The 107,642-nt window shown below is 40.2% G+C and overlaps 1 protein-coding gene and 1 non-coding gene across 2 annotated transcripts; both read left to right on the plus strand.

The window, feature by feature from the left end:
• Positions 1-15,099: 15,099 nt before the first annotated feature.
• BTBD7 (BTB domain containing 7) lies at positions 15,100-98,766 on the plus strand. The gene is made up of 11 exons (XM_055304015.1): positions 15,100-15,376; positions 46,206-46,393; positions 47,071-48,150; positions 75,536-75,744; positions 77,456-77,531; positions 81,228-81,388; positions 85,262-85,405; positions 86,922-87,111; positions 89,382-89,560; positions 91,247-91,693; positions 93,433-98,766. The coding sequence occupies exons 2-11, from the start codon at positions 46,312-46,314 to the stop codon at positions 94,246-94,248; spliced, it is 3,384 nt and encodes a 1,127-aa protein (XP_055159990.1). The 5' UTR covers positions 15,100-15,376; positions 46,206-46,311; the 3' UTR covers positions 94,249-98,766.
• Positions 19,018-19,124, plus strand: LOC129496519 (U6 spliceosomal RNA). Its single transcript, XR_008661794.1, has one exon. It is a non-coding gene; the product is annotated as a U6 spliceosomal RNA (small nuclear RNA).
• Positions 98,767-107,642: the final 8,876 nt, after the last annotated feature.

Below are 107,642 nucleotides of genomic sequence, written 5' to 3' on the forward strand. Positions count from 1 at the left end.
CAAACAACCTTCCTTAGTTTAATTTTTCCAAGTCACAAAAGACTAGCACTGTTAACTCAAACCTCTCCAATTTTCAATAAAGGGCTTAGTGGGCCCTGGATTCAATATATTCTCAGTGACCTATACAACATGGGACCTTCCTGCTGCAGTTGTATAAAAGGACCTAATTAGAGCTGTCGCCTAGAGATCAGTTTTTTTTTTTTGAGCTCTATGTATATGAATAAGAAAGACACACTCGCCCACTGATTTCTTTTTAATGTGATTTTTATAAATGTTCATGCTCTAAACAAATGGGTGTTAAGGTTCTAAAAAATTATATAATGAATTAAGACTGCACTACCTCAGGTCCAAACATCTTGACTTCTCTCTTTCTAGAAAAACACGTTTAATTGCTTTCAAGGACCAAAGGTCTTTGCAGAATGCAGTGCATCCTTCTGGGTCTATTTGTGTCTGTCTTTATCATTGCATGACCTCAAAGACAGAGAAACTCAAAAAGGCAAGCAACAAAAGCAGAAGAGTCACAAAGGTGGGGAAAACAGAGTTATGCAATTGGTAGCATCAGTAACATACTTTTGAATTGCCAGCACAGCCCTAATGAGAGAGCCAACAAAAGCCTCTATTTATTATAACAAAAAACCCCGAGAAAGAACTACTCTATTTTTTGGCAAAAAAATTATATGTGATGAAAACTTTTTTAAATTTTCTTCTATCACCTTTTTGTTTTTAAATTTGACATTCCTTTTCCTCTCCTAACCATACCCAGAAATTCTCAATGGATTTCTGTTATGCTAGAGTGGAAAGACCTTGGCTGTTGAAGCCAAAAGACCAAAGGTCAGACCTGAGCATTATAATTTGCTAGTTGCAAAGTCTCAAAGTTGGTATAATAATAGTTCTCTTAGAATGCTAAGATAGAGATGAAATGAAATAGTATATATATATCAGTCAAGATTACTTTGAATGAATGTTACAGAAAACCTAATAATAAAATTAATTGGCTCAGATAGTCTCAAAGGCCAAAAGTAGGACTAGTTTCAGGTAAAGCCTGATTTTCAGTATCTCTAATGATGTCACAAGGATGTCAGTTTTTCTTAAGGTGCAAGTTAATATTATCTTAGACAGACTTCCCTTGGTAGCAAGATGGTTGCAAGGAGTTCCTGGGGCCACACCATTTTTCAGTCATATTCAGTGGAAGAGGGGAAGACTCTTCCAGCATCTCCTGTGGAAGAAGAGGTTTTCTCTTCCAGAAGTCCTAGCAAGCGTTTCACCACATCCTGGTTCTTGATGGGGTTGCATTATTCTCCTCTGACCTGATCTTTAAAGTCAGGGGAATAGTTTTTGCTGAAAATTTCAGATCAGGAAACCAGGTATAAAACATGGGATTAATCCCACTCAGAACACTTGATTGGGAAAAATGAGGAGTTATGAAGAAAAAGGAAGGTGGGAAATGGATGTAAGATTATGACAATGTGTGAGAATGCACCTAGAGGTAGGATGCTGAGTAAACTGAGGTGAATTCCATCTCTAGGTTTTGTGAGGGAAACATATCCTTCCAAAGGATTAAGGATTGGCCTCAACCTTGCTAATTAGACCTTCAGAATATTCCATAGCATCTTCAATACTTGAGATTTTATTACCATTACTCATCCTTGCTTTTCCATATAATTTAGGGTTTATATAACTTATAAACCAAATGGTTTAGCTTCACCCATTCTTTTTTAAACACAGTGCTAAGTTTTATTTTAAAAATTTTTTGATTTATTTAAGTAATCTTTACCCAACATGGGGTTTGAATTCACAACCCCGAGGTTAAGAATCACCCACTCTTCCAAATGAGCCAGCCAGGCGCCCCAAGCTTTTTTTTTTTTAATTTTATAGAATTTAAGATGCTATTATGTAATATCTCACTCAGAAAAAGGAAAATACCTTAACCAAATCAGGACCTAAATGCTAAGAGTTCATCAATTTTATTTTTTTACATTAAAAAATGTAAAAAACAAACAATAAAAAAGCATATCTTAGGATGGAACACAATAATACAACACATGGCATTATCTTGTATGATCACCTCTGTATCTTGCTTCTTTGGCTTAACATCATGTTTTTAAGATTCATCTGTTTTTTATAGCTTAATTTCATGTAATGCATGAATATACCACATTTTTATCCTTGCTCTTATTTATAGATATTTAAATTGCTATCAGTTTTTGACTCATATAAGCAATGCTGCTATGAACCTTCCTATTATATCTCTTGTGTACATGGGCTTAGTTTCTCTATATACCTAATGTTAGAATTTCTGAGCCATAGAACAAGCCAATTTTCATCTTTCCTACATAATGTCAAACTGCTTTTACAAATGGTTCTTCCTAGGGGTGCCTGGGTGGTACAGTCAGTTAAGCGTCTGACTCTGGTTTGGGCTCAGATTGTGATCTCAGGGTTGTGAGATCAAGCCCTGCACCAGGCTTCATGCTCAAGCCTGAGTCAGCTTGGGTGTCTCTCTCCTTTGCCTTCTGCCCTTTCCCTCACATCCCCATGCTCTCTTTCAAATAAGTAAGTAAATCTTTTTTTTAAATGGTTCTTCCTATTCTCACTTTTACCAGCAGTGTACAGTTCCTATTAATCTATATCCTCATCAACTCTTGAATTGTTTCTTTTTTTTTTCATTTTTACCAATCTGATGAGTGAGTAATTTTATTTTATTGCAGTTCTTAGTTGTATCTCCTTTATACTAACATAATTGACCACCTTCTCTCATTTGTCTCATTTGGATTCCTCATTTGTTCAAATCTTTTTTTTTACATTTTATTTATTTAAATTAAATTTGACAATATATAGTATAACACTCATTGCTCATCCCACCAAGTGCCCTCCTCATTGCCTTTTACCCAGTTAACCCATCCCCTAAACCACCTCTCCTTCTGCAACCCTCTGTTTGGTTCCCAGAGTTAGGAGTCTCACATGGTTTGTCTCCCTCTCTAGTTTTTCCCACTCAGTTCCACTCCTTTCCCTTATAATCCCTTTCACTATTTCTTATATTCCACGTATGAGTGAAACCATATGATTGTCCTTGTCCAATTGACTCAGCATAATACCCTCCAGTTCCTTTCATGTCGAAGCAAATTGTGGGTATTCATCTCTTCTGATGGCTGAGTAATATTCCATTGTGTGTGTGTATATATATATGTGTGTGTGTATATATATGTACTGTCCTTTTGTATTCATATAGACATATATACTGTCTATTCTATTCATATAGACTGTCCTTTTTCCAGTGGATATTCTTTCCTGCTTTGTCAAATATATATATACACACATATATATGTATACATATATGCATATATATTCATCTTTATATGTATATATATATATATACCACATCTTCTTTATCCATTCATCTATCGAAGGACATCATGGCTCCTTCCACAGTTTGGCTATTGTGGACATTGCTGCTATGAACATTGTGGTGCAGGTGTCCCAGCATTCCACTACATCAGTATCTTTGGGGTAAATACCCAGTAGTGCAATTGCTGGGTCATAGGGTAGCTCTATTTTAACATCTTGAGGAACCTCCACGCTGTTTTCCAGAGTGGCTGTACCAGTTCGTATTCCCACTAACAGTGCCAGGGGGTTCCCCTTTCTCCACATCCTCTCCAACATTTGTTGTTCCCTGTCTTGTTAATTTTTGCCATTTTCCCTGGTGTGAGGTGGTATCTCATTGTGGGTTTTATTTGTATTTCCCTGATGGCAAGTGCTTTTGACCATGTGTATGTCTTTTTGGAGAAATTTCTGTTCATGTCCTCTGCCCATTTCATGATTTGATTTTTTGTTTTTTGGGTGTTGAGTTTGATAAATAGATCTTTAGGAATGCCTGGGTGGCTCAGTGGTTAAGCGTCTGCCTTCGGCCCAGGGCGTGATGCTGGAGTCCCTGGATCGATTCCCACATCGGGCTTCCTGCATGGAGCCTGCTTCTCTCTCTGCTTGTGTCTCTGCCTCTGTGTGTGTGTGTGTGTCTCTCATGAATAAATAATTAAAATCTTAAAAAAAAGAATTTTAGATCTTTATAGATCTTGGATAATAGCCCTTTACCTGATATGTCATTTGCAAATACCTTCTCCCATTCTGTACGTTGTCTTTTAGTTTTGTTGACTGTTTCCTTTGCTGTACAGAAGCTTTTTATCTTGATTAAGTCACAATAGTTCATTTTTGCTTTTGTTTCCCTTGCCTTCATAGATGTATCTTGCAAGAAGTTGCTGTTGCCAAGTTCTAAAAGGTTGTTGCCTGTGTTCTCCTCTAGGATTTTGATGGATTCTTGTCTCACATTTAGATCTTTCAACCATTTTGAGTTTATCTTTGTGTATGGTGTAAGAGAATGCTCCAGTTTCATTCTTCTGCATGTGACTGTCAATTTTCCCAACACAATTTATTGAAGAGACTGTCCTTTTTCCAGTGGATATTCTTTCCTGCTTTGTCAAATATTAGTTGGCCATAGAGTTGAGTACCCATTTCTGGGCTTTCTATTCTGTTCCATTGATCTATGTGTCTGTTTTTGTGCCAGTACCATACTGTCTTGATGATCACAGCTTTGTAATACAAGCTTGAAATCCAGCATTGTGATGTTGCTGCTTGTTTTTGCTGGCTGCTGGGTTGCTTGCTTGGCTAATTGCTGTGCCTAGTGCTTTGGGCTGGGCATTGGTTTTCTTTTTTTCAAATGAGTCCTCTGGCTATTCAGATTTGTATGGAATCATACAAATCTTATTTGTTCCAACTCTGTGAAGAATGTCCATGGTATTTTGATAGGGATTGCATTGAACATGTACATTGCCCTGGTAGCATAGACATTTTCACAATATTAATTCTTCCAATCCATGAGCATGGAATGTTTTTCCATCTCTTTATGTCTCCCTCAACTTCTTTCAGAAGTGTTCTGTAGTTTTTAGGGTATAGATCCTTTACCTCTTTGGTTAGGTTTATTCTTAGGTATCTTATGGTTTTTGGGTGCAGTTGTAAATAGGATTGACTCCTTAATTTCTCTTTCTTCGGTCTCATTGTTAGTGTATAAAAATGCTACTGATTTCCGCGCATTGATTTGTATCCTGACACATTGCCAAATTGATGTATGAGTTCAGCATTCTTGGGGTGGAGTCTTTTGAGTTTTCTATATACAGTAATCATGCCATCTGCAAAGGTGGAGAGTTTGACTTCTTGTTTGCCAATTTGAATGTCTTTTATTTCTTTTTGTTGTCTGATTGCTGAGGCTAGGACTTCTAGTACTATGTTGAATAGCAGTGGTGGGAGTGGACGTCCCTGTCACGTTCCTGATCTTAGGGGAAAGGGTCTCAGTTTTTCCCCACTGAGAATGATATTCACTGTGGACTTTTCATAAATGGCTTTTAAAATATTGAGGAATGTTCCCTCTATCCCTGTACTTTGAAGAGTTTTAATCAGGAATGGATGATATATTTTGTCAAATACTTTCTCTCCATCTATTGAGAGGATCATATGGTTCTTGTTTTTTCTCTTATTGATGTGATCTATCACTGGTTGTTTTATGAGTGTTGAACCACCCTTGCATCCCAGATATAAATCCTGCTTGGTCATGCTGAATAATTCTCTTAATGTACTGTTAGATCCTGTTGACTAGTATCTTGGTGAGAATTTTTGCATCCATGTTCATCAGGGATATTGGTCTATAATTCTTTTTGGTGAGGTCTTTGTCTGTTTTGGAATCAAGGTAATAAAACGAGTTTGGAAGTATCCCTTCCTTTCTATCCTTTGAAACAGCTTTAGTAGAATAGGTATTATTTCTTCTTTCAACATTTGATAGAATTCCCCTGGGAAGCCATTTTTTTTTTTAATCTTGGGAGGTTTTTGATGACTGCTTCAACTTCCTTGCTAGTTATTGGCCTGCTCAGGTTTTCTATGTCTTCCTGTTCCAGTTTTGGTCATTTGTGGATTTCCAGAAATGCATCCATTTCTTCTAGATTGCCTAAATTGTTGGCATATAGTTGCTCATAATAGGTTTTTAAAATTGTTTGTATTTCTTGGTATTGGTTGTGATTTCTCCTCTTTCGTTCATGATTTTATTGAGTCTTTTTTCTTTTTAATAAGTCTAGCTAGTGGTTTATCTATCTTATTCATTCTTTCAAAGAACCAACTCCTGGTTTTCTTGATCTGTTCTACATTTCTTCTGGTCTCTATTTCATTGAGTTCTGCTCGAATCTTTATTATGTCTCTTCTTCTGCTTGGTGTAGGCTTTATTTGCTGTTCTTTCTCCAATTCCTTTAGGTGAGAGTTTAGCTTGTGTATTTGAGTTTTTCCAAGTTTTTGAGGGAGGCTTGGATTGTGATGTATTTCCCTCTTAGGACTGCTTTTGCTGTATCCCAAAGATTTTGAATGATTGTATCTTCATCTTCATTAGTTTCCATAAATTTTTAAAATTCTTCTCTGTTTTCCTGCTGACCCATTTATCTTTTAGTAGGATGCTCTTTAACCTCCATGTGTTTGAGTTTCTTCCCAATTTCTTCTTGTGATTGAGTTCTAGCTTCAAAGCACTGTGGTCTGAAAATATGCCTGTTTCCTTACCCAGATTAGGGAAGTTCTCAGCTATGAGTTGTTCAAATATATTTTGTGGTCCTCTCTCTCTCTCTCTCTCTCAGCCTTTTCTGGAATCCCAATTAGACATACATTCTTCCTTCTCAAGCTATCATTTATTTCCCTAAGCCTTTCCTCGTGGGTCCTTAATTGTTTTTCTCATTTTTCTTCAGCTTCCTTCCTTTCCATCAACTTGTCTTCTATGTCAGTCACTCTCTCTTCCACCTCATTAACCCTAGCAGTTAGAGCATCCAGTTTGGATTGCATGTCAGTTAAAGTATTTTTAATTTTGGCCTGGTTAGATCTCAATTCTGCAGTAACAAAGTCTCTAGAGTCCTTCACACTTTTTTTCCAGAGCCAACAGTAACTTTATAAGTGTGCTTCTGAATTGAATTCCTGACATTGTATTTAAATCCATATTCTGTAACTCTGTGGCAGAGAGTATTGCTTCTGGTTCTTTCTTTTATGGTGAATTCTTCCTTCTAGTCATTTTGTCTAGTGCAGAGTGGCTATATGAGTGAACCGATTAAAAAATATCAACCAAGACCTAAGTGAAATATACCCTGGATGATTCCAAAGAGGCCAGAAAACCAAAGAAAAAAAAAGAACAGAACAAAATCAAACAGAAGGACACAAAAGTGTAAAACAAATTTTAAAACAAAGTAATAAAAATAAAAAACCAGAAACCAAAAACAAGGAAGAAAAAAGAAAGAAAAGAAAAGAAAAGAAAAGAAAAGAAAAGAAAAGAAAAGAAAAGAAAAAAGGTAGGGATGATGGTGGTGAGGAAGTGGTAGTGGAGAGAGAATGTAGTCTCTCTCTGAGGGAACTTAGAGGATGATTCTCCTGGTTCTGAGTGTATTTTGTTCTATACGTTAGAAGATGCTCAATCCCAAATTTATATAAACCAGCAATACTTATATAAAGTCTCAACATCAACCACAAAAACATAAACCAGATAAAAGATGGGGGCAAAGTAGGAAGGAAGACAGAATATAGTCTCACAGAATGAACCAACACAGTGTTACACTTGGTTCTTCACATCCCAAAAACCCCACAGTGTTTACACTTGGTTCTGGGTGTATTTTTAGTCATGTGTTAGAATGTACTAACTTCCATCATTGTAAGACAAAACAAGACAGAAAAAACAAAAAACAAAAACCCGTACTCATATATCCACCAAAATTAAATCGAATATGTTGAAGGGAATCCAGAAGTGAAAAATACATCTATATATCTAAGACATGTAATTGTGGAAATATGAAAGTCAAAAAGGGAAAAAACTTAAAAACGAAGAGTTGGTAAAATATTGTTGTTAAGGTAGAAAATGAGAAAATATATTGGACATTTTTAGCCTGATATAAAATGAGTTGTTAAAAAAAAAAAGAAAAGACCCTCCAGTTCTAGATACTATTTTCCCTCAGTCCTGGTGCTATCCAGTGCTGCTTGTTCAGTAAACTTTCTTTTCCCTTGTTCTTCGAGCAGTTCTTCTGGGAGTAGGGTCTGCTGCACTGATTCTCAGGTGTCTGTGCCTGGGCAGAGATGCCCCACCCATTGCCAGGTGCTGGGCTCAGTAGGAACTGTTTATCCTTTGAAACCTTTGTTCCCTAGGGTCCCTGCCCCTCCCAGGAGCAAGGTGAAACAAAGAGAAAAAACAAAAATAGGCAGTAGCTCTGGATTTGAGCTCCCCTCGAGTAACTAACCACAGTCTCCCAGTCCACACTGACCTAGATGCTCCTGGAGGCAGGTGTGGGTGCTCTGATCTGCACAGCTTGTCAGGCACCCAGCAGCAGGAGAGTTTTTGCTTTCCTGTGCCCTCCCTGCTTCCACCTGTCCCAGGGGGAATGGAAGACAGCTGGCTTTGTCCGCTTCTGTGCCTTCAGATCCAGGGCCCTGTGCCGCTGGACCTGTGCTCCTGGTGACTACTGTGTCCGTTACCGGGCTCTAGGGTAAAGGTAGCTTTGGGGCTGGCCTGTGTAAGCAGCAGGCTTCTCCCAAATGTCCTGGAGGGCTGTGGTGCTCCAGCTCTTTACCAAGATCGGTCCGTGGTTTGCAGTGAACTTTTCCCCCAGCGCTCCAGTCTTATACTGTCTCTGGGAATCTTCATGCTTCACTGCCCCTCTTGTGATTCTGCCCGATTTCCCTGATAAGCACTTTTCCATCAGGGAAAACTCAGGTGAGTATCTTAAAAATTTATTTATTTATTTATTTATTTATTTATTTATTTATTTATTTATTTATTTATGAGAGACACAGAGAGAGGCAGAGACATAGACAGAGGGAGAAGCAGGCTCTTCACAGGGAGCCTGATGCAGGACTCAATCCCAGGACCATGGGATCACGCCCTGAGCCAAAGGCAGATGCTCAACCGCTGAGCTACCCAGGCGTCGGCCCCCCCCCATTTTTTTGAGATTTATTTATTTATTCATGAGAGACACAGAGAGAGGCACAGACAAAGCACGGATTTTTAAAGTTACCGCTTGTCCAGGGCTGAGTTTCCATGCCCTGGATGCTTTTGCCATTCCACTTTAGCCCTGCTAGTCATGGTTCCCCTCCCCCACTTTATTTCTTTTAAATTTTTTTCACCTTCCTACCTTGTTAGAAGTGAAAACTTTTCTCTCTGTAGCATTTCAGCTGTTCTCTCTTTACATCTTAGGTTGAATTTGTAGGTGTTCAGGACGTTTTGAAAGTTATCTAGGTAAGGTTGTGGGACCAGATGAATTGAGGGCCCCTACTCTTCCATCATCTTGCCAGTCTCCTATAACCATTTGTTCAAATTATTGGTCCTTTTTAAAATTATTATTATTATTATTGGGATGCCTTTTTCTTACTGAATTGGAGGAATTCTTTATATATTTTGGATATAAGCCTTTTTGTTTTTATGTAGTGCAAATATCTTTTCCTGTTGGATGGCTTATCTTTTCACTCTCCTTATTGTGTATTTTGTTGAACTGAAGTTCACATTTAAGTGCAGTTGCATTCATGTGTAGGGTAGGCAAAACTTTACCTCTACCTCCTTAGGATCTCTGGCTGGGACTGAGAATTAAATCAAATAAACAGATCAACAAGGGAAAGGTATACAGAGTTTTCATGTACATGGGAGTTGATTTAGGAAAGTGAAGACACAAAGAAGCAGTTGGAGCCAAATACCCACATACTAACCTGGACAACGAGTAGTAAATAGAGAAAATAGGACAAGACAAAGTATCTTGAGTTAGAGCAGTTAATTATAAAATGACTAGAAAGATAAGGTTTAGTTGAACAATATTTGTTTGTATACAGTTCCCCCAATCTTTCACTCTTTGAACTTTCTGTCTCTGGTGATAAGAATGTTTCTTTCCTCCTAGGATAGGGAAGAAATCTTTTACATCTTTCAAGGTACCAGTCACTCTCCTGGGCACTTTGACACATGTGTTTTTATTTCACTTAATATTTTAGACTCCAGGGGATTCAGAAAAACCCTTGGAAACAAAATCATTATAAGCAAAGTATAAGAAGAAGTAGAATTTTCCTTTTTACCATGATTTCAAAAACTCAGATTCCTCAGGTGCCTGGGTAGTGGCTGAGTCGGGTAAACATCCAACTCTTGATTTCAACTTAGGTTATGATCTTAGGGTTATGAGATTGAACCCCATGTTGGCTCCACAATGAGAGCATGGAGCCTGGTTAGGATTCTCTGTTTCCCTTTTCCTTTGTCCCTTCCCTCATTTGTTCACTCTCTTTCTCCATCTGAAAAAACAAGCAAACAGAAAACAGCTTCCATACTGTATTCCAGAAAGAAGCCTTAGGAGGGGCTTCAGTGAATGGTTATTTATGGTAGAAAAAGTATGGAACAGAATGGAATAGCAGAAAACAGAATACACAGTTAATGCAAGGAATGACTCAGGTTTTCAGCACAGGTGTCCAGGTGGATGGGGTACCATTTGCTGATGGAGGGAGCAGAAGGAGGAACAGAACACAAATTCAGGACTCTTGATGCCAAGTGACAGAATCTCACTATTTTTACCCACTCCCAACCATTTTAAGATTTTAAAAAGGAGAAAGTAAGAGTAACTAAATGGCTCATAAACATGAGAAAATTGGAGGTGGATTGGTGTAGGGCACAGCCATGCCGGAGAGTTCACATGATGTCATGGCTTCCCCTCTAGTAAGCTGTTTCTTCTTGTGGTCTTCATTCCTACTGCTCTTGACTTTCTCCTCAGAGCTGAAGAAGAAAATCTACATTGTCCTCTAAAGTCATAATCCCAGAGAAATAGATTAAGAGGAAACATATTCTAGGATAGTCTGGCAGAAATTTCCAGAAATGATTTTGATTGGCCTGGTTTGTGTCAGATGTCCACCCAAATCTGCATGTTTCTAGCATCCATTCTGTTCACCACTACTGAATATTATCTTAGTACTAGCCTTTCTTTTTCCCCCAGTCTGTCTTCCTACTCAGACTCTTAAACTCCTCAAAGGCAAACAATCATTTACTTTTTAGCCTGAGCATGGAAACTGTTCTTGCACATGGTATCGGAGGTTTTAAAAAATGTATTGGAACTCAAATTAGACACACCTAAATTCTGAAGGATGTATAAACTGAGTTAATTCAGCATCTTGAAAGTGTAGCTAAGTGGTATAATAAGAAACTAAAAGGTGGATGAATTAAAGTGGAAAAAAATCATGGTACTCTTATGCTTGGGTTCTGTGAAGGTGAATCATACCCAACTAGTCTACTAGAGTTCTCTGAATGTATAGATGGACAGAAGGACAAGGTAGAACCAGCAGACCTTACTTGGTGTTTCAAAAAGCCTTTGACAGCCCCGGTGGCACAGCGGTTTAGCGCCGCCTGCAGCCCAGGGTGTGATCCTGGAGACCCTGGATCGAGTCCCACGTCAGGCTCTCTGTATGATGCCTGCTTCTCCCTCTGCCTGTGTCTCTGCCTCTCTCTCTCTCTGTCTCTATGAATAAATAAATAAAAATCTTAAAAAAAAAAAGCCTTTGATGGGGTGCCTGTGTGGCTCAGTCAGGTAAGCATCTGACTCTCAATTTCTCCTCAGATCATGATCTCAGGATGGTGAGATCCAGCCCTTGCCTCTGCTCTATGCTGGGTGTAGAGCTTGCTTGAGATTCATTTTCTTTCTCTCTCTCTCTCTCTCTCTCTCTCTCTCTCTCTCTCTCTCTTCCCCCATCCCTTAGAAACAAAAACAAAAAGCCTTTGATAGATTCCCACATCAAAGGCTTTTAGAAAACTGATATTATCCTGGAATTTTAGATTTCTATCGTTGTTGGTTTTAATTGTTTTTAAACTTTTGTCTAGGAAACAGAACCAAAGTCAAATAAGGAGGGTCAGGAATAAGTGAAAAAGTGTAAATGATGGGCACTGATCTTATTTAACATTTTAATGAATTATCAAGAAGGGTATGGACAATGGAATTTTTAGTTTGCATGTAACAACTCTTCCAGTTAATGCACTATTTAGCTGATTAAGACAAAGATAAACTGATAGAAAATACCTTGCAATATGCTCCCCCCCCCTTAGCATTCTTAAGTCAGGACAACCCAGCCAGGCCACGTATGTCAAGGGTCTGCAGGTCCCCGCTCCATTGTTTCTTTGGTGATGAAGAGGGTAACACGGGGCATGTGCTGGCTTTGACCATGCTTTGCTTCACGGAAGGGGCCAAAGATAAGTGTGATGTGATAGAAGTCATGGCCCAGAATCATGACCAGCAGAAGATTGCAGTCCTTGTGACCAACCTCAGGTTGTCCTGCCAACTCATGCTCAGTTGGGTGGACTTCCAGCTCCAACCACCTATAACCTTCTGCCTGAAGTCCAATTTTGGTCCCATGTAGTTCATGCAGTAGCACCAGATTATTGCTGTAAGCAATGACGTTTCTGAGGAAGAGAGCAAAGAAGAGGGTAGTAAGGAGGTGGAAGCTGAGTTGTCCCCCATTTTGCCTGCCAAGAAGCAAGGGCATAGGCCTCTTTGGTCAGCTAGCTGCCTGTCACATATGCCACGGACTAGATTTCTATGCAAGTTTCAGTAATTTTAAATGAGTCTTCTCCATTGAAGAGAAGGGTGGGAGGTGGTGGGATTGAGCTCAGAAGAGAAGGAGGTCTCATTCTCTATAGGACCCTGGTGTTCTACTAATCTTATACCATGCCTGGGGCTTCTCTTTTTTACTGGAGTGGAAGGAACTCTGAAATTCTATCCTGATCCTCCCTCCCCATTTGCTATGAATTTGGAGATCAGCATCTGAAGCTCAGGATTACACATTTTTAACACTTTTTACATTTTTTGATAAAGGTTGGAATAAAGTGGTAGGGGTTTTGTTTTATTTGCAAAACAGGAAAATGACAATAGGTGGCTTGAATTTAAATAAGGTTCCAGGGGATCCCTGGGTGGCGCAGTGGTTTGACGCCTGCCTTTGGCCCAGGGTGCGATCCTGGAGACCCGGGATCGAATCCCACGTCGGGCTCCCGGTGCATGGAGCCTGCTTCTCCCTCTGCCTGTGTCTCTGCCTCTCTCTCTCTCTCTCTCTGTGACTATCATAAATAAATAAAAATTAAAAAAAAAATAAATAAGGTTCCATTATGCATTTATGATGAGTATAAAAGTGTGGCTAATAGGAAGTGGCACCCAGAGGTTTTTTTTTTTTTTTTTTTTTTTTGCAGAGACACAGGAGGAGGAAGAAGCAGGCTCCATTCCGGGAGCCCAATGAGGGACTCGATCCCGGGACTCCAGGATCGCACCCTGGGCCAAAGGCAGGCACTAAACTGCTGAGCCACCCAGGGATCTCCAGAGTTTTTGGTCCTACTAGACGGACTTATTTCCCTTGTATTTTCTCAGTTTTCTATGTATTTTGTCCACTGCCCATACCTATGTGCTCAGTTGAAGAGACCCTTAAGGGCTAGAGGAGAATTCTATTTTGGACAAGGGAATACTACAATCTCAGAACCTTCAAGGATTGGGGGAGGGGAGATGTATGGGGTGATGGGGTAAAATGGAGTAATACAGATTGGAAAGAAATAACTTTTTAAGGAAGTAAAGAGGGAATGGTATGAGCACAAAAAAGATATAACAAATCTGAAGGAAGTTCAGAGAAAAACAACAATGATATTCACAGAGATAAAGTCCATCCATTGAAGGATGTCAAAAACAACAACAACAACTTGGGCAGCCCTGGTGGCTCAGGGGTTTATCCCCACCTTCCGCACAGGGCCTGATACTGGGGACCCGGGATCGAGTTTCACCTGCATGGAGCCTGCTTCTCCCTCTGCCTGTGTCTCTGCCTCTCTCTCTCTCCCTCTGTGTGTCTCTCATGAATGGATAAATAAAATCTTAAAAAAAAAAAAAAAACAACAACCTTCAATTCCCCAAACACACATGAGATGGATAAAATAATAAAGGACCAAGAGATGATTAAACACATCACAAAATTCGAAATCGCTCTTATTCTTTGCAGCTTAGAGGTGGTTTGAGAACAACAGACTCAATGTTACTTGGAAAACTTGTTTCTCAGAGGATGGGTAGAGATTAAAAACGCAAACATTTTAAAAAGGATTTTAAATAAACAAATACATCAGGTATCTCTAAGGCCTCCCTGAGAACTGTGAGGGGTGATGCGCCTGGCGACCAGGGTCACGACCAGGGTCAGGCTGTCTGGAGCTCTAGTCTGGGCTTGCCACGACGACTCCCTCAGGCTGCGCGTGTGCCCCGGGGCAAACGACTGAGTGTTTCTTAGCCCACGTCTCAGCTGTAAACCGGCCACGGCTACTTCAAAGGGCGGTCTGGTGTTCAAACGAAGCCCTGTATTTAGCGGTGTTTTAAAGTACTACGAGGTGCTTCATAAACATAAGGTGTTTTGGTTACGGCGTTGGCTGGAATGACCGCAAACTCCCAGGCGCGGGGCCTGGAGGGAAGGGCGATTTGGGTCCTACCGGGCAGAGATCGGTGCGCTTGCACCATTTCTTGTCCCTCGCTTCCGGAAGCATTTTGAGGAGGAAAACTTTTCTGTGTTTGTGAGGTGTTGTTGTTGTTGTCTTAAATCGGCTTATAGCAAGGAGCAAGGCGCTGTCTGTAAAAGTACCCCTCAGAGGTGAAGATAAACCGCCCAGTCGTCACCCAAACGCCAAGACCGTCAGGAAGGAGTTTTCCGCGGAAGCGCTGTCGTCTCTTCGGCAAGGATGCAGGACGCGCGCTCCATCCGGACGCCGGCGGCCGAACGGCAGCGTGAATTGGTAAAACCGGTCGTCCAGTAACGCAGTTACTACAATTCCGTTCTGATGCACTGAGTGACGCGTCACAATTCCCCGGAGTAGGCAGGGGGCCGCGCGGCGCTTCAAACTCCGAGCGTCCCGCGCCGCGCTCCCGGCGCCGGGAAGGAATAATGCGCGCGCACTCGGGCCGGCCGCTCCCCTGCGCGCGAGCCCGCCTCTCCGGCCCGGCCCGGGCGCGCGCGGCCGCGGGCGCGCCGCCGGCCCACGTGACCCTAGGCGCGGCGACTGGCGGGGGCGGGCGGGGGCTCGGGCCGGCTCCGCAGCGCCGCGCAGGCGCCCCAGGGCCGCGCCGAGCCGAGCCCCTCCTGCTCCCTCTAGGAGTCAAAATGGCGGCGAGGGGAACCTGGAGCAGCCCCGGAGCCTGAGCCACTGACAGGAGCGGAGAGGGCGGCGGCGGCAGGAGGAGGATGGCCGGGGGCGCTGGCGCCGGTGCGGACCGCGGTGCTGGTGGCGGCGGCGGGGGCGGCGGCCGCGGTCGCAGCGGCGGCAGCAGCAGCAGCGGCAGCAGCGGCGGGAGGAGCCTCCGGGGTGAGCGTCCCTCGGTGTCTGTGAGGCTGGGAGCCGAGGCTGTGCCCGGCGCGGCGCGGGGCGTCCCGGCACGGAAGGGGCCGTGCCGAGGAGGTGGGGGCGCCGGCTGGGGCTGGGGCTGGGGCTGGGGCTGGGGCTGGGCCGCCGCGGGGGGCGCCGGGCCGCCGGCGGGGAGGGGGCAGTCGTCGGTCTGGGGCTGAGGCGGCTGAGGCGGCTGAGGCGGCGGCGGCGGCGGCGGCGGCGGCGGACTGACCGGTCCCCGCGCGCTCCCAGGGGCGGACTGGGCTGTGGCGCCGTCGTCCCGGGGACGGAGGCGCGAGGTGTGGCGCTTGGGGCGGGGAGAGCGGCCCGAGGTGGCCGCGACGGCGGCTCGGCCGGCTCCGGGCTCCAAGGGGCGGGACCCGCCGCTCCCAGGACGCCGGGAAACCGCTCCCGAGACTGGGGCGCGTGTTTACCCGGCGGCGGGGCTGCTGCCGCCCCGGGGTGGGCGTGAGAGCGGCCGGCCGGAGTAGGCGGGGGAGCGGGCCTGCGGACGGCTGCTGCGGGGAGGGGGCGGAAGTTCGAGCGTCCCGGTAAGTTACTGCCCCGGGATCCAGCTGCAATCGCGTTTTGACAGGTTGGGAGGAAGACAATACCTGGTGTTTGATAAAGGACTGCGTGTGAGCTGGGAGTACTTGAATGGCGAGGAGCGTGCGTTTCCAGTGCCCTATCGTTCCGCACGGCTGTTCACCAGCCTTCCCCCGAGGATGGCAACTTTCTCACCGTCCTTCTGGAGAAGCTCTGAGTGTTACTTCTGCTTTGAACTACAATAGCACCCTCTTCACACACCAGCTCAGATAATACTCTGGATTAGGTCGTATTTACAGAAGCGCTCTTGGTTATCTTCACCAGAGAACTGTTCCCTCTGCCCAAAACATCTTCCTGTAAGGAGGAAATGGGCATTTTTTACAGAAGTACTTCGTGTTTTGTTTTGTTTTGTTTTGTTTTCAACGAGCAGAATCTTTTGTCTCTGAATAGCATCCATTTCTTTCAGATTGTTGAAATACATTACTTTCTTCTGGAACTGTGGGAGAGAGAAATATGAAATAGCGAGAATCATACATGTTAATAGAAGCTATGATTAAACTTGTCTTGGAATTTTGGAGTCAGAAGAACCTTTAGAAATCTGGTATGACTTGTTTTAGAGCCGAGAAATTAGGCCCAAGGAGATGAGTGACTAGCCGTGGGTCCTACAACTGGCCGAGGATTGGGCCAAAACTAGGATCTGGGCTTCTCTACGTTCCTATTTATTTATTTATTTATTTATTTATTTATTTATTTATTTATTTATTATTTTTTAAAGATTCTATTTATTTATTCATGAGAGACACAGGGAGAGAGAGAGAGGCCGAGACACAGGCAGAGGGAGAAGCAGGCTCCATGCAGGGAGCCTGACGCGGGACTCGATCCGAGGTCTCCGGGATCACGCCCTGGACCGAAGGTGGCGCCAAACCGCTGAGCCACCCGGGCTGCCCTATGTTCCCATTTTAGAGAACTCTTTTCACAGTCCCGAGCCTCTTATTCTTCGTTGATTGCATTCTTCACCACCAGTACTAGTGCCCGTCCCTAGGTCTTTGTGCAGTAAAGTTGAAAGCAGAAATGAGAGAGCCTCACTGATTCTGACAGCTACCCTCAGTTACCACAGGTTAGCTGATGAGATTTTTTTCCCCCTAACCTGAATTTAATAAAACTGACATTTCATTTAGAATTTTCATAGGCCAGTAACTGTAGTTTCACCCAATTACAGGCACGGTTCATTCTTGCGTGCATTCAGTAAAATCCATAGGTCAATATTCTGTCCCACAAAGCCTTAACTGCTCTACTGTTCTGTGCCCCAACACCAGCATTTAAACAAGTTTTGTATCAGACTCTGATTTTAAGATTTAAAACACCTTTGTTGCATTTGCTAGGTTATACCACCAACCTTTCATGTATTTTCTTTTTGAATTACAACAGTTTTCTTTGTTGTGTGTCACAAATTAACCTTCAGAAATGCAATAATGTCAATTAATTCTGATCATGTTCTAGTCAATGAAATTCACGTATCAAAGTTGTACCTTGTGTTCCGTTACCCTGGTGATTATTGAAAATCTGCTTTGCGTTTTACATTATATTAGTCGCTAGAGGAGAACAGAAAGAAGTATAATATATAGACTTTGCCCTCAGGAAAGATAAGGTTTACCCTTATGAGTGTAGGAGACAATCTACTACATTCTCTGAATACAAAGAATGCTGTAGGTGTTCTGGTTAGAGGGAGATGAGTGAGGCCTCAGGAGTCTAAAGAACTTCCTGAACACTTGGGACTTGAGCTAGCCTATGAAGGTTTAGATTTACAGAGATGCTGGAGCAGTTTCTCTGAGGGAAAAGTGAGAGTATGATGTGGAGATTAGCTTTGGGTGAGGGGAATGGAGGGAAACTTGGATGAGCTGATACCTGAATTTGAAAGGCTGAAAGGAAAAAAATCACACAGTTGGAAGGATATCTGTCTGTGGAAGAGTTTGATTACTAGATTGAGGAGACATGGATTTGCATCTTCTTGGGCGAGATATGGGGAGCCTTTGAAAGGTTAGAAGCCAGATATTAGCGTGATAAACCAGCAAGATGAACCTGTCAGTGATCTACAGATTGAGTTCCAGCGGGGAGAGAATGGAACGAACCACCAATGACTAAGTAGCTGTTGTAGTTAATTAAATATGAAGAGATGAGACCCTAGACTAGGATAGTCAGTAGGAGGGATCCATGGCAATTGTTGTTTTTGTTTTTATTGTGGTAAAATATACATAAACATAAAATTTGACATTACCAGTTTTAAGTGTACAGTTCTGTGGCATTAAGTACATCTACATTGTCGTTCAACCATCGCCACCTTCCATCCCCAGAACTCTATTTTCCCCACCTGAAACTCTATACCTGTTAAATACTAACACCCCATTTACCTGTACCCCTAACCCCCGGCAACCATTATATATTTTTTGTCTATGAATTTGAGTACTCTAGGTACTTCATGTAAGTGGAATCATACAATATTTATCATTTTGTGACTGGCATGATGTTTTTAAGGTTCATTTGTGTTGTATTTGTCAGAATTTGCTTCATCTTAAGGCTGAATATTATTTCATGGTATGTATGTACATCCATTTTTGTTTATCTGTCAATGGATTCTTGGTTTGCTTCTACATTTTGGCTATCAAGGATAATGTTGCCATGAATATGGGTGTTCAAATGTCCGTTTGAGTCTATACTTTTCATTTCTTTGGGGTATATACTCCCCTAATTTTACATTCCCACCATGCACACAGGCTCCAATTTCTCCATATTCTCACCAAGACTTGTTTTCTGTTCTTTTGATAATAGCAATCCTAATAGGTATGAAGTGGTTTGTCATTGTAGATTTGTGGGGTTTTAATTTTTTTTTTTTTTAAGTAACTGCTACACACAACGTGGGGCTCTAACTCAGAACTCATGACCAAGAGTCCAGTGATCCACTGACAAAGCCAGCCAGATGCCCCCATTGTAGTTTTTATTTGTATTTTTCTAATGTTTAATGATCTCTTCTGGTGCTTATCAGCTTTTTGTATATCTTCTTTGGAGAAATATCTATTGTGCTTGTTTTGGCAGCACATAGATTAAAATTGGAATGATACAGAGAAGATTAGCATGGCCCCTGCACAAAGATGACACACAAATTTGTGAAGTGTTTAGACTGTTGTGTGTCTTGCTCACTTCATTGTGCCCAGGACTTGCACAAATACGTGAAATGATTAAACAAATACTTCAAGGATCTGATTTCTGGTAACTGAGGGCAGCATATTTTTCAGGTTCTTCAAATACTCATCAACCATTAATGTCTCATGCCATATTGTAACTTACCAAGTTTTCTACTTCTAAAAAAGAGAAATATGTATTAAGTTCTTTTACCATTTTTTAGTGTAGTTGTTTGCTTTTTTTGTTGTTGAGTTGTAGGAATTCTTTATATATTCTGGATATCAAATCTCTTACCAGGTACAGGATTTGCAAATATTGTCTGTGATTCCATGCATTACCTTTTCACTCTGTTGAATGTCCTTTGATGCACAAGTTTTTAATTTTGATGAAGTCCAGCTTACATAGTTCTTTTTTGTTGCTTATGTTTTTAGTGTTATATCCAAGAAATTGTGTGCCAAACCCAAAGTTATGAAGCTTTCTCCTGAAAAAACTCTTACGTTTAGGTCTTTGCATGCAGATATCCAGTCTTTCCCGGCACCATTTGTTGAAGAGACTGTCTTTTTTCCATTGAATGGTTTTGGTATCCTTACTGAAAATGACTTGATTATACCCTGCAAGGGTTTATTTCTGAACTCTATTCTATTGGTGTGTGAGTCCGTCTTTATGCCAGTATCACATTATTTTGCTTACTGTAGCTTTATAGTAATTTTTGAAATCTGGAGGTGTGAGACCTCCAGCCTTGTTCTAATTCAAGATTGTTTTGCCTGTTTGTGGTCCTTTGAGATTCCAAATGAATTCCAGGATGCATTTTTCAATTTCTGCAAAAAAAAACAAAAACAAAAAAACAAAAACACAAACCTTTTTTAATGCCATTGGGATTTTTTAAATAGGGATTGCATTGAATCTATAGATTGGAGCAGTGTTGACATATTAAATCTTATAGTCCCTAAACACCAGATATCTTTCAATTTACTTGTATCTTTAATTTCTTCCCACAACATTTTATGGATTTCAGTGTAAAAGTCTTTCATCTCCTTGGTTGAGTTTATTCGTATTTTATTTTTTATTTATCTATTTTTTTAAAGATTTCATTTATTTATTCATGAGAGACACAGAGAGAGAGGCAGAGACACAGGCAGAGGGAGAAGCAGGCTCCACGCAGGGAACCTGATGCGGGACTAGATCCCTGGATGCCCAGTATTTTATTTTTTTTGATGCTATCATAAATAGGATTGATCTCTTAATTTCCTTTTTGGATTGTTAATGTACATAGCTCATTTTTGTGTGTTAATTTTGTTTTCTGCAGCTTTACTGAAAGCATTTATTCAAACAGGTGTGTGAATGTGTGTGTGATCTCAAATTTTCTACGTATAATATAATGTCTTTTTGAACAAAGATAATTTTACTTTTTCCTTCTGATTTGAATGCCTTTTATTTCTTTTTCTTGCCTAATTGTTCTGACTAGGACTTCCAGTACTATATTGAATAAAGTGGTGAAAATATACATTCTTGTCTTGTCCTGATCTTAGAGGAAAAATTTTCAGTCTTTGACCATTCAGTATGATGATAGCTGTGAGTTTTCCTTTATTATGTTGAAAGTTTCCTTATATTTCTTGGTATGCTAAATGTTTTAGCAGGTATGTTTTAATGAAAGAAAAAAAAATCTCAGTTAAGGGTGCTGATAGTGTCTCTAGCCTAGTGACAGGGCAAATTCTGCTATCATTGGCAAAATAACATATTAATGCTCAGCTGATGTTTTTGGTATCTGTGTACATTTGCAGTTATGTTTTGGCTGAAGAAAAGTAGTACTACAGTTAATTCAGCAGGGAGGACTGACACTAATCAAATAATCATACAAATATATGCCTGAATAACTATAGTATGATTTTGCTCACAGCTGTATTCCCAGCATCTAGCATAGTTCCAGGCACACAGGTGCTCCCTACAGCTATTCATTGAATTCAGAAGCAGAAGACTTAAGATTTAACCCAATAAGCTAAAAACTGTATTGCGAATAATTTTTTAATGGAAATGCATTTATTTTTATTTTAAACTGTCTTCCCTGTTAACCCAGTCTTGGTACAGTGGTAAAATAAAATCAGACTACTCTAAAAAGAAACAAGCAAGTGACTTTTTCTAAAACAAGTGTCTTTAAAAGTGAGGCAACATCTTTTTAAGTTGATGGTAGTGGAAGTTGGTTATCAGAATCCAAGATTTCAGGGGCACTTGCGTGGCTCAGTGGTTGAGTGCTTTTGGCTCAGGTTGTGATTCCCAGGGTCCCTGAGGGGAGCCTGTTTCTCCCTCTGCCTATGTCTCTGTCTCTCTCATGAATAAGTAAAATCTTAAAAAAAAAAAAAAAATCCAAGCCAAGGTTTCAAAGGGAGACATAACTTAGAAGTGACTTTTCTGCTACCTGTTGACTCCAGATTTATAATGCATTTCAAATATTTAGTACTTAGTTTATTTGCAGAACAAGTTCAAAATTCTTTTAATGCACACTACAGTGGTTTTTAGTATCCTTTTTTTTAATTTTTAAAATTTTGACAGTCTGTAAATTTGACATTACAAATTGAGTTTTCATAACATCCTTATCTCAAATAATACAGAAACTTCAAAAACGTATAATGTACTGTTATGTAAATTGATAGTGAATCCATGTAGTGAACAATATGTTAGGATTGGAATAAATAGGAATCACTTTAATCCAATACATAGAGCATCCTTTACATTACAGATTCAAGAAAGTTTTTTGAGCATTGTTGGAATTTTTAGGTATAGTTAAGTAAAAGAACACTGTACTGGGAACCAAATCTCTGTTCAGATTCTGACTACGGTTTATAGGTTTGATCTTAAGCAAGCCATTGAACCTGTCTGGGGCTTAATTTTCCGTGTGTGTGTGTGTGTGTGTGTGTGTGTGTGTGTTATACATCGATACATAAAATACAATAGTTTACAAAGCCATCTTGTTTTTGCTATTTAATTCTTCCCTGTCCTGTTGCCACTTTCTTATTAGTGTGAACTATTGAACTTCCTACTGACCACTTCTCTGCCGTTTGTTCTCCCACTCTCCCTCTCCTTCTATATTCTCTATATTGCTACCACATTTATGTTTCTAAAGAACCCAGTTGGGTTAGGTAATCTCCCTACTTAAGAAAAACCTTGTTAAAACTTCCCACTGCTTATAGGACAAAGTCCAAACTCACAAGAGTTTGTAGACTGTCTCCAGCCTTAGATTTCCCATCACTCCAGACATACTAAGCTCTTTCTTGTTTCCTGTGCTTGTGTTTTTCATGTGTTTATTCCAGTGCTTGGAGTTCTTTTTCTTTGTCATCCAGGAAACTCTGAGAAGATGATTCATCACCTACTCCAGGGGTAGATTTTGATTACTCCAAGCCAGTCAGCTCAAGGCATTTCCCTGTAAACTCTTATTTGTCCCAGTCAGATTGAAGGGAAGGAGACATTTTTATTTCTGGGGGCGAGGACTTTTTTCCCCCCTATTGTATATGAACAAGAGAATACGTGATCCCAGTTGCCACTGGCAGCTGTCTTGTGACTGCAAGGGATGATAAAAATGCCTGGAGAATGGTAGATCAGAGAGAATGCACGTAGGTCCATGATAACATCATTTTAGACACATACTGTACTTATACTGGAGCCTGGGGCTTTGCCTTCCATGGCATTTCATCACCTGACAGATAAAATCCTTATGTTGAAGCCATTCCTTTGGAGTTATTTGCCATCAAAAATCACCTTATTGATACAGTCATGTTTATTCTTCAGGACCCGGTTCAAATATGACCTTTACCCAGTACTCACTCATACACTCACTCCCTTACTTCTTTGGCCCACTTCCAGCTCTATTGCACTGTACTGGAATCACTTGCTTGTATATCTGACTCCTGCACTTAACTCTGTTTACTTTGAGCCAAAACCTACTGGATGGAGCGTAGTATCTCCTACATTATAGATACTCAGCAATGAGTTTTTGGATAAAATAGAAGCATGAAAAAGGGTTTTTGTAAACAATTTTTAAATAAACATGAGGTATGTCATTGTCTTTAAACTAAAGAGAAATGGAGAAATCAGTTAGACTAGATATACAAAGTGTTCTTTGCTTGCCCTTATTTTCTAAAAATGTTCACTTAGATAAAAAGTTTGACAGTTTCTTCTGACCACAGTCCCTTAAATTTATTAAAAATCTTACTAGTGTCAGAGCCCTGGAAGGAGCAATAATGAATTGTATTGTTACTGTGCAGTTTCCTTCCTTCCTTCCTTCCTTCCTTCCTTCCTTCCTTCCTTCCTTCCTTCCTTCCTTCCTGAGACTTGAATGCCAGAACTAACTTGAAGTATAATATATGTATTTTTCCCCTATATTTTGAAAGCATATTCAGGTCTGTTTTATCTGGGATTTATTTGTGAATTGTTCTTTAAAGAAAAATTCCATAATATGGTTCATAAGACCTACTTATTCTTGTCTTCAGACTTTCCCAAAATATTTCTTGCTTGCTTGAGACTACATGAGAATTTTCTGGTAAGCAAAAAAAAAAAAAAAAAAAAAAAGCTTTGTGGCAGAACTAGATGAATTGTAGCAAATGTTAGTAATAGCTTACGACAGAGAGATCTCATTATAGCCTTAATTACAAAGTCATAGTTTTGTCGCATGCTCCCACAATGAAGTCTATAACAGAAGAGGAAAGATGGGAAAGGAGAGTTAAGATTCCTGTCTCAGTATACTTCACCATTTGTTGGCTTGAGTCAAATAAATTAAACTTCAACATAGTTAATTTGTAGTTACAGTAGCCACCCCCACCCTTGTCCCCAGGAGATATGTTCCTAGAACCTTGGTAGATGCCTAAAAGTGTAGATAGAACCCTACATATAACCCTACATATATTAAATTTTTTCTTATATAAACATACCTGGGATGAAATTTAATTTATAAATTAGGCACACTAAGAGATGAACAATAATATACTTGATCTTAGCCAAAAGTCCCAAGAACTGGTCAACAACAATAATAGAACAATTTTAACAATATACTGTAATTAAAGTTATGTGAATGTGGTCCCTCCCTCCTTTGATATATCTTATTCTACTGTACTCACCCTTCTTGTGATGATATGAGATGATAAAAATGCCTGTGTGATGAGATGACGTGAGGTGAGGGACCATAGGCATTATGATGCAGCATTAAGCTGGTGTTTACCTTCTGATGATACGCTTTGGAAAGTGAATCCATGGATAAGCTACTGTAGCTATGCTTAAAAATTATTTCTAATAATTGAATATCTCTTTTAATGATTCTTTTACTGGTTTAGTGGTTTTTTTTGTTTTGTTTTAAGATTTCATTTATTTATTCATGACAGAGAGAGAGAGAGAGAGAGAGAGGCAGAGACACAGGCAGAGGGAGAAGCAGGCTCCATACAGGGAGCCTGACGTGGGACTCAGTCCCGGGCCTCCAGGATCACACCCCAGGCTGAAAGGGGTGCTAAACCGCTGGGCCACTGGGGCTGGTTTAGTATTCTTAATTGAATGATGATCTGTGAGATTTCATTGTGACTATTCCTAGGTTGTTCATAACTCCTCAGAGATTATCTTTAAATCACTTAAACAGCTAAGAGATAACAAATTTTAGACCATGTGAGATATACATTTATAAAGTAGCCATTTTTTTTTTAAAGTAGCCATTTTATTTAAGAAGTATTTCATAACTGGGGGCAGCCCGGGTGGCTCAGTGTTTTAGCGCTGCCTTTGGCCCAGGGTGTGATCCTGGGGACCCAGGATTGAGTCCTGCATTGGGCTCCCTGTGTGGAGCCTGCTTCTCCCTCTGCCTGTGTCTCCGACTTTCTCTCTCTTTCTCTGTCTCTCGCGAGTAAATAAATAAAATCTTAAAAAAAAAAAAAAAGTATTTCACAACTAGAAATTCTAAGAGAACACTAAATATATAGTTTCGTTTTGTTATCAAAAACTCAAATACCGGGACACCTGGGTGGCTCAGCGGTTAAGTGTCTGCCTTCGGCTCAGGGAGTGATCCTGGAGTTCTGGGATCGAGTCCCACGTGGGGCTCCCTGCATAGAGCCTGCTTCTCCCTCTGCCTATGTCTCTGCCTCTCTCTAGTAGAGCCAAAGTTCTAAGAACCAGGCTCATCTCATCTCTGCATTTTTTTCTCTCAATTTCTAGTTTAAAATTTTTAATGGTTACACTTAAAAGAATGTTGCATAGATTAGTGGAATGTGATGTACTTTTATATTCTTTTAAGAATGCATTTTTAATAGGAAATAAAAGTATCAGCAGGGAACTGACAGCTGTTTTGAATTACAATAGGTTATATTAGAAAAAACCCACATGGGCTTAATAAGATTCTCCTAAGCAAAACTCTAGCACATAATCTCCATGTGCAGTAATACCCTGGAATTTTATAGAAAAATGCCATTTTAAAAGATATCTTCATGGTAACTACACTTACCATGGTGAACATTGGGTAATGTACAGAATTGTCAACTCACTATGTTGTACACTTGAATTAATATATATGTCATTAAATTTTTCATTTAATATAAATAAAAATGTTTTCTGACTTGACTTTTTAGGTGATGGTTGGTTAGGGGAAGTACCATTTTTTTTTTTTTAAAGATTTTATTTATTTTTTCATGAGAGACACAGGCAGAGGGAGAAGCAGGCTCCACGCAGGAAGCCCGACACAGGACTCAATCCCGGGTCTCCAGGATCACGCCCTGGGCTGAAGGCAGCGCTAAACCGCTGAGCCACCAGGGCTGCCCGGGAAGTACCATTTAAAAAAAAAAAATTTATTTATCTGAGAAAGAGCAGAGCCAGAGAGAGAACTTGCATGCCTGAACATGAGCTGTGGGGGGGAGGGCAGCAGGAAAGGGAGAAGCAGACTCCTTGCTGAGCAGGGAGCCTGACGCTGGAATTGATTCCAGGACCCTAGATTCATGACCCATGCCGAAGGCAGAGGTTCAACTGACTGAGCCACCCAGGCACTCCCAAAATAACTATTTTTAATAGATGATCATGTTAGCTACTAACTACAGGTCCACACTCTTTCATTTATAATTTGAATTTCCAAAAGTTTTGAAAACCATTTTTTAGGGAGACTCATTTGATGGCAAACACTGATACAACCTGGATTCATTTGGCAATGAAACCTGATCTAAACTAACATAGAGGGCAGCCCTGGTGGCGCAGCGGTTTAGCGCCTCCTGCAGCCTGGGGTGTGATCCTGGAGACCCGGGATCGAGTCCCACATCAGGCTTCCAGCATGGGGCCTGCTTCTCCCTCTGCCTCTCTCTCGCTCTCTCTGAATGAATAAATAAATAAATCTTTAAAAAAAATTAACATAGATTAGCTTAAATATTTAATATACTTTACTGTGAAATATTAATTTGATTATGGGGTACTATGCTAAAACTAACTGGGGGTGTTTACATACTATACAGTAAATAATTCACATACCTCATTACTTTCTTAAGAAAGAAGAAGAAAGGTCTGAATTAAAGAACATATCCAGCTCTAGAGATTTCTGCCTGATAAGAGATTATGACCCTGTATTCTGAATAATACATTTAAACTGGTAATGGACATTCAATATATTTGTTAATGGTGGAACTAAGATCGAAAGATAGTATAGTATGTATCACTCAGTAGTTTAATTGTTGATAAAGTTTAATTAACCAGAATGTAGGGAGAATATGTAAAAAGTAGAATAAACTCACTGATTACCTCATTGGTTTAACTGTAAGTAAAAAATATATTATTTAAAATTAGATGCTGGGGCACCTGGGTGGCTCAGTGGTTGAGTGTCTGCCTTTGGCTTAGGTCGTGATCCTGGGATCAAGTCCCACTTTGGGCTCCCCGTGGGGAACCTGCTTTTCCCTTTGCCTATGTCCCTGCCTCTGTGTGTGTGTGTCTCTCATGAATAAATAAATAAAATCTTTAAAAATAAATAAAATCAGATGCTGGAGTGGTGTGTGTGTGTATGTTTGTGTGTGTATACAGACACAAAATAGAATACTACTCCGCCATCAAAGAATGAAATCTTGCCATTTGCAATAATGTAGTTGGAACTAGAGGGTATTATGGTTATTATGCTAAGTGAAATAAATCGATCAGAGAAAGATAATTATGTGATCTTACTCAAGTGTGGAATTTAAGAAGGAAAACAGGGGATCCCTGGGTGGCGCAGCGGTTTGGCGCCTGCCTTTGGCCCAGGGCGCGATCCTGGAGACCCGGGATCGAATCCCACATCGGGCTCCCGGTGCATGGAGCCTGCTTCTCCCTCTGCCTATGTCTCTGCCTCTCTCTCTTTCTCTGTGACTATCATAAATAAATAAAAATTAAAAAAAAAAAAAAAAAAAGAAGGAAAACAGAAGATCATAAGGAAAGAGGAAAAAATAAAACAAGACAAAATCAGAGAAGGAGACAAACCATAAGAGACTCTTAATCATAGGAAATAAACAAAGGGTTGCTGGAGGATAGAGGAGTGGGGAGACAGAGTAACTGGGTGATGGACATTAAGGAGGGCACATGATGTAATGAGTACTGAATATTATATAAGACTGATGAATCACTGACCTCTACCTTTGAAACTAATAATATATGTTAATTAATTGAATTCAAATAATTTTTTTAAAAGATAAAGGAATAAAATAAAATTAGATGCTGGAGTAGACAGGAGAAGGAAGTTACTAGATAATTTCATTATTGCTCCTAGTAGAGAGCCAGTGGATAGTAGACAAAAAAGAGGGAATTTGGGGTATTGTATGGAAGTGTTAATAAAGGTGACTTTTATATGCTCATCTGGTCCCAAGATTATTTTTTTTAAAGATTTTATTTATTCATGACAGAGAGAGAGAGGCAGAGAGACACAGGCAGAGGGAGAGAAGCAGGCTCCATGCAGGGAGCCTGACGTGGGACTCGATCCTGGTTCTCCAGGATCACACCCCAGGCTGAAGGCAGCGCCAAACCACTGGGCCACCGGGGCTGCCTCTGGTCCCAAGATTATGGGCAGAGGAATATTAGGGTCATCAAGAGTAATTTGAAGGTTGCTAGGACCTGTTTTTTTTAGAGTGTTTTCAAGTCTGACCTAGAACTCTTATATTTGTTGGTGGAAAAAAGTATTAATGAAGTTACCTATGGAGCAGGAAGTTAGAGTAGACAGGGAGAGCATCTAGTCTTTGAATATATTTTGTTTTGTGGTTTTGACTTTTTTTTTTTAAGATTTATTTATTCACGAGTGACACAGAAAGAAAGGCAGAGACACAGAGGGAGAAGCAGGTTCCCTACTGGGAGGGAGCCTGATGAGGGGCTCAATCCCAGGACCCCAGGATCCCAGGATCACGACCTAAGCCAAATGTATTTAATTAGCCAAAGGCAGATGCTCAACCATTGAGCTACTCAGGCACCCTTGTGGTTTTGACTTTAAACCCAACTAAATATTTTACAGAATTATGTAATAGTTAAATTAAAAATGAAATGCCTAAAAATCAAAAGTAACATAAAACTTATCAAATGTTCTAGTTAGTGATATAATCACACAGACTAAACTACTCAAAAAAAAAGAGAATAAACTACTCAAGTGACTCACATGCATTTGTAGGTAATTGTAGGATATCTTGAGTTGGATAGTATCCTAAGGGTAGAAAGAATTGCAAAAAATAAACATAAAATGATTTTATCATATTGTTGATGGTAGATAGTACTGACATTTTAATTCTCAGCTGATTAGTCAATGAACAGTTGTGTAGGCAACTTTGACATGTAAAAAAGGAGAAACAGAAGTAAGATTGATGAGATTAAGTAAAAGTCTTATAAATCTGAATTTGAGTTAGAAGCATCAATATAGGGGATCCCTGGGTGGCGCAGCGGTTTGGCGCCTGCCTTTGGCCCAGGGCGCGATCCTGGAGACCCGGGATCGAATCCCACGTCGGGCTCCCGGTGCATGGAGCCTGCTTCTCCCTCTGCCTGTGTCTCTGCTTCTCTCTCTCTCACTGTGTGCCTATCATAAATAAATAAACAAAAATTTAAAAAAAAGAAGCATCGATATAAACTCCTATATGTGTTTGGATCTATGTATGTGCTTATATAGATATATGTGTATAAAATTACCTGTCTCTATGTACTAAAAAGGCACTTAGCTCCCCTAGCACTCAGATTGTGGTTTCTAAATACCATTTCCCACTGAAAGAAATTAGAGCTTCTTTAAAGAGATGGTTGAGGGGTGCCTCAACTCAATTGGTTAAGCATCTGCCTTGAGCTCAGGTCATGTCATGATCTCAAGGTCCTGGGATCAAGGTTCCCTGCTCGGCAAGGAGCTTGCTTGTCCCTGTCTCTCTGCTCCTCCCCCCAGCTCATGCTCGCTCTCTCAAATAAATAAGTAAAATCTTCTTTTTTTTTTTTTAAGAGTTTTATTTGTTTATTCATGAGAGACACACAGAGAGAGAGAGGCAGAGACACAGGCAGAGGGAAAAGCAGGCTCCCCTCAGGGAGCCCGATACAGGACTCAATTCCTGAACCTTAGGCCTCGAGGGAACCTCGGCCCTGAGCCGAAAGCAAAGCTTAATAACTTAGCCATCTAGGAATCCCAATAAGTAAAATATTTTTTAAAAATAAAGAGATGGTTGATTCCAGGTCTAAAGCAAGAAAATAAAAGATATGTCTGGAATGAGATGTAACCCTAGAAAGCAAAGAAGCTACAAGAGACCAGTAGGATGTGTCATAAGGTCCCAGGAAGCAATTTGAATAAGTTTCCAGTGTCCAAATATGGGATAATTTGAGCCTCAATAAGGATAACTGCAAAGGATTGAAACCCATCAAATACATTTAAATCCATAAATCTCCTTTAATCTTGCTGATGATCTTTAGAAAATACTGGGAAGTTCATTGCTTTGAAAATTAGTAAATAAAGGTAAGGAATCATTGATTATTCTGCTTCTTCTACACAAAGTATGTATCAGAAAACTGAATAGTTGATGAATTTCTCTTTCAGAAGTTTTCTAACTAATGAACAAAGAAGGGATAATAGAATATCACCATGTTGCAACTCCTCATTAATTAATGACCCTAGTTGGTGATCATTGGTAATTGTTAATATCACAGACTGAGAAGTAGACATTTTGTACCTATTGTTGGAATTACACACCACCACCTGTGGAGTAGTCTTGGGAAAATAAGCTTTAAGAAGTATAAAAATGATCCTGAATCTGATCAAGTCACTAGTTCTATCAATTACAGTAAATACAGATCCAGAGGAACATACTAAACTACATCATGGTGACGCATTTGGCAAAATCCACACTTGGAAACTCTAGATAATCTGATTTTTTTCAACAACAACAACAACAAAATGGCAAGAGGGGGAAAAAGAATGAGTGAGTGAAGGAACCTATTTAAGAAACATAGTCATGCAGTCACAATGTATAGACCTTATTTGGATCCTGAGTCAAACTAAGAAGAAATAACCTAGTTGGAGAAATGTGAACACTGAGCGGGAAGTTCATATTATGGAATTACTGTTCATTACTTTAGATGTAATAATGGTACTATAGTTGTCCTTGTATCTTTTCTCTTAGAGATGTATAAAGATATATTTACAAGTGGAATAATATATGCTATCTGGAATTTGTTTCAAATAATCCGAGAGGGATTGCATAGAGAATGAGTTGGGATATAGTGATATAAGACTGCCACAGATTGGTAATTATTGAAACTTGGTGATGGATGGAGATTGTTTTACTATTCTCTTCTACTTGTATAAATTTTTTTCTTTAGTACAGAAATTACAAAAGTATCTTCTGCAAAGGAGAAAAAAACAATAGGAAGGAGTGAAAATAGAAGCATAGACACTAGGGAGGGTTGATGTTTATGGAGTATAATCCACAATCCAAAAACTTTTAGTGTTCACCAACACTGCAGAACACTGAAATTAATTTAAGATTGTCCCTTAACCTTCATTGAGTGATAAAGTAGAAACTTTAACAATTTAAGACTTGAGTAGCAAGAATTGTATGCAGTAGATATAGAGAAGCTTAAAGAAGACGTGGCTGTTCTCCTTGGAAAGGTTGATACGGGACTGAAGACTTGAGATGCTTTCTTATTGAGACCAAAACAGTAGGTTAGAGATCAGAATGCCTAGGATCTAGTTTTGGCTTTGTCATTTTACAATATATTTTACTTTGGATAAGTCACTTCACCTTTCTGCCTTCCCTGCCTCATTCATCAGTCAGAGAATGAAGCCTATCCTATAATGTGAGAATAAAATGAATTGCTGTGTGAAAAGCACTTTGTAAACTGTATGGTCCTCTTATAAAATACTCCCACTATAGTTATTAAAAGAATATAAGGAAAGGCAAGACATTGTTTTTCTGTTTCAATGGAGATTTTTCAACTTTTTAAAAATTATGGTTAAAAATACATATAAATTAAGAATATATATATATATGTATTATCTAAGTAACATATTTACCATTTTAACTAGCTTTAAGTGTATAGTTCTTTGGCTTTAAGTATATTCACATTGTTGTGCCAACATCACCACCATCAGTCTCCAGAACTTTTTTTCTTTCCCAAATGAAACTAACCATTAAATACTAACTCCTCAGCCCCTGGTGACCACCATTCTACCTTCTGTCTCTATGATTTTGACTACTCTGAGTACCTCATATAAAATAGGATCAGGGATCCCTGGGTGGCTCAGCAGTTTAACACCTGCCTTCAGCCCAGAACAGGATCCGGGGTCCCGGGATCAAGTCCCACATCGGGCTCCCTGCATGGAGCCTGCTTCTCTCTCTGCCTGTGTCTTTGCCCACCCCCCTTGAATAAATAAATAAAATTTTTAAAAATAAATAAATAGGATCATACAATTTGTTCTTCGTTGACTGGCTCATTTTACTTAACATAATGTCAAGGTTTATGCATATTGTAGCATGTATCAGAATTTCCTCCCTTTTAAAGGCTGAATAATATTCCATTGTATGTTATGTATCATTTTGTTCATCCGATTATTTGTCAGTGGATTTGGCTCCACCTTTTGGCTATTGTGAATAATGTTGCTGTGAAGATGGGTATACAAATAGCTGTTTGAGTCCCTGTTTTCATTTGTGTTTTCATTTTTTAAATAGCCAGAAGTGGAATTGCTAGATCATATGGTAATTCTGTGTTTAATTTTTTGAGGAATAAGTATGGGTTTTTAAAATAATTGTGTATTTTGAAACATCCCAAGAATGTCATATTTAAGACTGTGTATATATCCTGTGATTCAGGGGAAATGTTGGGGGGGTTTTCCCTCCCAAATACTAGTACAGTTTTTAAATCACACTCTTCTATGAGGCTTAGATTATATCCAGTGGATCTGAGAGACAGTTTTTGGATTGAAAAGCTTGAAGAATAATTACAAACACGTCTTTTATTTTTAAAAAACTGATTTCATTCAACAGTTTTCTACTCAATACTTCGTATTTGTCAGGCATTGTTCTATGTGCTGAGAATTTAATGTTGACTAAATGAAATCCTGGCTTTCCTGGAGCTTAGTGTGAGGCTATTAGCAAAAAATATATAGTTTCAAGTGCTGCAAAGTGATGTAGAGAAAAATAAACTGAAGAAAGGGGATAGAGAATGATGGGCTAAGATGGCATGTTATTTTTTAAACGATGATTAGGGAAAGTCTCTTTGAGGGCATGACACTTGAGCAAAGATCTGAATAAAATGAGGACATGAGGGGATCCCTGGGTGGCTCAGCGGTTTGGTGCCTGCCTTTGGCCCAGGACGTGATTCTGGAGATCTGGGATTGAGTCCCACGTCGGGCTCCCTGCATGGAGCCTGCTTTTCCCTCTGCCTGTGTCTCTGCCTCTCTCCCTCTCTCTTTCTCTGTGTTTCTCATGAATAAGTTAATTAAAAAAAAAAAATGAGGACACGAACCATTTGAGGACTTTGTGGGAAAGTTTTCTAGGCATAGGGAATAGCAGGCCCTGAGGTAGGGGCAGGAAATGTAAAAAGACGAATTGGAAGTCAAATGAAGACCTTTGTATCTCAAGGTACCCAGTACTCATCTAAAGAAATGGGTAGGTTTAAGATATCTCATTAGAAAGAAAAGTAAGGGAAAACTTAAGATGGAAAAATGTTAGGGAAATTTATTTGTATATTCTGTTAATGATTCTAGAAAATATATATCTATTCATTTGTGAGGTGAAAGATGCTGGCAAAATATTACTGCTGACAAGACATTCATTCCAATAATGATTACCACATGGAAGACATATCCTCTTCCTCTAAGGTATAATTTTCTTGGCACAGTGAACCCGAAAGGTATTATCTTTGTTCAGAGAAGGCAGAAATGAGACTGATAAAGAGAATGTGTTTCAAGAAGTGATGTCTAAAAATCTTAGTTAATAAAATGCTTTAATATCCAATATATCAGGCAACCCCGGTGGCACAGCAGTTTAGCGCCGCCTGCAGCCCAGGGTGTGATCCTGGAGACCCTGGATCGAGTCCCACATCAGGCTCCCTGCATGGTGCCTGCTTTTTCTAAGGCCTGTATCTCTGCCCATCTCTCTCTCTCTGTCTATGAATAAATGAATAAAATCCAAAAAATATCCAGTATATCTTAGTGATAGCATATATGACTATTACACAGATAGTATTAGGAGAACACATGGACTCAGACGTGCTAAGGATTGGAAGAGAACTTCAGTATCACCATTGTTTCACCAGGCACTATGCAATAATGCTGTTATGCCCAAAATGGCTTTAGGCCTCAAAAAATGAACAGTGTCAGGGCACCTGGCTGACTCAGTTGGTAGAGCATGTGACTCTTGATCATGGGGATATGAGTAGAAACCCCACATTGGGTGCAGAGTTTTAAAAAAACCTGTCACTTCTTAGACGCTCTATCTTTGTGAACATTGATAGGACCTTTATAAATCATATCCCCAGTCAGAAATAAATGAATTATGGAGTGCCTGGGTGGCTCAGTCAGTTTAGCATCCGACTCTTGATTTTGGCTTGGGTCATGATCTCAGGGTCATGAGATAGAGTGCTGTATCAGGCTCTGCATTCAGTGGGGAGTCTGCTTGAGATTCTCTCCTTCTCCCTTTGCCCCTCTCCCCTACACATTCTCTTTCTCTCTCAAATCTTTTTTTTTAAAAAGGGAGTAAATGAATTGCCAATCTCCAAAGAATGCCATATTGTAGTATGTATTTGAGTGTTACCTCTAGACTTGAAAATATTAGTATTAGGAAGCTGTTGTTTTCAGACTTCTTCCTTTACATCTGCTCTGTTTGCATTACTTCTTCCTTGGTATGTCTCTCTGGAACCCCAAACCTGTTATCCTTATTACTCCCAGTTCACCCATAAATTACATGTCCTGTGTTTCTTCTTCATTTATAGCATTGCTAACCACCCGGTCATGTAAGGTAGAGACATCATCATTCCCTTCTTCCTTTCCGTTTATCACCTCACCAGTTTTGTGCTATGTTTTATAATAAGGATTATCTTAATTTTTTAGTATAGATATCTTAAGCAAATGCAAAATAGTGTTTTAACATGCAGAAACTGGACCTAGAATATATGTTTCAGTTTTATATATCTGGACTGCAGTATCCTCTTCCTGTGTTTCTATTACAGCAAGCGAGTGGCACAGGATGAGCCATGGGGTTGAGGAAAGAGAGAGGAAAAATTTTTATCACAGTTCCAAGAAAGTCTCTACTAATCATTATGAGAGTAAGAGTTTTGTCTAACTTTCTACTTCTCGTTTTACCTAAGAGGCATTTTTTGTGTCTCTGCTAAAGGTCCTTCATAACTGACATTTCTCAAAACTTGTTCCTCATCAAACCAACTTCTTCTACTGCCACCTCCATACAAGATTCTTTCTATAGACTTCAGAAGATATTTAGGAGGAACACTCTTCATTCGTCATGCCAACAAAGTTTCTGTAAGGTTCAGAATGGAGAGGCCCTTATTAAGGCTAATGTCCCATTATAGATAGCTTGCTATCCCTTTTCACTGAAAATTTAAAATAATAGGGTTTTCTTCTATATATTTGTACTCTCTTAGTCTGAGCCGTGTGAGGAAAAATAAAATTTTCGTACAGAATTATCTCTAACTTATAAACTGTTATTATCTTCCAATTTATAACAACTTGAATAATTTGTGGGACCATTCACGTGACTATTCCCTTGATGATCTAGTACTTTAGAATTTGAGGCCCTTAAGAAGACTGCCGTGGATGAGGATACCTTTGAGTATTTGGCCTCACATTTCTGTTTTGTTCTGTATTCTGCTTTTCTCCATGTGGAGCCGAAGTCCCATAGCTTACTGTCGGGCTCACTCAGCATGTTTTCCTATCTCTCCAGCCCTACTGCTGGAGCCCACAGAAACTCATCAACAAGAAGTACATCTTGTATTTTTTGTTTGTTTAAAATTTTCATAAGTTGGTTTTCAGAAAATGTGAGATATTGGCTTTGAATGGAATTTATGAGAAATTCCGTGTTTTTCTTTAAATTCAGTTGCTTCAAATATATTGTCTGGTTTCAGCTCTATTTCTCTACTTCCTTTATAAACAAATCTAGATTCAGATTTTTTTAAAAAAATTTTATTTATTTATTCATGAGAGACACACACACAGAGAGAGGCAGAGACACAGGCAGAGGGAGAAGCAGGCTCCATGCAGGGAGCCTGATGTGGGACTCAATCGTGGGTCTTCAGGATCACACCCTGGGCCAAAGGCGGCGCTAAACCGCTGAGCCACCCAGACTGCTTTTTATTTTTTTTTTCAGACTGCTTTTTAATACACCATTAAGCCAACAGTAAAAACAGTTGTCCCTGATTAAAATAGTGATTTTATTTATTCACCCAAATATTGTATACTTAGCTCAAAACTAGTCTCCCTGTCATGAACACAAAAGCACCAAATTGCACCATTATCTTATAATACAGTTGATTGGGCAGTTCTGTAATCGGTCTTAGAGGGCCTCGTAATCATTTCCACCTTTGGGTTACAGGCCCTTGTTCCTAGCTGTTGGAGAAAAATTTTCCCATTCCTTTGAGAGGTACATCAGTTTGGGGATATAGCTACTAGGAGAAGTCAGCAAAGGCTTGGGTGTCAAGGATGGCTGGGGCCCCACAGCTCCTGCTCTGGTTGCTGTGGATGTCACTACTCTGGCTCAGGCTGCCCCATCAGGTCTCAGTCACCACTGCCAGAGGCACAGACAAGGGGGATAAGCAAAAGCCTGAGAGTCAGACTTCCAAACCTTTTCAGCCCTATTACCCATTTTTCCACCAATTACTTCAGGAGGCTTTTATTCTGAGGTTTTAGGTCTAGATGAAGCATTTTGTTTGTTTTTTTAAGATTTTATTTATTCATGAGAGACACAGAGAGAGGCAGAGACATAGGCAGAGGGAGAAGCAGGCTCCATGCAGGGAGCCTGATGTGGGATTGGATCCCAGGACTCCAGGATCACACGCCCTGGGCCAAAGGCAGGCGCTAAACCGCTAAGCCACTCAGGGATCCCTAGATGAAGCATTTTGAATGTGAGCCCTGAAGTAAAGGATACAGAGTAAGAGGCTTATTCACATCTTCACTCTGCAGCCACATGGGTCCTTTATCCACCTCTTTCTAGGAATTGGCCTCAGCTTTAAATGTCTAGACACTGAGTATTTGAGGATACCTCAACATCTCTAAGATGTATCTCATTCAGGCCAGGTCAGACCTGGCACAAGACCAGGCCAGGCCCGTCATGAAAACCCTTATGATGGGCTACTTCTGCTTTCCACTGTCAGTCCATATTATCTTATTTAATTCTTAACATGAAGCACATGATAGTGTCCTCATTTTAGGGATTAGGAAGGTTAGGTCCTTATTTACACTTTTCTGGACTATAGCAAAAATCCTCTAATAAGTCTTCCTGCATCGAGTATCCTCTGCCTTCAGACCATCTAGTAGTCTTTTAATACAAATACTAAGTGTGCTTCTTTCCTACTATTTTTTTGCTTTGTTCCAGTAGTTCCCCCATTGTGTTCTGAATAAAGACTCAACACTTCAGTGTGGAATTTGAAGCTTTTTTGATCCAACTCCTACCCATGTACTTTAACATATATACTCCTTAAGGCCTTAGACACATTATTTATCAATGTTAGTGATAATAGCTAACATTTATTTGTCAAATGTATCATCTTTGTGTTCTTTGGTAGATGGTAAAAAAGATAAAGCTGCTGAGCACATACCGTTGGGAAGCATACAGTTCAGTGGAAATGTAATTATGCTGCAGTATTAGCCAGATAATTGAGGTGTGGGGCTGGGGTGGGACACTGACTGGGACTGGAGTTACTCCTGCTTATTCATCCTTTTTTTTTATCTACGTTGAATGCCCTTTCCTTTTTTACTTGGTGCACTTCTGTTAATTCTTGAAGGTCTGGCTCTAAACTAGGAAGCCAAAATAGTAGCCTTTCTTTTAATTTCATGAGAAATCCTCCTACTCAATATATAACCACTGCTATATTCCCAGGCCTATCAAAATCAGGTGCTCAGAATTGGATGGGTGGATGAATGGTTGATCAGGCATAAACAAGTGTTGTCCTGCCATCAAAGAACATGCAGTCTAATGTAAATATTCAGAAAGGCACTTTTGCTCTGATTTTATAAGCTACCCTTTCAGTTAAGTCATTTTTTGCTTTATATGAGAGATCCTTTTAATTGCCAAAAGTAATACTGTCAGGTGTGTACTCACTTCCCATTTCTGGAATGGAACTATATTTGTCTTCTCTAGAAATTTTTCCTTCAAACATTTGGGGGGAAATTTTTGCAAAGATAACATTGTTCATAGATAAAGAGCCTGAATGTCAAGCCCATTTCTGGAACTTACCAGTTCTGTGACATTGAGGAAGTAACTAAGCCTTCCATGCCTCATTTTCCTAACCTCCCAGTTTTTCCTTATGCAAGGGGGAGATAATAATAGACCCACACCTCACATGAATGAAGAAATTAAAGGATTAATGCAGGCACACTGCTTAAGAATGGTTGGCTTATAGTAGTTAATAGTTACGATAATTGTAATCATACATATATTTAGTGAGATTTTTATTTCTATAAGAAGCTGATAACAGACATTTAAATTCTAGCAATAAACTTTACACATCAAATTTAAGGATTTAAATATAAGCCAAAACAATTTTGATAATTCTGGGATCTGAGTGATACAGGTTTGGGGGCTCAGTATACTATTACCTTTGGTATATTTTTGAAAACTTGTATGATATTTAAAATCAGAAATGTGTAAATAAATACAAATAATATTTTCTTTTATTTTATTTCTTTTTTTTTAAAGATTTTATTTATTTATTCATGATAGACATAGAAAGAGAGAGGCAGAGATACAGGCAGAGGGAGAAGCAGGCTCCATGCTGGGAGCCCGATGTGGGACTCGATCCCGGGACTCCAGGATCGCACCCTGGGCCAAAACCAAGCGCTAAACCACTGAGCCACCCAGGGATCCCCACAAATAATATTTTCTAAATATAAAAGTTAAAGTATACTACATTATTTCTGGCAAATATAATTTTATGAAATATTGTTTATTTCATTTGACATTGAAATATTTTTTCCTTTTTTTAATTTAAATTCAATATGCAAGCATATAATGTAACATCCAGTGCTCATGACATCATGTGCTCTCCTAATGCCTTGTTACCCAGTTACCCCATCCCCCCACCCACCTCCCCTTCAGCAAACCTCCGTTTGTTTCCCAGAATCAGGAGTCTCTCATAGTTTGTCTTCCTCTCTAATTTTTCCTCACTCAGTTTCCCTTCCTTCCCTTATGGTCCCTTTCAGCTTTCACTATTTCTTATAATCCACATATGAGTGAAACCATATGATAATTGTCTTTCTCCAATTGACTTATCCCACTCAGCATAACTCTCCAGTTCCATCCACGTTGATATGAATGGTAAGTATTCATCCTTTCTGATGGCTGAGTAACATTCCATTGTGTGTGTGTGTGTATCTTTTTTATCCATTCATCTGTCTAAGGACATCTCGGCTCCTCCACAGTTTGGCTATTGTAGACATTGCTGCCATGAACATCGGAGTGTGAATGTCCTGTCGTTTCACTACATCTATATCTTTGGCTTAAATACCCCAAATAGTCCAGTTGCTGGGTTGTAGGATAGCTCTATTTGTGACTTCTTGAGGAACCCCCACACTGTTTTCCAGAGTGGCTGCACCAGTTTGCATTCCCAATAGTGTAAGAGGGTTCCCCTTTCTCCACATGTTCGCCATTTGTTGTTCCCTGTCTTGTTAAATTTAGCCATTCTCACTGTGTGGTATTGCATTGTGGTTTTGATTTGTATTTTTCTGATGACAAGTGATGTGGAGCATTTTCTCATGTGCCTACTAGCCATGACCTAGGAATATTTGTGTATATTTTATTAATGGTTGATACAGTGAAACAGTCCTGAAATGAAAAGATTTTTCCTATCTAAATTTTTTTCAAATGAATTCTCTGATGCTTGAAGAGAAATATAGTAATAATTAATCTGTTTTACTTTATCTGGAAAAGGAATTTCCTTAGATAAGTCAGTTTTGAACCTTAACCATAAACTTCAAAAGTGAATGTTTTTTGATGACAATAGTTTTTTTGATGGCAATGTTTATAATTCTTTTTTAAATTGTAGACTGTATAATACATATATGTATAAAATTTACCATCCTATTTTAACTGTACAGTTCAGTGGTATCACGTATATTTGTATTGTGTAACTGTCACCACCATCCATCTCCAGAGCTCTTTTATCTTTCCCAGCTGAAACTCTGCCCATTAAACACTGACTCCCCACTCTCCCTCCTTCCAGCCCCTGACAGCTATCATTCTGCTTATGTCTCTATGATTTTGATTACTGTCTCTTTTTTTTAAGATATTATTTATTTATTCATAAGAGACACAGAAAGAGAGGCAGAGACACACAGGCAGAGGGAGAAGCAGGCTCCACGTAGGGAGCCCGAAGGATCACGCCCCGGACCGAAGGCGGCGCTAAACCGCCGAGCCACCAGAGCTGCCCTCTGTCTTATATAAAAGGAATCATAGAATATTAGTTATTTTGTAACTGTCTTACTTCACTTCTCATAATGTCCTCAAGGTTCTTCTGTGTTGAAGCCTAGATCAGAATTTCCTTTAATTTAAGGCTGAATAATACTCCATTTTATGTACATACTACACTTTGCTTATTCATCTGCTGAATAATATTCCATATATATACACCCCATTTTGCTTATTCATCCATTTGTTGTTGGACTTTTGGGTTGCTTCCACATTTTAGCATAATGCTACTATGAACATGGGTGGACATGTCCCCTGCTTTCATTTCTTTTGAGTATATAGCCAGAAGTGAAACTGCTATATCATATGGTAAATCCAATTTAATTTTTTGAGGAATCTCCAAACTGTTTTTCACAGTGGCCATTTCCATAACATACGTTTGTTCTCACGAAGTATACACAAAAGTTCCAATTTCTCCTTGCCAACACTTGTCTTCTGTTTTATTGATAATCAATAAAATATCACTCCTAATAGGAGTGAGGTGATATCTCATTGTGGTTTAATGATTTGCATTTCCCTAATAATTAGTGATATGTTTTCATGTGCTTATTTGGTGATCCATGTATCTTCTTTGGAGAAATATCTATTTAAGACCCTTTCCCATTTTTTAATGGGTTTGTTTTGGGTTTTTTTTGGGGGGGGGGTTATTGAGTTGTAGGAATTCTCTATGCATTCTGGATATTAATCTCTTATGAAATATATAGCATGCAAATATTTTCTCTCATTTTGTGAGGTTATAGTTCACTTTCAAAAACAAGGCTGACCAAAAGAAAATTGAAGGCCCTTTCCAGCTCCATAACTCTGACATCTCTGCCTTAATAAATATGTTTAATGAAACATAGTTTTGCTTTTGTTTAATAAATTGCTGCTATAAACACTTGTTTTCTGTTATTGGAATGACTGAGGTTTGTGGTGCTGGGTGGAGATCCTCTGCCTCTATATTAGATGGCCCCAGAGGACACATATGAGCCTAGTTCATGGCTTTCTGAACTCCCTTCCAATCTGGTCTCACCTTTTGAAGAGATCTTCAAACAGCAAGGGTCTATTGCTGACTCTGCTTCTCACTTAACTGTTCACAGTTGCCTTTTGTTTTGTTCTTAAAATGTATCCAAGGATACAATTGAAGATTTACAAAGTAATCCTGGCTCTTTCACTTAGTATCTCTGAGACCTTGGGCAAGTTACTAACTTCTCAGCCTCATCAGTAAAAGTTACTGGGAGATGTTAGTATATATGTGAAGCTCTAAGAACAGAGTCTGGCATGTATTAAAACCTCAATAAGGGGATCCCTGGGTGGCTCAATAGTTTAGCACCTACCTTTGGCCCAGGGAGTAATCCTGGAGTCCCGGGGTCAAGTCCCACATGGGGCTCCCTGCATGGAGCCTGCTTCTCCCTCTGCCTGTGTCTCTGCCTCTCTCTCTCTGTGTCTCATGAATAAACAAAAAATATATATTTTTTTAAAGAATAAAACTTCAATAAATATGAGTTGTTATATTGGGTAAAACATGCTTGGGGAATGAGGTGGACATAAAAAGTCTTACACTTCTAACGTAGGTTTTAGGAATTTTTTTCTTTTTAAACTTTGCCTTATTTCTAGCTCTGGAAGTGTGAGACTTGTCTGTAGGGGTGTCCATTCAAACCACTTGGCCCCACTAGACCCAGGCTATACATGTTCTGGCATCTTGTCTGATTTGTACCCCCTTTTCACTCTCAAGCATCCTGGTGTGATGGTATGTTATATGATGACCTTAGATTTAATAGGACTGAAGGTTTACCATAGGTTTGTATTTCTCTTTCATTATGAATTGTTTTTTATATTCATATGTGCCCCACATTCCTATCTTTCTATTAACCATAGTTAATAATCAGTCTAGGAAGAAAACGTGTTTAAAACGCAAAATCCAATTGCCTCCCCACCCCCTATACACTAACATTTAATATAAAAATTACTCCCTTCCCCATCCTCATTTTCCAAACCAGTAAGTCATACAACTTCATTGAATTTTAGGAACTCTATGTCAACTTTTTATTTTACAGATGCTGAGACCCATACATCTCAGTTTTAGGATTCATAGAAGTTAAATGTGACTTATCCCATGTACGTGATACATTAGTGACAAGATTACACTATCCCAGGACGCTTGATGTCGATTGTTCTCTCTACTGAGTAAAACAATAAAAAGTGTTTTTATGGCAAAGATTAAGGTTTTCCAAAGTGTATCATATAAGCACATTCCTTTAATGCTCTGTGGGGCAAAGGGCCTCCCTTAGATGATGCCAAATACTTCCTCTTGGAGGTTCACAATACACCTTAGCACTTTAAAGATGCTAAAACATTCTGGAGTAAAGAGACCTATCAGTTTTTGTTTAATCCTGCATTTTCCGGACCTTGGGTAAACTTTGGAAATGTTGGTCTAAGGGTTTTTTGAAAGGCAGAGAGGTTGATGTTTTGTTTTGTTTTGTTTTTTTCTAAAAATATTTCCATGGGATTGTTAATTCTGTTGCCTTTGGTATCATTTCTCCCCCAGCCCATCACTTGGGGGGGGGAATCTGCTATAATCACTGAAACTTGTTTTAAGCCAGTTAGATCATTTGATTGAGATTGGTCATATTAACAGAGGGATCTCTCATAGAATGGTGATTCTAAATCACCATTTATCAGCTTTCTAGGGCCATTTGCATCCTGAGCCCTCTCTTTTCCTTTCTTTCCCTGCCATATCATCCAAAGATTGGATTTCATCCTGATTTATATAAGAAACCGAAGTTGCTTGCCTAGAATGAAAACATCCTTGGAGAGATTTAGCTGTGACTTATTTCCAGCATCTAAAGGCAGTGGGTTAGATTAAGAACTAAATAGCTTAACACTATGTTCCATATGGTATAGGGGTTTGGTTACTTAATAAATAAAATTGTTCCCTGAGAATTTTGAGAAATACGGTTTTAGTAGTATAACTGTACAGTCAGGATTACTTCCAGGATTTGAAACTAGGGACACAAGGTGGATTTAAGAGTTATATCTAATCCTAAGAAATCTCTCCCACTAAGTCTTTCCAAGACGTATGTTTATTTTAGTATAAGAGCTCCAGTAGGAAATATGCATGTTGTCCAAAACAGTTCATCTTGAAGGGAATTCCCAATGACTAGGAGCTGCTAGGAAGAGACTCTGTCCCAAAGTCCTCAGAACATTTTTGTTTCAAGTCACCTCGCCAGAGTGAGACCCCAGCTGTCCCTGTGGTGCTAATGACAGTGGCAGTTAGCCAAACATCCTTATCTCAGCTCGTGACTTCCCTAATGCTTGCTATATGGTCTTATGTCTCCAGTGGGGTTGATGATGTTTTGTATGGTTGCTTTAGAATTTATACTTATAAAATTGAGCTTTTTTAAAAAAGAAGAAAGCAAAAAGAAAAGTGTTTTTGACATGGTTTAAATTTCAGACAGACCAGGGTAACCATTTTGTGTCCCTATAAACCTTGCAGAATTCTCAGATGAAAATAATTCTAGATGTATGTGCACACTTTGTCACAATGTGACAAAGTGAGAGTAGGAACTCTGTCCATTACTGTAGACACTGATTATTCTTAATCTGGAAGCGTGGCGCCATATTTGTTTGTTTCAGCCACATATTTTGTGCGATGTTAGTGAGTTTACTCTGTAGTCTTTAAAAATTAAAAAGCAAACCACCTGGTTGGCTCAGTTTGTTAAATGTCCTACTCGATTTCAGTTCAGGCCATGATCTGAGTTGGGAGATGGAGCCCAAAGTCAGGCTCCACACTCAGTGCGGAATCTGTTAGAGATTCTTTCTCCTTCCCCCCTGTTTGCACCCCCCCACCCAAAAGAATTAAAAAACAAACAAAATAAATATGTAACTTTAAGAAGGAGTAAAGAAGGAAATGAAAAGAGACCTACCATAGGAGGGACACTTTACCAGCACTTTTTACCCAGGTTCAAAGCTCATCTTTTTAATCCTTTTTTCTCTCATTTTAGTAAAAGGCTTTTGTTTTACATAATTTTTTGTTCTGTATTTTTCTTAATTTCTTAAAATATTTTCTTAATATATTTTCTTAATCTCAAATAAATTTGAGAAAGAATTCTCTGTGCTGTTTTTGTTTTAACTACAAATTTTCAGTGATAAAAGGATTTGACTTGTAAATGAAGCCACAAACTTGGCTTCCAGGACCCCAGTTTCTTCTAAAGAACTACTAAACGTACCTGATAGAACCTTAAAACTTTTAAGAAGCTCAATTTGAAAACTAAGATTTATTAGACTTACTGTTTAAGTTTGAACTGAAATTAACACAGGCAGATTTAATTTCTGTTTTATAAGAATTGACAATATTAACTATAATGATAAATTTTTTTTAAGTTGACAGTGTTCAAAATTACCCCAAAAAGCAGCTTTTTTTTTTTACATTTCTAATATTTAAGAATAGAAAACTGTATTTACTTACACTAAGCATCAGACTTTTAAAAAAAAAACTGACTTTGGTGGAAGAAATAATTTTGACAATTTAATGTTTACAAAAATAATACATTAAACTCTTTGGGTTCCTCACTGGTTATTTCTTATAGAATGCACTATCACATCTCTGTCTACTCATAGCCTTTCTGACTTCAGTAGCAGGCACCCAGAGTAAAAAGTTGAATGACATGCTGTGTTTTCCTTGGTAGGTAGGTGAATTTCAACTAGGAAATTTGTTTGTGTGAGTGTATGATTTGATTGGATCATACATTTACCTCCACTTTGCACAATACTCACTTTGTAGAAGGTACCCAGTCTTGAACACTATAGGTAGATCATTCTATGCTTAAATTTTCATATTTATAGTGGAAAAAGTTGAAGGAAGCGCAGATGTTAACAGTGATTTTCTTTTTTTTTTTTTTTTTAATTTTTTATTTATTTATGATAGTCACATAGAATGAGAGAAAGAGAGGCAGAGACACAGGCAGAGGGAGAAGCAGGCTCCATGCACCGGGAGCCCGACGTGGGATTCGATCCCGGGTCTCCAGGATCGCGCCCTGGGCCAAAGGCAGGCGCCAAACCGCTGCGCCACCCAGGGATCCCAACAGTGATTTTCTTAAACTTGAATTCCTATGGTTATGCTATATCGGTAACAGAGATAAAAAATTTCAAGAATCTTGACACACTTCTGTTTTCTAGCAGATTTTTTGTGATTTTGCTTGTGTGTGTTTAACTCTATTTGTTAAATCATTTCATCCTTCATTTTGAGACTAGATTATGTCCTGATTGGTTTCATAATAATTCCAATAATAGATTTTAAATTGTGTTTTCTCTTAAAACCATTATCCCTTTTAGTCAGATAAACTTTATATATCCTGATGCTATACCAATACAGTATTCTTATTAACCCTGTTCTCTAATCTTAGAGTGTTTTGTTTTTGTGCATATATCTTTTGCTGGTAGTTCTGATAGTTAAGGTTCCATGGTATGGAATTTACTCTATAATTGTTCAAATTGTCTCTTACTGGTACTGCCTTGTCTGTGTTAAGTCTAATATCAGGTAATAGAAAGCAGTATTTTAATTTTAGGGGTTCATGAAGAGGATAACCTCTAATATCAACCTCTTTAATATATATAAATTGCTTAGAATGTTAGATTATAATGACTGGCAGTTGCCTCTAAGAAGTAAGAAAAAAAATTGAAAAATTTTTTAGTCCTCTAAATACTTTTCCCTGTAATTTGAAATATCTTTCCATAATTATATATTTAAATTAGTCTGATTTGTTACTTTTCACTGCCTTAGAAAGTATGTAATTGGTACATTTTATGGTTCAAAATTGCAGCTAACACTGATTCATAATTCAAGCTTAACTATTTGTTTACATTTTCTGAAATTTTTACATGTGAATTTGACAGCCTGTCATTTGCAAATAAAAGCAGTTTTCAGTAGCCTGCTTTTTTTTTTAACTGTGTAATTTGAAATACATTTGAAAAAATGAATAAAATTATTTTTGTTTCATATCAAGAAATGGATGAAAAGAGGCTGCTGGATCCAGGGTTGAAAGTTCGTAAAGGCCTCTGGGATTACACTCTGAAGAACCAGCAGATGGAATGCCTGAGTGACTGAAGAAAATGGGTGCTAATGCATCTAACTATCCTCATTCATGTTCCCCGAGGGTAGGGGGAAATTCTCAAGCCCAACAGACTTTTATAGGTAACTGTTTCCGTTTTTCTAATTTCACTTGCTTTTGTGAATATTATAAATAGAATATGTTTTCAGTGGCCTTTCTGGATGAAACTGTGAAAAAGTTATTATAGATAATAATTCTGCAACATCCAGATTTTTTCCGAAACAAATGTAAATCTGGCTTGTATGATTTTTATTCTGACCAAGCTGCTATAGCACCATTGATCTTTTCTTCGGTGTCTTAACCATTATTGCCATTGCCCTCGGAAAACTGGCAATCTCCATTGGTGTAAAAATAGTGAAAACAGGACATCCTTATGTCCTGGTCCATTTATTTTCTCTAGTACAAACCACTGCTAGTTTTAAAAAAAAAAAGTCACAATTATATACAAATAGTATTCTTAATTTACAGATCTGTTTAACTCTCATTTCCTAAAGATCCATGATTAAAATCTGTTAGTATCTGGTTTTCGATAGCCAGAGAACCAAAAGCATTTTGTCAACTAAAGAATAAACTGTCAGTCTCTATTTCTTATTTAATATAGAAGGGAGTTATTTGAAATTTTATAGAAATAAAAGTCAGTTTTATTTGAATGGTTCAGGAATGTCTGTTTATAAAAATTTTAGCATGAAATATGTGTTAAAGTGACGTTGAAAATAAATGTTGAGTACAAACATTTTCATTTGTTTGATTTCCTTCTTAGGGACATCATCCTACTCTCAGCAAGGCTATGGTTGTGAATCAAAATTATATAGCCTTGACCATGGCCATGAGAAACCACAAGACAAAAAAAAGAGAACCTCTGGCCTTGCCACCCTCAAAAAGAAGTTTATCAAGCGTCGAAAATCTAATAGGTCTGCCGATCATGCCAAGCAGATGCGAGAACTCCTCTCTGGGTGGGATGTTAGAGATGTTAATGCTTTAGTGGAGGAATATGAGGGAACTTCAGCCTTAAAGGAGCTTTCTCTACAAGCCAGTTTGGCTAGACCAGAAGCTCGGACATTGCAGAAAGATATGGCCGATCTTTATGAGTACAAGTATTGTACTGATGTAGACTTAATATTTCAAGAAACTTGTTTTCCTGTTCATCGTGCCATTTTGGCGGCAAGGTGTCCGTTTTTTAAAACACTGCTTTCTTCCTCACCGGAGTATGGGGCAGAGATCATTATGGACATCAATACAGCTGGTATAGACATGCCCATGTTTTCTGCTTTGCTACACTACCTTTATACAGGAGATTTCGGAATGGAGGACTCAAGGTTTCAAAATGTTGATATCCTCGTTCAGCTTAGTGAAGAATTTGGAACACCAAATTCCCTTGATGTAGATATGCGTGGACTTTTTGATTACATGTGTTATTATGATGTTGTCCTTAGTTTTTCTTCAGACTCTGAACTGGTTGAAGCTTTTGGTGGAAATCAGAACTGTTTAGATGAAGAGCTCAAAGCTCACAAGGCTATTATTTCAGCACGGTCCCCATTTTTTCGGAATTTATTACAAAGGAGGATACGGACTGGTGAAGAAATCACAGACCGAACTTTGAGGACTCCCACAAGAATTATATTAGATGAGTCTATTATACCAAAAAAATATGCGAAAGTTATATTACACTGTATGTATACTGATATGGTGGACCTTTCCGTCTTGCACTGTAGCCCCTCTGTGGGGAGTCTCAGTGAGGTTCAGGCTCTCGTCGCAGGGAAGCCAAACATGACCAGGGCAGAAGAAGCCATGGAACTTTACCACATAGCACTGTTCTTGGAATTTAACATGCTTGCACAAGGTATGAAATTCTGGCTTTTAATTTTGATTTCTAGAATTACATAATTGTTTTCCAAATTCAAAACACAGCCAGTAGGTTCCATGATTTGGCTGTTTGGGATGTGCCAGGGTGTTATTTTGAATCTGTAGTTATGAAATCTGAGAAACAATTGAAAGTCAGTATTAATATGTGTGTTCATTTAGTACTAAAACTAAGCATTCAAAACTGCTAAGAGCAATAGATGAGATGAGAGACTCTTAATTCTCTAATGTAAGACAGTTGGGATATCTAACTACCACCTGCACTGTCTGCACTCAAGCTTTGAACTAGCCTCGTTTCCCAGATTTCATGGTTATTCTTGATTTATGACTCCTGAGATAACTTGGGTTGTCATTTTTATACTCTGTAACTTACTGATGTTTAAATGTTCAGAAAGAGAATGAAAATTCCTTCCAAAAATGAAAATAGTCACATTTGGATACAAGTTTATTTGAACCAAAGAATTAGGCAGTTTCTGATTTAAATTTTTAGGCATTATGTATCTTCTTTTCAAGCTTAATTTGTACATTAAGCAACAGCCTCCAGTGGGTAAGGCAAGGTCAGTGCTAGACTCGAGCCTTCTTTGTTTAATCTAAACTAAAACTTTAGGTTATGAAAGCACATTTCTGGGGCTATAGGCAAATAAATACATGAAGATAACATTAAAAGAATTATGTATCTATTGGTAAACATTAGAATCTTAACTTATCAGAGCTGGAAAGAGACCTTCCACACAGAGCAAAGGGAATTTGTGGTCTTGAAAGAATGCATTCTTTGCTTTCTGTGGCCATATGTTAAAAGAAAACAAGCTATATGACATGAAATTACTTAAGAAATTTAACAATGAGTATTTCCTAAAAGAACATTAGAAGTTGCCAATTAAAAGAAAATGTTGGGATGCCTGGGTGGCTCAGTAGTTGAGCATCTACCTTCGGTTCAAGGTGTGATCCCGGGATTCGGGATCAAGTCTCACTGTCGGGCTCCCTATGGGGAGCCTGCTTCTCCCTCTGCCTATGTCTCTCATGAATAAATAAATCTTTTAAAAAAATAAATATAATTAAAAGAAAATGTTAATGTCTATGGCAAAAGACAGGAATTTAATGAAATAAGGAATCATGAAAGCTACATTTTTCTAACTTGAAAATAAAAATGTGTGTTGTATGGCTCAACCAACAAATTAATAGGACTTTGAGAAATAAAAGCCCCAGCTAAATTGCAGTAATTAATTTCATGAGAGGAATTATACAGAAGGTATTGATAAACCTGAGTAGAAAAGGTTGAGATTTCTGTTACATAAAGGATCTTTTAAAATCTTATTTTAGGGGCAGCCCGGGTGGCTCAGCGGTTTAGTGCCACCTTCAGTGCGGGGCCTCATCCTGGGGACCTGGGATCGAGTCCCACGTAGGGCTCCCTGCATGGAGCCTGCTTCTCCCTCTGCCTGTGTCTCTGCCTCTCTCTCTCTCTCTCTCTCTCTCTCTCTCTCTGTGTGTGTCTCTCATGAATAAATAAATTTTTAAAATCTTAAAAAAATTATTTTACCATGATATTTCTAGTGATAGTACTAATTTAGTTTTGTTACCACAATCAAAGTGTTGTTAAAATATTTTTATTTAAAACAAGAATCATTACATTGATGATAGTAGTCTATTTTGATGTCAGACTATAGGAAAATAATGTTACCAAAATAACCTAGCAGCTTGACCTACCACTATTTTATTTCTGTGAAACCAAATTCATCAGAAAATTTGAAGGTTGCGACGTTGCCTAAAAGGTGTAATAACATCTATTTTCTCAAATTGGCTTTGTTTTTTGACATGTTTAAATAATAAGAAACCAAAGTGTATTGTATACACTTTTCCTGTTTTTAAAAAACAGGAAAACATCCCTTAATACACTTCTTTGGGAGTTTGTTGTTTTAAGTTTTAAATGAAAAGTAAAATTGTGAGCCTGCTCTTGTATCTTAGGTAATACTTGATCTAGAATTCTTTTTATGTTACATGAGTTTAAATATTTTTTTATGATTTAGCTAGAAATTATATTTTTTGAGTACATTTAAAGATATAAAACAACACTCCTTGTATTACCGTAGTTTTGGTTACTGTAAAAACTGTATGTATATTCCCTTAATATACACATGGTTCTCTGTTTCATTATTCAAAATACAGAGTTTAGGTTATTTGGTGTTTTGATTTTTGATTGTAGGCCTTATGTAGGCCTTATGTTTCCCCCCATGACCATAATACTGTTCATATTAGTGTTTATAACAGACCATACCTGCAGCATAATTTTTACCCCATTTCTCTGGGAAGAAGAATATTCGGTCACTTGGAGAGGAATTTTATACTATGAAGTTTAGAAGCTCAGCTCAGGCTCTGAAACCAGACAAACTGGATTTGAATCCTTCACTACCAACTTTTAATGTGCTTGACCTCAGAGCAAGTCACCCTTTCTAAGCTTCTGTTTTCTTGTCTATAAAATAAGAATAGTAACCCTTGAAGTAGGATTGTGAGAATTAAAGGAAATGATGTATGTTAAGTGATCTGACTGGCACCTGATGCAAAGTTAGCATTCAATAAATATTAGCTGCTAAATGATAGTCTTCAGAACACATTTCAGTTTTATAATTCTATTGATTAAACTTAATACTCAGCATATTTCACAGATTTTTACTGTTATTACTAATTTTAAAACTTTCTTATAATTTTATCACTAGTGAGATGGTACATGCCACTTATCAAACTATTGTAAATATCTGGCTATTTGGTTTTTCTCAGCAGGAGTTCTACAAGTAGATTAAGCCTGTAGTACTCTGAGACATCTATTATATATAATGAATTAGCATCTCTCTGATGCATCCAGCATGGTGATAGTTATGTACCATTTTGGAGAGAATTAAGAAAATAATCACTAAAATCATCTGTGTTCTATGATGCAGACAAGGGCTTAACTTCCAGTTTAGAGATGCTGTGAGACTAGCCTGTTGGGCAGTGTGAAGCTGGGACCTTATTGTTCTCATCTTTGTGTCCCCTATGCTGAATAGTGGGCATTCAGTAAATGATTCTGAATTAATGATGGTTACTTTTTATCCCTAAACAGATTTAACTTCCAAAGTTAAAGCCCAGTTTTAGAAGGAAACAAATTCTGTCAAGGGAGGCTGGGGACCTTGAGACTAAATATGTCCTTCAAGACAGAGAGGTGATTTAATAGTTTCAAGAGCATTGTAAAAAGAAGTGATAATAGGCAGACAGCCAAAATGGTTTGGATCAAAGGACAGATTCCTGACCTACACTGAGAATTCGTTTTATTCAGACAAGTAGGCAGTCACATTAGGGAGGTCAATCAATAGGTAATGGAGAGGCCTCAACTTCTGGCATTTTAGGATAAGCTTTAATTTCATTTGATTTCCTACATACCAGATTAAATATAAGTTTATTTCTGGCTCCTCCAAAGCCCTAATGGTATAGTAAAGAACTAAAGTAAATATAAACCCTTAAGGACAAATATATCCAAGAAGAAAACAACAGTGGAGAAATACTGAAATTTTTAGAAGCCAGAAAGTAGATAAGGACTTATCACTGGCTTAACACAGAGGAGAACTCTAGAGCCTATAGAGGGAGCCACTGAGGATGAGAGGCAGTTCACAGTACTTAGTACACTGGAAAGAAGGAATAAGTGTAGCAAAATAACTGAAAAGAGAGATTTGATAAGTCTGAATACTGACTGGATCAACCCCTTCCTCCACTCTGGAATTCACCTTTATAGGTGGTGTCAGAAAGGAATGAGATTTTGTTTTCCCCGTATAGTGAGCTGGTTTTCTGAATACCCTCTATTTAACAATCCATATTCTCCTTTGTTTTGTGCTTTTTTTTAAAGTTCCCCAGTATGTATGGGTCAGTACTTTTTCCATTTTGTTTCAATAGCCTGTCTGTCCCTCCATCAGTATCACGTGTGCAAGGTGGCAAATCCTAACCTGCCCCTTTAATTCCCTTCTCTACCACTGCTCCTCCTCCCCCCAACCCCGCCCATAGCAACCAAACACAAGAGACCTTGAGATTTATTTTCTAAAGAAATTGAACTAGAGAGATTTCAAATCTGGAAATAGCTACAAAGAAGGAGAGTGGAGGTGTGGGGTAAAGCACAAGGTTAAAATCTGAATTTATGTGAAAACTTACAAAGTAAATGGCAAAATCTTTCCCCTTCCTCTGCTCTAGTTCACGCCAGGCAGATACAAGATAAAAAATTGAAACTTTAGAAATAGCGAACAGCCCAAGGGTATATAGACTGGTGGAGACTGATATGGTGGAGTTCCATGAAGAAGTTTATGCTCAGGAGTTACATGGTGACAAAACCAGTTTGCCTTCCAGTTTTTCCACAGAGAAGACCATAGTCAGCAGTCCTGCTTTTGCAACAGAGCTTCCACACAGTAGTTGAGTGCTTCATTCTTAGATATGAAAACCCATCTAAGGCTCACTGGACTTTTGAAAAAAGCTTCCAAATTGAGACAGAGGTCAGAACAAAAAGAACAAAGTGTTAGCAGAAACCTTGAAGAAAGCAGAAGAGAACTTCAGCAAAAGCAAAAATGCCCTTATGTTAGAGAGCTGTTGCATCAATGAGATATAAGTAGGATGCTGTAAGAGTAAAGACAGGAGCTCTTGGAAATAAGGTAGCAGAAATGAAAAATAGAAGAATTGAAAGATATAATTGAAGAAATCTATAAAGTAAAACAACAGAGATGGACAGCAAAGTATAGTATTGGTCCAGAAGGTATAACAATTTAACAAATGGTGGTCTTAGAAACACACCAGAGAAAATGGAAGAGCAGCAGTATCTAAGGAGTAATATAAGAAATACTGTTAAAGCTAAAGGAATTTATTAAAAGTTTCATCCTGGGGTGCCTGGGTGGCTCAATCAGCTAAGCCTCCAACTCTTGATCTCAGCTTGAATCTTGCTCTTGGGGTTGTGAGTTCAAGCCATGTGTTGGGATCCGTGCTGGGCTTCTACTAAAAAAAAAAAAAAAGGAAGGGAGGGAGGAAGGAAGGAAGGAAGGAAAAGAAAAGAAAAGAAAGCTTATCCCTTCCCTAGGGAACCGTAGAGAAAAAGAGAAGATTCTAAAATTAGATTTTAGAGAGGAAAAGAGAGGAAAAAATTAGATTCCATACAAAGAAACAGGACTCCAAACAGTATTGAACTTTTCAATAGCACCAGCTAAACACTCTAGTACAGTGGCATAGTGCCTTTAAAAAGCCGGTGGAAAATTATTTTCAACGCAAAATTCTATTTAGCCAAACTGTCAGTCAAGTGTAAGGCTAGATAAAGGCATTTTTTTCAGTCTTGCCTCAAAGAACTGATCTCCCCTGCTGCCCTACTGAGGAAGTTACTAAGGATGTGTTCCACTAATTGATGAAATCTGAGATCCAGGAAATGGCATCAAACACAGAAAATAAGAAAGGGAAATCTTAAGTATTCGCTGTATAATAGGTCTAGTAGGCATCATGTCTAGACTGGACCAGGAGGGCCAAAGACTGCAGAAACATTAAATGACAAGGGCCATTGAAAGAGATTTCATTTATCTTATGATACTTTTATAAAGAATTAACAAGAGTTAAGAAAATGAAGCAAGTGGGAAAAGAAAAAAATTAAAACTCTAAGAAAAATTTAAAGTTACACATGGAAGAAAATATGATTCTGGTACACTGCTTGGCTCAGCAGTAATCAGTATTTAAATAAGGACACTGAATATTGATTTAATAAAAATTATAATACAGAGAGGTGAATACCAGAAGAAACAACTAAGAATTGAGAGTAGTTGCCTCTGAGGAGCAGGACTGGGAGTAGAAAAGAGAGAGGAGAGGGTTTTGTTTTTAGAATAAGTTTTTTGTTACTACTAGCTACAGTACTTTTTAGATTATGAGCATATACTGCTTTGATTACAAAATTAATTTTTAATACAATAAAGATATTAATGACATCTGTGCTCAGAAGAACCAGAGAGACCTAGATAGAATAGGCCCTAATTCTGAAGAACTGGGGGATTTGTCATATGTATCAATAATGTTAACTAATAAGATCATGCTTATCATTTTAGGTTACAAAGGGCTTTTACTTTCTCATTTGGTTGCCCTGACAACCTGAGTATGGTGGGGCACAGAGATGAATAACTAGCCTTTTCTTGAGATTGTGAATGATAAGGTTGTGACTCATACCAGCCCCTCTGACCCCAACCCCAGAAATGTGGGCATTTTGAGAGAGGGGAGCAATTTCCAGGGCTGAAGGTGGGAAGCCACTGTGACCTAGTTGTAAGAATGAAATAGCAGACTAGTGATTGAAGCATCAATTCAAGAGTCTCAGCCATGAGCCTGGTTTGTGCTGAACCACTTGGGCAGGAATATTTGAGGCAAATGTGGGCCCAGCTAAGAGGTTTTAAAAACAGGGGGAGGAGGGACAGGGAGTGGGTAGGGGCCTGAGTAGGTCACCACTCAGACTGCTTCAGAACACTTAACCAAGAACAGAGGGCTTTGTATTGAGTAGGCCATTCTTTCCTGAATAGATGAGTGTTCTTGTATCAGTTATTTGACTTTTTTGGCTGCCAGCATTACAACCTTCCTAGTTTTGAGAAATTCCTCACTGTAGAGGTCTTGTTGGACGGCAGAGCCCTACCCCCAGCGTAAAAACTCAAAAGGTTACATACTTGGTTTCTCAGCCTCTCAGTGGTTAATGTTTAAGCACATGACTTAGGCTTTTTGAGTTAGGAACTGATAGGACAGGAAAGCAGGGACTGTAGAGAACTCTTTCTGTAAGCAGGGTGGAAGCAGCAACATCTTGTGGGAAAGGAGAGAGGTCAGTGGCAGTGATTCCACTGACAGCGTCCACCATCTGTACACCGAGCAGGAACTGTGTGGCTAGGGACCCAGGATAAGCTCTTTTCCTGACGTAAGCCTCACTGAACAGCCTTTCTCTGCTCTTTGTTGTTTTCTGAGTCTGGTCTTCACTTTCTCAGCAACTGTGGGCTAACAGTATCCTTTCAGATAAACTCCTTTTCTGTTTAAGCCAGCTAGAGTTGTTTTCTGCAGTTGCAGCTTGAAAGCCTGGTTGAGGGATCCCTGGGTGGCGCAGCGGTTTAGCGCCTGCCTTTGGCCCAGGGCGCGATCCTGGAGACCCCAGATCGAATCCCACATCGGGCTCCCGGTGCATGGAGCCTGCTTCTCCCTCTGCCTGTGTCTCTGCCTCTCTCTCTCTCTCTGTGTGACTATCATAAATAAATAAAAATTAAAAAAAAAGAAATTAAAAAAGAAAGCCTGGTTGAAAACAGTACCTATATTAAAAAGACCAGTGTATAAAATTCCAAAATAGATGGCTAGATTGGAAAAGCCTCAAAAGAAAGTACTGACTTTCACAATGATTTTAGCATGCACTATACTGTGTAAAAAACACCTGAAAATGTGAGTACCATGATGAGAATATATACTGATTCCTAATTTTTTTTAAAGATTTAATTTATTTATTCATAAGAGACATAGAGAGAGAGAGAGGCAGAGACACAGGCAGAGGGAGAAACAGGCTCTATGCAATGAGCCCAATGTGGGACTTGATCCCAGGACTCCAGGATCACGCCCTGGGCCAAAGGCAGGCGCTAAACCACTGAGCCACCCAGGCATCCCTGACTTCTAATTTTTTGAGTAAAAATCCACTCTTTAGGAGAACTACAGGTTTTCTTATGAATTTTAACAACTCTTGGGCCTACCATATGAACTTATGTTTCCAGGCGCCTGGGTGGCTCAGTCAGTTAAGTGTCTGCCTGCAGCTCAGGTCATGATCTCCTGGGATCAGGTCCCATGTCTGCTTCTCCCTCTGCCCTACCCACCTCGTGCTCTTGCTCTTTCCCTGTCTCTTTCTCTCAAAAAAATAAAATCTTAAAAAAAAAAAACAAAAAACTTCTGTTACCTTGTCATAAATATTACTGACCTCAGAAAAAATAGCCCAGAATTAGCATCAGTATCTTCATGTATATTCCAATTTAGGACACTTTACAGTAGTATACTTTAAACTGCAGATTTTTTTCATCTTGATCAAATGTGTACTTTTCAGTCTTTGGAATATGAAAATTATTTATAATATTAGTTCTAAAGTAGACTCTGTAATGCATTGCCCATATTTTTAGTCATAGTGCATGTGATTATATTTTATTGAATTAAAAAAATCTAACAGAAACAACTGAAAGCAGTGAGTGACCTAATTTTTCCCCTAGCAACTTGGTCAGATTTCAAGAGTGTGTGTGACTTGAAACAAATGCAAAGTAGTAAAGACTAACTGTCCAGACTCACTAAGCCCTTCGTCCCTCTTCCCATCCTCTCCATTGTCCTTGTGTTGACAATCATCTTCTGTCTCAGTTCAGTTGACTTGGCAGTTCATTTTGCTTCTGTCTGTAATTGTTTCCTCTTCAGCAAATTAGTCTGAATATGCTTTCTAGAGAATAATGGAGCTAAGTTAAAGACCATTATCAACAGATCAGAATACTAAGTGAAGATTTCAGTTAACTATACAACATAGATGAAGAATTAATCTCAGTTTCAGGAATGATAATTCAGACAACTCTCAAATTATACATCTCTAGTCATAATGACACTTAGCACTTAAGAAAGTCTTTACTCAAAATTATGGGTGAGCTCTAAAGTGTAATAATATATTGCATTTTTTATTTTAGAATTTAAACCATTTTTCATATAGACTATAAACTCTTCACCCCTGACCCTCTGCTCACACGTTGCTTTTGTCTTAGCGTATCTTTGCCTTTGACCACTGAACCGCTGAGCCACTCGGGCTGCCCTGAACTCAATTTTAAGTTAAATTTCAAATAAAGGGGGATCCTTGGGTGGCTCAGCAGTTCATCGCCTGCCTTCAGCCCAGGGCATGATCCTGGAGTCCCAGGATTGAGTCCCACATCAGGCTCCCTGCATGGAGCCTGCTTCTCCCTCTGCCTGTCTCTCTCTCTCTTTCTCTCATGAATAAATAAATATTTAAAAATTTCAAATAAAGTCTTATCAACTCTTTATTTTATTGTCTATTGATATGTAATATCAGTTGAATTTAACATATTCTTGGAAGCCAGCCAAGGCTATTATTAATCTTTTGAAGCCATAAAGTTTAATATAAGGACAATTAGGAGGCTTTCTCAACAATAAGCAAAATCTTTTCTCTGTCTAAAATCCCAAGGATGCCACAGTCAAGGAAAATGATAAAACAGAAAGACTTGCTTGGTTTGGTTTGATTTTATTCCCCAGCACAAAGCATATGTTGGTTATAGTTAAGATCTGAGAGATTTAATTAGAAATTTATAGGCATTAACATAATCAGACACGTTAATTCTTTGACAATTTCTAAAGATAAGAATTGACACATCATCTGATAGCATGGTTCCAAGTTTCCAAAGTCTAAAAAATTACCAGATTCAGACTTTATTTAAACAGTGATACATAGGATTACAATTGCAGAGAACATTCAACGTTGGATGGCAAAACAAAACCATAAAAAATGGCCCCATAGAGCTTTCCCATGGTAGTAGGCTATTTGGTATAAATTCCCATTCCACTTCGATTTGATTATGGTCCCTTTTTCTCTTTGAAACACTAAGAGAAGTGGCCTAATTGTGGCCTTTTCCTGAAGACCCAACTTATTTTTGTTTTTCTGATTCTGCCTTAGTCAAATTTTGACTACTCTTATACCTTCTATTGCTAAGGAGTACAACAAACTAAGGCAATCCAAGCTGCAGGTTATTTGGGGGAAGGCATTAATGATCAAGGAAGGAAAATGATAGATGGAAGAACCTCAGCATTATACAGATATCCTGGCTTTTCAAACTCAGTATTGAGATACAGAGTTGGAAGTTTCTGCCTTAACACCAAATATTACACTTATCTCCTAAAAAGTCTAGGGTAGAAGGGACTTTGACCAGACACGGGTGTTTGTCTCCTCCTGTTTTTGAAAGTAACTAGAAGTTACTCCAAGATAGATTAGTAATGACCTTATTTAGCTATTACTGTGTGGAATACCCCACTTAATCTTTACAGTAACTCATATGATAGCTCCCATCGTTCTTCCCATCATAGAGATGTGGAAACAAATACTTATGTTGTTTCTTCCCCAGGGCCACTTCTACTGATCACAACTACTTTATATGTATATGAATGTGTGTGTGTATTTTACATGCATAACTTGTTCTGTTGTAGCATAAATAGCACCACACTATACTTATTATTGTCTTGCCTTTTTCACACCTAGCTTTGCAAAAATTATATCGATGTGTGTGGTTACTTTAATAATTTTTTGTTTTGTTTCTAAAAATATAAGATATACTAATGTTTAGATATTGAGATAATACAAATACAAAAGGTGTTTAAGAACCTTTCTGTCTCTTCCCAGTGAAAAATACTGCTAACAAATAGTATCACCCTATAAATACCTCCTAAAGACTAAGTCTGAGTTTGGAGTGTATGTAACTGACCAAAAAGTTTTGCCTCCAACTATTTTTTCATATATTAGGTGAAAAAAAAAATACCAGTTTCTATTACAAATTAACGTGGGCTAGCCTCACTAAATATATCTCTACGAAGGGAATGACTTTGATTTATTAAAAGACTTTGAGCTCTGTTTTGGTTCTCTTCACTATAACATTTTATATACCTTGTACTTAGCATTAACATGGCTATAAAACTTCTTGTATATGCTTTACATGTCATGGTACTTGAAGGTGAAATATCCACACATCTGAAAGTTGTGCCAAAAACCCAAAAACAGTTTGCACACTTACACGTCTTTGTGTCTAACCATATTCCTCTTCAACCATAACAGCATTAGACCTTTTCCAAAATGGGTTGGTTTTTAATACTGTTTCCACTGTCTGTGTTTCTTCCTAATGGAAACTTACATTGAAGAACAATGCTGAATTTTGACACTGATTCACTCAGATATTTTTAGAAGATACACGGGCATCACATTGGTTCTCTAAACCTATTGTTATTTGAGCTGGTATCTAATTGTAAGAGGTTCAGAAGAATTTCTAAACTAACCTATGATTAAATAACTTGTTACTCTAATGCATCATCTTAACTTTCAGATTGATAGTTTTTTTATATATAAATGTAAGCAGTAAAAATATTAAGTATCTAAAGTCTTCATTGGTAGGAGCCTCTCCTTCTAAAACAAGTTTTGATGTCAAATTTTTAGAGATACTAATAAGTTAAATAGAAATGGATGGATATAGTGTTATAAATCTGATAATAGGTCTGTAAACCTGAGAGAATGGTAGCTGCCTGAATCTTCAGCAAATAAAGGTGAAAATGGGATGTTATAGAGGAGAAGAAAGAAAATAACCTCTTGATTCAAATAGACCTTTTTATAGAATTAGCTCTGTGACTCCTATACTTTATCCAATTAGTACTTACTGTATGCCAGAACCTGAGATTGAAGTAATGAGTAAGATCGTCTAGTGCTAAGTACCAATAGGCAGTTACAGTATTAAGTATAGAGCAATGCTCTAGGTAGTAGGGGAGCACACAGGAAGATGAGCCTCAGACCTCAATTTAGGGAAGGGAGACCATATCAGGAGCTTCCCAGAGAAGCTGAAACTTGGAGAATGAATGGGAGTTAAAGATTGGAGATAAAGGTTAGGCAGAAGGAAAACAGGTAGAAAGGCCCAGAGATAAATAAGAGCCAGGCACTTTGGGTTGGGATGGGGGGCAGAGATAATAGAAGTGTGATGAGAAACGAAGATCCAGAGACCAGTAGGGCTGTGCATTAGAGAGCTTGGTATATACCATGTGGAGACATTGGGCTTTATCCTGAGCACAGCAAGTAATATGGCCTGATTACATATGCATTTTCTGAAAGATCTCTGGCTGAGACGGTAATCAACATGTAGACACCATGAGAAATGTTCCAGAAATAGTGGGATTTTTTTAAATACATACATCCTTTAAGCAGATACAGTCTATAAATTACTCATCAAAAGCCACTAATTCGTTTTTAAGGTTTCTTGCTATATTTATTAATTTATTTAGTAGAATTTAAGAGATAACTAACCAGTAAATACCAAAAAGTTTTCTGAAAATCAACATGGCTCTATCCCAAAACCTTTGGAGTTTTCCTATTGTAACAGAATTAAGGATACTAACTTACTATTGTGTCACAGTGGGAAAATGGTTTAAGGATGGTAAACAAACTATAGATATAAATGGGTGGGTTTTGTTTTTTAGTTAAAGGTATGCAAACCTCTGAGTTTTTCACAGTTCTGAGACTACTAGAATGTTTAAGATTTATTTTAGAGAGAGAGAGAATGTGCAAGCAAAGGGAAGGGAAGGGACAAGTAGACTGCACTGAGCGCGAAGCCAGACATGGGGCTTGATCCTAGCACCCTGAGATCATGACCTGAGCCAAAATCAAGTCAGACGCTTAACCAACTGAGCTACCCAGGCGCTCCTAGAATTGTTTTTATTTAACATTTGAATAAGTGACGTGTGAGTGGAAAGTATACAGTACTTTCAGGTCGTCAGCATTTCGGTTCCATTTATGTATGTATGTATGTATGTATTTATGTATTTATAATATTTTATTTATTTATTCATGAGAGACACAGGGAGAGAGAAAGGCAGAGACACAGGCAGAGGGAGAAGCAGGCTCCATGCAGGGAGCCCGATGCGGGACTTGATCCCGGGACCCCAGGATCAGGCCCTGGACCAAAGGCGGCACTAAACCGCTGAGCCACCCAGGGATCCCCTCTGTTCCCTTTATTATCTTTGAGTTGCTCTCCTCTCCTCCTACCCTCTCCAAGTCCCCACAGATCCTGTGCTTGCTTCTGAATTAGAATACACCAGTATAATGGTACTCAAGGAAACTTAATTACAGTAAGAGATTTTTGAGGAGTAGGGAACATTTTTTCAGATGAGGAAACAGATGAAATTTCATACATCGCACAGTAACGGGAATTGGGGTCGAGTCTCTGGTCAGTCTGACTGTTAGTATGCCACATCTCTAGTCAGATGACCTAAGAATGTGTGTTCAGTTTCAAGAAGTTTGGGTGTCCTCTTCCAGAACTCAATCCCCCTGCTTCTAGTATAGCAGAAGCTTAAATAGGTTGTCTGTGTTTAGAGAACTGACATCCCTTTCATCGTGCTGTTTTCACTTATCCCAAAAAACACTTAAGCCTAAATATTAAACATACCATATCAAATATTAATTTATGAAGTAAACATTAAAACAATATAAATATATATTCAAATAGGTATCAAGAGTTCTTAGTCTTGTCTTTTTCCTTTTATGTCTTCGAGAAATCTTTCTGTTATAATTGTCTATGTGCTTTAGCCTCTTCCTTTATGTACCAAGTTACTACAGTAACCTGTTTCCTATCTTCCTCTCTGTCCTTTCTTTTCACACAGCTTGGCAAAAGAATCAGAGTAAAGAATTCAAGCGCTCCGGATACATTTTCATACACAAGCAACATGAATCTGTGATTGCCTCTTTCCCATCAGAAAAGGAGTAGTGGGGCAGCCCCGGTGGCGCAGCAGTTTAGCGCCGCCTGTGGCCTGGTGTGTGATCCTGGGGACCCGGGATTGAGTCCCACTTTGGGCTTCCTGTATGGAGCCTGCTTCTCCCTCTGCCTGTGTCTCTGCCTCTCTCTCTCTCTCTCTGTCTCTATGAATAAATAGAATCTTAAAAAAAAAAAAGAAAGAAAGAAAGAAAAGGGAGTAATGTTCTCAAAACAGAGAACCTTCTCATTTCCTTCCCAATATTTGCTTGGATTCTGTGGTCAGTGATTGATTTTATATAGGCACTGACAATCCAGAGGTAGTCTAAGTATATAACTTTTAAAATATATTGAAAGAAAACATAAGATATTTGGAATAGATCTATAATATTACTAATGCCCTCTGGCATTTAACTATTGCAAGGAACTTGTAACACTATTAAAAGAGATAGAAACTTGAAAGATATCCTTCTGTGTAAATAAATATATTACACTTTAAGACTCTGCCTCTATTTTATATTTAGAGGATATTTTTTGTATCTACCAACAGGAACAACGAATTCTGAACACTAGCCAAAATATGAGAAATAAAACCCAAAGTCAACTTACTTTTCCTCTTTTTTTTTGCACTGAAAATAATTTTTCTTTAAAGATTTTATTTACTATTTGAGAGACCATGAGAGAGAGAGACCACAAGTGGGAAAGGGCAGAGGGAGAGGAAGAAGCAGGCTCCCCGCTGAGCACAGAGCCCAACGTGGGGCTCAATCCTGAGACTCCAGTATCATGACCTGAGCTGCAGGCAGATGCTTAACTGACTAAGCCACCCTGGTGCCCCTGAAAATAAGATTTTAATCTAGATTTCTTTGTGTTTTTCTCCCTCCTCCCCCTTCATTGAGATGTAATTGGCATATAGCATTGTGTTAAGTTTAAGGTGCACAGTGTAATGATTTGATACGTGTGTGTGTGTATCACTATATGATGTTCACCACTGGTAAGGTTGGTTGATGCTTCCTTTCCATCACACAGTTAACATTTTACAGTGGTGGTGGTGAGAATGCTGGAGCTGTACTCTCAAAGCAACTTTCAAGTATACAGTACAATATTAACTGTAGTCGCCATGCTGCACATTAGCACTCTGGGCCTTATTCATCATATAACTGAAAGTCTGTACCCTTTGACAAAGCTCTCCCCATTTCTTCACCCCTCAGCCCCTGGAAACCACCATTCTGTTCTCTCTCTGTGAGTTCGACGTTTTTAGATTCCACAGGTAAATGAGGTCGTACGGTATTTGTCTTTCTTATTTCACTTAGCATGATATTCTAGGGTTCATCCATGTTGTTCCAAGTAGCAGGATTTCCTTCTTTTTTTATAGCTGAATAATATTCCATTGTATATATACCATACTTCAGCCATTCATTTGTTTCTACATCTTGACTATCTTGAATAATGCTGCAGTGAACAATGGAGTGCAGACATCTCTTTGAAGTAGTGATTTCATCATCCTCAGAATACATACCTAGAAGTAAGACTGCTAAATCATACGGTAGTTCTGTTTTTAATTTTGTGAGGAACCTCCATACTCTGTCATGGCTGTACCAGTTTGTTTTCCCACCAACAGAGCACCCAGGTTTCCACATCCTTGCTGGCTTTTGTTATCTCTTGTCTTTTTGCTAACAGCCATTCTGACAAGTGTGAGGTGGTATACCGTGGTTTTGATTTGCATTTTCCTGATGATGAGTTACGCTGGGCACCTTTTCATGCACTTTTGGCCATCTGTAGGTCTTCTTTGGAAAATATTCAAGTCTTGTGCCTGCTTTTTAATCAGATTGCTTGCTTTTGAGTTGTAGGAGTTCCTTATATGCTTTGGATATTAACACCCTATCTGATACATGGTTTGCAAATATTTTCTCTCATTCTGTATTTTAATCTTATCAAATGTTTCTTTGGCTAGGCAGAAGCTTTTTAGTTTGATGCAGTCCCACTTGTTTATTTTTGTTGTTGTTGCTTGTGCATTAGGTGTCCTATCCAAAAAATCATTACCAAGACCCATATTAAGGAGCTTTAGTCCTAATCTTTCTTCTAGGAGTTTAATGTTTCAGGTCTTACATTAAAGTCCTTAATCCATTTTGAGTTAGTTTTTGTGAGGGGTGTAAGACAGGAGTCCAGTTTGACTTTGCATATGGAAATCTAGTTTTCCCAGTGCCATTTATTGAACGAACAGTTTTTTCCCCATTGAGTATTCTTGACTCCTTTGTCAGCACCTACCTCTCTCTCTCTCTCTCTCTCTCTCTCTTTTATAATTATAAGAGAGAGGCCAAATTATAATGCGCCTTTGGCCAAATTATAATGGCCAAATTATAATGCACCTTTGCCTAAAATATTGATAGAAGTTTTTCTTACTCCTATTCAGAGAAGTGGTAAAATTAGATATGATCTGAGAAAAGACCTGAAGTAGATCAAAGAAAGGAACACTCAAGACAGATTAAAATGATTAGGATTGTCTGGTATGTCAGAAGCAGTATTACTGGAATGGTCATAAACTTACTGTGACAAGGAGACCCTAAGGTGACGCCTAATGATCCCCATCTTCTGGTATTTATACCCTTCATTGCAGTCTCTTCTGCTTTAGTGTAAGCACAGCTTCTGTCTTATTTCTAACCAGTGCAGTATGGCAGAGGTGGGATGTCATTCCCGTAATTACATTACATTAGAGAAGACTCCATCTTAAAAGTAGACTTGCTCTAGAGACTTCCCTCGCCGGCTTTAAAGAAGTAAGCTATCTGTTGTTGAGCAGACCACAGGACAGGAAGTTCAGGAAGTCTCTAGGAGCTGTGTGTGAACCACCCCCGCCCACAGCCACAGGATGCTGGGCCCTTCTACAGGCACAAGGAAAGGATTTCTGTCAACCTGAATGAGCTTGGAAACAAATTCTTCCCCAGTTCTTCAGATGAGAAGACAAGTCCAGTTGACACCTGATTGCAGCCTAATGAGACCCTGACTGAGGGCCCGTGTGACCTGTGCCCAGATTCCTGACCCATAGAAAACAGAAGATGAGGTGTTTTAACCTGTTGTGGTAATTTGTTACATACCAGTGGAAAATTAATACATTATTTAATCATCTGAGGTTATTTTCATAGGTCAAAATGGTTTAATATCAACAATTTGATGTGATTTAAATTAATGAGGAGAAAACAATAATTTAGATCCAGTTCATCACAGAGCCTTCAAGGTGATTACCAGCCACACCTCTACAAAAGACTCAGTTCAGGAAAGATGGTGCAATTAGCCACAGTCCCCACTGCTGCAGCTGACTGGAGACCATAATTGATATTCTCATCAAAACTTTATCATTTGGGTGCCTGAGTGGCTCAGTTGGTTAAGTAGCTGCCTTCACCTTGGGTCATAATCTGAGTCCTGGGATCAAGCCCCACATTAGGCTTCCTGCTTTTCCCTGTCCCTCTGCCCCTCTCCCAGCTCATTCTCTCTCAAATAGATAAAAATCTTTAAATAAAATAAAAAAAAAAAAAACGAAATGAAACAGGGATGCCTAGGTGGCTCAGTGGTTGAACATCTATCTGCCTTTGGCTCAGGTCGTGATCCCAGAGTCCTGGGATTGAGTCCCGTAGGGAGCCTGCTTCTCCCTCTGCCTATGTCTCTGCCTCTCTATGTGTCTCTCATGAATGAATAAAATCTTTAAAAAAATAAAATAAAACAACCTCTATCACTGAGTTCAGTTAGGGAAGCAGAACAACTATGACTTATGGTATAGGGGAATTCTTTTAGGAATTGAGCCTCACACACGGCGGGGGGTGGGGGTAGCTAGGGAAGGGAAGATGTGAATGGGAGAGTAGTAGAATGCAGATGAGCTACCAGCCAGTCACCCTGAGAAGCCAGGCACACTGAGCCACTGACAGGAGGCTGTTCAGGGGAGGGGAGAGAGTGGCTTTTTGGTTTGTGGCTCTTCAGCCAAGCATCTGGTGGTGGCCTGGGGTCAGTGTTGTCACCAGAGCTACAAGTGGGAGGGAGAACTAGACTTGGAACAAGGGAAAGCAAGGATAAGCTAGCATCCACAGACACCTCTGTGACTGCCTGTCACCACATCTAGTTATGGTGACTGGCTGCTTCTGCCCTCCCAGTTTCACACATTTCTCTTTTGACCAACTTTGCTTGGAACCTTGTAGGAATGGAGACTGTAGGAAGCGGTTCTAGGCTTAAGCAAGTTGGAACAGTACAAATTACCACAATCCCCCAACCTAGATTTTCATTATCCTTTGCCAAATATTTCAACAGATCTGGGTGGCCTGCCAGGTAGGGTAACCCAGATTTTCATCCCAGAGGTGTCTGAGCTCTTAGTTGCTTTATCCATGGTTGCTGTAGTGGCTCAGTCTCTGTTATCACTGGGCAGAGAAGCAACACAAGATGCCCTGGTGAATCCCTTGGATTCCAGACAAATACCTTCCTGCTCTTGTTGTATTGCCACAGACCTAGTAGCATCCTTGTCCAGCACCCTCAAGAGTCACTCCCACAAAAGGTCTTAGAGACTCTGCCAGTACATATCACTAGGTCTTGCAATTCTTGGGTGTGTGTAGTCTTTCCTCCCAGAACAGAGACTGTACTTTCTTGTTCAGACTGTGATCATGAGTGATCAGATCCTGATTATTGGTTTGGAGCTAGTGAGCAGAGGCAGAGGCAGACCTTGAAGAGGACAAGCATTGTCTTTGCAGGTACCTGTTGGGTCTCCTGACAGGAGGAGGCTACTGTCCTCTACAAAGAATGAGGAGAGCTGTGTTCCCAATCTAGAAAGTTTGCCAAATCTTGGAGTTTCACATTCCTCGCTCTTCTATCCAAATAGCCCCATTCCAGATTTCTGTCACCAACTACTTGTATGCAGACCCAGATTTGATCATAGATTTGTCAAGGCTTTACATTGAAGTCTTTGTAGGTCTGATATCTTTAAAATTAAATCTGGAGCCTGAGTTTTGACAGTCTGTTCTGCACCTGCAGGGAATAAGGATTGTTTTAAACACCAACCTAGAAGTCTTCTGACTTTGACAGAATGCCTATATTGAGGGCTGGCTAACCGGAGCCTGTTTCCTTTTTTCTTGACTTGATAAGCAATTAGCTAAAGCCAACCAATTTCAGGTCCCTATAATTCCTAATGTTCCCATTCCATTCAAGTGCCACCTCTACTACTAAACTAATACTTCACTTAGGGGAACCCATAGTATTGTGATGCTGCTGCATGCAGGAGTCACTTACCCCCCCCACCCCCTTACCATTAGCAATCGGAGTCCTTTTTGCTGTTTCTTCAGTGAGTGAGCTAGTTCCACAATCTCACTGGAGAATCTTGTTTTCTAGGGCCTCTTCTGTTCCTCTCATTGTATGGGTATCTCTTCCCATTGCCCCACAAGCTGTGCTGAGGCTGCCTAAAACAAAGGCTTGCTTGCATGAGCTTATCTGCTAAGTAAGCCCCTGTACAGGAGTGTAGGCTCAGAGAGAATGAGATAGAGAAGGAGAGAAAGCAGAAGAGTGGTCTTGGTCTTGGGCTGGTTGCCGCTGGAGACACCAGGGTTTTAACCCTGCCAGGATGCTCTGAGGAGCTCTGTAAAATCTTTAGAATGGTCCTCCTGAGGAGTAGCAGAGAGGAGTATTTATCCAATCAGCACTCACAAGTTGCAGAGTCCAAGGACTGGCAGTTAAAAACACTGCAGCACAGATTGACTTGTCTTCTAATTCTTACATGTCTGACTCTCATTTTCTGCCTTGGCTCTGGAATTCTGGTCGCCTGTTTAAAATAGAGAAGATGCAGGGATGATGGTGGAAAACCTTTCTGCCGTGTGCTCTGTATGGATTGGAAGACTGAGGGAGGTAGACAGCAGGAAGCTTCTCAGTGTTTGATGTGTGAAGTACTAAGGATTTGGACAGAGGTTGCATTCCTGGGGATGGAAAATAAAGAGGCTAATCAAAGAGCATCTTGAAGGAAGAATCAGTAGGACGCATCGACTAGTTCTATCTATATGTCAAAGGAGGTGGAGTTGGCAAGCTGATTGAAGATTTCTAGCCTAGAACGGTAGTGTCGGTAGTGTCGATGGACCTGGCTCCCTGATGTTATTTAACATAATCCTTAGAACTCTGATGGGATTATTTCATCCTCTGTATGAGGAAATGAGACTCACAGAGGGTGTGCTCTGATCCTGCACAGGACTCTAAGGGAGAGTCGAGAGTTAGTAAGATAACTGCCGGAATTCAAAGCCTATAAGCTCTTTACACTGTCCTCAGTTCCCTCTCGTTTCATGATTCCATTTCCTTGGGAACTGGAATCAGTTCCATACAGGTTAGTTGGAAAGAATTAAAGAAACTTTTTTCTCAAGCCTACTTGCTCTTGAGGTCTTCTATTTCTAACAGGCCACTGAAGAGCCACCATGCCTGCTGTAAGACCAGCCTTCCTCTAAACTTATTATACAGTGTGTGTTGCTTAGCAAGCTGTGATCACCCTCCACTGTTCCCTTCACTTCTTTCCCCTTTCCTGTGTTCTTCCTCTTCCCACCTCAGCCCCAATATGAAATTCTGAATCTAGAAGCTGATTACATGTTTCCTGATAGACCTGAGTTAGTGAAAAAGTTTCCCACTAGTGCTGGTGGAGGGAGTATGAGAGTGGCAAAAAAGACAAATCCTGACTGTTTTCAGGAAATCTGTATATATTGAAGCTTATTTTATAGTCATCAGAGGAACATAAAGGGGGGAAAATGTTAATAGTAAAAACAGAAAATGGTCCTATTCAACATGCAGCATTTGTATTACTAAATGAACAATCATTTGTATTACTAAATGTCAAATTAATTCGGTGTACTTCATATCTCTGCCTTGATCATTCATAGTGTTTAGCTCACATTTTTAAAAAGAGGCATTTTTGCCAACATTAAGTATCGAAGAAAATATTCTGGTAAAAAAAGTAGAAGGGATTAATCAAGTAAGCAGTGAATCTGTAAAATGTAGTTTTCACAAAAGCAAAAAAAAAAACATGAAACATTAACTTCATATTTCATCTACCAATCTCACAACTGCATCATTGAAAATCTACTACCTGAGCAGAATGCATGAGCACCTTTGAGCCATTAACGTCTTGCCTATAGATGAGTTTTTCTGTTACAAGGAAATTGGTAAAGTTCATCTAAAAATGTATGTGGTGTATTATGTAACAACCCACTGGGGAATCTCAGTGGTATATGACATGAACATGTATTTCCTACAAATTCTAAAATTTGTCAGGTCAGCTAAAATTACAAATTTAAGTTTGTAGCAGCTGGGGTCATCCTAATTGCCACTGTGGTTTAGCAGAGCTGGCTGGCTCTGTTTCTGCTACTGCTTATTTTCCTCCTAGGATCAATAAGCTAGCCACACACAGTAGCTTCTTACCATGGCGGTGGCAGAAGGTAAGAGGGCAAGCCCAGTTCCCAAAAGTACTTTTGAAGCTTTTTCTCGCATCATATCCACTAACGTTTCATTGGTCAAAGCAGATCTCATGGCCAGTCCCAAAGTCTTGGGCTGGGGATGTGTACTCTGCACATGGGTAGGGGTTGAATCGGAAGACTGGTGTTGGTGAATATGTACAGTGTTGTGCCTTATTTGGATAATAGTCTTAAGCACTATATTTCTAGTTTATTTTTATTTTTTATTTTTTTTTTTGTGAGTAAAGGGACAGAAGTTTATTAAGTAAAAATACAGAGAAAGCTCTCAGGAGTGAGAGGGGTCCTGAAAAGGTTGCCCTATTTCTAGTTTAAAAAAAAAAAAAAAGATAAAGTAGGGTGCCTCGGCGGCCCTGTCAGGGTTAAACATCCAACTCGTGGTCTCATGTCAGGTCTTGATTTCAGGGTTGTGAGTTCGGGCCCTGCATTGGGCTGCACACTGGGCATGGAGCCTATTTAAAAAATAAAAAGATAAAGTAGTCATTCTGATTGTGTATTTAGTTGTCTTTAAAGAAATACAGATACTGTTTTATCTATGGAGTCAGTAAACTCTATAAGAAACCAGAAGAGGGAAAAAGAGTTCCTTCTGAGAGTTTATTAGTACCAAATGGGAGGAAATAAACTTAACCTTCATATATCCTGAAACTGGCATAGAGAAAGAGAAGGAAGTCTAGCCAGAGCAGTGTTTCTCAAAGTATGTCTGTAGTGTGGGTAGTACAGTTACTGAGAGTAAGCATATAGAAACTTTTTGGCAATTTGACATTGCCACAGTATTCAAGCAGCATTTTTACTGGTTTCCACTAAAGTATTGGTCCATGACAGATTAGAAACTTAAAAAAAAGAAACAAGCAATAACAATTATTTCTTGACCCAAGATAGTTTGAAACATGGCATTCTGCTCACTAGAAGTGAACTAAATAAATAGTTGCACTGCACCTTTTGATTTATACATTGGTCTTGTGGGGTTGGGTTAGTATGACTTTGTCAGCCACCTTCGATAGTGTGCTGGTAATGTTTCTGGACCAATGAGACTGGTCCAAAATTTATCAAGGAAATGACATTGCATGAAGCCTTTTTGCATCTTTCTTGCTGGCCTTTCTCTGCCAGCACCCTTTGGCCTTGTTGCTCTATTTACATTTTCATTCCAGTATTGATAACCGTGACAAAGTGCAAATTACCACTAATTGAAATCCTTTACTGTAATATGAAAATATTATATTTGACGATATTAGATAAATTTCTTTTAAAAATATACCTTTCAGGGACACCTGGGTGACTCCGTGGTTGAGCTTCTGCCTTTGGCTCAGGTCGTGATCCCAGGGTCCTGGGATCGAGTCCCACATCAGGCTCCCTACAGGGAGCCTGCTTCTCCCTTTGCTTGTGTCTCTGCCTCTCTCTCTGTATCTCTCATGAATAAATAAAATCTTTTAAAAAATGAAAGTAAAATATACCTTTCAGCATTCCAATTTTTTGCCTAATTGCCTTCCTTTTACATTTGTGAGTTAATGTCACCATGTTTGGTATTTATAAGGTGCTTTTCTGCTTATAAGAAGAGTGGTCATAATGAAAAAGTTCTAAGGAGCATTAATCTATGTAAGACCTAAGCTTAGAGACATAAAAAAGAGGGAAATTTTTTGGCAGGAGGGGAAAGCTATGTTTAGTTAAGTACAACTTGTCTTCTTCCTAGCTGTATGACTTTGAGCAAGTATATTAATCTTTGTGAATCTTAGTTTTCTTGTCTGTAAAATGGGAATAATAAAACTACCTTCTTTGAATAGGAGTGCAGAAATTAAATATTCTATGTTAAGTATAGACTTGGCACATAGTAAGTTTCAAAAGTATTAGCTATTATGTTTGTTTTTAAAGATTTTATTTATTCATGAAAGATAGAGAGGCAGAGACATAAGGCAGAGGGAGAAGCAGGCTCCATGCAGGAAGCCTGATGTGGGACTTGATCCCGCGACTCCAGGATCATGCCCTGAGCCAAAGGCAGACGCTCAACTGCTGAGCCACCCAGGGACCCCCTATTATGTTTGTTTTTAATTGATTAGCTACTAGATGTCAGGCATTGTAGAATGACACAAAGTGGGGGGCCTCCACCCCAAAAGAGCTCTTAGTCTGGTAGAGGATTCAGATAAATATTACAGAAATATAAAATACTATGAGAATTTAATGCTATTGTATATATAGAGAAATAGGACTGCTTTTTTTTAGGTAGGAGGAACACCTGACCTCAGCTTTTGGGGAACAAGATCAAGATAGGGTTTTGAAAGAGGCAACATCTAAGCTAAGTCTAAAAAATGTGGATGAGTTAATAAAGAGAATTAAGAGCATTTCAGAAAAATGTACCAACATATGCAAAGGCCTGGAGGTGAGACAGTTTGTTGGAACTCTAGGAAATGCTAAGTGATGAATGCAATGTAGGCTATGAACAGGAATGGGGCTGGAAAAGTTGGCAATGACCAGACTATCAAGAATATGTAGTTTGGATTTTATCTTGAAGTTATTTGCAAGCTATTGAATAATTTGTTACATATATAATCTAATTTACATTTTAAAAGATCATCTGGCAACAGTATGGAGAACAGATTGGAAGGGAGAAAGATGGGAACTTTTTGAGGCTATTTCAGTGATGCAGGGTTTAGAAAGTATCAGATTCTGAAATGGGGAGGTGGTAGAGTTTCAGTGGAGGGGATTTTTTTTTTTTTGAGGGGATGTATTTAAGAATAGAATGAAGAGCATATGATGGTGATTGGATGTGGGCTTCAAGAGAAGAAATCACTAATAGTACTAAGATTGCTGGCTTTGGGAGGAAGCAGGGGTAAGAAGTCAGAGGGAGATACTAGGTTTCTCAGAGGAATCGAATTGATTTGCCTTTAAGAGGTCTGCAGAACATCCCCATGGAACACTCCAATGGGAAGTTGGAGTGAGTCTGGGAGTCAGGAGAGAGCTCTGGGTTGGAACTGTATGTAGACTTTTTTGTAGAGCTTGAACTCACAACCCAAGATCAAGAGTTGCATGCTCCTCCGACATGGCCAGGCACCCCGGAACTGTAATACAGGCTTATAAGTCATGAGAATGCTTTGGGAATTAAGGCCATGTGGGCGAGATAATATCACCCAGGAAAGTGTGCAGTAAAAAGAGTGTTGTATTCATAGTGCTTGGCAAGTAGGTACTGCAGAATGTTTGAACAAAGGAAGAATGTCAAGGGTACCATCTCATTTAAATCTCATAACAACCCTGATTTAGGAGTATAAACTTAGCTTTACAAATGAGAACACTTCAGGCTCAAAGAGGCTAAGGATTTAAATGACTTTGCTTCTGAGAGGCCAAGGTGGGATTTCAATCTGTTGAAATCAACCCCACTTTTTCTTATCACATCTCACTTCTTTGAAAACCTCAGAAGTTTAAATATATGATGTTGTTATTAATTCTCTTTTCTTCCCTCTGCCAATATCTTGGTTTCGTAGCTTCGTGATACATCTTTTTGAATAACCACTTTTTCTCTAACTTCACATGTTTCATGCCCAAACATATCCATTATATTGATTCATTCTCCTCCCCTGCCTCCTTTAAAGCAGCAGACTGACAAGTCTTCCTCTGGCTGCTGGCATTCAAGGCTCACCATAAAATCATGCGGGCAGCTTACAGCTTTTTCATATTCCTCACTCTTCATCAGTACATACTCACCTCTTTGGGTGTTGTTTACATGCAGATTCCATTGTGGTGGTCTCCATGTCCTTATCAGAATCTCAGGTTAATATTGAGATTAAGTCAATTAATCTTTAATCTTTAGATTAAGTTACTCTCTCATTGATACTCTGTCACCGCTTTTCTAAAAATGATTTTATCTTTGTGATAGAAGCAACTTGGATGCTATCTAATGTTAGCTCCATATCCAGCATAGGGGTTCTTGGTACTCTATCTCATATGTGATGAGCCAGCCTTTGCTCCTATATTTTTCTAGAAGGACCCCCTATTCTTTTTTTGTCAGAGGGGACAAGAGGAGAGCAATCTAATTGTTAGAAATTTCTTAATATTGAGGCAATATCTCCCTTCTTCCAAGATCCATTTAACATCCAGGACCTGCCCTTGGAACAGCAGGGAAGTCTGTCATTTCTCCTCTGCCTCATGAAGGTCTGTCAGACATTTAAAGATAGCGGCCTGTGGTCTCCCCTCAGGTTTCTCTTCCGTAAGCCTAGTAATCTTGGTTGCTCAGAGCGCTTCTCCTGTTACAGTTCTCAAACTCTCTACTGTTCTTTTGCCCTCCTCTGAAAAATCCTGCGTGTGTCAGTGCCCCATCTAAAACATAGGGCCTGGAACAGAACACAGCACCCCACATGACAGCAGTGTGACATTGTTCCATTGATTAGGACTCTGCTTTTAATCATAAAAGCTTGAGCTTGTTTCAGCTCTACAGCAGCCATATCACAGTTTGTACCCATTCAGCATGGGTTATGGCTGAGGTAGCTCTCCTATCATCTTTTGTGCCGTTGATTTTCTTTCACTAATATATAGAACTTCCTAATTTTTCTGGTTCTATTTCACCTTCATTTTGACCCATCTGTTTAGCCGGTTTTGATCCTGTCATCCAGTGTTTCCCAGTTTTAGATCATCTGAAGATTTTTTTTTTAAGATTTTATTTATTCATGAGAGACACAGGCAGAGGGAGAAGCAGGCTCCATGCAGGGAGCCCAAAGTGGGACTCGATCCTAGAGCTTCACGGTTACGCTCTGGGCCGAAGGCAGGCGCTAAACTGCTGAGCCACCCAGGGATCCCCTCATCTGGAGGTTTTTTTTTTAAAGATTTATTTATTTATTTATTCATAGAGACACAGAGAGAGAGAGAGAAAGACAGAGACACAGGCAGAGGGAGAACCAGGCTCTATGCAGGGAGCCTGACGTGGGACTCGATCCCAGGTCTCCAGGATCACACCCCGGGCTGCAGGCGGAGCTAAACCGCTGTGCCACCGGAGCTGCCTATCATCTAGAGATTTTGAAGCATATTTTCCCCATCTTCATTCAAGTTCTTGATTAACATCACAAAAACAGAGACTCCCCATTCCCATCCCCCAGGTTAATCAGTGCTACTTACAAATGGTTCCGGTAACCACTGTTCTGTCACCCATATACTGCTCTTTATCTTATCTGCAAAGATCTCGTTTGCACACTCAACAAATTTTTATGTAGCACCTCCCATGTGCAAGAAGGTGCTAGACATACAGTGAAGACAGCAACCCTGTCTTCTAGAGACTTCATAAAGTATTTTGTTAAATGCTTTGCAGAAGTCAGGTTACACCATTCTCTATAATAGTCTGGTTATCTGGTACTGTATCAGAAAAGAGAATGAAGCATGACTTCTTGTACCCTGTATTGTCTGCTAATGATCTCATGTCACCTGAAAAAAGGGTAATCAGTCATTACCTTTCACTTTTTGCCTTTCATGGTTTCACAGTAACATTGAACTTTGCAAGTCTCTGGAGTTCATTGATGTTCTTTATTTTGGCTGTATCTTTCAAAGCTGTGAGCTCATTAGAGAGCAGCCTCTTTAGTGGTCAGTGCCTCTTTTTTCTCCCCCGAATTGTCAGGGTTTCTTTTAAACAATTATAAAGAATTTCAGTCCAACTTCAATCATTTTCCCTTCCACAGTTTTTATCACTCAGATTTTACATTTTTTATCTTTATATTTTGAAATGATCTCTCCTAAGGAAAATAGTTGACTATCCTCAGGTTATCTTCACTTTTTTGAGCCCTTACAGTGTCATAATCACTTTCTCCAGAAGCCTGGTTCTTTTCCTTAAACTACTTATTTCTTTTAAATCCACCAGAATTCATCTCAGATGAGCATAAAACTATATTGTCTCTATTCTGAGATATTAAGCTATCAACAATGCAAATTGTTGTTTTATTAGAACATATATTCTCCTAGTTCATAGAAGATAGCCTACTTGTCTTCTCTATCCGGATAGAGACGGATTCTCTATCCGTCAGGTGTCATCTGTACCCATTCTCTGGCCAATTCCCACAACTGTGTCAGTTTTCCCTTCTCTTCTTTCCCTTATGATCCAGTCCTCTCTGCTGTAGTGTCTTACTTTAGGTTGTTGGATTTGCACATAGATACTGATTTTCTTAAACAATTAGGAGGATTCTCTGCCTCTTTCTATGGATCTGTCTTTACTGGACAGCAGATTTCCTATAGATGTCATAGTCTATTGTTACCTGTTGTTACCCCATCCTACCAGGTCTTGGTAATTTCTCTTGAAATTTTATTTATCTCCTTGTTCTTTTTTTTACTATTGCTACTTTTAAATATAGTGTCTAACATACTAATGTTCAATAAGGAATATTTATGATTAATCTCAAGAAGTTTTTGCCTTCTCTTTTAGGCTGTGAGGATATCATTGCTGAGAGCATCTCATTAGATACCTTAATTGCCATCCTCAAGTGGAGCTCTCATCCATATGGCTCTAAATGGGTACACCGACAAGCTTTACATTTCCTCTGTGAGGAGTTTTCCCAGGTCATGACTTCGGATGTTTTTTATGAACTCAGCAAAGACCATCTGCTCACTGCTATCCAGTCTGACTACCTACAGGTAATCATTTATATATACTTGTCAAAGTAATTGTCATCCATGTGTTCACCAGGAAACCCATCTATACTCTGTTATTCTACCATCTAGGGAGATCAGCCCAGCCAGGTATGCCCTTTTCAGATTTGTACAGGAAAAGCCTTCTGGCTCTCTGGCCCTTTGTGCACTTGCTGCTCTGACTCAGCACTGTGAACAAGTTCTGGTCTCAACCAACTATACACCAATGGGGTTGAGGCAGTAAGCGAGGTCAGAAGCATATCCCAACAATGATTTTCTTGACTTCCATCAATTCATTATCACACTTTCTTGTTTTTGATGAAGTATCAGGTACTTGGACTGTAGACAGTAGCTTACGCAGCACAAAGTAAGAGTAGTATTCAATTTCTGACTACTCAAATGCTTATAAAAATTTAGTGTATGTGTCTTACCAAAATACAGTAATGTTTTGAACTACTTATTTTTAATCAGAAGTAGTTTTTAGCAAATTCTTCTGTCATTGACTTATATGTCAATATAATTTGGTAACTTAAACTAACAATAGATTTAAAATATTGCAAAAAATACTTTGAAGTAACATATGTTCAAGTTTAATTTTTTTGGCATTGTTATACGAATTTTATGCTGAAAACTATACAACAGTTTTAATGTTATAAAAATATAAACCTACTGAGCCATTACCTATTTCTTTATATTTATACTAGGAAAATTATAAAATGCTTCCATCCCAGTTAGAAATTCAGTGACGTGGGGATCCCTGTGGCTCATTGGTTCAGTGCCCGCCTTTGGCCCAGGGCGTGATCCTGGAGTCCCGGGATCGAGTCACGTTGGGCTCCCTACATGGAGCCTGCTTCTCCCTCTGCCTGTGTCTCTGCCTCTCTCTCTCTCTCTCTCTCTCTTTGTGTCTGTCATGAATAAATAAATAAAATTTTTAAAAAGTGACAAGTTAAATAATCAGTGTAGCATCTGTGCTTTGATTGCAATACAAATGATGTCGTAATTGGATTTGATTTATTTAGGATCTGTGTTTATTAACCTCGTTTCATTGTCCTGATCCAGACTGCATGCATTATGGGGATTAGGATTTGTCAGTTCTCTCAGATTATTGTCTTTAGAAAGTTTTGCATTTCTATTTAGAAAGTAAAAACCTTGGACAGCAGCCTAAATTTGCTCTAAGATTTTCAGTAAAGTACAAAGAATTGAGGGGCACCTTGCCATTTCACAGACTCCTTGAAGGGCCCTCACCAGTCAGTAGCATACCTTGTGCAGATTGTAGTTTCTCTGTCAAAACAAGTCTCTGTATCTGTATTTTCTGTTCTTGCAACAGAATCACTTGGTATCTATATACATTTACTTTCATCTATTCATCTCTTCCTATCCCAAGAAGAATTTAAGGCAGCTGTATAGAGACCATATAGTAGAATAAAATAAGTTTAAAATAGGTGAAGAGAATAGGATAAAGAAAAAATAAAGATGAAAGCAAGAATAAAAAATTGAGTTGGAGCCAAGAGGTAAGTTACTGGACAAAACACATGCAAAGCAATTGTGTGTTTGCTGCTGGTGGACCTCAGCTTTAGTGGAACATTTCAAACAGCCAGTGTAGCATGAAATGTGGTAAGTTGCATACTGTGTGTACATTACGACCTAGCAAGTCATTAATGAAATTTGCCATTTGTCTAATTTCACTAAAATGAATATAAATCATTTTTTATTCTAGGCAAGTGAACAAGATATCCTTAAATATCTGATTAAATGGGGTGAGCATCAATTGATGAAAAGAATAGCTGACAGAGGTAAGCTTACAAAATTAGTTTATACTGTAAGTTTTTTTATTCAGAGGCATGCTATGTGTCAGTCTTGACAGTAGCCACTATTACCTGCTGGAAATAGAAATTTTTATGATATGTAAAATCCTTTAGTGGAGAAGGGTATACTTTATTAGAAACAAATATACCAGAAAATTTTATTTTACAATTTTAAAACTGTACTTTTAATGTTATCTATGTGCTAATAAGAAATGTTTACTGATTTATAGAAGTATTAGAGTGAAAAATTTCATTTAATGATTAAAGTATTACAAAAGCATATTGCTGATGGAAATGTTTAGGAATTAGTAATGTGTGTATAACATTTTAAATATACTAAAAACTACTGACTGAATTGTATACTTTAAAATGGTTAAAATGGTGAGGTTTATGCTAACTTTACCTCAATTAAAAAATGTATGACTGATCTCCCCACCTCCCACCCCGGCCCAAAAAGCATGCTTGTTTATTTTTAAATTTTGTGGAAGGTAGGGACACCTGAGTGGCTCAGCGGTTGAGTGTCTGCCTTTGACTCAGTGCCTGATCCTGGGGTCTGGGATACAGTCCTGCATCGGGCTCCTTGCAGGGCCTGCTTCTCCCACTGCCTGTGTTTCTGCCTCTGTGTTTGTGTGTGTGTCTCATGAATAAATAAATAAAATCTTTAAAGGAAATTTTTTTGTGGAAGGTAAAGGAAAAATAATGCCTTTGGATGGCTTCCAACTGGGGATACTGCAGAAGAGGTAGAAACATCGCACGCATGCTCCTTCCCTCAGAATGTTTGTATGCCTCTATATAGCAAATCCAAATCAAAACATTTCCTTTCGAAACATTTTAACTAGAAAAATTAAATAGAGATTTCTGTTGCCTGTCATTTCTTGATGGCTTTTTTTAGATATACTTCTAATACCGTGAAGTTCACCTATTTATAAAGTGTTCAAGTTGGGACACCTGGGTGGCTAAGTTGGTTAAGCTTTTGACTCAGGGATTAGGCCCCACATTGGGCTCCTTGCTCAGAGAGCCTGCTTCTCCCTTTCCCTCTGCTACTCCTCCTGTTTATGCTTAACTCTCTTTCTGTCAAATAAATAAATAAAATCTTTAAAAAAAAGTGTTTAGGTCAATGATAAATTTTTAGTGCATTTATAGGGTTTGTCTGTCATGTTTTAAAATACATAAAAATTTCAAGCTAAATCTGACTTTCAAAACCTCTAATTTCTCCTACTAATTTATTTCTCTATGGCCTGCAAAAGCCTTTTAGTAATTCTCAGATAAGAATTGTGTTGAAGGGCAGCCCCAGTGGCTCAGCGGTTTAGCGCCTGCCTTCGGCCTGGAGTGTGATCCTGGGGACCCAGGATCGAGTCCCACGTCAGGCTCCCTGCATGGAGCCTACTTCTCCCTCTGTTTGTGTTTCTGCCTCTCTCTCCCAATCTCTCTCTCTCTCTCTTTCTGTGTCTCTAATAAATAAATAAAATCTTAAAAAAACAAATAGAATTGTGTTGAATATTAAAGCCACTAGTTTTAATTTAGGTCTTTTTGAAATGCCAGTATACCATCTGTCTTTACTTGCAGACTCTGTATTTGCAAATTCATCTACCTGCTAAAATTTATTTATAACCCCAAAACCAGTACTCACAACACTTTCATGATCAACTACAGACATGGTCAGAGTGACAAAACAGTGGAGTCCCCTGATGCACGTATTCCCAGCTTCAGGTGGAACAGGGTGCTGCTCTGCCTTCTCATTTCACTTCTCATACTGCAAACAAGTGTCCTTTTCATTCCATTCAGTGCCAAGTTTTTCATATTTTATGGGTGGGTGTTGTTTTTGGTGACCTCACTGATCCAGCTGGCCTCCCATTATAACTTTTAGTGCTGTATGGTGTTTCCAGGCACAGGAAGGCTGTGATGTCCCTTCACAGAGAAACTAGGAGTTAAATTCAGCTTCATTCAGATATGAGTGGAAGTGTTTGTTGACTGCGAGGGCAAATCAACAATATATAGTAATAAGGTGTCTTTAAACAGAAACACACCTAAAACAACGTTTTGTCTTGACCAGGTAATAAAACTGGAACCAGAGGCTTATAGGAATCTCACCCTGTGTTTCCATTAGGAGCAGTGGTTAAGTGTTTGCTGATTGTTGATGGTGACTTTATAGAACAGGATTCCTCCAACAACAAGAATTAATTGTATATGATGCTGCATAATCATTGTAGGCCATAGGCTTGTTCACTGGTGAACATGATAAAATGCCATATTTATTTTGAGCAGATAATGAGCATCCTTGATAAGATTTCCCTTAAATAGTAGTTTCCCGATGGGGTTGGAGCAGAAGGCTCTTCCAGGAATGAGCAGGAACCTGAGCATACCAGGCAGCTCTTTTCAGCTTCCTTTCTGTATAAGGCTCTGCCCTTACCCATTACTTACTTGGGAGTTTCATGTAAGATTTCATATGAAAACAGGATGCCACTATTTTAAGGGGGGGAAAATTTTTTTTTCGAAAAGCAGTGCTTTGTATAATAAGTATGAAGCCAAATCATAGCAAGGCAAGGAAAAAAAACCCTTTTCCACATGCTTGCAACAATTTTATATTGAATGATGCCAGAAGAAGCTTAGCTTCTCAAAAACAATTATTTCTTATCTCTCTATCCATATATCTATCACATGATTTAAGGGAAATACTTGTTTGCCCATAGAGTGTTTGCAAAAAATACAGCACTTATATTTGGGAATGATAAGGATCCTACTTTTTAAAGAAAAAATATATAACCACTAGATTATAGATATAATTAAAGATTCCCAAAATTTTAGTAATTTTTGTTTTCCACTCAATTTTGTAAGCTTATATATACTTAAGATCTTCTTCTTTCATTGATACCTAATGAAGAAAACCTTTACTCTCTGCTCTGGACAGTGGGAATATATTTTGTGTCAGAGATCAAAGTGTTCACTTTTATGCGGTAACATTCCCATATTAGGGAGATTTAGGAGACTATCATAAAAATCAAAGTTAAATACAGTGCACATTAGATTTCACTTTAAAAAAAAAAGATTTTATTTATTTGAGAGAGAGAGCAAAAGTGCACAAGCAGGGGGAGTGAGGGTGGCAGGGTATGGAGAAGCATAGACTCCCTGCTGAGCAGGGAGCTCTATATGGAGGACCCTGGGATCATGACCTGAGCCGAAGGCAGATGCTCAACTGACTGAGCCACCCGGGTGCTCAGGTTTGCTACTTTAGATACCAGGTAATTGGTATTTTATTAAATTACTGGTAAACATATGGTAGCCTAATCAGTATCCTGATAACCCAGTTACCGGAAATAGCATTTGCCATAGAATGCCCTTAATTGTACTAAAAACTGGTCACAGCAGTGTAAAAGCTTAAGAAAAAGCCCTTGGTCAAACTAGATTTTAATAGATTGTCATCTTTTCTCCTTTGTGTTAGTATGTGGAAAAGAATTCTTCTTATTCTTTAGTGCAAAACAATAAAAAAAAAAGTTATACTGTTGACATCATGCTTTATCTTTGTAGAAGAACATCTCTATTAAGAAAATTTAAGACACAAAAGTAATTTATAATCCTTTTTAAAGCAGATGCACTTAAGTATAAAGCATGTTACCAAAAGTGTACTAGAGAAAAAAATGTAAAAATTTGGATTTGGTAGGAGACTTTTCGTTTTCTGTCTCATAGAGCCAAACTTACTAAGTGGCACTGCCCATAGTGTAAACAGAAGAGGCGTAAAAAGACGAGACCTAGACATCGAAGAGCTTAGAGAGATACTTTCTTCTCTCTTACCTTTTGTGCGAATTGAACATATCTTACCTATAAACAGTGAAGTCCTAAGTGATGCGGTAAGTACATTTGTTCATTTATCTCTTTCATGAAAAGAAAATGTGCCAAAATGTAAAGACTTCTTTTTTTTATCATTTTACGTAATTTCTACTAATAAAGTATTGTGAATCCACAAAGTCCATGAGAACAGAGACAGATGTGTGTTTTGTACCATATTGTGTCCCTCATGTTGGCCAATGGCACAAATAAATGCTTGGTGAATGAGAGTTAAGTAGAGCCATCTTACTTTTGCAAAAGATAGTGTAGGAGGAGTTACTTCAGCCATTTATCAGTGTAGATCAAGTAGATCCTGTTCACAACGAAAAGGGTAGAAATTACCTCTGGAGACTTTTCAAACACAGAAGTAAATCAGGGAGAAGAGAAGGGTTCAGTGTGAAAGGGATGACTGGATCTTATGATCGTATTTCAGTTAAAAATTAATGGAGCTGATCATATTACTTTCATTGCTTTTTTAAAGTGAATTTCTTAAACTAATAGAATTGCTTGAATTAATGGATGTGAAAAATAAGTATTATAAATATTACTTCTTCACACATTGATCTATAACTTTATTGCAATGCTTATAGACAGTTTTTTCAGCTGCTCAGAAACATAAAAATCATCTGGAAAAAAACTGACAAGAATTTTTTTTTCATTGCATGCGACGTTTCATTTATTTATTTTCTTTCCAAGTTTTTGTTGAAATTCCAGTTAGTTATCATACAGTGTAATATTTGTTTCTGGTGAGGAATTTCATGATTCATCACTTATATACAACACCCGGTGCTCATCACAACAAGTGCCCTTCTTAACCCCCATCACCTGTTTCCCCTCTCCCCCTTCTACCTCCTGTCTGGTTAGCTTCACTTTGTTCTCTGCTAAGAGTTTGTTTTTTGGTTTTCCTTCCTCCCTCTTCCATATTCATTTGTTTTTTTGATAAGAATTTTTTTTAAGTTCTGTAAAGCGAATATAATGAAGGAAGGATAACTATTCCAGAATTTAAAATATATTTTAAAACTCTAGGGATGGGGCAGCCTGGGTGGCTCAGCGGTTTAGCGTTGCCTTCGGCCCGGGGTGTGATCCTGGAGACCCGGGATGGAGTCCCACGTTGGGCTCCCTGCATGGGGCCTGCTTCTCCCTCTGCCTGTGTCTCTGCTTCTCTCTCTCTATGTGGGTCTCTCATGAATAATAATAATAATAATAAATAAGTAAATAAAATTTAAAAACTCCAGGGATGCCTGTCTGGCTCAGTTGGTAAAGCACATAACTCTTGATGTCAGGGTTGTGAGTTCAGGGCCCACATTGGGCTTAGAGCTTTAAAAAACAAAAACAGAAACAAACAAAAAAAATTCTGATCTGTGATGCTAGCAAAACAGACAAGACCAAATAGCTCAGAAAAAAAAAAATCCTCATTAAAAAAAAATTCCTCATTAATATATAAGAATTAAACATCATAATCTATCAGAAATCAGTGAATCATTGTGCTAGACTAGATGGTGAGCTGGGGGGAATTTGTTTAAAGTTAAACCCTCATTTCACTTGCACACAAAATTAATTGTTATTAGATTGCAGAATTAAATATTAAATTGAAACATGGGAAAACTAGAAGAAAATAATTAAATATTTATATTTCTAATTAGAAAAAAGTTTCAGTCTCACTAGTAATCATACACACCAAAGAAGGCAAAGTAAAACCATAGGTTACCATTTTTTTCACCTATTAAATCACTGTTTTTATTTTAGTAGGAATTATCTCTTTTTTCCAAGATTTTATTTATTTATTTGAGATAGAACAAGACAGTGAGAGAGAGCTGGGTGAGGGAGCAGAGGGAAAGGGAGAAGCCGAGCAGGAGCCTGACATAGGGCTTGATCCCAGGACCCTGGGATCATGACCTCAGTCGAAGGCAGACACTTAACCATCTGAGCCACCCAGGCGCCCCAAGTCAGTATATTTTGAAATAATATTACCATCCCATAGGGGAAGTATAGCTGGTACATTAGTAGCATATCCTTAAATATTTGGAAACTGCTCGAATGTTTAATAACAGAAAAAATAAAAGTAAACTGTAGTACACTACTCAGAATATTTTGCTGCCCTAAGACTAATATAGCAACAATGAAAAATGCTAATGATAGAACATAATTTCAGAAAGAATAATACAAACTAATCTATTTTTATGTATTCTAGAATTCAGTTATGTAAAAATCCATTGAAAAAGACTGACAGGAAATATATCAGCATTATTACAGTTAGAGTAGGTTAGAGTTATGAGCTTTTCTGCTTTTAATACTATCTAATGCTGTATTTTATTAGTTAAAAACAATTTTAACTAATGGAAGAATTAACAAGAGTAATATTAGACACAAAACAATGTTGAGGGCAGCCCCGGTGGCGCAGCGGTTTAGCCACCTGCAGCCCAGGGCGTGATCCCAGAGACCCTGGATCGAGTCCCACATCAGGCTCTCTGCATGGAGCCTGCTTCTCCCTCTGCCTGTCTCTGTCTCTCTGTCTCTCTCTCTCTCTCTCTCTCTCTGTCTCTATGAATAAATAAATAAAATCTTTTAAAAAAATGTTTAGTTTTTGTTTTGCCTGTTTGTTGTACAATGTTTGGTTTTGTTTAAAACATGGGACACAAGCCAAATTGAACCCTGAATTTGGTTTAGAAAAATAATTTAGAACTTTGTTTAGTAGACTTAGAAAATACATATCTCTATTCTTAATTCTGTGCTTCACACAAAAGTCCCTGGTGAAAGTTTGCTAATAATGGCTGTTAAGCATAAAACACTCCTAGTGTGTGCTAAGCACTATGCATTACTGTCATTTATCCTCACAACCACTTTAGGAGCTGTAGGTATTTGATTTATTTTCTCCTAGCATACACGAGGAAACAACAGGGCCACCACATTTATGCATGCAGTCATGCATGCAGTCACCACATTTAGTCATCCCATCTCCAGGGCCATATGGGAGCCCTTTAAAGTCAGGTCTAGCCTAAAAGGACATATCCATGGTCATGCACCTCTTAAATGGGGAGTTTGAGATTTGTGTCCAATCTGCCTCCCCAAGAGCTCCTTTCCCTTAACCACCAGGCAGACCACGTGCATCCTTGTATTGTAGATACAGGCCCAAGAAGTGTTCCTGTTTTGTCTTGGGGGGGGGGGGGTGGAATGGGTATGGAATCCTCTAGATGAGTAAGTAAAAAAAGGTAGAAATTGGCTTTCATTTAAAGTTCTGAAACTTTAAAAAAAATAAAAACATCATTCCTCTATATAAAGAAAAGTGGTATATTGTAGTACCTCTTTATTGCTGAGTCTTTTAAATAATCTCAAACATTTGGAGTATTTTGAAATTTCGTTTATATTCCTAAGTTTTCATGACTTATAGGTGTAATTATTTTTCATCTTAGTACTCTAGGTCTACATAAAAATTATATTTTTAATTACTATAGCTCTTGTTTTAAAAACATCATTCCTGGGGATCCCTGGGTGGCGCAGCGGTTTAGCGCCTGCCTTTGGCCGAGGGCATGATCCTGGAGACCGGGGATCGAATCCCACGTCAGGCTCCCGGTGCATGGAGCCTGCTTTTCCCTCTGCCTATGTCTCTGCCTCTCTCTCTCTCTCTCTCTCTCTCTCTCTCTCTCTATCATAAATAAATAAAAATTTAAAAAAAACTTAAAAAAAAATAAAAACATCATTCCTCTATATAAAGAAAAGGGGTATATTGTAGTACCTCTTTATTGCTGAGTCTTTTAAATAATCTCAAACATTTGGAGTATTTTGAAATTTCGTTTATATTCCTAAGTTTTCATGATTTATAGGTGTAATTATTTTTCATCTTAGTATTCTAGGTCAACATAAATCATTAGTTCATCTAAAAAAATTTTTTTTTCAAGATGAAAAGAGGCTTGATTAGTACTCCTCCATCAGATATGCTTCCTACAACAGAAGGTGGAAAGTCCAATGCTTGGTTACGGCAAAAAAATGCTGGAATATATGTTCGTCCTCGACTATTCTCTCCCTATGTGGAGGAAGCAAAGGTAATGAAAACCATTTTAAGATATTGGAATACATTTTATGAACTATAAGCACAAAAATACTCATTGTGGTATTGTAAAAGTATATAGAAGTCACCTAAATATCCAATAATAGGGAAAGTAAAATAAACTCTAGTGTGACTACTCATGAGAATAGTTTTCTGAAATGTTTAATTATCAAGCATGTTTTTATAACTTAGGTCATGTTGAATTGCATTTTACATTTTTCTCATCTTAGTTGCATTGCAAATTGTTAATTTGGAAAAAATTAATTTAACTGAAATTATTATCAGTATATTGTGATCTTCAAGATGGAAATGTTCTAAAAGAAGATTACACACATTTTGTCTTTATTAAACTAAAGAAATGACATGATTTCTTGTAATGTGTTTCTGTAGTGGCTGACTGTTGGAAATTTTATTTAGTTTTAGAATAAGTGCACAAAACTAAGAGAAAATTTCAGGCTTATTAAGTAAATTGTGTACCATAATATGAAGAACTCCAAGAAAATGTGGTAATGTAAAAATGGAATACTGTGATATTTATTAGCTATATTTGGCCATTAGAACTTTGCAATGTACTTTTGAGGAACTCTTTGAAAGTCAGAAATCACCCTTAAGCTTTGTGAAACAAATTAACAGGCAAAATGTTGTGTTTGGATATAGAATGAAGTTACCTTAATTTTTTTCTCATTTTGATGTTTAGAGCTCCTCCTAGCTTAAGTTATGTAAAAGGATTTGTGAGAAGTTAATTTTATTGGCTAGGTGGATAATCTACCTCTAGTGATTGACAATATAAATAGTCCAAAATAGGAAAAAAAACTAAATGTTTGGGTCTGGTTTTTTGGAAATAAGTTCAGTGCTTAACAGCATGCAAGTAGCAGAGGCCTTTAGCAGAGGTTGTATATGGTAAACAAAGGTCTGTAAGAAATGACCCTGCATTCTCCTCTGTCTCAGAGTGGGGCAGAGGGGAACTAATCACATAGTCCTTCTGGGACTTCCTGTTCCCCGACAGCTGAACCCACACATCAGTAGGTAATTGCCCTCAGAAAATGTGGAAGAGGTTTATACATTACATCATTTTGGCCACTCTGCAGTTTGTTGAGATTTCATCTGACACTAAACAGTTGGGTTTATATAGGTCTGTTGAATTTAAAATTGATCTTCAGTATTTTGTGTTTTGACCATTTCATGTTGGATCTGATACTTAGCCAATGTATAGATTGTTTTCCTTCTAGTAACTTTAGGTATAATTTACTTCTGAATAATTTTATACCTTCCTTCAAATTTTGAATACTTTAATTAAAAGCAAACAACCAGAAGATGATTACTTCTTTTCAAAGATGATACAGAAAGATTCTTTAAAAATTAAAGAAGTAGGGGTTCTTTCTCCTTTCACTTCATACACTGAAAACAATAAACTAGTTCCTTTTTTATATGATAAAGGTTATAATCTTTCTCCAAACATGATTTCCAGAGATGAGTTGATGGATTCTCTTAATACTGAATTGTTATTTCAGTCAGTGCTGGACGAGATGATGGTTGAGCAAACAGATCTTGTGCGTTTGCGAATGGTTAGAATGTCCAATGTGCCAGACACACTTTACATGGTCAATACCGCTGTACCACAGTGCTGTCACATGATGAGCCACCAGCAGATCAGCAGTCACCAGTCAAGCCCTCCTTCAGTTGTAGCCAATGAAATTCCAGGTGAGGCAGTAGCTTTGTGTCAGGCATTTATATTTAAATGATTAATCTGATCATTTTTGTAGCCTTTTTACATGTGCTAATTCTCTCTGCTTTCCAATACCCATTATGCATTGTTCTAATTAAATAATTAATACTTAATAAGCTAGGGTATTTGTTTCATATTTTATTTTCCTGTAACAAGTATGTACAGGTTTTCTGGTTAGCCCAGGATTTCTCAACCATGCCATCTTGACATAATTCTTTGTTGAAGGGGCTGTCCTGCACACTGTAGAGAGTTCAGCAGCATCCCTGGCCTATACTCACTAGATGCCAGTAGCATGTGTGTGCAAAAACACATGCACACACATCCTTTATGACAACTTTTTGGAAACATTTTTCTGTTTCTAGACCTTGCTAAATATGCTGTGTGGGGTAAAATCACTTCCGGTTGGGAACCACTAGTTCAGAGGAATTCAGATTTTTCATATCCATAAGCCATTGCTCACATAATACTCTTTGAGGAGAGTTATAAACTTGTATATTTGAGTCTAGGCTTGTGCCCCCAAATGTGATCACTGTTGGTTTCCTAGAGATCCATTCAGCCTCCCAGGATCTGCTCTGTGAATTCTGTTGTAGTACATACAGGCTTATGTCATGACTTTGAGAAAAGTGACCATAGATAGAGATACATAACTGTTACACCCAAAAATTTCTGAGCATCAGTTAATGTTGATTTTAACCAAAGGGCTCTAGTGTTAGTTTTTAAGGTAAGAAAATCCGCAGTGATCTGGGGGTCAGAAATTTATAGCTCTTGCCGATTACCACTGGAAGATTCAAAAACATCAGCAAACTATAGCATTATTAGAAATGGTATCATTCATTTTCTGCTTATAAATGTCTGTTTCAATTAAGGACAAATAGAAGAATAACAACTTTTAATTGAACACATATATTTTATTCTGGGACTAATGTCTGTTCAGTTGTTGGCCTTATCAGATTTGGCCACTACTGACAAAACACTGACAATCATTTATTTAAAGTATACATTGGACAACAGAAGAGAAATATCACTAATAGCTGATTTGTGCAGATATTGAAGCTATGGTCACTAGCCCGGTTTTTATCAGCTTGAGTTAATACAATTGAATAGCAGCATAATTTAATCTTAGAACTGAATCTAAAAAGCCCAGAGATGTTCACAAGAAGACTTGGCTTTGTTGTCTTATTTAACAAGACCCGGTCCTATTCTGGTGTTCTCTGATTCTTCTCTCTTCCTTGCCCACCTCACTCTAAAGAAGACAATATAGCCTCTTGGAGAAGACTCATGGGCTCATATTCTGGCTCTGCCACTTTATTTGTGTGACTTTTGACAAGATAACTTCCCAGAGCATTAATTTCCTTGTCTACGAAATGGATATATCTCCTTTCTAGGGTTGTTATGAAGATTTGAGGAAGCACTGTGAGTTAAGATGCTTAGGAGTTTGCCTGGCACAGAGTAAGCACTCAGTAAGTGGTAGCTTGCCTTTCCCCAGAAAAAAGAGCCGGTGGCCAGTCTGGTCAGTTTGTCTCTTAGATATTTGTAGACTGTGTCCCCTATTCCTCAGCCCCCTGTTACAGCCTTAGTCTAGGTTCCTAACTGCTCTTCCTGCCTCTAACCTTACTCCCACTCTGGCTTTTACACCAGGACTCAGCAGACATTTTCTGGTAGGGCCACTTGGTAGATATTTTAGGCTTTGTGGGCTCTGCAGTCTCCATCGAAGCTACTCAACTCTGCCATCAGAAGCAGCCACAGACACTGCCTGAACGAGTGGATGTAGCTGTGTGCCAGTAAAACTTTATTTACAAACTAGGCCGCAGGCTTGGTTCAACCTCCAGGATGTAAATTCCTTATGATATGCTGGGTCATTTGTGATCTGCTCCTACCTATCTGTCTCGCCTTCTCTTAATACTCTTCCTGCTTGTACCTTTGAACCCTAAGTTCTACTAGTGGTACCAGCTGCTCATGCCATGCTGTCTGTCACCTGCCTGTTTGTCTGTCACCTGGTCCTTCTGCTTGAGACACATGCCTTCATGCTACTTTACCTGACTGGTTTTCTCTCATTTTTCGAGACTCCATTCAGGGTCCGCCTTCTCTAGGCAGCATATAAGTTACTATGTTTCCAGGAAATTAAAAGGCTGTCACCAAATATTTAAGAAGACTCTAAGCAGAACACATGCTTTCTTTCTCATGCTCAGTGGGTGGGTTTTCATGCAGCTCAGATATTTTGCCTACCAACTTTTTCTTTTTTCAGTTCCTCGTCTCCTCATTATGAAAGACATGGTCAGGCGTCTGCAGGAACTACGGCATACTGAGCAGGTGCAGAGAGCCTACGCACTCAACTGTGGAGAAGGTGCCACGGTCAGCTATGAGATACAGATTCGAGTGTTAAGAGAATTTGGTCTTGCAGACGCTGCTGCTGAGCTCTTACAGGTGGGATGGCTTTTGACAATGTGTGATAGGGAACCTTGATCATTGTGCAGACAGTAGTTCAGACATCTTAAGGAGCCCTCACAGCATGTGCATCTGTTTCTTAGCGCATGCCCTTTCACTGCCTTGAGGGTCTGTGATAGCCTGGAAGTCGTCCTCTGTACCCCCACCCCCACTCCCAACCACCGCCTCCCAGGTAGAGGCGGTGTGTAGAGTGGATGGAGATGGAGCACACAGGCTTTGGAGGGAGAGCTGAATTTATATCTTGGCTCTGCTGCTTATCAATTAGTTAGTTAACTGGGGCTAACCACATAAGCACTCTGAATATCAGTTTCCTCACCAGTAGAGTGGGTGTTGTGAAGATAAGAGGTGCTGTATGTAAGCAACTGTGTCTCCGGTGCCTAATAGGCTTGCTAAAAGTTAATAGCATGCATCCTCATCAAAGGTGAAAAAAGAAGTAGGAAATTCTGACCCTCCACTGCTCTCTGTCCCCCATTGGGTCTCTAGGTTTCAGTTTGTGGCCTACTACCAGACTTAACAGAGTATTAAGAGACTTAACCTAGGTCTCTAGGTTTCAGTTAGTGGCCTACTACCAGACTTAACTACCAGAAGGGCCAGGTGCCCTTCTTCTTCCTCTCTCCTCCTCCATGTAATAAAATGTAATAAAAATGTTTTTGCATGAAGTTACAAATCCTGTAGGCATGAGAATCAAGGAATGATTTTTTTTTTTAATAAGCAGGGGGAAATAACCTAATTTCTTACCAAGTACAAAAGCAGTAGCGTCAGTTTTGCAATGAAGAAAGAACGTGTAAAGTAGTCTGTTCACAGTCGCTAAATCAGAGCCTAAAATAAAATTTAATTTTGTCTGGTTAAGTGATTGAATTTTTTTTTTTTTTTTTTTTTTTTTGCCACTGACTCCAGACTTATTTAGCCTGAGTTTTCAAAGAGGAATGTAGTGTGGTGTTTCTAGGCAGGGCAGCAGGCCATTCTTGATTTTTATTTTTTACCATGGTTTCCATCCCTGAAATAGAGTCTTGTTTCCTATTCCTTTCTTTCAAGCCTTCGCCATTCTAAATTGTATCTTAACTTGATATCTTAAATTGTATAAAAGTTTTATAAGTTAATTACTATATAGTTTTTATCAAAATACTAATCAAACTGAGTGATATGTAATAAACAGGTAAGGATTAGTATTTTATAGGTTTTATTTCAGACAGAGCGCGATGCTTTGTCAGAAAATTCTAGGAAGATCCTCACTTGTATGCCTTTTTTTCCTTTGGTATTTAATTTTATTTTCTCAGCAAAGACATATTTGAATTAAGTTTTATTTCCTACTTTTGCATTATCACATAATCTTGCAAGGGATTACTGACCTGCTTGCTGGAATATTTAGTTAAACATTCTCTCCTTGATAGCTCTGTCTTAGGCTGCAGAGACTCTGCTGTATCCTTTTGTGCTGTTATTAATTTTTCCTTGGGCTTCTGGCCTAGAGAAATATGTTGTGCCTTTTTCTCTTGCCAAATGTATGTTTATTGCCATCTTTTTTTTTTTCAAGATTTTATTTTTAAGTAATCTCTACACCTAATGCAGGATCTCATTTAACGCTCTCAGCCTGTAAATTTCTATCTAGGAAATTTGCTAATAAATGTCCTTTTTGTTTATTTGTTTCTTTGTTTAAATCTTTCTTAGAATCCTCACAAGTTCTTTCCGGATGAACGCTTCGGGGACGAAAGTCCACTCTTGACAATGAGACAGTCTGGGAGATGTCGAGTTAACAGCACCCCCACTGCAGAAACCATGTTTACAGATCTGGACTCTTTTGTGGCCTTCCATCCACCCTTGCCCCCACCACCACCTCCATACCACCCCCCAGCCACCCCAATCCATAACCAACTCAAAGCAGGCTGGAAACAAAGACCTCCCAGCCAGCACCCTTCACGCTCATTCTCTTACCCCTGTAATCATTCACTGTTTCACTCCAGAACAGCCCCTAAAGCTGGTCCCCCTCCAGTCTACTTGCCAGGTGTTAAAGCAGCAGCACCTGATTGTACCAACACCACAGGACTAGGGAGACAGACAGTGGCCGCTGCCGCCGCCACCACCACCTCAGCAACAGTAGCATGTGAGAAACAAGTGGTAAGTTAGCACTTCGCTAATTTACCTAAAATAAAATGTTCGTGGAAAATTAGAAGCAATTTCCCTGACCCTAGGAGCCGTATTGGGACTCGGCAGTGCCCAGAAGTGTTACTGACAGGCTAAAAACCTAGACTGCAGGGAAAGAGAGAGGGATAGTGGACCAGAGCGAGAGCCAGGGGGAGAGATGGAATTTGTGTTGGAAGTAGTTGGTACCTTCTTTGTCTTAGTGCTCATTGCAGGTACTCAGAAGGGGTAGTGGCACAGGGCAGTGCCAGTGGATCTTACCAGTTTTGTGATGCTCCATTCAAGCACATGTCTAGAATCCGCCCTAACTTCTGTAGAATCTATTCTTCTATCAGATGCTTTGATGGGGCGGGAAAGGGAAGTTATTTATAGCTGTATATACTGTCAGGAGCAATGTGGGAAGACTCCTGTTCAGAAAATGGACAGATAATCAGTCCTCATGCCTGTGTCTGCCTCTGGCAGGCTGTTCCATCTGAGCACTCATTTGACTGGGAACCGCAGTAGCTAGTGTTAGTAGCTAATAAATTAAGCAAGAATTCCTTGATCAATTTTGCATTGTATTAGAGGTTCAATTTCTCTTTATATAATACCTTTGGGAAAAAGTAGTGATTTTTAAGTCTTCCTGCTCAGTCACACACATTGTCGGTGGCCTTCAATAAAAAAACAAAAGATACATATATTACTTCAGGGAATCTTTATTAAAATATTTGGAAACTGGACTAGTATACACTTCAGATCAAATTATGATCCTTCCTTACCTTACACCCTTCTACCTACTTTCCCTGCAGTCTCCCCTCTAAAAAAGAAGAAACAACAGAGATTGATAATGTTAGATAAGCCAAATTCCCACCCTATTGGCCTTGCCCTTGATTTTACAATTTCAAAAGTTCTACTACTATTTATTTTAAATAAAATTCCCTTTAAAGGTAATTTATTTGTAAGTTCATTGCAGTCCTTTTTTTTTTTTTTTTTAAGATTTGATTTTTAAGTACTCTCTACATTCAGCGTGGGGCTCAAACTCAGGACCTCAAGGTCAAGAGTCACACATTCCACCAACTGAGCCAGCCAGGCACCCCATTACAGTATTGGTTATAATAATAAGAAATTGGAAACAACTTTAATGTCAACAGTGGAAGAAGAATGGCTAAATAACCCATGACTCCTCAATACAGTGGAATATTATGCTGTAATTTAAATAGTAATCTCAAAACTTATTGACAGGCTTAATATTCACTACATTTTATGAAAATTAATATATGAGCAGAGAAAAAATGAGAAAAATATCTCAAAATGTTAATATTGACTATCTCATAGGGAAGATTAGTGGGTTTTTGTTTTGTTTTTTTACTTTTATGGTTTCCTATATTACTGTTTCTTAAGCTTTTTTTTTTTTTTTAATTTATTTGAGAGCACAAGAGCAAGCAGGGAGCGGGGCAAGCAACAGAGTAGAGGGAGAGACAAGCAGGCTCTGGGCTGCCCTTGGAGCCTGACAGGGGTTTCAGTCTCACAACCCTGAAATCACCACCTGAGCCAAAATCAGGAGTCAGACACTTAACATACTGAGCCACCCAGTGGCCCCTATAGTGTTACCATTCTTAAAAATAAGCATGTATCACTTTCATAATGAAGAACCAAAATTGGTGAACATCATTTTTACAGAGGGAGTCGTGGGTCTTTTTCTTTTAACCCTCCCTTCTCTTGTCTCTTGTTTGCAGTGTACACAACCTGTGCTAAATGACCTAATGCCAGACATCGCCATGGGTGTGTCCACACTGTCACTCAAGGACAGGAGGCTTCCAGAACTGGCTGTAGACACAGAATTAAGCCAATCAGTTTCTGAAGTAGGACCAGGGCCTCCCCAGCATCTGTCATGTATTCCACAGAGGCATACACACACGTCTCGAAAGAAACACACACTAGAGCAAAAAGCAGATGCTCGAGAAAATCAGCAGGAATATCCGGATTTCTATGACTTCTCAAATGCTGCTTGCAGACCTTCTACTCCTGCTCCTGGCAGACGCACCCCTTCCCCTTCACAAGGTGGATATTTTGGTCCCGATTTGTATAGCCACAATAAGGCATCACCAAGTGGCTTAAAGTCAGCCTACCTACCTAGCCAGACCTCTCCTAAAAAGCAGGAAGAAGGTAGGAGAGAATATCCACTTTCCCCTGATGGGCACCTTCACAGACAAAAGAATGAGTCTATCCACCTTGATGTCGTCGAACAACCTCCCCAGCGGTCAGACTTTCCTTTGGCGGCCCCCGAAAATGGTGGCAATGGTCCAGCCCACGTCAGGGGACGAACAGCAGTAGAAACTGACTTGACTTTTGGGCTGACTCCCAACAGACCCTCACATCCTGCATGCAGTTCTGAAGCTCCGGAAGAGAGATCCAGTAGGAGACTGGCGGACAGCGAGTCCCTGGGCCGCGGAGCTCAGCAAAATACTGATTTAGAAAGGGAAGATTCAATAAGCAGGGGAAGGAGGTCACCTAGCAAGCCAGACTTCCTCTACAAAAAGTCTGCCCTCTGAGAGCAACCTCCAAGTCGTCTGTGCCTGAGATGTGAAACATCCCATTTTATGATGTAACCCAACAACTTAGAGAACAGTTTATCGATGCCAGCTAACTCAGTTTCACATTATTTTATTCTAGTTTTTGTATATACATGTTTATGAGACGTGGCATGCTACGAGGGTTCTTTTGAATGCTGCATCTGTCTATTTTGTGTTTGAACAGTTGTGTGGGGAAGCATTTTTAAGAGCAAGCAAGCTGGCACTTTTTTTTCCCTCTTTACAAATGATGGAATTTTTTTGCACTTGTACATTTATTTTATCTGTATTGATTTTATATCAGTATGTCAAACTTTATTGCCACATTTAAAGGAACCGTATTTTCATACTTTTTTGCATTTTACCTTTCATCTACCAGTTTCCACGTGCATTGGACTGCACACTGAGATGTATTTTCTTATGAAATAGTTCTGTGCTTATTTTTTAATTATAGAAATTCCAAAGAACAGCACATCAAAATGCTCCTCTCTCTTCGGTAATTGTTTTAGTTCAGAAATCTTCCTGCTCAGTCTCCATAAATCTAATACCATTCTTTTCTTAACAAGTCTTGGGAGCTGGTCTTCATTCCTCCAGCGAGAGTCCAGTCAGGATCCTGAAGTTTTCTGGTTCGGTAAAGAACCGAAAGGAGCAAAGCCTTTTGTGCCCGGGCTAACGCCGTAGCTTTGTTCACAGTGTGGACGCTGCCAGAATCACTGCAGGTGCTGGTCATGTGCATTAGCGTAGCCCTAGAGGAGGTTTCAAAGACATTGGATTTCTTGGAATCCTAAGGCAGTGGAAATAGCGAAGTAACTTAAAGGTTGCCCGACAGGATTTCTGGTTCTGAGCTTCGACTCTCCAGCTGAGATGGGAAATGACTGCTTGCTGCCTTCAGTTGTCTTGCTCTCTGTGGGAAAAAAAACAAAAAACAAAAGGGCTTCAGTCTTACGGATGTCATTTTGGTGTTTGTAAGCCTGTGTTTTCTTTTAAACGTTTTTCAAAGTTTGTCTGAATTTTGGTGTCCTAAAAAGTTGTAGAATGCATAATGCTTTGTCACCAAAAAAGAAAAGAAACCTTTTCTTTCTTTCTTTTTTTTTTTTTTTTTTCCCAGTGAAACACTACACGTCCTACTTGAACTCCACTGGGGACGCTGGTTTAGGATTTTACTGAACCACTGAGCACATGGGATCTTTTAAGATCCTCTCCCTTGGAAGGGCAATGTGTGAGCTAAGGACTGTTTTTTTTTTCTTACTCTCCAATGTAAATATATTAGTATTTGAGTTTTTAAATCACTTCAACATTATTTGAGCATTCACTTTGTATTTTTACAAACACATACACACACACAGCCGTAGCACTTAGAAGAAAAGAGACCTGAACATTCCTTTGTGTGAAGGATGTCTGGGAGCCTCTTTTCTACGTGTGTGTGTGTGTGTGTGTACACACACACACACACATACACACACACACACACACACACATATATATATATAACTATGAATCACACTCACTCTAAAACTATGCAGGGCTAGGGAGCCTTTACAAGCTACCATATAAATGAATTACATGCACTTTTAAGTAAATAGGTTTCTATTGGGCGTCAACAACTCTGATTTCTCCTGAAGCTGTAGTTTCTCTTAACAGTCTTTCCTACTTTACCCTGTGGATATACACTCAGGAATAATCTGACATTTTAAAAAATCCTAACAGTAGGTAGTCTCAAAGACAGGGACCACATCCATCTGGTTACACCGGCAAACCGCTGCCCCGTGTCCTGCTGCCTGCCTAGTTAGCTGCTGCCAGCGTGTCCGGCGATGCCAGCAGTGTTGTATGCTGAGCTCCATGCCTCCCAGAGTGAACACTCATCCCCTAGGAGGCTGGCTAGCATTGCCCCTGAGGCTTTTTTTTTTTTAAAGATAGAAAAACATAGGACTCTGTTCTCATTTTTCGGAGGTTTGACTCTGTTATAGATGATGGTGTCTTTTGAAGCCAATCTCAGTCCATCTCTCTTCAGAAACAAAAATTAATTCCATCATATTCTTTAAGGTGTATTTATATACATGTGTTGACATGAATTATCTTGATGCAGTTTTAAATTTCCGAATTCAGACTATACTGTGCTGGTACTGCAAATAAGAGTGAGTAGAGCTAATTTGGGTGGGAAAAAGTATTCTCATCTCTGACCTGTATTTTTTAAAATGTTGGACAAGAGCTATTTGATGTCACAGACTCATTTTCCTGAAAACTTATTAAATATTCTTTCATATCCCCCAAACATAAAAATAAGTGGCCACTGTTCCTACTTTAATTTATGAGGTTTGTTTTTAATAATGTAGTAGCTGATCTGACTGTGTACAGAGAGGAACTTGCTTTAATCTGTGGGATTGTGGACTGGTGTGACTTGGAGAAGGTAAGCAGGTGTGGTGTGTGTGCTAGGGTAGGCGTCAGTGGACTTCTAATATATCTTGTGAAGTGTGGTGGCTAGGGTAGATTAGCTGTGTGCCTCTGGGTTTGGAACCCACCTCTCCAATCTTCTGTATTGCTTACTTGGCATTAAAATCTGTTAATGCTGTACTAAGATAAATGTGAAGTCTGGGTAAGATTGCTCTTAGGAAAAAAGTGTATGTATAATATAAAATTTAGGCTGTAGGACCTGGCATTTCCCTTGGTTTAGAAATTTCAGGAGAACTATATCTCAAAATACCAGATCTCCTCTCAAGGCTGCAGACAATCAGGCTGTCAGTCAATCGCCACCTTCAGTGGTTTAGAGAACTACCATTTAGCTCCTGGAGAGGGAAGAGAAGGTCCATGTTTCTTCAAGAAGCTGTTGGTCCTCTACTTACATTTTTGGTTTTAGTTTTGTGATTTTGATGGCTAAGTTCAAAGTCCCCTGTGGCTCGAAAAGAAATAGCAGCATGAAAGGCAAAAATTATCAGTAGAAAGCAGCTGTTTCAGATTCCCACGCACCATGGCCTGTGCCCCATTAGCCTATTCTAGGCACACGCCCCTAGACCTAAGCTCTCCCGGCATTTCCAGAACCAGTTGGATATTAAGGATTTTTAACAAGATCTTTATATTTGAGTCTTTTTTGTAGAGCTGTGAAACTTTACCTAATTCTTGGTTTTGCGTCCTCAATAACTTTTTATTGCAATTGCCACCTATTAATTGGGTTTTCTTTTGAGTGACTGTTCACCTTCTGCCAGCGGGCAGCCCTTGTCCATGAGAACGTGGGTGATGCTGCAGTGCCTGGGGGGCAGCAGGGGCCACAGGAGCTCACGGCTGACATTGCCATGTCCCAATCTCCACAGGGGAAGGGTGAATGTTTCTCAGTAACTACTCAGTAAAATAGGGATTTTCATATGTGTAATCCGCGATTCATGGGGAAATGCGTTTCATGAAACACTTGTAAGACACTTGTTTTCCAATTCTGAGGCATTCATGTTTTTACCTTAGGAACGAACTCAAAGGGAAATGTTTATTTGACTCTTTTTTTTTTAATTATTATTTTGTTGACCTTCAACTTTCAGTTGAAAGTTACTATTAAAGCAGCAGTGATGGGTGCTATTCCCGGTTCTGCAGTGGTTTACTTTGTCTACTAAGTGGTTTACTTTCAAACCTCATTACACATAACATTACTAAAAGAGTTATCATCACACACTAAAAGATATTTTACTCTTTTCCATTAACACTGTTGTATGAACAATGTTTTATGAAATGTTAAGTTGTCTTTTTGTCCTGTAGATTGCAGTAGCTGTTATATAATTGTTTTATTGGCAAGTCTTCAGATCTTTTTTTTTCCTCTAGAAAACCCTCAGACCATGTGTCATTCTTCCACATTCTGAATATTATAATGCTGTGGCTGTTCGTATAGAAAGATTACTTGCAGGTGTGTGTCTTGAAAATAACCTCTCGTGTTTGTGTGTTTATGTGGGTTCTAAGAGACAAGATAAGCTCTGGAAGCTTCATTGTGTACCTACACGTGACTGTGTATCTGGGTTCCATGGGCAGATGGTATGGAATCCTGCTCTTAGATGGGGCGGCTGAAAGCTAAAGATTCCTGAACCCCACTTGCTGTTTATGTACCACATCTGTACTTCAGAGAGGTGGTATCTTCTACAACACTGCATTTCTTGTGGTTGTGCTGTTACTGGTATAAAGTCAAGTGCCTTCAATGCTAAAGGCTCAGAAATTTTTCTTAAACTGATTTCATGTCCTATGCAAGTGTTTTCTACAACCTGCATAACCAGTACTTTGTAAAACTTGTTTACGCTTCAATTGTACATAGTGTTTTTTAAAAGAAATATATAGTATTTTTATTTAGGTACCTCCAAACTTGAATTCGTCTGTGTGAAGCATTGTAAAACGATAGATTTCTCTTTTGAGTATCATTACGGTTGTACAAAGGTTTCCACTGGTTCTATTTTTCTACTGTTACTGATAAGCATGTAGCACTGACTTTATCCTACACATAGTTGGCATTTCAAATAAATGGCTTGTATAGAACCTGCTGAGTTGGATACAGTCTGTTTTAGCCCTATAGCATGCAGACCTCAATTCTAGAGGCGATTGTACTCCACTAAGGGTAGAATTGGGAGTTTTCCAGATGAACTTACCTTCTGTTTCCAGGATCTCAGTTAATCAGGGGCTCTTTAAGATTATTACAGTTTTCTTGGAAATACGACATTTTCATCTACATCAGGTGCATTCTTTTCTATTATTTCAGTAGGACACTTCTGAGAGACTTCAGTTTACAAATTCTAGCAGAGAATTAATTTGCACAGGGGTCTCCAAAGGAAGTCCAGCATTCTGCCCACCTGGACCCAAGCCTGGAAGGTGCCAGGCATTGGTCCAGCAGCAAGATACCCAGATACATCCAAGACTCAGGTCTCCCAAGTATCTGAGCTTTTTTCTTCTTTCAAACTCGGGGTCCATTCACTTACTATTTGAAAGGGTAAGAGAGTCATGATCTAGTCTAAGTTTCTGAAAAATGTGAAATAGAAAGTTTTCTAGTTTCCATTTTTTCAGTTGCTATACAATGTCATTTTTTATTGTAATCATTTCACTAATAAGTTCCCTTCTAGCATTTCCCCTTGCACGTCTCACTAAGGTGACTGACTATATCTTGTAACCATCTTAGGTTTGACTGTGGACTCTCAAGATAAAATCTAAGGGCATTTTTGTATGTGAATTGCTTAAAAATCTAAAAAAGAAAAATGAATAAGTCAACTTTCACTCCTGTGCTCGCAGATGACCCCTGGGATAGTGGGTTCAGGCCACCTCCTTAGCCATGGCAGGCTTTAACCTTTCCTCAGTGCATTGAGGGATATTTCTCGATCTCCTCTTTCCAGCAGACAGAGCCAACAGGATACCTACTCTCAGAAACTCTGGACTCTCGCCGGAAAGTTTTGTTCCAGAAACAAAGCAGTATAGAGCAGTAGGAAATTATCATGGCTGAGGGGAAAACTGGCTTGACATGGCTCAGGAATGGATGGGAGGAGGAATACTTGCCAGATTCAATCCCGGCACTTTTTTTTTTTTTTAATCAATGAATTCGACATTATTTCCTTTAATCCTCTGTGAATTACATACTATTATTAGTGCCATTTTATTACAGATCAGGAACCAAAGCACAGAGACATCAAGTAACTTCTCCAAGGTCACACACCTAGTAAGTTGGTAGAGCCTAGGCTCAAATCCAGAAAGGATGTTGGCCCAAGCAGGCACAGGCATGGCAATCGTTTGTTTCACAAACATTGACTTATTCAATAAGTAACTTCTAACTGCCAGACACTGCCAAGTCCTGTGGTGACAGTAATGAGCAAGACACAGTCCTGCCCATAACAATTTTAGGGTGTCAAGGAATAGAAGACACTGGATTATTACAGAGGTAAGGCTGGGGATCTAACTGGCCCCAGGATGGGGAAGACTTAATGTGGAAGTGACCTTTCCAGTGCAGGTCAGGGGAAAGTCAAAACCAACCACAAGGCTGGGAGGAAGGAGTTTCGGGGGAGGGTTTCCAGGAAGATGCGAAGCACTGAGGAAATAAGCTTCAGGGAGTGAGAGGCACATCGGGGCATCTTGACCCTAGCAACAACGGGAAGCTTCCCTGCCAGAGTTGTGAGGCAGAAGGCCGGTGCAGCCCTCTCTAGAAGAGCCCAGACGGCTGACCGGAAACGAGGAAGGTTCTGGATAGGATCCTGAGTACCCTGTGACAACTGCAGATACCAGCAGCGCCCGCTGGTTTGGGGGAGAGCAAGAGAAGTCGGGTCGGTAGGAAGATGAGAGTTTAATGGTGATCATGTGTGCTTGGCAGTTGGGTGCAAGCTAGGAGCTCAGAGGAGAGGGTCCAAAGGTGGGGGGTGGTGCTAGGTGGGAGCTGTCCACCTCGGGAGTAGATAGCGTGGCTTCGGGGGAAGGTTTAAGATGCAAAGAAGGCCCAGGAATCAATTGGAGGAGCCCCAACCTTTACAGTTCAGCTAGAGGGAGTTTCCAGCCAGGGCAGCCCAGCAGGTGGAAGGAAAACAGCATGTGGGGCACCCGGAGGCCAGGTGGGGGGACGCGCTCAGGGAGCAGGGAATATGACCTTCAGAATACAGGAAGTGAAAGAAGTGAAGGACAAAAGAGCGCATGAATCTGCTTCCACTCGAGGAGAAGACAGAAGGGGTCCGCAGCCCGCTCGCAGGGATGTGAACATGTCTGCAAGCACCGTGTGACGTCCCCAGGACAGCCTCGAGGGGCACCGTCGTCAGGTGGGGGCTCAATTGCACACTTTAAGTCCTGGTTGAATTTTCAAGGTATGTGCACATATTACCTTTTTTTTTTTTTAATAATTCATGAGAGACTCACACAGAGAGAGAAAGGCAGAGACACAGGCAGAGGGAGAAGCAGGCTCCATGCAGGGAGCCCGACATGGGACTCGATCCCGGGTCTCCAGGATCAAGCCCTGGGCTGAAGGCGGCGCTAAACCGCTGAGCCACCGGGGCTGCCCACGTATTACCTTTTCCAGCTAATTACACACACATGAGATCGGGGACCAATCCCACCCCTCCTCAAAACCCAACGGCTGCTGTTCAGAGGGTCGGGGAGGCCAGGCCCGAAGCTGCTCTGGGCTGGCAGCGCGGAGGAAGGGGTGCAGGGCCCGAGCTGTGGGCTGACTGGGACGCTGCAGAGTGGCGCTGTCCTCCCGGCTGCCCTGCTCTTCATCTCCGCTTGTGACAGCGGGTGCAGCCTAGCTGGGGCATGTCCCCCACTCGAGGACTGCTGACCCCATCAGCGTGGGAAAGGAGGCCAACTCAGCACAATTTGTTCTCAAAAGACCCCATTCCTAACCCAGCTACTTTCTGCCCGTGTACAGAGATCATTCAGCACCAGCTGGTGGCTCGTCTTAGAATCCCCAAGGGAACACGGATGACAGCGGCCCGTCCCAGTCACCAGAACCTATCATCCCGCCCCTTCCCAGGCCCTAGGCATATGAACTGAGACATTTGGTCACTTCTACCATTCACTCATCCTGTACAGATGACAGTCACGTGCCACTTCCCAAGTAGTGACCTTCAGACCCCCAGACCCTCCCTGTCACATTTGCTCAGCTCATTAGGGTTTGGAGGGCGTTCCCTTTGACAAAGGATGGAAGGGAGAGGCATGGTTCTGCCGTCCGTCACCTGCTAACCTTGCACTGTCCCTGCTCCAAACACAGCCTTATGCGTGACACTGATAATGACATTGGGATCTTTCATGGGCTTCCTTTCAGTGACCTCCATCTGCCTATTTCTGGCCCAGGGACCCCTTTTTATTCAGTCTCTGGAACGCCCCTGGAGCTGGCCGGCCCACATAGCCGTGTGCATTTCCCCAGATGCCAGCCCTGGGCTTTGTGTCAATGCCAGGGCGAGGTTGCCCGCCTCTGAGGTCTCCCCAGTGCGGGAGAGCCCGGGATCTGGGGGCGAGCATCACATGTCTCCATCCTGGGGAATCTGCTGGATGGTGGCTGGGCTTCAGAGGGAGTGAGGAAGCCAAAGCCAGGAAAACCCGAGGGAAGAAGGGCTTGTGTTCCCAAGGAAGGAACCAGAGCGCCCACCAGGGCACGTCCGGGCCTGAGGGACCTAGAGCTAAGCACCTAACCCTAAGATCCTCATCCTTCAATGGGGCGACAGCAGTTTACTCCTTGAGCCCTTGATGGGGCCTCATAATCCTAAGGCACCTGAGCCAAAGTCTTCTTGTTCCCGTTCGCAGAGCAAGGGCTGCTGTGAGGTACCATGGGCAGCTGCTGCCTTGGGCACACTCCTCCTGAAACCCTGAAGGGCACACTCTTCAGCTACACAAATATCCTGCGTATCCAGAATCTTCTCTTGAAGGTACCATAAATACTTCCTATACCCTTTCTGTATATTCCAATAGGTGCACCCAAACTCCTGAGAGGCCATAGTGCCCCCACTTCCCACCACCCCAGGGCTACCCAGACCCACCACACCTGGCCTGGTCCCCAGCCATCCTCAGGTCCATAAATTAGGGTGGGCACTACCCACCTCATTTTCCCCATGTGGAGGGCACTTGGGAGCACTGTTGACTGCTGGGAGTTGGTGTTAGGGAACAGGAAGGCAAGGCTCTGCCTGCGGGCCCGCCTCTCCTCTCCTTCCTTTCTCAGGAACCAGCTACCCAAAGAGAGCAGAAACTCTCAAAAGTCCCCAGGCAATGGGGCCAGCCAGCCAAGCAGTAGGTGACCCCGCTTGCTTGTCCTGCAGGGGGTTGCCTGCCAGCAGCTAAGTGGCCCATCCTGGGGCTCTGGCCCAGGAGCCCATAACTCCACAAAGAAAGCCACGTCACCCAAATAAGCTTTATGAGGAATGAGGGGGTGGCCGGGGGGAGAAATCCACCCATCTTATCTCTTTGTCTCTTTCCTCGATTGGCTTAGAGCTTGTCTAGATCTCAACAGACACTTTATACCTTATGTGATTTGGCAACATTGACCCCATGACACCCCTAGCTTCTGTGCCATGACTCCTGGATCTGCTCTCACCACTTTGGCAGCCTCTTGGCTTCCTGTTTCAGGCTCCTCCTTTCAACCTTGGCATTCCCTGACATCCTCTCTCCTACTCCTTACATCCGTCCGTGCGGAAGAGCTCATCCGTCACCGTGGCTTTCATAACTAAGCGTGGTGAGAACTCACAGATCTACCCCCGGCCTTGACCCCTGGACTTCAGGCCCATAGATGGCACCTCCTCTCCGATGTCCAGCAAGCGCCAGCCCCCAACCCAGCACCTCCCTGTTCCTCCCAAGCCTACCCTGTGCCACCCCAGGACCTGGGGTCCTTCCCACACTCTTGCCCACTCAAAGCCCCGGCTGCCATGCAAGGTGGAGGCTTGATCCCCACAGTGTCCCACCAGGACTCCCAAGTCACTAGCGGACATCGCGGTCTTCCTTGGACACCCTGGACTCCAACAGACCCTGTGTCCCCAGATCTCACATGCCGCGAGCTCCATTGACGCCCCCCCCCCCACTTAATCGTGGTAGGACTTCGTGCAGCCTCCAGCGCCCTGATGACAAGGGTGTGTTGACAAGCACCTCAGCCCCGTCTTCCATGAGTCCCTTCCCCTTCCCCACCAGGAAGACGGAGCTATGCTCGTGGAACGCGCAGCACTGTCTGTGTGAACACCCTCAGGATACCGTGATGGGCTGTGGAGACACGTCCCCCAGGTCTGGTCGGGCTGTGGGCTACAAAGGCTCAAGTGCCCAGTATGACAAAAGCTGCCGCCCTTGGAGAGGGGAGGCCTGTGTAGGCCACACTTGCTCTGTAGGGTGCTTATTGGGTCATTTGGAAGCACTTACTGTGTGCTGCCTGCATGCCAGGCCCCGAGCTGGAGACAAAGAGCTGAAGGACTCGGTGGAGCACATTTTCCTTCTTTCTTCTTTTAGAGAGTGAGACAGTCAGCGGGACATGGGGACAGAGAGAGAGGACCCCAAGCAGACTCCGCACGGAGCCCAGTGCAGGGCTGGATCTCACCACCCTGAGATCATGACCTGAGTGGAAATCAAGAGTCAGATGCCCAACGCCCTGAGCCACCCAGGCGCCCCACACATTTTCGTTTTCAAAGTGCTTTTACCCCGATTATGTCGTGGACTCTGCTTCCTCTCCTAAAAACACTCAGCAAGGTGCACCTGGCCAGCTCAGTCAGTTAAGCGTCTGCCCTTGGCTCAGGCTATGATCTCAGCGTCGGGATTGAGCCCCACGTCAGCCTCCTCATTCAGCAAGGAGTCTGCTCCTCCCTCTCCCTCTGCCTGCTTGTGCTCTCTCTCAAATAAACAAATAAAATAAAACACCAACTCACTGTATGGAATCCGTGCAAGGGCCCTGGGGCCTGCGCCACCCCACCGAGTTACGTTGGGCCGGTCTCTGTTCCTCTACCTTGTTGCCTCGCCAGCTAAGTGACGGTTACCACCTGGTTAACCGCTAACCGTTACCGTCTGCTCCAGGCCCCCACTTGTCACAACCCGGTGAGGCACCTAAATATCCTGACCCCGGTTTAAGGCTCGGAGCTCAACAGCCAGGGTGAACTGGGGGCGGGTCTGTCCAGCCGCTGCCCTCGTCCCAGGTTCTCACGGGAGCCTCACCCCCTGAAAGGATGCTGCTCTCTCAGCGCTTCCTCACAGGTGGTGAGTGGCAGCTTCTGCTCCCCCTCAGGCCACTTTCTCTCTTAGCGGGGGGCCAGGGCCTGTGCACCCCACAGCCCGGGCCCTCTGGAAGGAGGAAGCAAGTCCATTCTGGCACGTGAGTCTAAGTCGTTTTACCAAAACCAAACAAGAAAAGCGTCAGTGTCCCTCGTGCCCTGGGACAAAAACGTGGCACGCTGGCTTTCTGGGGAAAGGCTGCTCCGCCTGCAGTTCTGCCCCGGAGGCTCCCCTCCTCCCAGGAAGCAGCGGTGGGCCGGGCGGGCCTGGGGTCAGACCTGCCTTTGATACCGGGTCACTTGGACCCCTCGGGGACCCTCCACTTCTCAGAGCCTCTGTTCCCACATCTCAGGACGAGGAGGAACTCATGTTCTTAAGGTCACCATGAGGGGGAAGTGAGATGGCGTTTGCAGAAGCTTCCAGCTCATGGCCTTGCTCAGCACTGCCAGGCACCTGCGAGCTTTCCAGTCTGCGTGCGCCATGGTGGGGCCCTGCCATGGGCCAGGCATCGGGCCAGGCATCGGGCCAGGCTCCAGCACTCCAGCACTTTCCTAATGAGCTGGAAAGACAGTCCCTGGCTCACCGACTTAGGGCTTAGCAGGGAGGGCAGATATTAGACACAGGAACTCCCAAGTAGCTCCCTGCTGCCTGCCCTGATGCCAGGGCAACGTGAGATCGTGAATAGCGTCTCACATCTCTCCATGCCCCACCGAGATGTCATGAAATGAGGGACTTTTGACTCTGCAGTAAATAAACCTGTGGAGAAGGTGCATCTGTGCTTCCAAAGTGGCTCATTTTCCCAGTTGCTGCCATTTTACTCATAGCTCCAGGCCTAGACTAGGGGGCGCCTTCCTGAAGGAGCTGAGGGACCCGCTACCCCACACACCTGAGGAGCCCCCAGTGGGCCTCTTAAAATGGGAAGAGCTGGGGCAAGAGCAAATGTGACAATAGGCAGAGCCCAGGCCACCATTCATCCCAGGGTACAGCCCCCAGGACCCCACAGGCCCCGGGGGCCTCCATTACTCCACAGATGGGCCGTGGGGTGGTGTGAGACAAACTAGACGGGTTGGCTGTCGTGATGGTTAATTTTGCATCAACTTGACTCAGCCGAGAGGTGCCCAGATGCCTGGCCAACAAGATATCTGGGGGTCTCCTAGGGTGCTTCCAGATGACGTTAGCATTAGAATGGAGGAACTGAGTACAGCCGCGGGCCCTCCCCAGGGTGGGATGCGGGTATGATCCCAACTGTTGAGATTTGGAATAGAACAAAAGGGGGATCCCTGGGTGGCTCAGCGGTTTAGTGCCTGCCTTTGGGCCAGGGTGTGATCCTGGAGTCCTGGGATCGAGTCCTGGGATCGAGTCCCACGTCGGGCTCCCTGCATGGAGCCTGCTTCTCCCTCTGCCTGTGTGTCTCTCTCTATCTCTCTCTCTCTCTCTCTCTCATATATATATATGAACAAAAGGGCGGAGGAAGGAAAAAAATGTCCTCTTGGTCTGACGGAGCTGGAACACTGATCTCCTGAACTGGGAGAGTCCATGAGCTCTCCCCTTGGTTCTTGGGTTTTAAGGCTTGGACTGGAACTACACCAGCTTTCCTGGGTCTGCAGCTGACAGCAAATCGCGGGACTTCTCAGCCTCTCTAATTGTGTGAGCCAGTTTCTTGTGATATAAATAGGATAATATATCTCATTTGGATAAACACATGCACACACATATATAGACACACATACCTAGCAGACCCCATAGGATATATTTCTCCAGAGAACCCTAACACAGTGGTAAAACTTTTCAATCTAATTACAGGTGAGCTGCATTGAGGAGGCTTCAGGCCTGAGGCAGAGGCAAGAGAGGGAAGCCAGGAGGCTGAGATGCAAGTGGGGGAGCAGTAGCATGAGCCACAGGAGCCCTAACAGGAGGAAAGATGGCTGAGGGGAAACCCAAGGGGGAGTCTCCAGCTGGGGAATCAGGGCGGAGCCACCAGGGCAGGTGCCCGAGAGTGCCATGAACAGCTCTCCCAATTCCAGCCAGAGCAATCCCTGGGGGAACACCAAAGATTTGGATGGGAAGCCAGTGGAAAAGTCCAGAAGCAGCAGCTAGCCTTTCTGTCCAGGAAGATACATCAAGGACTGGGAGAAAGAGGAGGAGTGCCATGTGAGGCAGTGAGCACTCTGACACTACAAGCGAACGTAGAAAAGTCTGCTGGTTGCACAAGCCTTGGGAAAGGCTTGGCTCGATGTCTAAATCACCGAATCTTTCTCTTTGCCTTCCATGGTGTTGACCCCCTGCAGTGCCCACACAATAGATGCCAGCAGCTGAGAGCGCTGTGGTCAATGCCCCTCAGATCATGTGGCAGGGGTGGCAGGCCAGAGACCAAACTGCAGGTTGGGCCACTGCCACCCAAAGCATGGGAGACCTTGGGACCCAGTGGCAACGAGCAGCACAGGTCGCCTATGAGGTACATCCGTGAATGAGGGCCTCCTGTCCTGACAGAAGGTGAGACTGGGGCACTTCTCAGGTCCCTTCCAACTGAGGGATCCTGGGATTGTAAGCAGAGGACACACATCTAACACCCAGTGGTTCGGCAGGGGGCAAGTGAGGTCCATCTGGCTTTGGCCCAGTGCCAGATGCCAGATGCCTCCTCAGACCAAGGCTTGCATCCAGCAGCCACTTCAAGGTGACCTGACTGGGAGACAGTCTCGCCGGCCTCTGGGAACCGG

Source organism: Nyctereutes procyonoides, unplaced genomic scaffold, assembly GCF_905146905.1.
Source record: "Nyctereutes procyonoides isolate TBG_1078 unplaced genomic scaffold, NYPRO_anot_genome, whole genome shotgun sequence".
Taxonomy (NCBI): domain Eukaryota; kingdom Metazoa; phylum Chordata; class Mammalia; order Carnivora; family Canidae; genus Nyctereutes; species Nyctereutes procyonoides.

Bases quoted from the DNA above. Each gene is read 5' to 3' on its own strand.
- BTBD7 (XM_055304015.1), top strand. From the start codon at position 46,312: ATGGGTGCTAATGCATCTAACTATCCTCATTCATGTTCCCCGAGGGTA. The intron at 77,532-81,227 runs GTAAGCTTACAA...TCTGTCTCATAG, and splicing joins GAAAAGAATAGCTGACAGAG to AGCCAAACTTACTAAGTGGC. The intron at 91,694-93,432 runs GTAAGTTAGCAC...TCTTGTTTGCAG, and splicing joins TAGCATGTGAGAAACAAGTG to TGTACACAACCTGTGCTAAA.